The sequence below is a fragment of the Tachypleus tridentatus genome, chromosome 13, assembly GCF_004210375.1.
Source record: "Tachypleus tridentatus isolate NWPU-2018 chromosome 13, ASM421037v1, whole genome shotgun sequence".
In the NCBI taxonomy this organism is placed as follows: domain Eukaryota; kingdom Metazoa; phylum Arthropoda; class Merostomata; order Xiphosura; family Limulidae; genus Tachypleus; species Tachypleus tridentatus.
Window position 1 is genome coordinate 151,869,272 of NC_134837.1, and position 111,920 is coordinate 151,981,191.

The 111,920-nt window shown below is 33.2% G+C and overlaps 1 protein-coding gene and 1 long non-coding RNA gene across 6 annotated transcripts; one reads left to right on the top strand and one right to left on the bottom strand.

Annotated features, from left to right (window-relative positions):
* Nucleotides 1-6,694: 6,694 nt before the first annotated feature.
* LOC143241044 (zinc finger protein aebp2-like) lies at nt 6,695-109,303 on the top strand. 5 transcript variants are annotated; one of them, XM_076484508.1, is made up of 7 exons: nt 7,372-7,498; nt 58,552-58,604; nt 60,077-60,848; nt 65,512-65,770; nt 97,032-97,159; nt 97,829-97,896; nt 103,555-109,303. In XM_076484508.1, the coding sequence occupies exons 2-7, from the start codon at nt 58,564-58,566 to the stop codon at nt 103,697-103,699; spliced, it is 1,413 nt and encodes a 470-aa protein (XP_076340623.1). In that variant the 5' UTR covers nt 7,372-7,498; nt 58,552-58,563; the 3' UTR covers nt 103,700-109,303. The 5 variants fall into 5 exon arrangements, with proteins under 5 accessions (XP_076340622.1, XP_076340624.1, XP_076340620.1 ...); XM_076484505.1 differs by lacking the exon at nt 58,552-58,604 and having other exon boundaries at nt 6,727-7,498; XM_076484506.1 differs by lacking the exons at nt 7,372-7,498; nt 58,552-58,604 and adding an exon at nt 58,136-58,304.
* On the bottom strand, nt 72,844-77,514 carry LOC143240380 (uncharacterized). Its single transcript, XR_013021744.1, has 3 exons — nt 77,417-77,514; nt 74,151-74,422; nt 72,844-73,566 (listed from the first exon to the last, which is right to left on the bottom strand). It is a non-coding gene; the product is annotated as an uncharacterized LOC143240380 (long non-coding RNA).
* Nucleotides 109,304-111,920: the final 2,617 nt, after the last annotated feature.

Consider the following 111,920-nt stretch of genomic DNA (forward strand, 5'->3'; position numbering starts at 1 on the left):
TAGTCTAGATCTGTTTGACTATATCTCACTAATTTTGTCTTACTTTCACTAACTTACTTCTTGCACTAACTTTGTCCCTTTATTTATATATATTGTGTGACTAAGGCTTAGCGCTTGCTACAAACTGCAAGACGTTATTATGTAACAATACTCATGTAAAGGAACGAGAAAAATCCAGAAGGATCGAGTAATATGACGTCATTTCGCAGCCAATTTTCTTTCTTATTATTATTTTCTCATTATTGGAAGTTTCCGATCTCAGCGCTTCCTTCTGTCCTATAACGTGTTTTATATATTATGCTACTAGATTAGTGTTGGAAGCTCCTAGTGTTATCATGGAGGACTAGTGTTCCTTACAATGTTTATGGGCTGAGGTCTATGCATCCCAGACCAATAAACAGGTTCTTGCAAAATAATTTATTTATTCAGATAAATAAACAGTAACGTTGTGCCTTATAGGAATAAAAAAATAGCTTGGAGGCGCACTTACGGTTCACACATAAATCTGAAATGATTATTCTATCAACATAATATATCAACACTGGTCAAAGGTCAAGGTCACAGTAAAGGTCGTCATTTGTTATAACTTTTAACGAAGGCCGCGGGTAGAATAATTTTTGTATGTAATTGATGTTGTTCTTTGGAAAAGAAGGTTATAATTATTATAAGTTATTTGTCTCGAGCAGATGCTTAAAATTGTGGCTGTCTTGTTTTTCACTAGTAAATATATTAACAGTTTATCACTATACTTTATGTTTATTATAAGTAATAGAGTTAGTATGTACAAAACGCTCGTTGGCTTTATGACTAGAACGACAGCTGGTGCCCTGTCAAAGCTCAAGCTGTAAAACACATATTTTAAAAAAATAAATGCGAAAAGAAATCTATCAGTGAGCTATAAATATCACAGTTACCGTCAGGCAGCATATATATTTAAACCTTTTCATGAAATTGTGAATTAACGAAGTCTTGATTAAGTAGTGTTTTCAAAGAATCTACCCAGTATCTTATGTTAACTGTTAAATATATTTACTCAAAATGTCTTGATATAATCATTTCATCCAACAATACCCAATATTTAAGTTTTTCTAACAAAGCTTCATGTCAAGAAGAGAGCCATGAAGGGAGGGGGGTACCCGTTCTGTTTAGGTACTTTGTTTTCAGTTTCACATTTCAAGTTGATGTACGAAGATTTTCAGGTATACGTAAGAAAAATTACCCTGCTTTATAAACAGAAACTTTTTGAAAGTCGTTATTTTATTTAAAAATTGCCAAATCACTAAATGTTTCCAGCATTTTACACGAGATGGCAAAACAATCGATATACAGATAAAGTTTCGCAAAAGCTACACTTACTGGAGAAACATGAACTACGATATTTGTGTTTGTTTGTTTTTGAAATTCGCACAAAACTACTCGAGGGCTATCTGTGCTAGCCGTCCCTAATTTTGCAGTGTAAGACTAGAGGGAAGGCAGCTAGTCATCACCACCCACCGCCAACTCTTGGGCTACTCTTTTACCAACGAATAGTGGGATTGACCGTCTCATTGTAACGCCCCAATGGCTGAAGGGGCGAGCATGTTTGGCGCGACGGGGATGCGAACCCGCGACCCTCGGATTACGAGTCGCGCGCCTTAACGCGCTTGGCCATGCCGGGCCACGATATTTGTGTTCAATATTTATATGTTGTATAACTCTATGGAGAATTTTCTCTTTTGTATAGAAAATTACGAATTCTCTTAAAGTAATGTAGCAGTAAAATATTTTGATTTGTCATTAATGTTATTTTATTTAATATAATGACATTTAAATTAAATAATAAATGTTGCGCGAAACTACAAAAGGTATATATAAATACCCAAAGCTCTCCCTAACTTTGACTAGAGAAAAGGCATCTAATCAACAGTAACGAATGTCAAATCTTGTAACAAATTTGTTAGATTGAATAGTCTTTTACTATAATCCCCACTGTTACAGCGGTAAGTCTATGAATTTAGGACGCTAAAATTAGGGGCTCGATTCTCCTCGGTGGACTCAACAGATAGCCCGATGTGACTTTGCTATAAGAAAACACACTCTTTTACAATAATCTTACACTTTGATATTATTTTAGATAAGGGCGTGGATTTCGCAGCTGACGAAGAGGTTTCGAATGTTTTCTATACTACAGTATATTCCCTGTAGTTTAAAATATGGTTGTGTCATACAGTGACAGTCATTCCCTCAGTGTGGATGACAGGGTGCTGTTGACTAGTTTAAAATTTATAAATTATTTAATTTTTGAAGTTGGTATACAACATAATCTGAAACAATTTCACGAATTTATTTTTAATTATATCATATAGTTGTATGATCATTAAGAATGTTTTCTCTGTCATCTAATAAAATGTTGGAATTATTATTTTCTTGTGATAAAATATCAATCAAGTTCTTAAAAGAATCGGTGAAGGCGTTTGTTTTGAATTTCGCGCAAAGCTACTTGATAGCTATCTGCGCTAGCCGTCCCTAATTTAGCAGTGTAAGACTAGAAGGAAGGCAACTAGTCATCATCACCCACCGCCAACTCTTGGGCTACTCTTTTACCAACGAATAGTGGGATTGATCGTAATATTATAATGCCCCAACGGCTGAAAGGACGAGCATATTTGGTGTGAGGGAAATTCGAACCCGCGACTCTTAAATTACGACTCGAGCGCCTTAATCACCTGACCATGCAGGGCCAGGTGCATACCTTCCAAAAGATGAGTATATCATAACATTCAAGAGACTTTAGCTGGAACAAAACAAACAAAGAAAACAGTAAACAGTCTTGTCCTTTCTAATGACTTGAGAAACAAATATCAAGACGTTTTTCTTTATGATCATTGAATACAAAATAATATACATGTATTTTACGAACTATCTTTTTTTTCAACAGGCGTGATACATGTTTCGCGACCAGTTAGGCTGAATTTTCTGAAGAGAAATTCAAAATTTTCATGGATGGATAATAATGATAGGCGATTGAGTACGATCTAATACAAAAAATAATAGGACTTATTACAATGTGTAGCCTCTAAATGTAACGGTTAACGCACGCTAATTGTGTGACTACAATATAAATTATTTTTATAGTAAAAATCAATGTAATTTACCAATAACGATTTTGTAAATAAAAACAAACAAAAAGCTAGTAGTTAAATTCAAGATGAAATTTGATTGTTTTTAAACTTCTTGAAAACTGTACGAATCTTAAGCTTTTTGTTTGTTTGTTTTTTTGCTTCTGTTCTTTTATAAGGATTGTGTGAACTCGGTGTCGATTTGTTCCAGAAGTGTTCGTTTGTTTATTTTAGAACAAAGCAAATGAGCTATCTGCTGTTTCCACTGTGTGAAAGTAACTCTTGAATTTAACTCGTCATCCACGCTGTGGGATCAATTGTCACTCTTATAACGTACATGCAGTTTAAAGGGCAGGAAATATGTTGTGGTATATTGCACAGCTCATTGGTAAATCAAACCAAAATTAAATACTTTTGACATATTTATATTTTTTTTCTGATGAAACATTCTATGCACGAAAATAATTTGGCATGAAAAATCCAAGTTTAAATACATGGTGCGTTTGTTTCAAAATAACCGTAAAAACACAATGTTTTATTAGCCTTATGTGTGTGGACTTGCATCGATGAAATCCGAAGTTAAATTCCTTTGCCCTAGAAAGCAATTTCTAATATTTCCATGCGTACTGGGTTTGGTACTAAATCTTATTTCAAAGCACTTGTAAACTATTAGCATCAAGCGATCAGGTTGTAAGGTTATCATGTTTTTTGTTTGTTACATTTTGAAAGTGTTCTTAGAGTATATGTTTCTATAATACGCAAGGGAACATAAATATATAATATGCAACTACAGTATATAAGCTGTTACCTACGTTTTTAAACATTTAAGAAATTTCATGCTACATTATTAGAAAGAAATTGAAAACTGTAGGATTTAGTTTCTCATGAAAATGCGTGAAATTACATGTTCATGGTTTTCAAATGTATGATAGCCAAGAACATGTTAAATATTAAAAATACATTTTAAAAAAGTATTCGTTCTGAAAACAAGGCCTGACAATTGGCGTTGTTGGTGGAGGAGACGTGGTAATCAAATAGTTCATAAAAAAAATAGTATTTTTCTAGCTCAACCGGCAGGTTCGATCTCGGGAGGGTAGAGAAACTTTCCACAAAATAGGAGTACGAGAGAATTACATTTCGTGTTCTTTTGTTGTTGTTGTTGTTTGGTTGCTTTGTGCCAAGAAGAGAGCAAAAAGCTGAAAACCGTAACGACTGAAACACCTGGGTCATGTTTTTGATTTTCTAAATAGAAGTCGTATTGTGATGAATCCAATAATAATATAACCTATCTAAACGATATATTAACATGGACAGGCTGACCGCTGGACATCTGGTCAGAAGTTATTACTACTTTCTTTTATTATATAATCCTTCCAAGCAAGAACACTCCACCATATGTGATACACGTGACACGAGATCACTGGGGTAACTTGCGTGTGTTATTTTATTTTCAACAAATTCGATAATACAAGCCATTTAAAGTTTGTAGTCAAAATACATGTATTAAAACATGATATTTTAGCATCACATGCCATAATAATGTGTGTGTTGGTGTATCTATACATGTGATAATATATAATATGAAATTTAGTATCATTGAGCGTGTTTTAGTCAATGTTATTGAATGTATTTGTTTTTCGGATTTTGTAATGCATTGTGGAGGGACTTGGACATTTTAGTACTAAAGTTAGAAAAAACAACTTTTAGTCTTCAGATAATTTTTTTTTGGTTTTTTGTTTTGCCAACGTTTCGCCTTGATCAAGTCGAATTGAAGAAACGTTGCATGAATAGATGCAACAAAACATTTGAATTCAAAATAACTATCAGTAATTGCAGAAGTAAGTGTTTGTTTTGAATTTCGTCCAAATCTAAAGCTACACGAGGGCTATCTGCGCTAGCCGTCCCTACTCTTTGGACTACTCTTTTACCAACGAATAGTGGGATTGACCATCATATTATAATGCCCCCACGGCTGAAAGGTTGAGCATGTTTGGTGTGACAGGGATTTGAACCCGCGACCTTCAGATTACGAGTCGAGTGCCTTAACTACCTGTCCATGCCGGACCTTAGAAGTAAAGGTGTAACAATGAATATATTAATATTTCCTTACCTATATTTTTCATAACTTGGGAAGTAACGCTTTAGACGGAAATATTATTTTTCAGTCATCAGCGTCTTTTTTTTAATTCACACAATATTTTTATCAGTTGTACATAGTAAAATTTTGTTTATTTTATTCACAACGTTTCGTCAGTTTTACGTGGCGTCAACAGTTCTTGTATCCTACCTGAAAATGTCACGTACACCGTGTGAAACGTTGTAAAATTGGTTGTTTTGAATTAAGCACAAAGCTACAAACTTGGCTGATTGAGCTCTACCCACCACGGGTTCTGAAACCCGGTTTTTAGCGTTGTAAGTCCGCAGACATATTGCTGTGCCAGTGGGAGAAGTAAAATAAGTAAATGCAGAAAAAAAGTGTTGCTATGTGCAACTGATAAACAAATCTTGTGTGAAATTGTGCTTTTAATTAATACCTTTTATGATTAATTTTTTCACTAAATCAACAACTAAAAAATCAAATAATAATTTTATGCCAAAATTTTGGATTATTCAGGAAAAGAAATAACATATAATTAGTTATATTTTTCAGTCCTCCCCAGGGCAGGATTTTTTTAATGTCATTGATATAAAACGTGGACTACGTATATAATACGAGGAAAAATGTACTGCAATCATCTTTTAAAATATGGGCTAAAATGTAGCGTTACTTGCGTAGTGTATCATTAGGAAAAGTGCTTTTGTATGCACTTAAAAAACAGTTATCGATTATTCCATAAACCACTCGTTATTTACTCAAATCCATCCGTTCACGTAACCATCGCAGCTGTTGTGTCAGTTGTAACTTTTAACCAGTTGTCATATTTCCTGGCGTTATATGTCCTCAGTTAGACCTATTGTGGTCTCCAATGATTACTGTTACCAACTTCGTGTTATGTGCAGTTTCATATTATAATGTAGCAAACTTCTACAAAAGCTAGATTTCGTACAGTAATCTATGGAACAGTCAGTTACAATCCAAAATAAGACAATACATTTACACAGGAATTTTCAGAGTTACGAAATTAACTGATACTTTATCGAAAATATATGTGTGTACAAAAGTTAAAAGATAAGGTATGCAGAGCCTCTTCGAAATCCAAAATTTAAGGTTTAAAACACTTTAAAGATTTATCAATAACATATGCGAGTTTAATTATACACGCATCAAGGCAACAGCTGTAAATGTTTGCTTAAATGTGTTTGTAACTGTTGCTATTGCTATAGTGCATCTGTTTTTGTCAAGCATGTCAGTGCGCATAATCTTGTAAGACAGGACAACCAATTGGATGTAGCAGGCATATTCAAGATTAGTGCTGGAGTTCATGAGTTTCCGGTGCTACAACGGAAATGAGAACCCCTAGTGTTCCTAAAAGCTGCTTTGGTAAGAATGATATTTATTTTCTCAAGCCCTAAGCCTCTCTCTCCAAAGCAGAGGGGCAGTATTGTATAGTTCAATAGTGCATAGTTTTTGTGGGTCCTAGTTCAGTGACAATGGGCCATAGCTCCCCCCCCCCTTAAGACGAATGTGTTGTATGAATCAAGGTTTAGAATTGTTCGAAGTTGCATTATTTCTAAACCTTTACTTGTTTTTATTGTATAAGAAAAATATATTTTAAATTTCCATATTAAATGTAAACTATTATTTCAAAACTATGTTTCTGTGTGACTGGATTGGAAATCACAAGACTTTCACAACTTCCTCTATAATTTTGAGATAAGAAGTTTTCATGTGATCCTGCTTCGACTAAAACATAAGGAAGCTAGGGTAAAGTTTATATAATAGTTCAACAGGATAAGCAAGTCCAATTCAAACTTTTCTTTTTTCCGACCAGTCACGTGCTATCGCGTATGTTTGAACTGGGTGTTTATACTATGACGTCATGGCCTTGCCTACAGATGCAGTGACGTCCCTGTGTGAGAGTGAGTGTGAATGCATGCGCGTGCAAGATGGCGGCCTGTGGGTGCTTGGAGGAGACAAGCGGCGTGGAAAGGAAGGTTAAGACCGGCAGTGAAGGCGGTTTCCATGTTTTTGGAATGTCCCGCAAGAACGGTTTGTTAAAGCAACGGTATTCCTGCGGGGATAATTCTAAACTCTATATTGGTAAATTTGAAGGAGAGTTTACTGATTGTTTCGTGCGCCTGAATGATGTCAGTGAAAAAGTTCAAGCAAAGTTAGGTTTCTCCGAGGGATTTAATATGTTAAAAAGCACCTTACCACTGAGATCGGAGGGTCACCATTCAGGGGTCAGAGTGTTTGGGGAGCGCCGACCACGATTAGACCGATCCCCTAGTACAGACAGGTAAGTTCTAGGCTTAAGGTATAATCGACTTGCCCTTCAAAAACGATACGCTGACAGTGACTTCCTTTGTCTCGTTCCCGTTACCTGGTTTATAGTTCACCGTCTCGTTTGCAGTAGCTGGCTTCGTATTAATGCCCTTGTTCGATCGTTTTGGCGCAATGTGACAGTTTCATATGTTGTTGAACACTCTCCACAACTACAAGTTTAAAATAAACCCTTAATTAGCATAATTAATTCAAACTACGTAGTGATATTAATATAATAAAATGATAATAATGAAAATATTAAAACTTAAATAGGTTCCTATTAACGTATCAGTTAATTTACAAACGATGCAGAGTGTATGTGTAGAGGGATATAAACGGAAATCTATAGAGGAGACATAGTGTTACTTTTGAAACAAGAGGGAAACGACTTCCGAAACCATACTTGAAGGTTTTGGGGGTATTCCTCCTTGGGAAATCCTTTATAACTTCTACTTAAAATGGTGTACTTTTATGGTATTTGAGGCTATTTTAATATCTTCTCAATTCAAAGAACTTATGAGTTGAAACAAGGATGATTATGTAGTTATGTGTTTTTGTTAGTTTTGCACAGACTACACAAAGGGCTATCTGTGCTTTGCCCACCACGGCTATCAAAACCCGGTTTTTATTAGTATAAGTCCGCAGACATCCAACTGTGCTACTGGGGGGTAAAATTATATGTAAAAGATAGTATGTCTTGGTTTTATACGTATGGATACAAGGTAACTTTATGTAATAGTTGTTTAAGAAATCTTAATGTGGTAAAGTGTTTCAAATCGTAGCTAAATCCGAAATCCTGTAGTGAGGTCTAGTAGTAATTTCTATCTATCAGTGATAGTTTAATGTATATATTTTATTCCCCGTAGAGGACTAAAATATAACCAGGAATCATCAGAAACTTCTTTAACACAACATAGGTAGAAACTCTGTCCCGGTTGCATTACGAATAGAAATTTTAATAACGCAAACACCAGTTAAAATCTGTCATTTGGGGCTATGAATTTGGCGACTTATTGTTTGTTTTTGAGGGATGAAGCTTTGTCGAATGATAACGCTTTGGGTAAGCCTGTGTTGTCAGTTCCCTGAAGAATGGCGGGAAGTATTATAGTGTATCAGTTCCTCTGGACATAACCAATAAGTAATATTTACAGAAACTATATAAGTAATGTCGTTTTGTTGAATCAGGAAAACGTTGGTCTGCCTGCATTGATTAAATTCTATGGGACTGTAATTATTTCAGCGTAATGGTACACCATGCCTTAGCGTATGCCTCATCCGACAATGACTTGAGACCAAAAACGTCACAATTAGCTTTGATCATTTAAAAACAAACGTTTTGAATTCAACTTATCTGCTCGAAAGCGTTTATGAAAGTCACTTGAAAGACAGGCTTCTGAATCGTAAGAGTATATGTTGCTGTTTTGCAAGAGGAGTGGCGGCTCATACCACCAGATGTAAAGCAACAGTTAATGGCAAGCGATACAAATACGATTGATGTGTGATTAACACCAACGTGGGCCAGTGTTCTTTTGAAATATGTCCCAGCAGTAAAACACGACCCTTTCTTTCCAAAGTGTGTTGTTACAGAATTTTGTAGTATGTTTTACAAACTTAGAGAGTAAGGTTAAAGTGTTTACATTTCATTTTTTATCATGTAATAAGTACACATAGAGAATTAAATCAATCTGAAGAGTGAAAAAAATCAAACAAAAACGGTAAACTTTATGTGATTGTTGATAAACTGTCTGAAAAATAAGTGCACATAGAGTGTTGATATTTTTATCAATTATATCGCTATATAAATATTCTAGTTCACTGGAGGTTGTAAATACAATTCTAGGTTTAAAACAAAATGGTAAAAGAACTTGTTATTACTTCATGGACACTGACAATTAAGTTGTTTTGTTTTTTTTCAACAAAACATGGACGAAAAAGAAAAATACAACTGTTTAATATATGCGATTGATTGTTGTTTAAATTCACATTTATGTTGTCATTAATATTTGGAAGGCAGTTATTCCATCAAATACTGAAGCTGCTAATACAAGAAAATATGTTGAAAAGCACCCGAAACATATATAAGTGTGTGTGTGTTTTAAAATAATTGAGTCAAGAAAAGCCTTTTGTGTGTGTAACAAAATTAGGATGAGGTTGATGCTGAAACGTGCAACTAATGAACTGGACTTGCGCAGTAGAGGCAGCATTTAATGTACTCGTAGAACTAACCGTGAATATGTAGTCCATCCTCGGGCACTGTTTGTGAGGACGAACGAAAACGAAGGTCGTAGCCTTTTGTATTTTATTTCATTAAATTGGCCTCAACAGCTCATATTATTAATATATTTGAATGTTTCGGCCACGTACAGAACATATGACTTATCTTCATATATGGTCCTTCTTATTTTGAATATAATTCCAAAATCATATTGCTATGAGCTTATTGTTGGCTTTTGTTTTGTTTAAGCTTGATAAACATAGGGCAGTGCAAACAATGGGGTATCTGTTCTGAGTTTTGAAGGTAAGCTGTAATGGCACTGTGGAGTGGCGTGCACATTCCAAGGCCATTGTCTGCATGTTGTTGTTGGTGTATACTATTGTCAATGAAGTACAAACTCACACAAATTATAAGCGTATTAATAGAACCCGATGGAAAACAATTATCTGGCATGAATTAGAAAGTGATAAAGCACCACCATCTGCTAGTTCCAATATCTGTCTAGGATAATTTATTTTTCTCATCACATCCACTTCGTGTTGGAAAACATTAGTTATGCTGTCTGCGAAGATATTTGTGTATAAGCATTATTACGTTCCAAAAGGTTACCTTACGGCAAAGGTACAGTCGATATTAATTGTGAAGATTAATTTTACGATGTTAATTACAGTTTTTTATTCTGAACATTGAATGAGTTTGAACGCTAGAGGGCGATGTAACAACGAGACTGTGAAGAAATTGCATGCTCAGCCTCACAATGTTGTGAACTATTTAATCTGTATAACTCTTTCAAATAATGAAAGTGTCATAAAGTAATGACGCCGAATAAGCAGGCTGTCTGAATAAAGCGATAACCCTCCACGGACTCCAGTTGTGAAGTGGGGCGGGCATTTATCTTCCCAAAAAATATTAGACGAACCTGAAAATAGAATATTGGTTTTACGCTTTTAATGTACGTGTGTAAAGCTACAGTCAAATCAACACCAGTTCACATTTTCGCTTTACAGGGATTCGAGAACTTTCAGGGGTGCTAGACTCCTGAACCTCCGAAAGAATGTATTCCTCTTTCAAGTCTCAAATCTGTTAATTGTATAATAAAGCATACCTGACTTCTGTGTAACAGTTTAAAGTAAATATACCACATTCTAGCTATAGGCCTTGTTACTGCATAACATATATAAAAAAAAAAAAAACAGCCAAGGGGATTATGTACTAGAATTAAATGGTTATATGGAAGTTAAAACGTGTTGTTACTGATATTACGTATAATAAATATCAAGGAAACACTTTATACTTGATAGTGAAAAACTATATGGTAGCTAAAGGGCATGTTTCTGTATGTTATATATAATAAATACCAAGAAGGCATTGTATACTTGATACTGAAATTTCCTTTTTCCATTTGTTTTTATATCATTTGTACACATCTTTTTTCTCATATAACGATTTCGTTTTCAGTTATCAATTTAAATCCGTAGTTTAAAACATATGTTTGGGATTTTACGTACGTATTTATTTAAAATTCGAGTCAGAGATTGCAGTATAAATTACACTATGTAACACATATTTTGTTCCTGGATAGTATGTGTTATTTCTTAATTGCTTATGTTGTAAAACTACAGAAAATGGCCATTATTCCATTCAAACTTTGCTTTTGTAACCTGGATAATGAAATTTAGAAGTTAACCTATTTTCTATGTTTAAAATGGGCAAATTTGCACGTTTTCATTTACATAAGGTCTGAATAAAAGAACATATGAATTAAGATTTACACTAAAGTTATACAAAAATGAACAAAAATGTTTGGAAGTGAGTAGTTTTTGGAGATTTGCGACTGTAATGTAAATCACTTTCACGTATCAGCCCCCAAATATAGTCTTCCAATCAGGGGCGTAGATCCTGGGGGGATGGGAGGTATACATCACCCCTTCATTTTAGGTGAGGGTATGGTGCATACAATCATCCCCCCCTACAGTTTGGTCTGTTAAATTGTTTTATTACATCACAGGCCTACAAATTGTGTGTTTGTTCTTGTGATTCTCGTGTTCTTACCAATCGAATTACATAATTAGGCCTAGATGTAGGCTATATTTCTTTAATATAGACGTGCTTCTAAGCTTTTCGATCTAAGCGATAGTTCGTAAGTATCAGTCAGTAGGCCTAAGTATAAATGCAAGTATCGTGGCAACAAGATTATTCTGTGACTGCATGTTTACAGCTTTCAGGTTCACGTAATTAGAGATTACCAATTTGCAAATTGAAACGTCCACATAAGTGGTTGCAAAAATTATCCCCTCCATCGGGTGTAAAAAGTCTACGCCCCTGTAGACTTCTATCATGTTTTCTTTATACACTCCCAGGTCACAAAAGCCAAGTATGGAGAAAAAAATAGGTCTTTTACATTTACTTTAGGCATAAGCAATTGGGAAATAACACTTTCTGCCCAGGAACAAGAAAAAGTAAAAACAAAAAATTGTTACATAGTGTTATTAGCTATAAATAAATTCATGCGTAACTTACTATGCCTTATTTTTAATCTTGCTGTTTCAACATATACATGAATCTTAGAAAGTATTGTTGTGTTTATAATCTTAAAATATATCTCTTTTAATTAAGAGAACAGATGTTTTTGTACAGTCAGTGATTTTTTCGTGGCTCGCGAAGCTTTTATAAAACGTATAAAAATGTGTTTTTTTAACAATATTAACCAATGAAAACAGACACAGGTTTTTCACTTCTTAGTGTAAAATTTTAATCCAAGTACAAAATGCTGACGCTTTTTGGTCAGCATTGAAGTGAATCATACTCGTTACTTAGTATCTATTTTAACCACAAAGATCATTGTCAACATTTGTATTTAAGGCAAAACTACTCAGACAACACTGCCCATCTGCTCTAATTTCGTATTACTGACCAGAAAGAAGACAGCAGCTACCCACCACCCACGCTAAAGGATTGACTGTCACTCTTATAATGCAGCCACAGCTGCATATTTTGTGGCATGCAAGGATTTAAACCCGGTTCGCTAACTCCGAAATCAGGAACACCGCTATAGGACCAACTCGCTCCCATTTGCTTTCTTGATAACAGATATTAGTAGATAAACAGTAAATGTATACTGAAAAGAGAGTGGGAGAAGTTTTGAGTTAACAAGACAATATTTTGTGTTTTGTTATCTGTCCAACATGTAACACTCGTTGTTTTAATGAAATAGGTTTGTGTGCTGCAATAATGGAAAATTCACATATCATAAATAAATCGTTCGTTTTGAATCACAGAAGTCACAGAAAAAGTCCTTGAAATGCTGTAACACTTGATATGAATGTTGCTGACTCTGTTTAGTAATGGGAAATCATTCATCTCTCTGAAACATTCTAATACATTTTCACAGTTTCACACCAGAAACGACTCCTATGGAAGTGGGCAGACTGCCAAGATCACAGAGAATGGTCACAGGAGGAGGTAGGTATCCCAGTTAAGAAGGAAAAGGGCAGGATAGACTTTACTGGGTCTTCAACAAGACTCTGCTGTCAGGCCTTTACGTTCTAGTATTTTCACATAGCAATCTGGCTTTGTGTCTGTACCCCTCCGTATTATGCTTTTGTGTCACCGTTCGGCCAATTAGACTGGAAAATGGAGCTCTAGTGATTCATGTAGCATTCTCGTGAGAAATACAGGTTTAATGAATACTGCTGCTTCCAACTTCTGAGAGGAGACTAGAACTCAAGGCGCACAACTGTTATATTTCTAACTCGACCCTTCACCGTGTGTTTATCAAATTCAGACGATATTTAGTGTGATGTTAACCAATAATTTTTGTTTAGGTAACAGACTATCTTGCTAATACGAGTACTAATTTTAATATTTCCCACACATGACACAATAAGGCATTTGATTTATCAAACTTTAAAGTACCTACATAATATATTTGTTTAATTTAATGATGCAAATAATATTGAAAATTTGTAAAATATATTTTCCGTCCCCTTCACATAAACATACTCTAAAAAATAACATTTGCTTAAAGTAGGGTTGCAGGTTTTTGTTTGCTTTCAAGTTTGATGTCTCTGGCTGTTGAGGACTGCGGTTTCGAGTACTTTCGATAGATCTTTGGTAGTAATGTAAAGAATGCAGTAGCGGTTTATAAAGTCTATAGCATAGGAAGTTTAATGCACGCACACACACCAGAGTAACATTTCACTCAAGTATGATAAATAACAAAGGTAATCAAAACATTGTGTTTAAGTATTTACCCACCAAGACCACAACCATTATATTACTCTTTCTGAACCAAATCATTTGTTCTCATTTTAGACTATTATTACATTGAAATAATAGTAGAAGCATAGTATTCAAATATATACTTCCAGAAATTATAGACTCGAATGACAGATAATGAGTAGAAACAATCTTTAGTGAGAGAGAAATACTAATTATAATGTGGTTTTAGAATCAGTACAACTCACTTCTTATAAAGTGAGTCGACTGCTAAATTTCTTTTGTTAGTTAATCAGCTTCTTAGCTTGCAGCTGAGGTTTAAGTTATATCCAGTATGTGATATTGTTCGTTCGATATCTACTCGAACAGTTGTCACAGACTTAAAATTTAAAACAACAACAAAAATATGTGTCGCGTTATTCCGGATATGTTGTTCATTGTCTCTTCTTCTCGTAATAGATGTACATGTTGTTTGTGAAGCGAAAATTTTGTTTCTCTTCCGTTGGTTCCTTTTAAGGTGTTTTTCTTTCTTTCTCTTTTTTGGCGTTTTATACACGATCTTTGTAATCCATCAGTTATGTCAACAGTTGTTAGAATAACAATTCCCGTGAACAATATGGATAAAATGAAAGACTTTTAGGGCAGTTCTTTAAAACCAACTTTCTAACGTGTGTATTTATCGTTCTATGGAATACTAGCTGTTAATATACTATGACAGAACATATTATGAATAACGTGTAAACACTCACTCAATGAGCGGTTTTAATCAACATGCTTACAGTAATTAGGGTTAGACTAATATAATTAGTAAATGTTTAACTATATAGATCCCAGTGAATAACTTACAAGATATTACCGGCGGTAAAAAAAGTGTACTACAAAATTATTTCATAACTCTACACTTCTTGAAAACAGTCAGTGTACATCGTGCTTGTGATAAAAATGTAAAATAGCATTATTAATACTGTAGTCATTCTGACAAACAGTTTATAACATCGCGCTTGTGATAAAATAAATTAGTAAATTCTACTCCAAGAATACAAGTGAACAGTATACAACATACTTGAGATCAAATGTGTGGGTGTTTTCTTATAACAAAACCACATCGGGCTATATGCTGAGCCCACCGAGGGAAAACATCAAATGTATTATTAGATTAAATTCTAGGGAACAGTAAATAACATATTACATATGCTAAATTGAATAATGCATTACTGATAAATATTCTTCTCTAGTCATTTTAGTGAACAGTATACAACATATAAGATTAAATTCTACTCTTGTAAATATATTAAACAGTGTACAATATTGTATTTGTGCTAAACTGTATAGTTTAATAGAGAGTGAAAGTATCATATTTTTGTTAAAATGAACTTGTCTACAACTGATGACTATTCTACACTAAACAGACAGCATATGACAGCATACTTTTGTTAAAATGAACTAGTCCACTACTGGTGAATATTCTACACTAAATAGACAGTGTATAACAGCATCATTTTGTTAAAATCAACTAATTTAGTACTGGTGAATATTTTGCTCTAAATGGATAGTGTATAACAGAGTACTTTTGATAAAATGTACTAATCTGCTATTGGCAAATATTCTACACTAAATAGACAATGTATAACAGCATTCTTTTCTCAAAATGAACTAGTATGCTTCTGGTGAATATTCTGCACTAAGTAGACAGTGTATAACAGCAAACTTTTTTTAAAATGAACTAGTATTCTACTGGCAAATATACTCTAAATAGACAATGTATAACAGCATTCTTTTCTCAAAATGAAGTACTCTAGTACTTGTAAATATTCTACATTAAATAGACAGTGAACAACAGCTTGTTTTTGTTAAAATGTACTAGTCTATTACTGTTAAATATTATGTAATAAATAGACAGTGTATAACATTTTACTTTGGTTAAAATGAACTACACTACTCCTGGTGAATTTTCTACATTAAATGGACAGTGTATAACAGCATACTTTTTTGAAAATTAACTAGGCTACTACTGGTGAATGTTCTACAATAAATATGCAGTGTATAACAGCATACTTTTGATAGAATGTATTAATATACTATTGGTGAATGTTCTACAGTAAATACACAGTGTGTAACAGCATACTTTTCTTAACGTATACTAGTCTACCACTGACAATTTTTTCACTAAATATACAGTATATTAGAGCATACTATTGTTCAAATTAACTTGTCTACTGCTGATGAATATTCTACACCAAATAGACAGTGTAGAACAGCATATTTTTGTTATAATGAACTAGTCTATTTCTGAGAAATATTCTAAACTAAATAGACAGTGTAGAACAGCATACATTTGTTAAAATGTTCTAGTCTACTACTGGTGAATATTCCATTCTAACTAGACTGTGTTTAACAGTACACTTTTGTTAATATGTAATATTCTACTTCTGACTAATATTCTAGGTTAAATAGACAGTGAACAGCATACTTTTTTGAAATGAACTAGTCTACTGCTGGTGAATATTCTACAGTAAATGGACTGTGTAACAGCATACTTTTGTTAAAATGTAGTAGTCTACTTCTAGCAAATATTCTACATTAAACAGACAGTGTGTAACAGGAAACTTTTTATAAAATGTATTATTCTACTGCTGCTGAATATTCTACACTATAGTGTTATACAGTGTATAACAGCATCATTTTGTTTAAAGGTATTGTTCTACTACTGATGAATACTCTACCCCAAATAGAGAGTGTATAATAGCTTGTTTTAGTTAAAATGAGCTTGTCTAGAACTGGTGAATATTCTATACTAAATAGATAGTGTATAACAGCATACTTATGTTGATATATACTTGTCTCCTACTAGTGAATATTATGTACTAAATATATAATCTACGAGAGTGTTACTTCTCTTAAAAGGAACTAGTCTACGTGTGACAAATATTCTACACTAAATAGACAATGTGTAACACGATACTTTGGTTAAAATGTACTAGACTACTACTGGTGAATTTTCTACACTAAATAGTATATAACAGCATACTTTTGTTAAAATGAACTAGTCTACTACTAGTTAATATTCTACTCTAAATAGACAGTGCATAACAGCTTATTTTTATTTAACTGTACTAGTCTACTACTGACGAATATTGTAAACTTAATTGACAGTGTATAACAGTATTTGTTTTCAAAATGTAGTAGTCTACTATTGACAATTTTTTTCTCTAAATGGTCTATAACAGCATACTATTGTGAAAATGAACTAGTGGTGAATATTCTACACTAAATAGATAGTGTATAACAGCAAACATTTGTTAAAATATACTAGTCTACTACTGATGACTATTCTACACTAAACAGACAGTTTGTTACAACATAATTTTGTTAAAATGAGCTAGTCTACTACTGGTGAATTTTCTACATTAAACATACAGTGTATAACAGTTTATTTTTGTTAAAATGAACTAGTCTACTACTGGTGAATATTATACATTAAACAGACAGTGTATTATTACAACATACTTTTGCTAAAATGAGCTAGTCACTACTGGTGAATATTCTACACTAAACAGTCAATGTATAACCACTTATTTTATTTAGAATGAGCTAGTCTAGTACTTGTGAATACTCTATACAGACAGTGTGTAACTGCATTCCTTTCTTAAATTAAACTAGTCTACTACTGGTGAATATTCTACACTATATGAACAGTGTATAACAGCTTGTTTTTCTTAAAATATACTATTCTACTATGCGTGAAATATTCTACATTAAATAGACAGTGTATAGCAGCATACTTTTGTTTAAATGAACTAGTCCACTACTGGTGAATATTCTACTCTAAATAGACAGTGTGTAACAGAATGCTTTTGTTAAAATCTACTAGTCTACTACTGGTGAATATTATACAATAAATAGGCAGTGTATAGCATCATACTTTTGTTAAATTGAACTAGTCTACTATTGGTGAATATTATACAATAAATAGGCAATGTATAACAGCATACGTTTTATAAAATGTATTAATCTACTACTGGTAAATGTTCTACAGTAAATAGACAGTATATAACAGTATACTTTTGTAAAAATGTACTAGTCTACTACTGACTAGTCTACTACAATTTTTTTCACTAAATAGACAGTGTGTAGGAGCATTATTGTTAAAATGAACTTGTCTGTTGCTGGTGAATATTCTGTACCAAATAGACAGTGTATAACAGCATAATTTTGTTACAATGTACTAGTCTACTACTGGTGAATATTCTATACTAAGTAGACAGTGTTTAACAGCACACTTGTTAAATTGTAGTAGTCTACAACTTGTGGATATTCTACATTAAATGGACAGTGTATATCAGCTTACTTTTGTTAAAATCTTCTAGTCTACTACTGATGAATATTCTGCACTAAGTAGTTCTGACAGCCTAGAACATCATATGTTTGTTCCTAATTATATCTGAATTATTGCTGCTTCTTTTACATTAGTAATTCTAATGAAGTGTGCACAAAATCATTATTTATTTTAAATATTTATAATTTTATTGGTGAACTTTGTACACTAGTACTTGATGTAAGCTGTTTACAGCATCGTAGTTGTGTTAAGAATGTATTAAAATATTACACTGAACATTCCAAACAGTTTCAGTGAACAATGTACAACATCAGTCTCATCTAAAGTGTGTAGTATTGTAATACTAGTGTATATTATACTGTAGTAATACATGCTGGTGGATGGTGTACGACACCGTACTTGTGTTAAAATGTATTATTAAGGAATAATTTTTCTTGTGGTTCTAGTGAAATGTGTACTTCATCTTACCAATATTACCAATGAACATTTAAACTTTCTGTAAACACACTGTAATATCGTACTGATAGTAAGCAATGTATGGTAACGTTGTAACTTTGGTATGAGAATCTACGTTAGAAGAGTACATAACTTTAGCAGATCGCCTTCAATTTGAAAGTTTTGTTTATAAATTATGCATGACAGAGTAACGTAGAGCACTACAATTCCCAGTATTCTTTCGTATGGAGAGTCCAAGACAATAATGAACACGCTACGTTAATATGTTTTTACCTAATAACTTACAACACCTAACGTCTACATTACGTGAACGAAATACAACGACCTATTTGCTTTAAACAGTATAACGCATTTTATTTTTTTATGTTGCTCAATCTACGCCAATCTCATGAATATTAGGAACATTGTAAATCGTCCATACTATAATTCTCACAAAGAAATAAATTGCTACGAGGGGAGTTCAGAAAGAAACTAGATTATGTAACTCTTTAAAACAATAACATCACAGATTAAAATCAATGAACGTTCACTAATATTGTTGAGGAAGTGGGCAGCCATAAAACAAATATATCAGCATTGTTCCACTGACGTTCGAATCGTTTTCTCCATTTTATCCATTAGGATAAGTACCTTACCATTCTTTTACCCTCGCTTGTTAGTAGCTTGCCCTGATGAGACGTTAATATTAACTGAGTGCAGCACACTACTGAAAACCTATGAGAGTTTCGTGTATTTTAAATGTGTGACAAGTGACTTATTTCTAAGATAGATATGTAACATGTGTCCACCGTTGGTATAACGGTAAGTCTACGGATTTAGAATGCTAAAATCAGGGCTTCGATTCCCTTCGGTGGACTCAGTAGTTAGCTCGATGTAGCTTAGCTATAAAAACTACACACACGTAAAATATGATATCACAACCGTTTAAGCTATATTAAAACATATGCGATATTCGAACAGTAGAGAAAAATTTACGTAAGAGTAGTTTTCGAGAAAAACTTGCATGTGTGGCTGATACGTAGAAATTGCACGAAGATCGGGACATTATTAGCGATGGTATAAATAGCTCTTTCTTAGGATGGTAGCCATGCTTTATCTGATGTATTAACTTTGGTATGTGTGTTTAAAAACCTTTATTTATGATAAAAGCATCTGAACGTTTAAACAATGCAGCTCAAATATAAGTGTAATACAAATGAAAAAAACAGTTATGTTTATTTGTTGTTAAGCGCAAAGCTACACAATAGACTACGTAGACTGTGCTCATCGTGGGCATGGAAACCCGCCTTTTTAGCGTTATAAGAATTCAAGACTTACTTTTCAGAAAAAAATAGCAAAAAACGTCAGTGACGTCGAAACGTTACATAATGTTTCAGGAAGCAGGTGATTTCCTCCACAGAATCACATAAATATAAACCATTGTCCATGTAATTATTTTATTCTTCACAAACATGTTTATGAATTCGAAATATATTACGCAGGTAAATTGTTTTTGGCATGAAACTGGTTATTTTGTGTTGTCTGTATAACCTTCCATGAACCGGAACGTAGCGACAGACTAAGTACTTTAAAAATACATTTGTTCTTTTCTCATTCAAATATTGTTTTTAGTACCTCCTTTTTTCATTTCTGGAAAGTTCTTCTATGGACAGTAGTGGAAAGACAAAGACTTAAGTGTAATAACTGTCTTCGTAGGAAGGAGATACAACATGGGTGGGCAATGCACATGTTTGAAAACGTAACCTCAGAAAAATTTGAAGTTCATGGCAGTGAAACTAACCACGAACAAACGGGAAGGGGTGTACTTATAGGTGGAAAGATATTGTAAAGTTTACGTTACAAATGCGTAACTTGAGATAGAAAGTGAATCTCTTTGTTTGGCATCTATTTATTTTAGCTAAGACTAAACTATATTTTTGAACTTGACAAATTCGCTTTCAAAATCTACGTGTTGATTGGTTTAGCTTCAATTGCTCTTTCGTCTACATTTACCATGATTCCGAAAGAGGAATATTATCTGATATGACCTCGTATTGAGGATTTGGTGGTCTATCATTTTAAAAGAAACACACAAAAAAAAACGAATTACCTAAATCTTTAATACCTGATAAAGATAAAGGTATAGTGAAAAGGTTGAACCAAATATAAGAATGCACCTCACAAAATCGAATCCAGGATCACACGAAAAAAGTCACTGGCATATTTTAAAAAGGCAGGAAATTTCATGAAAACATTATTATCGTTATAATTAATTTTTGTTCCATTTCTTTTGCATACCTAGAATTTATAAATTAGATCTACAATGACTGCTAACTAATGATGGATTAAAAAAAAGAACATAATATTTTTCAAGTTATAGTAATAATCATACCTGAAGAAGACAGACCAATGTTCTGTCGAAACATGTAGTATGTTTCTCCATCAATAAACTTCGTCTTTATAAATCTTTGTCTACTTCTTATTAAACAACACATACCTCGTCATCAGACATGTCTTTACATGTTTAGAATAACAAGTGTAAACCAACGCTTCTATAGCTTTTAATCACTATCGTTTGTAATCAAGTTCCTATTTCCAACCCTATCGTTACACCACTCAGGATTCTGAAAAGACATTTAAATGAGCCTTTGACAAGTTAAACATTCAAATCAAACCAGTTTTTGATATTTTATGTTTCTAATAAAACATGTTCAAGTTTTGGTCTCTCTTTTTATAATCAGGATTATTTAGGACAGTGGTGGAATGATGCCTTTAGATATTGACTTTGTATTGGCTGAGGGACCAAAGAAGATTCTGAATACATAAATATAATGGATGATCGTTTAACAGGTCTTGCACTGTGTATATTTGCGTTATGTACAAAGTGAGGTAAAAGTGGCACATTTGATAAGTTTAGCTTTCTTATCTGTCTACTTTCTTAGATTTTCAATTCAATAAAAGATAATCCTCCTGTACGCTTTCTGTTGTGCTCTTTCATACCTTTCAGTCATTTTTAACATATTTTAATTGGTCGGTCTTATAGGGCACCATTTAATACATAATCCTTTGGAGACAAAAGTGTTATTACTGACCTTGAGGCCAGAATCAGGATTCCAGTCGAGTTTGTATAAGTATAAAGCCTTAATCCGTTTTATGTACACATGAGGCTTGCAGCCGTAGAGATGGCCACACTTAATATCATTATCCATTTTATTACTCACTACAGACTATTAGCTGTTTCTGGGAAGTTATAATAGTTGTTCCTGGAAATACATTTTCTACTTCTAAACTTTGTACACACAAATACATACGTATAAATCACTCATTCAATGCGAATTTTAAAATTCCTTCAGAAATAATAGAATAACTTGTGTATAGAATGTGTAGACATTGATACTAAAACCTGAACCTTCACTAATTAGTAGATGTTTTAAGAAGTCTAAATAGCGCTAGTCAATGGATAACATGTAAAAAATTAAATAGAAACCGAAACATTTCTAACCAGTGAATGGTAAGGAAGAATTGAGCTGTAACTGAACCTTCGCTAATTAGTGTATGATGTGTAATAAACTGAATAGTAACTTAACCTGCGCGAATCGATAAAAGATATGTAAAAAATATTGAATATGAACTTAAACTTACATAGTCAGTAGCTTACACTTGGGAACTGAATTCTTATTAATCGTCAACTTGAACGCGCATAAATATTCGAACCCTTTTGTTACAGTTGTACATATGATACATTAGAACCACGTATCTGTTATTTTTTTAATGGAAAATTACACTCTGGGTTTTCTATTCATCGCGAAGAATCAAAACCTGATTTTAGCATTTTAAGTCCCCACTGGGGGTACAGCGTATATTTAAAACTTCAACCAAGAGAATAAAATATTTCTATCGCAACGAGGTAAACGTGAAAAGATTATAATCTCGGACAACTAAATTCTATAGAATACGCACGACATCGAAGACCGGAAATGATGTTTTTGGACACAAAGTTGATAACCGGAAATGTATTAATAGATATAAATATTCTGCTAGTTTAAACTTGCAATTTCTGTATCAAAATTTTTTTTTTCAGTGGTTTCCTGTTACAGTGTATTCAAAAAAGGAACAACTTATTTGGGGAAACTCCCCCTCTTCTGGGGAGGGACTGAGTGAGTTGCTGTTTCTTTTTTGTACGTAATATATACACTCTTACTGGTACGAGAACGATGACCCTGGTGGAAATACGTCTCAGCAACCTCTATTTTATAAGCACTCAGAGTGACTGTTGGTTCCCAACTGGTAAGGTTTTTAAAGTAATGGGAATTACTTACGAAGTAAAGAAATTATTAAGACATAAATACTAAAGCATATACACGTATGCACGTGTGCTGCGGTCATTTGCTCGAGGTTTCTTAGAAATACCGAGAAAAGGTACTTCTGAGAAATCTACACAGAAAATACCCATCTTATAAATAATGAGCAGTTATATTCTGGGCTGAGACAAATAAATATTCATATTACAGCTGTTTGAAAATTACTTACAGAAATGTACGTGTTTGATTCGGATAACAATTTGTTGTGAGGGTCAATTAGTATGAATTTATAATCTTACAAGTATTATAAATGAAATTTTAACGATATAAGTTTATAGACGTCACTAACAGAAATCGTTTAGAATTTACACTTACGTGAACAGAATAAATGGGTAGTAGTAAAGTTGTGGTAAAAATAATAAAACTGATTTATGGTGAACATCTGATCAAGAAATCAAATTAAGATAATTTCTTTAACATGTGAATTTTTAGCACCCGATTTGTTTGTTTGTTTTTTTTTAATTTCGCGCAAAACTACACGAGGGTTATCTGCGCTAGCTGTCCCTAATTTAGTAGTGTAAGATAGAGAGAAGGCAGCTAATCATCATCCGCCGCCAACTCTTGGGCTACTCTTTTACCATCGAATAGTGGGATTGATTGTAAAATTATAACGCCCCCACGGCTGAAAGGACGAGCATGTTTGATGTGACAGGGAATACGAGTCGAGTGCCTTAACTACCTGGCTATGCCGGGGATAAATAAGGATTTACGAAGCTTATGAAATGTAGTATTAATTAGGTGTAACACTTTTTTTAAATTTTTACGATAACTATAAAATTTTAATTCCAACAGGGAGATGCTTTGCTAATCTTTAAATGCCACATTAAGACTATTTTGATTGTAGGCAAATGATAAATACACGAATTTTACGTATTTCATGTGTTTTCTAATTACAATTTTTTTTTACTTTTTCATACTGCATTTTTAAAACTAAATATATATACATATGTGTGTGCGTGCAGACAAATGATAGCCCAGAAGCAAAAATACACTTGAAAAATAAAACACTGAATGTATGAACTGAGCTAATCTGACAATATGATTCCAATAATTGAACAAATTTAATACATTTCTGACTGCTGAACGGATGTCTCTGGAATGTTTGTAATGTGTCAACTAACGTTGAAATACGTATAAAAATACAGTGAGTATGAATATATTTCTAGGAAACTTGTTGAAGGAAAAGTAACAATATATTCATGATTCACTTTTATTTTATGTTTATGCTTCGCTGCCTGTTTAAATTACAAATTCACTATTTGTTTGTCTGTTTGTATTTAATTACAAGGCTTAAACACTATAGGCTATCTCTGCTGTGCCCATCAGGATGTATAAATCTGGTTTCTAACGTTATAAGTGCACAGGCTTTCCACTGTATTTGGAACAATTACTGAACTATTGGGTGAATAACTCCAAATAACAGCTTAGGGTATAACAAGCAGAAGACAGTCATTTAAAATGCCAAGAAAGGTAATAATTAATGTATCTTTTAAAAGCATCAAATGTCTCATTTTAAACAATGGTAGCATAAACTCAATGGTACAAGTATAATTTGTTTTCTAACTTCACCTGTAGCTGTAGTTTTACAGTTTTTATACATATCTATCCTTATTTCAGAAAACTGTTTGTAACATATCCATAGGATATCATTCGAAGCGAGTGACAGTTAATTTGATATACAAATTTTAAAGCTAAGAATATTCACACATGTTTTACGTTTTTATGAAAATCTATAAGTTGAAGTGGGAGTGAACCACATATAAGAAGTACAATATGTGAAACCTTAATTAACATGTTCAAACAACAGAAATGAAATACACTTTCCTCGTAAAACATTTTCATTTATTGAAACTGATGAGATACAATAGCATTCGTTTTTATGAAAATTCTTTCTTTTAATAACAAATGAATTAAATATGATAATTTATAGTTCCAGAATTCAGAATTCAAACCTTTATAACTGAACTCAGCACAAATTGTGTAACTTTGCACTGAACACACACTCACACACAAAGAAATAGATATGTGATATTTTTAGTATAAAAATTATTCATAGGAGTTGAAATCAGTGACTGTAAGGAAATTTATGTATGACTGTCTTATTTGAGCAAGGATTGCCAAAAAAAATGTTATTTTAAACATTTTAAAACCTGAATCAAATAAAACAAAAACAATTCATATATATGTATAATTTTTTCTGTAAGGCAAGCTTTGTTACACTTTTATAAATAATTGGCATGCATGTGTCATTTCAATGTACATTTTTACAATAAAATTAGTTAATAAATTATTGGTTTTATTACAGAATTTATAAGGATTAATTAAGAGAATCCTTTTTAGAATATATGTTATGAACAAATTAAGATTGGATATTGTAAAAATTAACAATGAAAACTGAAACAAACTATTTTTTTGTACATGCTGTGGATTGTGATTAATTGTATTTGTTTTTTCACAAAACAGTTTGGTAGTAATAAAATAATGCACTTGGATGTGTGTGTGTTTTGTGAAAATAATGTCTACATTTTATAAACATTTTTTTAAATAATAGCAGAGTGCTCTTTAAATTTTACATTTCATAAATATTTAGTTTTCTGTAAAACTGTGGCAATGCATATTTATTATAGAAACACAGATCATATATGTTTTTTTCCACATGAAAGATGAAAATATATTTATAATCAATGGTCAGAATATTTGAAACAAAATATTTATATAAAGAGTATAATTAGGTGTTTATACTACTTCTGAAGATTACAGGAGAGTTTGAAAATCATTGTGAAGTCTAAGCAATTAGTTGATTAGTAGGACTTGTTCAACTAACCAGTTGCATAGTTTCAAGTTAGATATCTGGGTTCTATTAACTTGTGTATTAGGTTGACTTCAGTTGGTTCATGTAAAAAGCTTCTTTTATATTTTTTTCATGTGCCATTCATTACCCATTATATTCATGTTATTCCATTCTATCATTTGTCTTCATTTTCTTTTTTTAAAGATTGACTATTGTCAATCCAGCGGTATGTTAGCCATGTCCCTAAATTTTGACTTTTATCTCTGTTTATTTCTCCAACTTACTGGAGTCCAAATTCATAAAATATTTTGTAAATATCATTTTCCTTTCCATCAGGTCTTTGGAAAGTTTAATAATGTATTAACTGTCGTTTCTGTACAGTGTTTTAAATTTATCATACATGCATATCCATATGTCTTCAGAGAAACCTCTGATACACAAGAATATTATGTTTGTAATTTTCATTTTCCTTGTTTTTGGTGTTTGTTTTCCTTAGCAAATATCAAGGAGGGTAATACTAATGTGTTTTCCAATTCTGGAAGCTAACTAGTTTATAATGTACATCTTTATGTTTCTGGGGTTGTTGTATGCTCTTATGGTATATGAATCACTTTTTTGTGTGATCATCACATTTAGGCATAGGAGTTTATTGTTATATTTTATCATCATTAATTGTATTATTGGATACTGTCTGTTCATGTCATTTCTGAAGTCATCTGTTGATCGTGATCACGTCATCAATGTACCTGGACAAAATCCTTTGTCTTAGAGGCTACTGAGTACTAGTGATAGGGCTAGTCTTATGGCTTAGCTTTCTTGTTGTTTGTAGTATTTTGAGTTACGTTGGAAGTAGGTCATATTGATAAAGAAAGTTGAAAGTCTTTTGATGTATAGATTGCAATTTGGGTACATTCTTTCAGAGTTTTTGCAATTTCAAGCTGTTTGTGATGCATGGATGTGTCCAACCAATTCGTTAAAGTATCAACTCATGAAACACTATAAATATAGGTCTCATAATATAACTATTCAAATAATTTGTCAAACAGAACCCATAAAGTCAAAACCATTTCCAAAAGCTTCAATACAATATATTCTCAGTTTCTGTACACTGAACCACCTAAACACGTAATGGAGAGTTACAGTTTGGTTTGGTTTGGTTTTAATTTCGCGCAAAGATACACAAGGGCTATCAGCGCTAGCCGTCCTGAAGCTAGTAGTGTATGACTAGAGGGAAGGCAGCTCGTCATCATCACCCACCTCCAACTGTTGGGCTATTCTTTTACCAACGAATAGTGGAATTGACTGTACATAATAACGCCCTCACGGCTGAAAGGACGAGCGTGTTTGGTGTGTTGCGGATTCGACCTCGCGACCTTGAGATTAAGAGTCAAGTGCCTTAACCACCTGGTCATGCCTGGCCACGAGAGTGTCATTTTCAACATCCCTTATATGTGAAGATTCCAATCAATTGGAGAAAGAAAACAACCGAGAACAATCATATTTTAAAAGCGTAAAAAACATATAGGAACAGTGGCGCCAATTGGGGAAAGGAGGAGCAGCTCTATCACTCAAGCCTAAAAATTATATTTTCTCTGAGAAGTGTGGTAGTTCTATTTAAAGGAAATTACTTATGTTAACATATACAAAGAAGACACTCCAAATTTCCATGTTTATTTTTTTTTTCTGTTCTTCATAATTCTCTGGTTGTCACGAAGCTATTACAGTTGATGTATGAACTCCAAACTGTGCCACACCATCAACAAGTATCTTATAGAAATTGGTTCCACTCTACCTCTTTCATACAAGATTTTTCTGAAATGGCGCCACTATCATATCCGTGAAAAAGGTGGAATAACACAAACATTTTTTTTAAATATGCGTATAGAGATATAGAGACAAAAAAAAAAAAAAAGTCTATTTCATTAAAGTTATCTTGATGGAGTAAGCAGACTACTTTCCCAGAATATGTAACACGGTTGTAGAAAAACGTCTAAATACTTCACGTTTTCCTCAAGTTGATCTATCGATGATATTAAGATTTTGTTAATTTTGTTGTTGTTGTTTACTTGTTATGAATTAACGCTTAGGAAGTAATATATAATACAAATCTTAACTTTTAATATAATCGAAATGTGTTGGATAGAACGAGTACGTTAAATATGTAATGGGTTGTTTGAAAAAAATAATGGCGGATTTAAAATTTTAACTCCAATAAGAAATAAAAGAAAATAAAAAGCAATTTTAATAAGCAAAATAGGAATATAGTGAATCTATACACTTTTGCCAACGAGAAGCAAGATTATTTATGTCATGACGATAAAACTCTGAAGACCTAGAATTAAAAAATTATTTAAAGCCATTCTCGGCTGCTTCTGTTTTTTAATCTTTTGTGCTGTAAAAAGTTGTCCAAATGCTTGAAAAAGTGGTAGTCGGTGGATGACAGGTCTGGAGAATAAGGAGGATGGGGAATGTTTCGTAGTCCATTTTGTTGAGCTTCTGGAGCGTCATTTAAGCAATGAGTGGCCAATCATTATCACAAACATGCTTCCATTGACTAATGCTAGCATTTTTTCACGCATCTTTTTATGAATTTCTTACAATTATTGACAGTAAACGTGATATCCTGACTCTGATTTAGCAAGCTTTAATGGATAATACTGGCCACTGACAACCATACAGTGACTATAATCTTCTACTGACGCAACTTTAGCTTTTTGGGAAGTGTTTAGGAGCCTTGTCACAGTAGAGGCATTGTGCATATCGCTTTCTGTTGTCGCAAAGGATCCACTCTTCGTCGCAGGTGACAATTCAATCAAGAGATGGATTATTTCTGTTGCGCAAAATCAGCATAGAGCACAGTTCAAAACGACAATTTTTCTGATTTTCACTGAATGCGTGTGAAACCCACTTGTCAAAATTTTCACTTTTCTAATTTTCTCAAGATAGTCCAGAATTGTGGAAATGTTAACACCCAATTCTCGTGCCATTTCTCGAACAGTTTGGCGCGAGTTTCTTTCCACAAGTGTTCTCACTTGGTCGTTTCCAACAACAGAAGGACGTCTTCTGCCTCCTTACCTTCAAGACTAACATCTCCATATCAAAACTTTTGAAGCCAACGCTGTACCGTCCTTTGGAGTTGGTTCCTTCGCCACATGCTTGGTTGATATTACCAGCTGTTTATGATGTATTATGACCAAGTTTGAATTCATGCAAACAAATTATGCGCAGCTGTTTTTTCGGTCATTAATTGTAAAGATCTGAAATATTAGAAATAAAGTTTTATAAAAGAATAAAAACACCAATGACTAGATGAAAGCTTTAGTTATCAATGGTATATATGAAGTCGTATAAAAGCCACATTTCTTATTCCTATAAGTGACTAAAGTTTTAGTATAAAATTAGTTTTCGAACAACCTAATACCTGCATGGGTTAAAGTTCTGTTTTACGAAAGCAGAGCTTTCACATCGTGTTTACTACGGATCAAACGTTCTTCAAGGACATTATTTTTTTCTTAAAACTCTTTAGAGATATACTGGTCAAGGGTGGACCATGTTATCTCTGTCAAAGAAGTATCTCCGGTTATTGGAGGTCAACGGCCTGAATACTGCTGGTCTAACAACATCGTAGTTTGGGGTGGGACTGCTATGTATTCCAAGAATTTAATCGTTAGTTTGAGCCATTTTATATCTTTATTGGCAGATAGACTGTTGGTGCCAGTAAAAGTATTCCATACAACTTCAAAATTCTAGAAATTAAAAGGCAATGAAAGATCAAATTTAAATAATAAAACCAAAGCGTTTGTTTGTTTTTTGAATTTCGCACAAAGCTATTCGAGGGCTATCTGTGCTAGCCGTCTCTAATTTAGCAGTGTAATACTAGAGGAAAGGCAGCTAGTCATTACCACCCACCGCCAACTCTTGGACTATTCTTTCACCAACGAATAGTGGGATTGACCTTCACATTATAATGCCCCCACGACTGAAAGGGCGAGCATGTTTGGCGCGACGGGGATGCGAACCCGCGAACCTCAGATTACGAGTCGCACGCCTTAACACGCTTGGCCATGACGGGCCAAACCAAAGCGTCTTGTGTAAAATATGTAAATGATGTAAATGGTCTCTTAAACATTTCTCAGAAATATATCGTTGTTGAATAGATGTCATTGAACAGCATATGTTTGATTCACATAAATAACGTCGGTAGCATATTAAACATTCATGTGTAATAGATATAATTAACTTATAGTTACTATATTTTTCATGTGAAAATTTTATTTAAAGTCATATGTGATAGATATCTTGAGATCGTTCTAAGTATAAGATAAAGTCTTCTTGCCAATAATTACTTATAATTTATAATGATTATTTAAAATATATTTTATATGTTGTTATTCATTTCTAGACATAACATAAAAGTTCGATATCCTTCATAAGCCACTGAATATTGCTAAAAATGCCAGAAAAATATTTTTAAACTTCATTTTTTAAATTGACATAATGTGTTTAAATTTTGTAAATATGCATTTTTAATTTTTTTTTACCTTACTGGTTACTAATTATCACATAATTTTTGTCTTGACTCATTTTTACTTCCCATATGTAACACAGAAACGTTTCATTTATGGTTTGACATAGATAGTCTAGCTGCTTCCTGCCATGAAACACCAAACCAGTTATGGTTTTTATCTGAATTCAAATATAATTATGAATTCAACAGAATGTGTTTAAAATCATCATAGGTTTTCTCCAAACTTCTATATTTACAATAGATTGAGAATTTTTATAAAATATATTTACATTATGTGTTTTCAAAGTGATATATTATTCAGCAAAAACCCAGCGTTTTTGTTCAACTTATAACAAGTTACAATGGTTAAATAGACTTGGAATGACAAATATACACCCAATAAAACAACCAGTATTTGTGCTGAACTACCACAAGTTAATATACGTAAGTAGACCTTGAATAAACAAACATATACACTGCTGACCAAAATCTTAAGGCCAATGTACATAAAGACAAAATATGTATTTTGCGTTGTTAGACTTAACCACTTATTTGAGTACAGCTTCGAAAGATGAAAATAAGAAAAGGGAAAATAAAAATAAAAACTTGTTTAGGATTTAATAGGGAAAATGTGAACACTATGAAATTAGCCTAAATACTAGTTGGTCAAAAGTTTAAGACCATACTGAAACGAAGCGTTACTCGGTAAATACGCAATGAAATTTAGTCATTTGTGTTCAAGCATTAGCGTTGTCAACATCTCCCACTGATATCTCCTGTGTTACATCGGGTAAAAACATGGCAAAGGCTAAAAATTTGACAGAGTTTTAACGTGGCAGAATTGTCAAGCTGCAAAAGCAAGGTCTCTCTCAACGTGCCATCCCTCGTGAGATTGGACGTAGTAAAACTGCTGTTGCAAATTTCTTAAAAGACCCTGAGGGACACGGAACGAGAATTTTAAGTGGTCGGCCCAAAAAAATTGCGTCGGCGTGGAACAGGAGGATTTGACGGGTTGTCTGGCAAGACACCAGCCGATCGTCGAACCAGATTAAGGCCCTGACGGACGCAGAATGCAGCTCAAGAACAATAAGATGGCATCTACGAGAGAAAGGCTTTAAAAACCATAAACACCTTCAAAGGTCACACCTCTTTCCACACCACGAAACAGCTCGGTTAAACTTTGCTGAGAAGCACCAAACATGGGACGTAGAAAAGTGAAAGAAGGTTTTGTTCTCTGATGAGAAAAAAATAACCTGGATGGTCCAAATGGCTTCCAACGTTACTGGCACGATAAGGATATCCCACCGGAGACATTTTCTACACAACACAGTGGAGGAGGTTCTATCATGAACTGGGGTGTTTTCTCCTTCCATGGAACAATGGAGCTTCAGGTTATACAGGAGCGTCAAACAGCAGCTGGCTACATTAGCATGTTGGAGGGAGCATCTTTATTGACTGAAGGCCCTCGCTTGTATGGAAATGGCTGGATCTTTTGACCAGCTAGTACTTAGGCTAATTTCATAGTGGTCACATTTTTCCTATTAAATGGTAAAAAAAGTTTTTTATTTTTATTCTCCCTTTTCTTATTCTCATCTTTCGAAACTCTACTCAAATAAGCGGTTGAGTCTAACAATGCAAAATGCATATTTTTTCTTTATGTTCATTGGTCTTAAAATTTTGGCTAGCAGTGCATATATAATAAAAAATGCTGTTTGTGTTGAACTGCCAAGCATTAAGATGGTTAAGTTTGTTTTGTTTTTGAATTTCGCACAAAGCTACTCGAGGGCTATCTGTGCTAGCCGTCCCTAATTTAGCATTGTAAGACTAAAGAGAAGGCAGCTAGTCATCACCGCCCACCGCCAACTCTTGGGCTACTCTTTTACCAACGAATAGTGGGATTGACCTTCACTCATAACGCCCCCACGGCTGAAAGGGCGAGCATGTTTGGCGCGACGGTAATGCGAACCCGCGACCCTCAGATTACGAGTCGCACGCCTTAACACGCTTGGCCATGCCGGGCCATAGATGGTTAAGTAGAACGGGAGTGAAGAAATTTACTTGTTTATACAAACTCAGTGTTTGTACTGAACTACAAAAAGATGAGATAAAATACATAGACCTGGATTGAACAAATATAAATCTTATCCAATAAAAATGCAGTGTTTGTGATGAAATAGACTTGGGTCAAGAAAGCACTAAACGTATAAACACTTGTGTATATATATATATATATATATCCAGTAAAGCTTTAGGAGTAGATTTATGTATTTATAAAGCTAAAAAAAGCAAAACAAAAACATAATCTGATATAATATTATATAATACTGTCAGTGAAACTTTATTTTATTTCTATATACACAGAACTATCTTTTGTTTCAACTAAAAACTTTCATTTAATGAAACTAAATGTTTTTTTCTTTTAGATTAATACTGTTTTAGGTTCACTTTGTTACCTGGACAGAACCAACACAAATAGTGCTTAACTTTAATTAATTTTTCAAAGTCAGTGTGCCAACTACCTTGTTTCTCCAATAATAAGACCTACCCATAAAATAAGACCTAGTGTGATTTTTGGGGATAGTTTTAATATAAGCCCTACCCTTAAAATAAGCCCTAGTTAAGAGTAGCAGGAAGAGGAAAGAAATAAAAAAAAATTAATTTATTAATTAGTTTAATAGTTAGTTAATTAGTTTGTTTTAAGTCTAATAGTTTAATAATAGTTTATTTTAAATGGTTAGTTTAATAGTTTTACTTTGTAATTCATTTTTTTAATATATCAAAATAAGACATCCCCCGAAAATAAGCCCTAGTGTCATACTTTGGAGTGAAAATTAATATAAGCCCTGTCTTATTTTCGGAGAAACACGGTATGATTGTAAACAAAGATAAAATAAAATAATTATAGTTATGTAACTAACAATGAAAATTCCATTCTTTACAAAAACAAAAGTGCATCTTGATTAAACTACATGCACATATATTTATAATATATTTAAACAAAGGAAAGTAAAATACATTTTTAAAGTGTAACACTTTTTCACAATTTCGTGTTTTACCTTTTTTTAATAAAAATTGATGAAAAGACAAACATTGAGCCTTAATTGTCACTTTAGATTCTTATTTTCTTATTTGCCCAGTTTGGCATCTGATTTAATTACATAATATATGTTTTGAAGAACCAACTATTGCAAATTAAATCATAAGTAATACTGATTAGAAAATTTTCTGGATTGTGGTTGTGAAGGTAAGGGAAACAGTATTTTAATTTTTTTACTTCAATCATTACTTTTTGAGGTGAACATTAGTATGTTATTTGTGTTAATTTACCATGCATAAAAAATAGGCCCAGCTAAATAACACTGAGTTAATACTTATTAGACTCATTGTAGTTGGAACCATAGTCTCTTGATGTGGAAGTATTGAAAAGATGACTTTAGAAAATTTAAAAGATTTTGGAAATTGATTTTGATATATTCTTGGCTGATTTCTTAATATCCTAGTATAATTTTTTCTTAGTGTACACAGTATGATACTGTGTCTATAAGATCCATCATCTAGTGATATCTAGTATTAAGTAACAGCTGTCTTTTACTTTCTGGCTGAAAGACATATATATATATTTTTTTTTACAAAAGGAGAAAATGTACATAATATAAGTGATGCATGCAACATTCTGCCAGAAAACATTTTTTTCTATGGTCTATAGAATTCTCTGTGATGTTTAATTGTGATAATTCACAACTATGTGTCATGCAACTCAAAACACCTTTCTACCCCCCTCAGCACCTCTTACAGCTAAGTGTTCGTTTCTTCCCACTCCATTTGTAAGCATACAAAATTCTGATATCATTGAAACAAGTAAAAATTTTGTGTGACTTATAATTATTACGATAAAGTTATAAAACTTTAAAGAAATGTTAAAGTGAAAATAGAAAAGATGTTGAATTGTACAAGTTTAATATACATTCCAGTGAATGAGTAAAAATACAGTGATGTACTACATATTGCTGGGACGGAAAATAATTACAAATTACATACTCACCATTACGTGCCACGATGTAGAACACATTAAAAACCTGTGGAAAAAAGTTATTTGGACAAGGTGTTTCAAAGTTATGGTGTTTATACGATCTTTCTTTTCAAGTTATTGTAAGTAATGAAACATACGGTTGAGAAAGAAAACCTAATTTCCTTTAGAAATGCGCCTCGTTTCAACAGATGATTAAGGGAATTTAGCAAGCAAGGAAAATAAATTTTTAGATACATGCAGAAAATGTGGCCCAACAAGGCCAGGTGGGTTAAGGCGTTCGAGTCGTAATCCGAGGGTCGCGGATTCGAATCCCCGTTGCACCAAACATGCTCGCCCTTTCAGCCGAGGGAGCGTTATAATATGATAGTCAATCCCACTATTCGTTAGTAAAAGAGTAGCCCAAGAGTTGGTGTGGGTGGTGATGACTAGCTGCCTTCTCTCTAAACTTACACTGCTAAATTAGGGAGGGCTAGTGCAGATGGCCCTCGTGTAGCTTTGCGCGAAATTAAAAACAAACAAATCAGGACATGTTGGTATGTGATACCATACATTCTTTTAACCAGTGGAACTAATTTTTTAGACTGTGGTATACTTTTTAATTATATTGTGTGTCAAACGTAAACGTCATAAATACAATAGGGACTTGCTAGGAAAACTCGAAGAGTCACAGTGACGTGTTTGAAGAAAATAACAAGTTTATAAATATTTATTTATCAGTTGGGAAGAAAGTTACCCTTGTTTGGCAATAGATAAATGTATCTCACTTTTACCAGTAGGCCTCTCGCTTTCCGTTATTACAGTACACGCACACATATTATTCAAAGTTAAATTTCTTTATTTTAATGAAATAGTTTAAACGTTTCGCGTATGATGTGATTATGCTTTCGTTCGTGAGTTTTACAAGTATTTATGATGCCACTTTGCAAATTCCTTATGGCTCATTGTGAAACTTAGAGGCGAAGTTTGGTTTGGTGGTTTAGTTTGTTTTTTTACAGCAAAAAACACATCGAGCTATCTGCTAAGTCCACCGAGAAGAATCAAACCCCTGGTTTTAGCGTTACAACTCCATAGACTTACCGCTTTTGCAGCGGGAGACTTGGTAACTTAGAAATACTGCCTTAAACAGTCCTTCCTTTTTATACCGTTACGATATGTAATCTTGTCAGTAAACATTCAGTTGAGAATGTTGTCCAAATTAAGGTTTCCGGTTAAAACTTAATGCTGTTCACATTGATAAGTAAAATTGGAAGTTCGAATATTATTATGTAGTATTTGCTTCTTTAATTAGGTTGTACAGAACAAGTTTTTATTTATATGTTATTTCAACAGACACTTATAATTTGTTCACTGGTTTAAAAACGAGTCGTTTCAGGTACTTTTACTTGGTTTAGAATCATCAGCCTTTTACTCAGTATATTAAGTGGCTTAGTTATTAGCGTTTTAGGCTACGAATCAAAGGGTCCAGGGATGGTTATACCTGAATGTTAAGGGTGGTCAGCATGGCTTATGCCATATGTATTTAAGGCGCTGTTTCGATGGAAATTTGAATCCCCGTCACACCAAACATGCTCGCCCTTTCAGACGTGGAAGCGTTATAAATTCACGATCAATTTCACTATTTCCACTACCAACTATAGTTGGTAAAAAAGTAGCCCAAGAGTTGGCGGTGGGTAGTGATGACTAGCTAGCTGCCTTCCCTCTAGTCTTGCACTGCTAAATTAGGGACGGCTAGCGCAAATATTCTTTGTGTAGCTTTGCGGAAATTCAAAACAAACAAACAAATCATTTAACAAGACTTATTTCACAGTTACAAAACAAATAAAAAACAAACACAAAAATTGTAAATCACTTTGTGAGGCCCTTTTTTTTTTCCTCTGGATATCGCCTGAGGTGTTTTGAGTTACCTTGTTCTTTCACTCACGTTTTCCGTGATACTGGCGCCTTTAAATTTTAAATTGCCGTGTTGGAGTACCCCTATGCTTGACGCGCCCTCCAGCGGTCATTGTTTGAGATGGAATGTACAGAAAAAGTCTGGTGCATGTTAACTTACTGCAGAATTCACGTGACGTTCGGTAATGTCTAAAGCCTGTCTAGTGAGGGTTGACGAAACCGGTTGATGTTTTCGAAGTTTTTCTTTCCCTCATCATATGAGCAGTTCGCTTTGGTTTTTACACAGTTAGTCGTGCATAATGTACGGTTAATTGTTAAATGACGTCACTGAGTAAACGCTTGTGTTGGGAATACTTTAGTAGTCGTTAGCATTGCTGTTCTTTGGATTGAATGAGTTTTAAGTTAAAGTGAGGAACGTCACTTCATAATTTCGATGTATATCTATACACAAAAACATTTTAAACGTTTAGCAAGTATTGTTTTCGATTAAAACAGTAGGTTTAACTGGATTTTTAACATCTTCTGTAGTCAGGTAATAACTATTAACAGACTGTCGTAAGTTTATCAGACTTTGTTTAACTTAGTTAAACTTACTGCCATGGCGGTCGAGGTTAAACGAGCATGTCAATGTTCTAAAAGTATACAAAAGGTTCACTATCTTCTCTCTTTCGGCCCGGCATGGCCAGATGGTGAAGGCACTTGACTCGTAATCTGAGGGTCGCGCGTTCGAACCCGCATCACACCAAACTTGCTCGCCCTTTCAGGCATGGGGGCGTTATAATGTTACGATCAATCCCACTATTCGTTGGTAAAAGAGTACCCCAAGAGTTGGCGGTGGGTGATGATGACTAGCTGCTTTCCCTCTAATCTTACACTGCTAAATTAGGGACGGCTTGCGCAGATAGCCCTCGTGTAGCTTTGCACGAAATTCAAAAACAAACTTCTGTCTTTTCTTTTTCTTCAAAAAAACACTTGATTCTCATGTAAGTCACATAAATTATTTGTGTAGTAAGAAGAGCCCCACATGTAGATGGAGAAAGATGCCCCAAACCTCGATGTTATATCGAACAAAATCGTGAAAGTGTTGTATGGAAATACTTTTTTTATAGCGATTGTTTTTTAATTTTCGTGGTGTGATATTTTACACGTTGTCATAAATAAGAATCTTAACGAAAACTCCGTAGTTTCAGGACTTTAATGTTTTGATAGGTGATACTATAGAACTTTTATAGGGTTTATTAAAAACTTTCCATGACTTTCGTTGCCATTGGATCCTAAACGAAGGAACCCCATGCCAGGGATGGACAACTTTTATTTGTTATCCAAGGGCCGACTGGGTGCTCTATGATTTTTTAAAGGTTAAAATGTAGAACTCACTGTATTTTAGAAACATTTGCTTCGATTATTTCATCTATTATTTACTAGTCACTCAAATAGCACAAATAAAACATTTTATTTATATGTACTGTTCTTCAAATAAATACAATTGCTCCCCCCTTCCCAATCTAAACAATGTCTTTACCTGAAAGGCGTGGTAAGATATTAACTTAGTTAACTGAGGCACGTTTCGTGAGCTTGCGTTTCCAACAAGATATTGTTAATACACGCTGCTGATTGTTGCCACGTGAATTCAGTGCGTTTTTTCTTCTTTTCGTTTTTCACCTTACGAGTTCTTGAAATTAAGTAATTGTAAGGCAAGTATCTTAGTTGCATGAGAAAAACACATCTGAAAACTGAGACACGTTACTGATGATTAGTTGTTAACGAATAAAGACACAGGACTTCACGTTCATTTAATATACAGACTCTTATAATAATTTACGGTTGGACTGTGTTTATACAGTAGTCAGTTTGTTATCATCTAAATACTTGAATTTGTGTTATTACCAAACCGTATACATGTTTGTTTATTTTGTAAAACCACTCAAGATAATATTGTCGTCGTACAAGCAGAAGTTCAGCGAAACCTAAAGATACTGTAGTATTCCTTATATCCTTGTGACTCTGTAGGCGTCTCACTTAGTTCGGTCAGCGAATCACACTGTTTGTATCGTATATGTAACAAATCATTAGGCCTTGCATGTTCCAGAGAGTTATATTTAAAAGCGCAGACGTGAGACATGCTGTGCTAACATTCCAAATAAACTAAACGCTTTTCTATATTTTACTTCACAGCTTTTGCTTAGCTGTGTAACGATCAGTGTCCCTAGGAAGAGGGGAGGTATCCCGCTAGTTCCTGTAAGATAATGTCAAGGCTTTGAAACGATTTTCGCGCTTTGCGATCTATTAGCACGGGTTTTCCAGGAAGAATATGTAAAGTAGCGCTAATCGTCGTCTGTTGTAAACCTGTGTCGTTGATGTTTTTCGATCAATACCAGATCTTTCTCGCTCTCTCTTCATTAACCTAGTTTACACAGCAAAATAACTAACTTTAGTATTATATCGGTACGATTACACTATTTCGGAATCCTATGTAGAATTTTGTTCACCTGTAGAACATCTGTACTTATGATGTACAGCATCGAAGAGATGTGATCTCGTGCATCAAACACCACAGTAAGACTGTTAATATGTTTAAATCCAACTTTTATACGCCCTTCTTACCATACACTAAATCAGGAAACGAATACGTTTAGAAATTACTATCAACCTTACTGGAAGGCTCCATCTGTTGTGTTATTCTAGTAGAATATATGCTTCGCTAACCCTTTGTTATGCACCGTACATCTTAAAGTTCCCTGCACTATTCTCTAAGTTGGTACAAGCGGGAGTAGTCAAACAAAGAAAAAACAATATTTCCTTTTTGTTATTTTCCAAATTCGCCGATGTAAAAATGTCCTTAAAAACACAAGATATCGCGCAAATGACTTAAACTGAAATTTCAGAGTTAGATGATATCAGAACTTTTATCTGGGATTTATAATTTATTACACACATTGAAAATCATGAATTAAAAAACAACAAAAAGCACTATACATATTAAATACATAACTCATAAATATAAGTTACGTATATATATTGGCCGGGAAGTTTCGTAAGTACCATGATAGCGTTATTCTTAGACGGTTAAGGTAATATTCTGTTAAAAATTCATGCTTCACCTGTGTCATATACTCAAAATTTTCATGAAATGTCTGAATTAACAGAGTCCCACATACTTACAGGACTATAGTTTTGAGTCTCACATACTTACAGGACTATAGTTTTGAGTCTCACATACTTACAGGACTATAGTTTTGAGTCCCACATACTTACAGGACTATAGTTTTGAGTCTCACATACTTACAGGACTATAGTTTTGAGTCTCACATACTTACAGGGCTGTAGTTTTCTTTATATGAAAAGAGGTTTATAGATCAAGAGAGAAAATTGTAAATAATATTAAATGTTCAAATAACTTGTATTTGAATAAATAATGGTATTCATTCCCCCCTTCCTCCCAAAAAATATCTTCAGCCATTAAAGGGTTAATATTATGTCCACGGCCTTTTCTTTTTCTCCGTAATAAATTCAACATAGATTCATTAATATGAACAATTTTGAGGACGGAAATAAAACACGATGACTCTTATCCTGTCGTTCTTACCTGTGTTGAATAATGATCACGTAAAGTTAGTTGTGAGTTAAGAATCAAACAAACAACATTTCATTTTGAAAATGGAGATGCATTTGTTTACAAGCCTCTGTGTATAGTACAAATATGATTTAAGTACCTGGATATGTTAAGTACAATCAATCCACGTATGGAAAAAACGAGCATATAAACAATGTACGTGTCATATAAAATAGATACTTATTAATGTAGATACGTTAGTCACATAAAATGCTTGATTGTATAATACTTGTTGCTGTTATAGCTTTGACAAAAAATGCAACTAATGGTTTGAGTGAAATCAAAGTTTCATATATATATATATATATATATATAAAAACGGCTCGTTTGGTTTGAGAAAACTTTTCACGTAGAGGAGCGAACAACGTTTCGACCTTCTTCGGTCATCGTCAGGTTCACAAAGAAAGGAAGAGGTAACTGACCGGAAGCTGACCACATGTTTGAAAGGGGTTGCGTAACTGAGTGTCGGAATGTAGAGGGCGTGCTTAGATGTTTGAATATATAATCTTATATTATTTATTTTATTATTATTATTTATTACATTATTTTTAATATAGGTATAAAGGTGTTCCTTTGTATTGGTTTATTTTGGACTTGAGTTGTTGTATAAGTAAGGCTTCTTTAATTTTGCGTTTGCTTATGTTTATTTCTTTATTTAGTATTTGAGTGTTTTCTATGGTTATGTTGTGTTTATTTGACTTGCAGTGTTCAAAAACGTGTAAAGGTAACTTTTTATGTTCTTTGTATCTGGTTTCCATTTTACTACTTGTTTTTCCAATATAGAAGTCGTGGCAGTTATCACATTGTATTTTATAAACAATGTTGGTGTGGTGTTTGTCAGTGTAGTTTTTACATTGTATAGATCTAAGTTTTGTGCCTGGTTTTTGAATAAATTTGGTATTAACTGGAATGTCATATTTTGTTACTAGTTTTTGCCAAATGTTGGTTATTTGTCTGCTGATGTCGGGAATATATGGTATGCAGCAGTATATGGTTTCGTGATTTTTTGATTCGTGAGATACATTAACTTTTGTTGGTTTCTTATACTTTATGTATAGAAAGATAGAAATGATGAAGCACTTTCTGTATTAAATTTTTGGACATTACTTATGGGATGACCTGATAAAATAATCAATATGAAATTCAACTTAGATTAACTGGTTTAATTACATTAATTAAATCTAAAACAGGTTTATTTGCATTTGTTATTAATTTTAAAAAATATGGTTATTATAGAAAGAAATTAATAAAACTTGAATAACAAAAACTTTAGTAGAGTTGTTTAAGGTTTAATTAATGTAACTAAAACAGTTAATCTAAGTAAGTTGAATTTCATATTGATTATTTTATTAGGTCATGCCACAAGTAAAAGGGTCCGGCACGGCTAGGTGAGTTAAGGCGTTCGACTCGTAATCTGAGGGTTGCGGGTTCGAATCCCCGTCGCACAAAACCTGCTCGCATTTTCATCCGTCGGGGCATTGTAATGTGACGGTCAATCCCACTATTCGTTGGTAAAAAAGTTTACCAAATGTTGGCGGTGGGTGGTGATGACTAGCTGCCTTCCCTCTAGTCTTACACTGCTAAATTAGGGACGACTAGCGCAGATAGCCCTCGTGTAGCTTTGGGCGAAATTCGAGAAACAAACAAACCATAAGTAATGTTCGAAAATTTAATACAGAAAGTGCATCATTATTTCTTTGTAGAAGGCTTTAATGACTAACATGTGTAGTGGGACGTGTATAAAAATGTTCAGACAAATAAAAGAAAATAACCCAACTCTATTTTTTCAGATCTTTAATCAAATAAACCCTTATGAAGATTGGTGTGTCTGAGGAGCACATTAGGCATATAATGCTTTATGAGTTTGAAAAAGGCAATAGTGCACCAGAAACTACACAAAACATTCAAGGTATTTATGGTGCAGAGTCTCCCAATGATAGAAAATCTCGAAGATGGTTACAGAAGTTCAGATCAGGTGACTACAGCTTAAGTGATGTGCCATGTTCATGTCGTCGTGGCTGCACTTGATGGAAATTGTTCTGTAACAGTTGAAGAACTGGCACAGAAGCTTAATTTAACTCATTCAACAGTTCACCGTCACCTGCAACAACTTGGAAATGTGTCAAAACTTGGAAAATGGGTCCACCATGATTTGACAGAAGCCAACCTTAGAGCAAGAGTGGACATTTGCACTTTGCTGCACTCTCGTGAACGTAAGTCACCTTGTTTGGATAGGTTAGGGACTGGAGATGAAATATGAATATATTATAAAAATGTTAAGCGCCGCAGATAATGGTTCAGTGCAGGTAAACCGGCTAAAACACAGCTCAAAATGGACCTCCACCCTAGGAAAGTCTTGTTAAGTGTTTGGTGGGATATTGTTGGTGTGATCCACTTTGAGTTGCTGCCACACAGTGTAACGATTACATCAGACTTCTGTTGTCAACAGTTAGAGCGCTTGAATGTTGCACTGAAAGAAAAGAGGCCTGTTTTGATCAATCGTAAATGTGTTGTGTTACACCAGGATAATTCACAGCCACATACAGCAAGGATCACATCTGTAAAGATTGAAGAGCTAGGCTGGGAAAAACTTACACGTCCTCCTTATTCTCCAGACCTCGCCCCATCTGATTATCATCTATTCCGAAGTTTGCAAAACTATCTTCATGGAAGAGAGCTTGGAACACATGCAGGTGTCAAACTACCCTCTGTACATTATTTTCCTCCAAACCCCAATAATTTTATAGAAGTAACATTCAGAAGTTTGTGAATCGTTGGCAGAGAGTAATTAATAATAATGGAACATACATTATTGATTAAATAACATTTAAAAGCGTTTGAAATGCTTTCTCTTTTTCTAAACCTAAAATTGGGCATTATTTAAGGGATGAACTGATATTTTACATTCGTATTTCTGACATTACAGATACGTACTGCAAGAAAGACCCTTTTACAGCAAAGCGTAAACTAATACAAGAGACATCTGTAGCTGTAATCTTGGTATTCAGGTTCATGTGCGATTTATATTATAACTGACTCCAGCAATGATCCATTAAGATAATTTTATAAGCAGTGTAACTAATGTATGTGTGAGGTATTTAGTTAACGACTGCTCTACAACTCAGTGAATAGTTTAGTGAATAATACGGATTCTCGTATGTTCAGTTTTGAAAGTCCCAGTCTAGATGATAGAAAATTTTATAATTTTAAGCGACGAGAAAGAAACAGTTCAAACAAATCCACAATTACTTCTGGGACCAATTATTAAGATATGAAGCTAGGTTTAAACATTATAATTATAAATCATCTCTTAAAACTTTGGTGGCCTTTGGTGAATAAGAAATGTGGTGTTAGTTTCGGTCGTAATCAAATTGTTGTATATTTATGCTTGTTTTGCAAAGCTACACAATAGGTAATGTATGCTGTGCCCACAATGGGTATCTAAACTCAGATTTTAGCGATAAAAGATTTCAGACTTATCGCTGACCCATTGGGGGCTGTTATATAAGAAGGACCTTCTGAAGCCCTTTAGCTTAAATCGTCATCGCAGGCATGCTCTCATGGTTTAAAATAGTAATGAATAAGATTAAATACGTTATGATTTATGAAAGTTGTTTGTTGATAATGAAAATTTTCGCTTAAACAAAATATGAAAAAGCCTTTTAGTTTGAGAAGTAATGCTATATTATCAATAACCAATTTTGCCTAGATGTCGATTTAAGTAAAACTTAGTGACTTGAAAAGCTTACTTGGCGTTATAGACTGAGAAAAAACAGACTTATCTGATAAAAAAGCCTATGGTTTGCAATAAGAATATGCGGACATCTTACTGGTGTTATTGTACCAGAAAATATAAAAATGTAGCAACACATTTCTCAAATAAATCAACTTTGTTTGAGAGATAACCAATACTTAAAAAGGGAATAGGAAAGATGACGGCGGTCCATCAAGTTTAGGATATCCGTTGTTTGTTGTTTATAATTCAAGCAGTAAGCGTCGCCCGCCACCAGCTAAGTTTCATTGTTTGTAATTCACGTAGTAGTAGCAGCATGATACGTATTTCAGGCACCACCCAGCAACCATTTTAATGAAATTATTTTGCAAATAATAATATTACAATAAGAAAATGTTGTTTATATGACAAAACAAGAGCAAAAATATTGGGAAAAAATTATGTACTGAATACTTGTGTTATTTAAGCTATCAAAGGAAAAGTTATTAACATGAAGCGAAACACAACCAAATGGCCCGGCATAGCCAAGTGGTTAAGGTACTTAAGGGTTAGGGGATCGCATCCCCGTCGGTCCAAACATGCTCGTCCTTTCAGCCATGGGGGCGTTATAATGTTACAATTCATCCCACTATTCGTTGGCAAAAGAGTAGCTCAAGAGTTGGCGGTGGGTAGTGATGACTAGCTAGCTGCTTTACCTCTAGTCTTGCACTGCTAAACTAGGGATGACTAGCGTAGATAGCCCTCGTGTAGCTTTATGCGAAATTCAAAAATAAACAAACACACACAACCATATTTTAATGTTACAAAAAAAAGATCAAATTTAAATAAATAAAGTTTCAGGTTTTTCCGCGTGTAAAGAGAAAATTGCTAAATGTTTGTGGCAAGTTGGGAAAGGAAGATTGATTGAAACAATGTAGTTAATGTTAGATTGTTAACAGTAGTTGAGTAGAAACTGGGTATATATTGAAATTCTATGCACAATCTTGCGTATTATACTTTATCTCGGACAAGTCTTCAGTTTATTATGTTAAGTATGTTACTTATTACGATTGCAAAGAGAAATTTTAATTTGAACTTAGGAGTTATTTGAATTTCGATATGCATCAGATTTATTATATTTGCCAACAAGATTGATACACACTATTTTCTTTTGTAGCATGAATATATTTCAATATATAAATAATAATACATTTTATATTAACGGTTACTACGAATGGTTATTACAAATATTGGTTTATTTACAATAGTATTACAAACTTACAATCTATATACTGAGGCTTCTATCTGGTCCAGAACTGAATATTTTATCGACGATCCATGTCTACGGCGAGCAAATTAATTAATATTGTTAATATTGTTACGCCTTACGTAAACTAGCGCCGTCTTTTCTTGGCTGGCCTTATAATAGTTACAAACTGACTTTTTTATCGGCGAAGATATTTAATATCATCTTAGAAATAATAACGTCCAAAGTAATTCACTAAGGTCTAACGACTTCTAATGTTCGAAACCTATAAACTTTCCTGGTCAACTTCTGCACTTTTCCGATTAATAAGGATTAATCACAATTATAGTTTTTGAGGCTAATAGTATACTAACTGTAGCTGATCAGTAACTATCTGTCTCTTGGCGTGTTGGTTTATATAGTTTAAGGCAAGATTCTCGAATGTTTAACAATGTTCTAAAACATGCCCACCTTTTCATAAAACAAATATTGTTAATTCTTACTCTCAAGAATCTTCTACAAGGTTAGAGAACCGGCGAAATACGCATCCAACAGTGTTCATCACATACATCAAACTGAAACATATGTAGGCATTAAAGTAGACGTGTAACGGTAAATCAGTTACAACAATAAAAAAGAAATAGTTGAGGGCAGAAGAGTAGATACTGAGAATATATTTTAATGTCATGCACAACTTAGAGTAAATAATTGTTTTGGATTTTATAATATGATATCAAAAATGTATTTTGGAACTGAAATCAATCATTTTCTTATTTAACTAAATATCCGCCACCTCCTGTTATATTTGATTGTTTTGATACCATTTTTCCCTCATACTTCACCACTGGTATGCGCCATTCACCAAGAGGCGTTTCTGTAGCAAGGCATTCTTGCTAACTACCATAGAAGGAGTGAAAAAACGTCTTATACTGGAAACTGCGTTGACTCTTTCAGGGATACCAAAAAGTTATAACACGACTCTCAAATTCTAGGTTGAATGACATTTAACCTGTGGGATTAGCGAAAACAAAAAGTTTTAGGGGAAAATTCTATTGTTTTTGCTGAGAGTGAAAACGAAGTCGTAACAATACTTTAACGTGTGTTTGTTTGTTGAATTTTGTGGAAAGCTACTCCTCAGTCAGCTATTTGCGACAGTTGTCCTAATTAAAAAGTGACAGATTAGAAGACAAGCAGTTAGCCAACACCAATAATTGCTAATTCTTGGGTTACCCTTTGACTAAGGAAATGTGGGACTGAGCATCACATGGCTAAAAGGGTGAACATGTTTGGTGACAGAATTCGAGCTCGCCACCTAGGCCTACCTTAATGCAAACAAAAGAAAAAGTGTTAGGGTGAAAAATCCATTGTTCTTGCCGATGGTAAAAACAAAATTGCAACAATACTTTATGTATGTTTGTATAACAAAAATATGCTGGTTTGTGTGAACTGAACCTTTTATTATCAGATAAAAACTTAAATAATACCATATAATTTTGTACAAAAAAGTAAGAAATACATTATATTAATTTATAATATGCACGAGTAGGAAAGAAAGTGTAAATACACACGGCTCATAATAAAAGTGGGAAAAAATATAGCAGTAAGACTTCTTTGCCATGAATTACGTCATTTTTGAATTACATTGGTTAGTATTAACACAAAGCAAATGTGAATACAAATTAAGGTTGCTAAACAGCTTTTATACACTGAGTTAAATACATTTGGAAAATCATACGATAAAAGTTACATTGCTCATCCCCGCTTGCTATGGTTCAGAAAAAAAAAAATTACTCTTGAATAAAAATTAATGAAGATATAGGGTGCAAGGAAATAATTGTTGCTAAAATATTAAATCGTATTTTTTTCAGGTGAACGTAAAGAGTATTTCATTATTAGTATATATAGTGTTTCTCGCTTGTTAACTCACAATTATTGTAATCAACGTTTTCCAGGATCTGCTTGTACTCATATTTCGCAGTCTTAACCTATTTGGAAGGATGTTTGTAAGAACCGTCGTAACGGTCAGAGACCTTGGTAGTTGCTTGAAAGATACAGGGCTTGGGCCAATAGGCGTAGAAATTTTCGGTGTTTCAATATGGTATCGATCATGGGTTTCTGTTCTCATTTTTCAAGACACAAAATAAGAATTTGGGGCACGTGACCCGTGTGCCAGCGCCTAGCGACGCCTCTGGTAGCGGTAATGAAATATTAAACTGACTGCTGCCTCGTAAAGGTAGCTAGCTAGTTTCAACAACTTTGCTTAATATGGCGTGTCTCGTTTTTCGCAAATGATGTATGGTTGTGTTGTTTTTCAGAGGGGGAAGGACTTAACTGAAATGCTTATTCTCAGTTATTTTTGCGGAAAGGGAAAATATGTAACATACCATGTACGACTTTTTCACATACTGTTTGTTGTTCTTTTCAGTAGTTCGACAACAGTGAACACATTTTTACACAAAATATGTGATTTAGTTTCAGGAACGAGTACAAATATATTTTTAAAAATATTTAATAGTTTTCGAACGACGTTAACTTAGTTTTTGTACTTGCTGTAATAATATCTAGTGATGATGCGAAACACGTGCTATAGTAACAAACACATCACACACGTTCGATTTGTTTTTTTTCTGATATGTGTATATATATCTATTATCGCAGCTTGCCTAAACAAACCATATAATCATTTAATATTACATTAATTGAATCATCAACTATTAAAGGTTTCAGCTTTCTTAAGATAGTAAAGATGCGTAGATACTGGTGTGGGTAGTTATGTGACTTGCCACAAATAGTTACAAGTCAACCACTCTTTTTACACTTTAGAGGGGGCCATGAGGGAGGTCATTACCACTAGGGGGCACTTTCAAGTGCTCCATCCGCTTCCAGTCAGAAGTTACAGTTTGAATTTTGGATTTTAAGCTTACGTTTACTTATATTCCATATGTCTCAGGTATTGTATAGCAGTTTAAATCAAATGTCTTGGTATGTGATGGAGGATACAAAGATTTTAGTGGTGTCGTATAATGGTGTTAACTAGAAGTGAGAAGAGAAGACGGAACTTACAGTTATTGTAAGTTGTCAATCCAATTGTGTTATTGTGCATGGATAAGAAAGGAATCAAGAGTATACAGTTACTGCACGGTATCAGTTTGATTCTGAATAAACACAAAGTCTGAGATATGATTGCAAAACACGGACATTATAGCTATTTTACACTGAGTGTATTTAATAGTCCCAGTAAAATATGAGACCAGAACACTTATTTATCTTATATCTTTAGTGAATAATAATTTTGACCATAAAAGTAATTATTATTATTATGTGTGTTGTACGGGCCAGACATGGGCTAGTGTTTAGCGCGCGTTCAGAAAGGTCCAAGATTCGAACCTCAGTATACTACTGAGCATGCTCTCGCACTTTTAGCTGTAGGGGCGCTATAATCATGACAGCCAACCCCGTTGTTCAGTTAACAGTACCCACTAGCTGCTTTCCCTGTAGTCTTACACTCCTAAATTAGGGACGGCTAGCGCAGATAGCCCTTGAGTAGCTTTGCGCGAAATTCAAAACAAACAAACAAACAAACAAACAAATAGTACCCACGTAAGCAGCGATTGCTGTTGACTGGCTGCCCACACAGCGCTAATGTTGTTTTCTTGGCGCAAAGTCACATAATTGGCTATTAGCCCTCTGTTTACCGCGAAAAATTGAACCTCTGATTTTTATGTTGTAAGTCCTCAAACTTACCACTCTCCCACTAAGGGACCAGTAACACACTAAGAAAATATCTCTGAAGAAGGCAGCTAGGGCTACCTGAACATGTCAAGTCGCCTCTTTGTATTAAAAGCATTTTTAATTCAAGTTTTATAACATTCCTTGCGTGCCTTAGGTTGTTTACGTGACGTATGTAATAAAACTATTGAATGTGACTATAGAAAACTGAGACTGTGTATGCGACGATGATAACATCAAAAATATAACATTTTGGTTATAACTTCCAGTACATTGATGGTATCAAGTGATAAACAATCTAAAAAATCCTATTAAGAAAGGATTTTAAAATTCCAAGTACAACAGGATGTTTTAAAAAGGTGTAAGATTTGACGGTTTTGTAGGATTGTTGTTTAGAAGATTGCTTATATTTGTTTTCTACACTTTTGTACCTAAGTGGCTCAATGATAACTTTGTGAGCTTATAACATTTAAATTGGGGGTTCTCTCCCTGCTGTTGGTGTAGCACACACAGCCCATTGTATAGTTTTGCACTTAAGAACAAACATCAACAATACTACCTAATTTACTTTTACAAGCATTGGAATTGTTTGAACGTTGAAAGATGTTCGTTTTTCAGCAGTTTTCCCGTATTAAGTATTGCTCAATAAATATTAATTAAACCATGCCAAAATATTCATTACAATATTCACAGTATTTATTCTTTATTTGTACAGTGTATCTAGTGTTTCCAGTCATTTCCTTCTACTGTATTCAGGAGTAATAGACTCCTATATAAAGTACATATACAGAAACAACGTATACATTAATATTTAGTGACAGAGAGGTATTTATTAGGACTGAAAATTTCATGGTGCATTCGATTTTATATCTTTACTTTTAAACGTAGTATATCCTGATAAGTTGTTGTAACATTAAAATAAGGAGTTCACTAGTAGAACTGATGAAACAAAATATTATTTGGGCGGTCTACATGTACATAAGATATACGAGGTTCTACCCACGTCTAATAAAACAACTGTTTTTATCACATGTATATATTTTTTTCATGTCTAGTACAGTTGTATCTTCTGCCTTGTGGCACTCTACAAAATAGTTATCCAACACACCTGATATAATTATATGCGTAACACTAAGCATAATACTGCGTTTCGCAAAAGAGATATTTGTTATTGGGACTGGAACATATATGTAAGTGGTTCAGGGACACTGAATATGCTAAACACACGCAACAAATTGTGTTAGTGACGAACATGTACTGGAAGCTTAGATGTGGTAGATCAGTCACTACCACGACATATGGGAAATGAAAAGTGTGTGCAAAGACATAAAGGCTTTTTCGAAATATTTAAGTGGGTGGAAGGGCGCCAGGGAGCATTATGGCTTTTAAATTAATAGTTATTTAATGCAATTTCAATGAATTTTTATTAACCAAAATGTTAACTTGCTAATGGAATGTTGATCACGTCCGACTGATGAATACGTGCATGAATTAATTTATCTTATAATCATGTTTATTTTAAAAAAATGAAAACTGTCAGCCGTTGTTCTGAACAAGAACCTTTTCAGTATTTAAAACACTATGCTAATATTTGAGACTCTTTAAACAATAAGAATTTATTTTCTTTAATATATATGTATATAAAGGTTAAGATACTGCCATATTCCTGAATGCTGAGTGGGCTTCATTGTGAATCAGTAGATAAAACGTCACTATGGGTCTCAGACCAAAATAATTCACATGATCGAAAAAGAAAAGAATAAACAAGCCAGAAATGTTTGAGAGACTCAGGATTATTCTATGTTCCATATGAAAAAAAATGACATGATTGAAAAACAAACCAAAAGCCAGAGATACTTGAGAGACTCTGTGTTTTAAACGTCACGTGAGATTGTTTACAGTGTAATCTCTGAATGTCATTCTGACAACTCTTAATGGAATTTATCCTGTATCATGAGATTGTAACTCGAGACATCAGGCTTACCGTTCACAGCGTAAGTTCTATTGACAAGTGATCCGATGTAAACAAAATTAATTGTTAGGAACTAAAATAGTTTTCACAATTATACTAAACGAGATTGTACGTATGAGATTGTTCAAAATATACGAAGCAAAGTTGGATTGCTACATCACGGTTAGCTTTAGTAATTTTTTACGACCAATATAAGAAAGGTTTTTGATACCTCTCTAACCCCAGCCCACCTCCTTTGCAGCCTTACACTAAAATAGGTTTTAGGTTGGTTTGTTTTGAATTTCGCGCGTAGCTACATGAGGGCTATCTGCGCTAGCTGTCCCTAATTTAGTAGTGTAAGACTAGAGGGAAGGCAGCTAGCTAGTCATCACTACCCACCGCCAACTCTTGGGTTACTCTTTTACCAACGAATAGTGGGATTGACTACACGTTATAACGCCCCCACGACTGAAAGGGCGAGCATGTTTGGTATGACACACCCTAAGGAAAGAAAGAAATGTACTCTAATAATGTAACGTTAAAATAATTTTTAACATTCTGACCTATTTAGCTACAACTACAGTACTATATACAAACATACCCATTTACGATTATGGAATGGATTACATTTACAGTACAAAATAGGTTGTAGGCTGTATTAGTAAGATTTTTCTGACTTTAAAAGTAGAACAAAAATAAAAAGGTTTATTTATTCTGTGTAATCCAACTTCTTTGCAATTTTGTTTTTTACTGCCAGCCTAATCATTCTTACCCGAGTCGTGGTAGAACGTAGGTAAGTTTTCATTATTTAAGCTTTGAAAAGCTTCTTGTTGCAACAGCAACAGTAACTGGGATCATATGCGGTATTCTCAGGGCAACGTAGCTACATGAAAAGCGTTTGGAGTATAAATATTGCAAGGTTTCAATTAATGACAGATTTTTTTTTTTTGGGGAACAATTTCAGCATCTCAGCCAATGTTCGAAGCTCTTGAGCTGTCTATGTTCCATTACGTCACTTAAGTCTTCGTGTGTCAGGTTATTCCAAAACACTTCTAGTGAAACTTGATACATTTCTGTTAGCTTAGAAATCTCGGAAAGGAATCCAGACATGGTTACAAACAACTTCAGTCTGGAATCTTTCATTATTTTATTATTTAACTGTAGAAGTGGTAGCGTGTTTGTTCAGTTACTTAGAAAAAAGCAGTTTAGTTTGTGTTGTTGTTGCATTTTTTGCCATTAACAGTTCGTTTGAATGCGCCCCGTGTTTGATGCTCAGTGTAGTTGTACAATTTGTCTGTACCGGAAGCCAATACTCACTGCTGTATATGTTTAATTGCTTTTCTAAATTCTAAACACGTTAAAAATTTAAAAACAAAAATCGTATCTTTTGTTTTGAATGAAATAGAAAGCGCGATATAATACACACATACTGTTATAAAAGGTGTATGTTTGTTAGTCAAAAAGTTTCAGAAACAAGAAATTTAAAATATTGTGATGAGATGGAAGTTGAACACAAGTAAACACATTTGTAGTTAATATGAGTGAAAGACAACATTTAATTTCAATAATTCTAGTATTTACGTCATTAAATTGTACCTGTTACTTTATAGATTACTCACCTATTTCGGTCTCATGTCACTTGTGTTGAGGCAAAGGAGTTGGGGAAGCATTAATTAAGCTTCCACATAACTCTTATTAATAAACCACAGATAATATATTTACTTCATTGTAGTGTACATGATATATTCAAGTTATATTATTGATAAAAGTTTCATCAAAAATACTATTAGTCATAAAAGAAATTAATAGTAAAAATTCAGGAACAATTTGTAAGTGCATAACTGGACAATGGGTTTATGGGGTGTACCCATCATACGTCATCTGTAAGGGATAAGTAGAATACAAAAATGTTAGGAATTATAATACTAATTAATAAAAGACACATGACAAACAATGTTAATGAAAAATGTTATATAGCAGTGATAATTCAGTAATACTTCGATACTGAATTAAAATATTTTGGCTTTGTGCTGATTCGCGTGGATAAAAACGTGTATAGATAGTATTTAACCCCCCCGTCCGGTGGCTTAACGGTAAGTATGAAGACTATTCTTGTTAAAATTGGGTTTCTGTACCCACGGTGATGTCAGAATACATATAGTCCTTCGTGTATCTTTTCGCTGTTGTTGTTTTGAATTAAGCACAAAGCTACACAATGGGTTATCTGTGCTTTGCCCACCACGGGTATCGAAACCAGATTTTTAGCGTTGTAAGTCCGCAGACATACCGCTGACCCAATGAAGGGCGTATCTTTATGCTAAGGAAAACACAGACAATATATCATACCGTTTCACTTATCAATATTTAAAAACACACACCAAAAAACAGTACACAATTTAAGGTTAGAATGGTTAAGTGTCATTATTGAAAAAATAAGTGAAACTCGCACAGAAATGAAGCAGTGTGATATATACTACAACCTTAAATATTGTTTACTATATTAAACTATACATAGCTGACGACACGTCATGGCCAAGTGGTTAAGGCGTCTACTCATAATCTGAGGATCGCCAAACATGTTCGCTCTTTCAGTCGGGGGGGAGGGGGCTTCATAATGTGACGCTGAATCCCACTATTCGTTGGTAAAAGAGTAGCCCAAGGGTTGGCGGTGGGTGGGGATTACTAGCTGTCTTCCCTCTAGTTTTACACTGCTAAATTAGGGACGGCTAGCGCAGATAGCTCTCGTGTAGCTTTGCGCGAAATTCAAAACCAAACCCTTCTGAACCTCAGTGTCCATGTTTACTCTTAGCACTAAGCGGTCTTCAGCACGATCTCTTTCGATGAGTTCACATTCCTTGTTCAGTTGTTATCGCTGTAAGACAAAGATTAAGTTATCAGAGGGAAGAAGATTTATAGGTATCGAGAAGATGGGACTATCAACAAGAAGTGATGTGTTTGTCTAGAGTAATAACATAAGAGTCGCTGGCGATGTGAGGGATAGAAACTTCATCGTGAGTTTCTTGCGCGATATGTTTTACTAAAATGATGAATTAAGTGAACACGCGCTTTCTCAGAAATATCAGTCAACTAGAATTTACAAATATACAGTGTTTGAGCCCATGGCCATTTCATTTCTTACCACGATCGGTTAACGGTAATTTTATGGACTTTATATCGCTAAAACACGGAACTTAGTTCCTCGAGTTAGATTAGCACAGATACTCCCTTGTGCAATTTTGCGATAAGTGTGTTTTCTTATAGCAAAGCCACATCGGGCTATCTGCTCAGCCCACCGAGGGGAATCGAACCCCTGATTTTAGCGTTGTAAATTCGGAGACATACCGCTGTACTAGCGGGGAGCATTTGCGATAAGAAAACCAAATACATTTCTTTCATTAATCGAGACCCGGCATGGTCGGGTGGTTAAGGCACTCGACTCGTATTCTGAAGGTCGCGAGTTCGAATCCTCGTCACGCCAAACATGCTCGCCCTTTGAGTCGTAGAACATTATAATATGATGGTTAATCCCATTATTCGTTAGTAAAAGAGTAGCCCAAGAGTTGGCGGTGGGTGGTGATGACTAACTGCCTTCCCTCTAGTCTTACACTGCTAAATTAGGGACGGCTAGCACAGATAGCCCTCGAGTTGCTTTGTGCGAAATTCGAAAACAAACAAAGCCTTCGTGTAGCTTTGCGCGAATTTGTAAACAACAAACAATCATTAATCGATTTTTGTGTGTGGTGTCTACATTGTTTCTGGTAGAGTTTTACTTATACTACCTCCAGGCTTATTAACCGTTTTAAATTGTTGTTGTTTACAACAGATAGAAATCATTAGGATATTTTCATGTAAAGTTTCATAAATATTAAATGACAACAACAATACCGTAATGAAAGATAGTAGTGGAGCACTTTGTATAAACATAATGTGAACTTATTATTCAAATTTGTATTTGTTTTTCTTGTAAACTATATATCCTCCGGGGTACAGCAATCAGCTCATTACATGAAAACCTCTAAAATTGTGAACACAATAATGAGTTAGTAATTTGATACCACATAACATCAGGCCAACTTCACTTACTTATTTCTTTCTACAGAAAATAATTTGTTTATCTACACAAATATTGTGACTCACAAATACACTTACAGTTGTTCAAATTACGACTGGTTACGTTTTGTATTCCTTGTTTACCGGAAAACCCTAAATACAAATGCACTGAAACCTTATATATTGGAAAACTCTACATGTAAATACATTAAAACCTTGCACACTAATAACAAGTGCTATAGTTGCTCACACTAAAAAAATATAAATTTACAAAATGTCAAAAAACTCAAATCATACACCACGTTTATCAAATAAAAACGTTCGTTCGTTATACTTTCCTAAACATTGGTGTTCTAGACGTTATGTCTATAACAAGGTTGTTTCCGGGTATTTTTTGAACTGCTGTTACTTTGAGGATGGATGGGATGGCGTAAACATCAGATGATGCTGTCAGGCATCATTAAACAGAAAAAAAAATATTTAGAACATGGTCCAATAAAATTTTGTAAGCTTAATGAAACAGGCTAATTTTGTTCTGTAATATAATTTTAAATACGTACATATATCCACTGGTTAAATTTGTGAAAATGAGCTTACAGTTTGAAAACATTTTAAATTTTATTTTCATTCTTATCTGTAGTGTTGTTTATGGTATATTATGAAATTCCAAAAATCCACCGCTTTTTATGATCTATTTCTGTTCTTTGAGTTTAATTGAATAAATTTATTAATTCATGTTTTAAGTGGTGTGATTTTATATTACGAGATCTTTAATATGAAATTCTCATGACATTTGTTTTCTGTGCATGTTGAGAAAACTTTTACAATGAACAAGAATTAACTATGTTATCAAGACACACGAGTTTTCGTGGTCGCTGATGACTGGATGATGCAAGGCCCTTTTTCATGAAATATAGTTTTTGAATGTGTGTAATTTATTTATGTTATAAAATAAATGTCATACTCGGTTACAATTGACAAGAAACACTTTATCATGAAGGCCCATTTTCATATATAATCGTGATTACGTTTAAACTAGCGAATTGTATTTAGTAATTGTATTACAATTTACGTCTTTTACTGTAAGTAATAGTACCTGTTCTAAAAACTACTCATTTTACTTATTACAAAAGCTGTAAATTGTAATAAAATATTCTTTATCAGCAAGTAAACTCAAAACGAAACTAGTCTTTAGTAGTATTGCAATTAATACAAACCTGATGACTTTTGAACCGTCATGGTAAACACGTATTTGGAATATTGGCTGAAGACGATTACCATTGGAAAATACGAGGAGCGAAATCATGAGATTAGTTTGTTTATAAACACTGTTTATAATAATATATTTTGATATATTATAAGAAGGGTAATATTTATATATAAAATCCGACAGCACTGTGTATATATATGAGTCTCACGTACCCAGTTTACATCAATCTTCTATCGGAACAAAGGTAATTTATTAGTATACGTTATGTATAATATATGTTTGCTGATTATTGTAATTTTCAATTACGAAGCAATTAGCATCTATTCCAGTTCTAAAGATATTAAATTTGTGTATTGTTGCTAAAGGAAGCACCTGTTTAGCCTTGTTAGTTTGTATACCTGTCACTGAGTCATATAGTGAGCACAACTCACTTGATTCTTTCTTCATATAAATATGTAATCCTTGTACTGAATTTGACTTCACAGCGCCTAACAATAAACTCACATATGCTCAGAATAAATATCGATACTGTACATTTACATTTTTATACGTTATGAAATGACGCATATAATTTGACCTTGACCTTTGTTCATCGTGAAATTGTTTTTTTCTCAGTAAAATTGAAGTCACGCTGTGTGAACTTAGGCGTAGACAAAAAAAAAAAAAAGGAACTAGAACCAATTTACAGTAAGCTTCTATAATAAATATTTTCAATTTGTGTGTGAGCGTTAAGAAAGCATCGCTTCTTCTTTGTGGGTATTTGGGTATGTTGAATTTTTAAATACCCAGGAGGGTCAGGTGCACAGGACCTCTTCCTCCATCCCTAGCTTTCATGTCAGCTACTATTATGTTGTTGTTGTAGTGCTTTTTGGCCAGAGTATCCCACAGTACTCCGGCCCTTTTCAGGGCTAAGAAAGCATGCAGTACACTTTTTTGTATTTTGAACTATGGCCAGACACAAGTGTCACAATATTAAATAAGTACCAGTATTCGTTTAGAATTCACAATGTCACTGTACTAGGGCTCTATTTATATGTACATTTAATTATTATTTAATGCACCTGAGAATGTTTCTCCTTAATTTTCTAGTGCTTGTTTTTGAAAACCAGGTGAAATCATCACTTGTGTCTGTGTAAATTCGAAAACAGCTTGCTGGTGACAAAGCAATTTCTCCACAATGGGATAGCGATAAATTTGCGGTTTCACAACGTTAAAATGTGGGGTTCAATATCTGCGAAAGGAGAAGCAGCTAGCCCAATGTGGTTTTGTTCTGAAACAAACAACATTATAATATGTTATAAACAGTTATGTCAAGATTTTATCGTAAACCTACATGGAGGGGGATGAATACAGATCTGTCCATAATTTTCAACTGATAGGCAAGAGGAAAGCAACTAGTCAACAACAGCTACCACCAATTCTTAGGCTACTCTTGTCTAACTGAATAGTGGGATTTGACTGTCACTCTTATAGCACACCTATGTATTGTGACTGTAGAGCGTGTTTTTTGCGTCTGTGGACTGCGAGCCGAGAACACTAGGATTGACAGTTCTAGACTACGCCCGGCCAGTTAAATAATTCTTTACGATATGTGTTTGAACAAGTCATTCTAGTTCTTAATAGGATTGTTCCAAACGCATTAACATTTTATTGGTAATAATTAATACAATAGTAACTTCTATATAGTTTTATTGCTGTAATAATAACTAAAAAAGTTATTTTAAATACCTGTTATTTTACGACAAATAAGTCAAATATGTGGTGAATCATACCATTTTTATTAATTTAATTCGAAGAGGACAGAGTTCTCGTGCATTATGGTACTACCACAACCATACTAAAATGTAACATTTTCGCTTCTTAACATTACCATACAGTAAACAAAATGATACAAATTAAAACTATAATTTTTAATTATATTAATGAGAGGTATCGAACCTTGGTTTTTAGCGTCATAAGTCTGCTGGTTTACCGTTGAGCCAATGGTGGGGAGGAGCTCAACTACATATAAATATTATAACCATTCAGTAACCCTGTCAATACAAATATTAAAGTTGATCTACAGCTTATTTCAAAATGATTTGTTACAGGATATGTTTCAAATTTGTTTGTTATTAAATATCATTAAACGTCGACGCAAACAAGCGTCGTAGACTAAAATTGCTCGAGGAAAACTGTCTGTCTCTTCACATGGCTTAAAATTTTCCTTTCAGTGAGCAATGCACTGAACGGATCGTATATGAAATGAGTGGAAATTTTTACGTCACGGTCTTTCATCTTTCTGCCGTGTTTCTCTCAGTGCCCGACAGGTGTCGCAAAGTATAAAGTGTCCTTTGTTAGGGTCGTGGTCGGAGTTTGACCTTTATTTAATGTGGATGGTATTTTGGGCTTGGGTCAACGATGGAAGATTGCTGGACCATTCCGTTGTTGCCATGGAAAGATTTTCCATCGTTGCATACTGTAGAAATAAGTAGATATTCACTCAGGTAAGCGAGAATTCAGAAAGGCAAAAAGCTTGGCTGACACAAAGAGTGGGGCCCGAGTTTGGTTCGATAAACGACGGCAAGCGGGGCTCTGGACGTAGGGTTGATGTTGAACATTCAGACCATGCATAATGTAGTCATAGGTGTACGAAGAGTTATATGTAAACATAATATGTACATTAAAACTCACTTTTCATGATCACTACGCATTCTATATTTAGTAAATAAATAGCTGTGTATTGTTTTGCAGGCCCAACTGTTCATGACGTATAACACTTTAAAGACCACCTCAGCCTGTTTAAAGTTAAGTACATGGTAATACCATTAACAAAATCAGATATCATGATTGAAAATAATATAAAATGCTTGACAGAAATAAATAAAATATTAATACAATGAATGGAACTAGGTGTAATTTGTCTAAGTTTTTTTGTTTAGGCAAAACAAAATACAACTTTTTTAATACTTCTGAAGTCTTGATAGTGTCAAAGCAAATTTTTTCGATGAATAGATGGATGTTCTTACTGTGTCATTAGCTCTAGTCTAATTTCCAAATATTAAGTGTTTAATTTTAATTATTTTATTCACAGGCAATGCATTTATCTTATAACTATTTAATGAAGCTTGGAAGTTGTTAGTTTAGTTGTGTTTTTTTATTTTTTGCTAGCTGGTTAAAGGTCTACATATCTGTTTATCTGTATTCTGATGTAAATAGAAAATATATGAATTTTTGTGAAATTCCTAATTTATTGAACTAAAGGTTGTGCCTTCATGTAAAAAAAATGAAACAAAACAACCACTTATAAACAAACACCACACATTGAAAAATTAACATGTTATATATGCTTCCTGTGACCAATACACAGGTAATTATCTCCTTATTATCAAACAAAACATTTTTTTCATTACCATTTAATCCTAGGTCAGACACTAATTGCTAAAAAATTACAGGAGAGTGATAGCTTATTGTCTTTTGTTACTTCATTAGTTCCTTATGTTCCTTATGCTACAGTTTATTTTATTGCTTTGAAAGAAAGATTTTTTTGAGTGTCAAAAGAAATCATTATTTTTCATCTCACTCAAACTTAGCCTGTCTAAATGAATGTATATGGATTTCTGCTGTTGATTTTTGCAACATAAATTCGTACTGAATCTTTTTGTTTTCTCACTGTATATCAGTCACTTTTTATATTTTGCTATTTTTTGGTTAAGTGTAGTTAACCTTTGTGTTGCTACACATTTTTTTGCTGTTAATTTTTTGTTATGCATGTATTGTCTTTGATGAAATTGTTGTGACTGTTTATTCATAAATAATATACAATATTGAATAAACCAGAAATTGCATAATTTTCCAAGTTACAACAGTACAGTGTATGTGCTAATTTTTTTTCATTCTAATAATACAATCAGACACTTAAATTCAAAGAATTATGTACCTTTACAAAATTATCTTCTCATAATTTAGAGCACAGTTCTTGTAATTGATGGGTATTTTGAATTGTAAAAAACTTTGTTCCTTATACTGTCATAGTAATTGGTATGAAATAATATATCTTGTGGCTTTACTTTTTCCAAACATTTATTTGAAATTTTAGTTAATGTTTCTAACATTTCTTCAGGTGTTATAAATAACATGAATCAGACCTTATTCTGATTTATTAAGAGTAATATTTTAAACAAACTAATGTCATCTTTGACAGCTCGTATACAAGCCTGACTATATCAAGAAGAATTTTAAGTAGATGTTTTGCTTTATTTCCATTTCTTTTTTCCAGTGTGGCAGTAAGTAGTGGTGCAAGTGACTCCTGCCAATCAAGTGACACCACTAGTGTTTCAGAACCATGCTCACCAGAATGTCCAGCGTCCCCAGAGATACCTCAACCTATGCCTCCTCTGTCAGAAGAAACTAATGACCACTCTCTTCCTGACATTGAAGAATTTAACAATGTTGACTATAGTGTTTTATCAGCAAGAAACTGCTCACAGGGGGATGCATCTGGACATTCAGATATTTATCAAATGGACAGTCTCCTCCAGGGTAATAGACCACACCTCAAGAAGATGCCCAATCTTCCTGATCCTGAATGTGATGTTGAATATAAAAATGTTCCAGGGAACCAGGTTAACTCATCTGAAGTTTCATCAAGGGAACATACTGTTACAAAGATTTATAGTGAGTCTAAGAATGAAGACATCATTACCTTTAATAAATTAGCAGTTAAAGACTGGGAAAAGCCTCATGTTAAAAGTAATTGTACTGTATGTTCACATTATTCATCATCTAGCCAAGGTCTCTGTGCCTCATCACCCTCTTGCCAATCACCAGTTGCTGCCTCATTATGCTGTAGCCAATCCTCTACTGCCACCTCATCAACATCTAGCCAATCAACTGCCAGTTCTCAGGCCCAGTTAATATTAGCATGTAAATGGTTGAACTGTGTTACTGAGGTAGACTGCCCAAGTGAACTTGTTGACCACATCCGTATTACCCATGTGGACACTCAGAAAAATGGTGAAAATTTTACATGTTTGTGGAAAGGTTGTAAAGTGAGTATAGTATAAGTATTGTGTACAGTATCTTGAAAAGTGTGATGTAAAAGTCATCTGATATGTTCATATTTTCAGTGTTTAAAATTTTGTGTTGCATTTTTCCCCTTTGAACACTGTAAATAAGAGTATTTGTGGTTTTTACTGTGTTAACAGCTATACTTGGACTTAGGTAACTGTTTAAAACATGTTTATTTAACACTGTTAAACTCAAGATGACAAAATGTTTGTATAAAGTTATATATTTCATTTTATTAACTGTGATATAAGCATACATCATTGCAGGAAAATATGTATCACAAACACAATATTAATAAACAAACATTTTTTGAGTAGTAAAACAAATGGTAATTTAGAGTATCATGTGTTAGTTTTTAAAGCAGTAATTTAAGTACATTCTTTATAAAGCATTAATATCCTATCTTTTGCCAATGCTTTCTTACCTTAGACAGTAGTTTAACCTAGTGTTTCTCAAATCAGATTGTCACACCAGTTGTTTTTGTTTGTTTTTGTAATAGCTAAAACATACCTTGTTTGTATTACAATAATAATAATAGTATTTTCCATACAATTGTTTTTTAATGAAATTGTGTATTGTATTTTACATAAAAGTTTTAAGAGCATTTTCATAAAGAATTGTATTATTTAGGGTTAGTAATAGTTTGTTAATGAGCCTTGCAAGCCTATGAATATAGTTAGTGATCTTGACAGATGCATTTACAATTTTTCTACTTTTTCTTTGTTAAATTTCACTCCAACATGATTTATGACATAAAGATAACTCTTGTCAAGAGTTTTATCATTTGAAAGTGCTCTTATAGCTTCAAGACTGTCCTTAAAGTGCAATAACATGAAACGTCTTTGAAATCTTATCAAGAAGTTGATCATTGTTGGCATGTGTCCTTAAAAGGTTGTGAGCTGTGCCTCACAATGCTTTTAGTGCATAAATTATGCTTCAGTGGTCTTAGATGTTTGTAGGTAGAGGGATGTAAAATTTCATTAAGTCAACTAATGGTATTTTGAAATGAGAGTATTATTACAAGGTACAATGTACATGTAACAAATTTCATATTTTCCACCTTGGAAATTGAGTTAGTTTTACTGTTTTTTGCTAGACTTTTCTGCAACTCCAACATTTGATAAAGAAAAAAATGTTTACTGTATCATTTTAAACTTTTATTTGTCATCAGAAGTAACCTTTTTTTTTTACATGTGCTTAAGGTTTAAAAGTCATAATTACTGTATGCTATATGGAGTTAGGTGATATAAGATTAATGGATCTTTATGATTGGTGACCATATGGTTCTATAGAAGGAATTGTTTAAATGTAATAATATTAGATATTGTTTGAATTTCTCCATGTAACATGTGATGTATGCATTTCAATAAATATTGGTTTTTATAGTTTTCAGGTAACATAACATAAGGTTTTTAGGTCAGAATAAAGGCCGTTTGAATTATGAAAAGAAACTTGAAGTTTAGACTTTTAATAAATGTTGCATGGCCTTAGGTAAAAAAGTTTATGTTCAGGTAAACATGAGTTTTATAGCTTTAAGTTTTATAAAGTGTTGGCTCATATTAACTCTAGAATTACCAATGTAATTCATATGGATTCTGTTAGGTTGTAAAACATATTTTTCAAGACTAGCTATGCACCAAATTGCACAGTGCCCATGATTTGGTTGGTTATCGCACGAGTGGTACAATATAATTTTAAAATGTCGTCATAGTTACAATTAACATACACTCATCATTACTTGGGGATTCATATGTATTTTATATAGAAAATGGATGGTTTTTCCCCCCTTTTTCTCATTTATTTACATTAAGTGTTCTTATACACAAAAGTATAAAAGTTATCAATACGATGCAATACGTGGGAACCATTGGTAACAGGAAAAATTAAAATATCCATCGTGAGTAACTGGATATTCGCCTTTCAGTGGTTGTAAAACTAAAAGTAGTATTTCATTTTTTTTTCAATTTCGTATCAGTCTAAATGAAGTTATTTTATTTTTGAATTTTTTTTCGTGGCACCAAGCAAACCTGTTATGTAGTGAAGTTAATTTACCAAAATTTTACCTTCTTCCTACGAGTGCATGTAGAACAGAAACGGTTTGAAATATTGTAAAACTTCCATTAATCTTGTTTTGTGTGGCACAATTTAATTGCAATTGGTTATTAATGGTTGTCCGATTGTCCGTGGAAAGTTACTAAGACATCATAAAAGTTTAAATATATATGAACATTCGCTTATCACATATTGCAAGTGAAGTTCCTTAATAATTTTTTAACCTTAATCGACCATTCGCGAACGTCAAGAATCCCATTTTGAGGGTTATGACAGCAAAACCCTTGCTCCATAGTCTTGTTTGTTTATGTACTAAAGATATAATATTATTTATACACGTGTGTTACCTCTGTCCCAGTATTGTTGTTATGCAAAACTATTACAACTAAAAATTGGGGATGCAGTGCATGTTAATAGAAGAGCACATCTAACATTATAAATTCCAGAACAATTTTCATAGTACGACATGTAACACTAGTAATACAATTTTACTTATTTTTCTGTTAAATACAGTCGAAGTTTTCAACAAAAAGTACCGTTGAGAAATAACGTTGACTAAACGTCACATATATTATTATAGATATAGAGAAAAAATATATTAAAATTTTTATGGATCCACACATAGTGTGTGTAATATTCATTCACATAAACACGAAGTAAATATATAAACAGTACTAATGGTACAAGTTGGGGAGGGAGGAATATTTCAAGTAATAAAAATGCTAGCTGCTGTTCCTATTTGACCATTTTATAAAATGTTTAACTGAAGCCTCTTTTATTAATAATTTTTACACATAAAACCCGAGATCTATGGAAGAGGTTTTTGATAGGTAATTTCCTACGCACTTCTCGGTGGCTCAACCACAAGTTTTTAAGGCTTCTATCGTTAAAATTTAGGGTTCGATGCACGTGTTAGGCAAGCACAGATAGCCTATAGCATTTAAAAACAAACTTGGTCATTTATCATTAGCGTGCTCGTTTTGTGTTGGGTACTGCTGAAATGTATAGCCTTAAAGTTAGTGTTTGTAATATAAAATAAATACTCGATATTCACAAGGTTTACACTAACGGAAGCAAAACATACACGCTTAACAATGTAAAAGGAACAGGTTAATTCTCAGAATATTCCACGTTACTTTCTTTTCCTTTTCTCATTAAACTGTAAGTTATTTATAGACTTTGGAATGGGGGGAGGAGGCACGTGCCGCTCCAATAACTAAGTTGGTGGCTTGAATGTGATTAGGCTTCCCAATATTTTGCTGACAGTGATTTTTGCTTAATTTTATTCTGTGCAGTCATCTGACTTTGCCAATCGAAATTAAAGTGAACTATAGTTATTTTGCAAGTTCCAAGCTCCAAACATTTTGTGTAATGTATATACTGGTTATTATTTGAAGTATTACATATGTGATTGAGATTTTGTAGTAATTAATAATTTAATTTTTATCTGGTATGCACGTGCCAGTTCTTGTGTGAAATTGTTGAATAATATTATAAAGTGTTTTTATTTATTTTCAATTTTTTTGCTTTATTTGCAACTGTCACTCTCAAATTTGTGTATGTTCCGACATGCCTGTTATGTAATGTTAGTATTTTTTGTGTAATACTTTGACCAAACCATATGACACCAAAAATAATGAATGATTCATAATGGAGGACTTGCAGAAGTCGTACCTACCCTTCCTTTTTATTTTACAGTTTTTGGCAAAATTCCAAGTAGTATACGGTTATTGTGAACAGGATACTACAGGGTGGCCCGTAACTCCCTACCCATCCATATATCTTATGTATCCAGTGTATCTGTGTGCTGTCCCTCAATCTCGCTGCATAATATTATACGTACTTGTCACAATACGCTTTTTAAGTGTAAATGGGCTTACATCGGCCATATTTCTCTGAAAAAAAGAAACAAATTTATAATACATGCGTAATTGAATATAACATAATAACATATGGATGGGTAGGGACTTACGGGCCACCCTGTAGAACATAAGTAACAACTCTGTTGCAGGATTCATAGATAGTAATTAAAATGTTCGCATTATTTAATGTAGAATAAGTTTTCAAACCATTGTAACATTGAGAACATTAAAATTGTCAGTATAAAATCTGACTTTTTACATTGTGAAAACAGATTATTTTATTAACGTAATTATACCTGGACGTTATTGTTATCAGCTTTAAGATACTTATATGAATAACCTCACACAGACACACCTAAACATGTATGGCTAAAATATCTCGAACTTTGAAATTTGAGAATATTTTGTATGAAAAAAGAAAAGAAAGGGAGAACTTGTGTCTGACATTATATAAGAACTTACAATTGTACATACGTATAAAACGTTGTGAATATTAGGTGTAATTTGCAGTGCTAAGTATTTAATATCTTTATATTTTAATATAACTTTGTTAAATGTACGATAATAATAAAGTTTTGTGGAGAGAAAAAGGAAAAACAGAAACATTTCATTAAATTTGGTCTCTGTTAGTACGAGACTGCTACGTCTTTTGCTGAATCATGTATAACTATTAAATCATAATTTAAAATTATTTAAACTGTGCAGATTTAACATGCGTAACGTATTTCAGGTGTATAATCGGCCATCATGCTCTCTCAGCTGGTTACAGAGACACATGCTAACTCATGGTGGAAATAAACCATTCAAGTGCATTGTTGACGGCTGTGGACAGAGGTTTACATCCCAGAGTGCCTTGGAAAGGCATGTCAACTCACATTTCAACAGCACTCCTGCATCTAATGCAAACAAAAACAGCCGAACCAAGGATGAGAGCCCTAGCAAGCTAATCAGGAAGAGGAAGGTTCGATATCGTCAGAGATGTTGGGCAGGTAGGATGCTGCATCATAAAATATATAAAAATATACTGGTTGTTTTCAGGTTATCATTGAGATTTCACAATGTTCATTGTCGTTTCTTTTTACATTAACTAACCATAGGATGTGGTGACATTAATCGTGAGAAGTTTGGTAACATTTAGTGTCGTGTGTTTTTATTTTCACATTTTCTGATCTTTTGTTGTTTTTTTTTTCGTTTTCAAAACAACAACAACACACAAACAAAAACACCTAGTGACAAAAACAACAACAACAAAAGTTAAATATCAACAAGATGTTAGTGGCTGATTTTAGTACAATTACTAAGTTTTGTCACCGTTTATTTATTTATTATGATGTATTAGGAGGGAAATATAAATAATGTAAAAGTTCATGTAAATTGAAAACGCCAAACAACATCGATAGCTATATGATTTTTTTGTTTCTCGTATTTCTAAAGTATTCCCGAGATATTTCTTAAAGCAATTAATTGTAGGAAGCTTACATTTGTCACAGTAGGAACGCGGTAATACATACACGAGATAAAACAACGAGATTATACTAATACCGCTTGCACCCATTTCAGTCAGATATCGTGTATAACTACAAGTAAACGAAAGCGTATTCTGTAATTTGTGTAACAGTATTCAACAGAATAAAACTGTCGATGGAGTTATTTATTACTGACCTTGGTTTACAAGATATGTGAATGAAATTACTTTTCGTTTTAATGTGATGTAATATCAAAGAAAATATTGTTCAGCAAAGAGTCGTAGTTTGCGAGCTGAGAGTTTCATTATACAATATTTATCTAATACGTTTTATAATAATCGAATAGCGTGGTTGTACCTTTATTTATATGTTAAATCGTATGAATACAACTAAAAACATAGCTAGCATGATGAGCTAGAAACTAAGTCAAATTGTATATACAATAAGACACATTCATAAAGCATAATTTATCATAAACATCCGATAAAAGAGAGTGACAACCATCAATGTTGTGTCCACGTTCTAGTGTGATTTTATCTTAACTTTCGACGCGAAAGTATTGAAAAGACTTCTAGATTTTATGTGTTAAGCGTATCAGTGTGAAAATCGTCTGATGCCTTCGCAAACGCTTTTCGAGTATTCTTGTAGAGCGTGTTTACAGTGTAGTCGTATCGAATGTAACAGAATGGTTGTTGGATTTGTTTGTTTAATTTCAGAAACGGAATAAATTTACTTAAAATTGTTGTGCTCTTAATTTTATTTCTTAAAAAAAACATGACTTTGATTAAATCAAAATGTGTAACAACTGTAATTAAACATAATCTAGTTCACACAACAAAGTAGTGCCAACAAGGCTTTTCAGCCAAATGTCAGGACTCATTGGGGAGGGCCGGGATACGACAGATATGGCATTAGTTCAGCAATATGTATGTGTGTGGATATGTATTTTTTCATGAACCACTACTGATTGGTATAATCAAACCATAACAGTAGTGCGCCTAGACTACTACAGCCCCTCGTTAGTACAGCGGTATGTCTACGGATTTACAACGCTAAAATCAGGGGTTCGATTCTCCTTGGTGGGCTCAGCAGATAGCCCGATGTGGCTTTGCTGTAAAAAACAAAACAAAAACGAACAGACTACTACTCTGTCTGCTACACCCCAGCCGGTTTAATGAGCCCTGGCATTGCCCAAAAGGTCTCATCGGCACACGATATGACAAATGAGGCGTTTCTGACATGTTATATTCACTCACCGTTGCTTTCACACAGTATTTCTTAAAATTGTTGTACCTCATAATATCGGGTAGGACAAGTCACTGAGGCCACAATATATTGGTTCAGCGCTTTGGTAAACAAGTTGGTGATCACATGATGTCTCTACAAAGCGTTGGATAGACACATTATAACACTAGAGACAGGTAGCAAACAAAGTCATAACTTATTGATTCGATGCGCTGTTGAAATAGTCGGTAAGACTGTCATATTTCCTTTTAGGTTTCATATTTTTACGTACATTGTAATTACCGATTTACGGGGTTGTAGCGCATTAAACCAATACTTTACGGCCCTGATGGGTTGCCGTAACATATGTTAATTAAATCTAAAAGAAAACAAGTAATTGTTGTCAAATACAGGTTACTAAGGGAATTTTATTACCTGTTAATTGTTACAGAGCATATAAATCTATATACAGTGTGCATGTTTGTACATACAATGCATACACAAGGGTTCAGGGTAAAATTATATCGTCTGCCCTTCTTTTCAGAGACACTGCAGAAACGTGTTATATCTTTACATATACAGTACTATGCAAACGAGGCCCGGCATAGCCAGGTGGTTAAGGCACTCGACCCGTAATCCGAGGATTGCGGGTTCGAATGCCCGTAACACTAAACATGCTTGCCGTTTCAGCCGTGGGAGCGTTATAATGTGACGGTCAATCTCCCACTATACATTGGTAAAAGAGTAGCCCAAGAGTTGACGGTGGGTGGTGATGACTAGCTGGCTGCCTTCCCTCTTGTCTTACACTGCTAAATTAGGGATAGCTAGCACAGATAGCCCTCATGTAGCTTTGCACGAAATTCAAAAAACAAACAAACTATGAAAACATATAAGGAAAAGTCAAAAATTAAATTTCAGGCTACTTTCAAAGAACAGTGGAAGTTAAATCACAGGTGAAGCATCAAAAGTTTATTAATCTTCATGTTTAGTACAACAGAAGCACTTCAGTTCAGCAAACAGTTAATATTTTGTGTCACCCTTTTGCTTTAATACCTGGAGACAGTCTTTCAGGCATTGTTGCAACATATTTAATCAAAATGTTCTTTGAGAGTTTACTCCAGTTGTCTCTAATACACTCTGATAAAGTTTCTTTGGAAGTAGAGAAACCCACTTGATGTAAAAATGTGTTTCAGGACGGCTGTTATGGATATTAACACTTTTACCAAAATAAAGCAGAGAACAACATTTTGACCTTCTAAGGTCATCTTCATGTCTTTGTTAACATGGAGATGACCTAAGAATGTTGAAACGTTGTTCTCTGCTTTATTTTGGTGAAGGTGTCAATACTCATACCAGCCATCTTGAGATACAGACCAAGAGTTTGATCTATCAAATCCCAGACCTGCTCAGTTGGATTATGACTGGAGCTCTGTTGGGGACATTGCATCTTTTGAATGACTCCCGTAACTTCTTTCTTACTAAATAATTTCTCCATAGGTTGGATGAATGTTTGGAGTCGTTATTGTCTTGGTGGTAAAAATAGTATGCAGAACTTCCCCCCCACACACACACACTATGCACTGAGATGAGTATCTTTCACCTTTCTTTTGCTAGATATACAACCTACACTTTGAACTAAATATTTCAAACTTGGACTTATTTGTCCTTAACACCCTTTATCAATTGTCAACAGTTCAGTTTTATACTTTTTAGCAAGTTTTAGTCTCTTGACAATATTTGAGATCAAACTAAGGGTTTTTTAACTGCTACTTGATCAAATATTATATTCTTATTAAATCTTTCTAGTACTGTAGATCTGGACACTTTTCAGTCATTTGATACATGGTTGTTTATCTCATGCTTGAGGTCAGTGGCTGTTTTTCGTCTGTCCCAAAGGCTGCATAAATAAAGATACTTAGCATCAGTGTCACTGTGTTTACGTGTTTTGCTACTTTCTTTCCTGTTTACAAACTTATCTGTCCTGATCTCACAATCTACGGTGTACTTGACAGTGTTTAGGAGCATTTCAAGTTTGCAGTAGTTAATTGGAGAGCCTGACCAGTATCACATAAAGATTTTATGTGAACTCTCTACTCTACTGGCAATTCTCTACATTTTTTGTACCATAGCATGACAACAAAATTTAATATCTAGCTCCTTGTTAACTTCTTTCTATACAGTTAAGACACTGCAGGGGGTACCAGTACAGTTATTTCAAATCCTAAGTTTGATCAGTATGTTCATTCAAGGAGAACCTATATGATTTTCTTTTAGCACAATTATACGGGAATTCCAAAGAATAAGTATTTTCAACCTGGCTCATTTAGTTATTAGCAAGGATCAGTGAAGCATTACCAAAGTGTTGAAATTTACATACTGAAATGTTATGGAAGAATTAGCTCCATAAAATGGAAAAAAAAAGATAAATTATTCTCTTGTTCTAACACTTTTGCACAGTACTGTAAATAGTAATTTCTCTGAAAGAGGGCTGAACACCATCTGGAGTGGTCACCTGTTTTAACCACCTGAATTATGATACAGTTGTGTGTTGTAAGTTGGCCAATCAGTAAAAACTAAAATGGCATCACATAAGGAACATTTAATATTGCTATTTGTAGTGTTGTAATGTTAATAAAATGTGTGCATGACACAAATCACAAGAATAATTACTCATTCTGTAGGCTGAATACAGGATAATTTGACATCTAAAAACAGAGACAGTGTAGGACATTGCCTATATATATAAAGACCATATAATGGAGAAAATTTTGTAACTATAATCTTATTTTATGATAAACAAGTAGTGTCTGAACCATTATATATATTGGCTTTCTACATAACAAGTTTAATGTGCTTCATTATATGAACTGCATAGATCTAGACCTATTTTATTACAATTTTAAATCTATTCCATTATTCTAACTACATAGATCTAGGGTTTTTATATTCCAAGTTTAATTTACTCCATTATATGACCAAGATATTAGGTGTGTAAATATCCTATTTTCTCATTTTCTTGGGTGTCTAATTGTCCAGTTACCCTGTAGGCTACAACACAACACAACATGACATGAACTTGAAAAACAAACAAATAAAAATGTATGTTACTGTTAATTTTGGTTTTATTTGCATTTTAAACAGAATTGTTTTGGGGACCCTATGGAAGAACATCTAGAATTTTTTAGGAATAGTATCATATGTTATTTTATATTTGAATTTGTAGTTATTTTAGCTTCCCATGAAACTTATTTTAAGCTATGCACACTTTTATGTTGGATGTGCCCTGTCAGATATTATCAAATAAAACATTAAGTGCTTTGTGTAGTTACAAGAAAAGTTATATATAACTTTAAATCAAATATAGTAATCTTATTACATACTGTTTTTAAAGCTTATTAAATGATTCATGGTTTGTTTTTTTTAATATTGTGGTATATTCTGCACATGCTATTGATTCATTATATGAGTAATATTCTAGGACGACCAAATTATCTTCTGTAATTTTAATTAGTGTAGAAGTTATTCAGAGATTTAACATTCTTCTGTGGTATTTGTTCATTATTTGATTCATAGGAAACAATCACACTAAACATCATTGAATGTTAAAACCAGAAATAAATATTTTTTAGCATGCGATCTTTTTCAATACAGTTGTTACCATTTCCTAATAAAGTTGTTGGTGGATCGGATTCTTTTCATGTCAATACTTGTACTTGACTGAAAAGAACTTTGTGGAATTTATATTAGTGAGTGGAAAGATTTTCACATATGGAGTGGTTGATTGAACTTGTTGAAAGTAAGTCATGATACCAGATTATAGCAAATGACACTGGGCTTTTTCTAATAATTTTCAGTACAATCTAAAAAAATTTTGTATCTGAAAAATGTAAATCAGTATACAACTACATTAAAAGTAACAAGTTATTGCCACCAAACTATGTTCACAACATTCATTTAACTGTCAGAGCAAGTTACAAACCTCAAGCATGTAGAATGATATAGTAATGAGTAAGTTTTTAAAGTTCATGACTGAGCGTTTGATTCTGAAATTTAAATCATTAGATAGAATTAGCTTCCCAAATACCATTGGCCTCTTGATCTTACCTTTTAATGTTTTAGTAACAGTGGGAATAATGTAAAGTATTTAAAAAGTTAAGGAGATGTTACGTGACCAGCGTTATTTATAGATATACCATTCCTTGCATGTCCCGCAAGTAAAATTATTAGGTTTCTGTGTTGAATTCCATACTTATTTTCATTAAATTTGGGCCACCTACGTTAAAATGACATTTATTATATTTTGTGCTAACGAACGACATGCGCGTGAAGTAGTGTTATGTACAACACGTAAGTTTTAGAGCTCCAGCATAATATCAGATTTATTTTTTAACCGCAGCATAGCGGCTCATAAAATGGTTCCGAGCATTTCAAGTACAGACATTTAGTTCATAGCTTCGTTATGTCTTGGCCAATTTGAAATTTAATTACAGTTTTAAACTCAGGGGGTCAACCCTTTCGATTGATGTATTTGACCACGCTCAAGGTTTCATTGATTAATTTACTGTAATGCTGCCTAAAAGAATTCCAAGTGCTGCAGCTATTTAGGAATCCCTCTTGTTTTATCTTCTGCTTGTTGCAGTTGTATCGAGTTTTGGAGCTATAACTCGAAATTCGATCTTAATTAGTGTTAGGCCATGACTGTTGCAAGATATATAAAAAAGTACACTTGCTAACAGGCAAAGAGATAGCAAACGTACCATCTACACGGCTAAAAGGGCGAGCATGTTTAGCGCGACGGGGATACGAACCCGCGACCCTCAGATTACGAGTCGAGTGCCTTAACCACCTGACTATGCCGGGCCAGACAGAACGTAAGTTACTGTGGAGTACAAAATCCATCTGACTTTTTACATTGCGGGGCCCGGCATGGCCAAGCGTGTTAAGGCGTGCCACTCGTAATCTGAGGGTCGCGGGTTCGCATCCCCGTCGCGCTAAACATGCTCGCCCTTTCAGCCGTGGGGGCGTTATAATGTGACGGTTAATCCCACTATTCGTTGGTAAAAGAGTAGCCCAAGAATTGGCGGTGGGTGGTGATGACTAGCTGCCTTCCCTCTAGTCTTACACTACTAAATTAGGGACGGCTAGCACAGATAGCCCTCGTAGCTTTGTGCGAAATTCAAAAAACAAAAAAAAACTTTTACATTGCAAAAATTGAGAAAGAAGCAATACAAATGCACTTTCACACAATAATCTCGCAGTGATATATCAATTTTACATATAAAGTGTAACATTCTTTTAATGACAAGAAGCATATTGTTTGGTATTATTTGTTTGCCTGATTTTTTTATACTGCCCTTTCTTGTAGTTTGCACATAAAATAATGTAGAAATTTTACCGATTAACTTCACTGCAATGAAAGTCTGGTAGAAAATAGAAGAACGAATAATGAATACACCCATTGTAATGTAGCAGTAGTTAATGCTGTTTTATTATATCATTGTAAAAATACGAATAATGATCATGAAGTAGTGACGCTATTAGACACACAATGATATAGAGTAACTGAAGATGGTACTTATTCTTAATTTAAGTAAACGGTTTTCAGGTCCTTAGTCCCTGGGACTACTTCCTCCATTGTTGATCGATCTCATTTTGATAGTTATGACAACACGCGATTGTCCAACACTAGTTTCTCCTGCAACAAGCTTCTGCGCAGGATGGTGGAGTCAATCTTCGTTTCCACAGAACTTTCGCTTCACGTACATGAATATTTTGGTTCGGAAGATTCTCTTTCGTAACCACACTTTATGCTTTGTGGATGTGGACATTGCTCTAAATTGGTTTTAGGCATCATTCTGGAGCCTGCTACAGTGTTTTTTGCTTCCTTCTGGAAAACATTGAAACCTTCTTTCATCAAAACATTGTGTCCTTTGTTTCTTTTTGTCTAATGAGCACGTTTATAAAGGCTGTAGCACATTAATTCACCTCTAAGTATAGCGGTGAGAATATTTGCTTTGTCGAAAGGTTTAATATTCACTTTGAATCAAATATACAGGTGATAAGTGTTGTCTGTGACTTCAGGGCTGGGCTGGCATCTGCAGAGACGTAACTATTTAGCATATACAAATCATTCACACAAAGTGCAATAAACCTTCCGTATACTAACTCTATTAAAACACAAACACACACACACACACATAAAACGCAGTGTAATATTAGGGGTGCTGTTTATATTTTCACGTCAACATAACATGCAACACTTAGTTGTGGTTATTTGATTTACGCACAAATGACAATAGCGACGTTGACTCATCTAGCCTTCTAAAGGATGAGCTCGTTATTTTGTGGTTTTGTATGAAACAAATGGGTTGATATTTGAGTAAGTATTAGTAATCGACTTTAAAACAAAGAAATGATGAGAGAACTACTGTATCACGTGAATTAATCAAAGGAAAAAAACGCGAATAAACTGTAGATTAGTAAATAATGTTTAACGTGTCATTGATAAAATTATAATTTTATATCTTGATAGTAAACACTACCGAACAAACATTAGCTATAATAGATTACTTTCAAAATAAAGACCTAATAGTTAAGCCTATAAACTGAACAGAGAACATTGCCAATTTAAATAAAGTTCATTAGTTGTCAGAAAGAAATTGGATAAATAAAAACATACTGTTTATTTTGCAAGTGCAATTAACCCTCGAAGTTTCATAACTGTCTTGTGGTAGTTCAGTGGGTTGTTAAACCCTAGTGGTAGACAGACAGAGATTTTTATTTTTCTTGCTTCACAAAACCGGTTCGGTGGGATGCCTAACTCAGTATGTTGTCCTCCATATATGCAAAATAGCAACAGGTGCAGTCGCCTCTTGTGCCATTCATATTTCTTTTCTGCGTTGTTTCTTTTTTGCGACAAATCTATCTTCATATTTAATGACTGCATCCAACCTGAAACAATAATGTCATAGATCTATTTCTGTACCTCCATGTATGCCACATAACAATGCATTAAAAAATACTGTGTTCGTAAGTGCATTAAACACTGTGTTTCGCTAAATATCTGTATATATTCTATGAGAAAATATCTTGATGTATATTTTTATTTTGGGAAAAATATTTTTAGAACTTGTTACAAGAATGGAAAGTTGAACAGTAAGTACGACCCATAATTTATAATCAAATACTGAATTTAAAAAAGTCCAGATTGTTATATAAGTTGTTGTAATCAAGAAGTATGGTTATGAAAAGGGTTAAACTCGAAATACTTTGGCAAAATATCTATCGATTTGAGAAGAAACATCTCTTTACTGGACATGTTAGATTTTGTAACGTATGAAATTATCAGCTGATATTATTTTATAACCAATTAAAAAATAAAAGAGCGAAGTAATTTTTTATATACATAGGAGAGAAACAGAATGTTTTTGAACCATTTGTTTTTTGTATACATCCATTATTTACAGTGTTTGCCTAACGGCAGATCTCTGCGTACAGTTGCTAGGCTCAATAATAAACATGGACAGTTATTATATTTGTCTAGCGACAGATCTAAACGTATTGTAACTAACGCAATATTTGAATAGTTTATTAGGTCGTACATAAGTTCGTAATAATCATGCGTAGATAAACCGACTGTGTATACATATTTAATACTACGGCTTATTAATACCAGCGAATGATTTGTGCGTGTTTCTGCTGTCCTTTGTCTCTATGTATAGGTGGCGCCAGACGCTTCTGTGACTGTTGTATCGTATCATCTGGCTCTGGCATGACCTTGTTCTTAAAATCTGTTGCTAACCTTACACAAGAGTTTCAATGACCTGATTACTGAGTAGTTTCAGTTAAACAGTTTCTGATACGTGTATTAACTATTCTTATCGCAATAATGCTGGCATTTATAACCAATATAACCAGTGAAGAGGAAAATGTTTTAGATTGAATGTTTTTATCTAACACGTATTTAATTATTGATGATTTGAAACTAGTATTCTTTAATAATATCTGTTGTTTCTGATATGTTTGGATTTTTTTTTTAACTGGCTGTTTGGAAACCATACCCGATTTTTGTTTTTCACACTTATTGTTATGAAAACTATGTAATGAATACTGCTGTGTTAGTAATTGTTAAATATATATATAAATTGTATATTTTATAGGTAACTTTGTCCCCCGTATTCTGTGTCCAGGCATTGTTAAATGAATTGCATATGTCAAAATGTTTGAAAGACATACTAGGATAAAAGAAATTGAAACGAAATCTACGCCTTATACCCCATTAAGAAATTATGTTTATTATTTATGAAATTACATATCTCACTCACGTTAACTTCTTACAGTGACAGTTTGTTTATCAATGAAATATTTCACGGAATATTAAGCATATTTCATCGAACTTTTTTGTTTAAATTTTGCTCAAAGGTTCTTGTCATAGACTAATCACTACCTGTAATCTTATGATTGCGAAATATAAAAACGTTGTTTTTGAATTTGACAAATATATATGTTAATTTATTTTCATGCATGGTCAAACGTTGAGGTGTTATCAAGATATCGAAACAAAATATTGTAGAAGGCACTCAACTTCAATATGATCCCCAGGGGCCCGGCATAGCCAGGTGGTTAAGGCACTCGACTCATAATCCGAGAGTCGCGGATTCGAATCCCTGTCACACCAAACATGCTCGCTCCTTCAGTCGTGTGGTCGTTATAACGTGACGGTCATTCCCACTATTCGTTGATAAAAGAGTAGTCCAAGAGTTGGTGGTTGGTGATGGTGACTAGCTGCCCTCTAGTCTTACACTGCTAAATTATGGATGGCTAGCGCAGATAGCCCTCGTGTAGCTTTGCGCGAAATTCAAAAACAATGATCCCCAGTGGCAGAACGGTATGTTTGCGGACTAACAGAGCTAGAAACGAGGTTTCGATAACCATGGTAGGCAGAACAGAAATAACCCAATGTGTAACTGTATGCTTAACTACAAACAAATAAATTCAGTATGTATAGATTTATGAATATTTTCGTTATTTGGTCTTGGTATTTGTTAAAAGTCGCTGTACATACTCGTGAAAGCGTTAATTGTGCAACCTGTGGTACACCTATGTTGATTTCGGGTGATTCTTGTAAAAAGATGAAAAAAATATTTTAAAACTATAGGTTGGATAAATTAACGACAAACAGTAACTGGAGCTAGTTAGTTTTGATCTCTGTTCTCTGTGAAATGCAAGTAAACATGCAGTAATTGGAGTTAGTTTGATCTCTATTCTCTGTTGACTGCGAGTAAAATAATGCTTGTTATTAGAGGTCAATTTTTCGTTTCATATTTATTGCGTAGATACATTAATGATAAACAATAATTTAACCATATTTATTGCGTAGATACATTAATGATAAACAATAATTTAGCCATATTTATAGCGTAGATACATTAATGATAAACAATAATTTAACCATATTTTGCCTCATATTTTTGGCACTTGTAGTAGTTATCTAAACTGCAAACTGATGACCGACAGGTTTATGTTTTCATATCTGTCTTATACGAAAGACACCTATGATGTTAATACAGTGTATGTGTGTATATAAGTACATGCACACACATTTTAACTAACGTTAAGGCTACAGTAATGGAGCATCTATACAAATTGAAAGAAGAGCCAGAAAACTTTAAAGTGTCACACCTTCCCATCCTAGATCAGATCTTTGGTTTCCAGAAAGGTGAAGTTCATTATGCTAGATTCCTTAAAGGGTGGTGTGTTTTCTATGACCATATCCATAGAAACACTGTTAACCAGCCCAGCTTACTTACTATCTACTCTCTTTGAAAAACAAAAAACACTTTCTACCAATACCTGAATTTTTATTTTTCGATTGCAAAGTTAAGATATATGTCGTTGTTCAGGTTATAATGATGTTATTTTCATATATATGTAAAAACTAATTACCAAAATACTTTCATCCTGCCTTGAATCAGCAGCGTCCAACTAGCGAACCACACGTTAACAGGCTTCACGATCAACTTTATTCGGCTCGTGCACTCGCTATGAATCTCTTGCCGACGTTTAAGAATTAAACAAATTCACTCATAAATTAATTTTAGTTGGGCTTTCCCATTTTAGTCAGTCATTTGCAGGTTACGTATCGTCTATCAATACTTCTTCAGTTTTGTACAGTCCAGCCCTTCCTTCATAGGTAAAAGTTGAACCACCCTGAATGAATATTAATAGTGATTATCTTGTATCAGAAGTACTTCGTTGGAAGTTTGAAAAGTTAAAACTTGAAAGAAAAAAAAAACACCTAAAATTTGCGAGAATAATTAACGCGTAAAAAGTAAAATTATTCATAAAGTATTTTTCATATTTTTTAACTGTGACGTTATCCATGTTTGTATTTTTAACATTAGGTTCGCTGTGTTCAAAATTCATGCGTACTTTTTGTTTTTTTTAAACACAAAGTTACGCAATGAGTTATCCTTCCTTTCAACTAAGGTATCAAAACTGGATGTGTATTTGTTAGAAGTCCGCTGAACCACGGGAGGAAGGAGGGGGCGATACGTATTGATACGTAACTGAATCAGCCTTAACATGTTGGGAGTGTATAGATGATATTGTATTTAAAAAGATCGATAAATTAATAAATAATTCTGTAAATATAACGTTTGTAATATAGCATCTTACATATGAAAAGCCCTAAATATCTCCTAACTGTGTAGAGATATTTAGAAAATATCTGGTAGAAAGTCATGTGCATTTGTCGAAGGGATTTCAGATCCATGCTAAGTTCGGAAATGTTTCCAATTAGAGAGTCATTTCTAACCAATATGACGGATATTACGAATATGAGAACACGGTTCAAACTGAAGAAATCATAAACTGAGTTCAAGGGGGATCGAAGTGGGTGATGATCCCCTTTTTTGAAGCTGGGGTGGTATGTCCTCTGTCTTGACGCATACTATGTATATCGATGATGGTATCGTCTCGCACATGTTTTTATATGACAGTATATATCACAAAACAGCGGTGAAAGTAAAATGTTATACTGATGGCACAATTGTTCATATTCTGGTTTAACGATGTATAATATACTGATCAAATGTTTTATCCAGGATTAGTGATGTACAATATATCCTGGTTTAGCAATGAAGTAGCGCGTATAGACCAAGTTTTCATGTCGTGGTTCAGCGATGAAGGACATATCGACCAAATGTGTATATATAAAGTGGTATAGAATAAACCAGTCGAGCAGTCATACTTCATGCGAGTGAGGTAGAGTATATGTACCAAGCTTTTATATTCTGGTAGCACAATGTAGGATATATGCACTACAGGTTCATGCCTTAATAGTACGATATCGTATATATATGCATCAAGTCTTTATATCATGATAATACGATGTAGGACATATGCATCAAGTCTTTATATCATGATAATACGATCTAGGATATATCCACCATGTTTTCATGTCATAGTTGTGCTACACAGATAAGGCATTCTGGCTGTTTTTCATCACATACGGTGTTGAGTTTTATGTTTGTTGTATTTAAATAATTAGAACAGAAATAAACTACCAATAAGTAAATGATGGCAAGAAGTGTTTATGGTTGTGAACGTGAATAATTTAATTCACTTTAAAAGAAAACAACATTATCATTAATTCTTGATGAGGAGAAACCCACTTGAAATGAAAATGTAGCTCAGAACGGCTGGTATGGGTATCAACACTTTTATTGATAAGGAGAGAACAACGTTTCGACTTTTCTGGGTCATATTTAGACTAACAAAAATAATTTAGGAAAGTTGAAACGTTGTTCTCTGCTTATTAATAAAAGCGTTAATATCCATATCAGCCGTTCTGAGATACTTTTTTAAATTAATGATAATGTTGTAACTTCCTGTTTGAAATAAATACGTGGTGGGCGTTTTTAATACAGTAACGTGTCAAGTATGTAAGAGTTAGTTTTGATGTGTATAGTCCTTTAGTCATCACTAATAGCCTAAAATGCTTTAAATATTTGGGTAACAAGTGACACACCTTCACACTTAATTATCCATTATTGTTCAAAGGACAAACTGGTTATTAATCTAGTTGTTAATTTATTTTCTTAATTTATTAATTTAACAAATAGATAAACAACAATCTCTGTCGATGTGACGATATAAATTCATTGTTGATATTTAAAACAAACTAATTAAACATTATTCATCATTTTGTCGTAAAGTGGTTAATTTACCAAAGAAATAAATACATGAGCAACAATTGTACAGTTTCTTTTATTAGTATTCATAGGTTTTATGAGTTACTTTCACGCAAACTTCTTCGCTGCTCTCTGGTATCCTGTAGAAGGATGCAGAAAGCGAGGACTCCCTAGTGATCCACATCTTACCAACGAATCAAACTTGTTCAGTGAGGCCCTAGTTATGATTCAGGTTGTCAAGTTTGCTTTATGCCAAACGACGTTCAGCTTGCCATGCGTGACGCAATGGCGTTTCGCAGTGCGAAAGACAATTAATATATATACTGCATAATGAACTGGAACATTTCAGTGAATAACATATTATCAACTTCCGGTTAGCGTGCAACGGAAGTTATGTAAGTTAACGTTTCCTGGGAAATCATCTTGAAAACAAATAGAAAATAAATATCTTGTTTCAAATACTATTACTTTTCAGTTACTTATCGTCTGATATATGTTATTGTTCACTATTTTGCTAAATATATTTTTAACATGAACTTAGCAGCACGTTTGGAAAAATTAACTTAGGTTATTTTTTTTTTAAATGAAAACTATTTTCAGCGTAAAGACAGCCTTATTTTACTACAAAATCACTGACCACTAGTTACCGAAAAATAGAAACAGCTTTTCACAATTTGGGTCTGTCGTGCATGCATTGTAAGAGTAACGGTCAAACCCCACTTTTCGATCTGACAAGAGTTGGCGGTGAGTAATGCTGATTACTTGTCTTTTCTCTAAAGTATGTCGCTTCCAGACTAGGAACAGATAGCGCAGGTAGCTCTCGTGCAGCTTTGTGCAACAAGTAAAAAAAATCGTTACCTTTGATACAGATGACAAAGGACAAAGTTTTTAGAACTTTTGTTTCCAAAAGACTGAATTTCAATGTAGAAGTGGATTCTTAAAGACATAGAAATATAATTATAAAAATACAAAAGCAAAGGTAGAAGCAGAAAATCGTTACAGAATTATAATCCCACATTTCTTGTAGATACAGAATGAAACCATATGAAAGAATTATACGAGGTTTAGTTCGTGAACTTCATAGATTACCACATACTAACAGAAGAAAAAAATGTATAGTTGTCAAATGTGCTATGATACCTTATTTTATTCATTTAATAACACAGCTAAGAATACAGACTACGATGGGCAAATGCGAACGTCATATATAATGTCTAATATCAGAGTACTATTTTAATATTACTATTTTCCAAGTATTTAAAAAAATTAAAAACTACAGATGTGCAAATAACAGAGAAGCTCTTTTCATGAATTTAGTTCGAAAGTAAAACAAGCCTGCATAGTTACAAAGATCAATACTTGAATTTATGGAAGGTAATACTTTTTTATTCATACATTAGTACACTAACAGTTTGTGGCTTATGGAAAACAGGAAAAAAGTGTTTTTTTTATTTCATTTTCAGTAATGGAAACGTGTATTATATTAATTTTTTGGAATAATTTTGTACTCAAATCATTACTGATTTAAGTGTAAAACCAATATTTTGTAGTAAAATATCTACCTTTTTTTCAACATGTAATTAAACTATGCTGATTACCTAGTGATTATTTATATAATCCTGAGAAACCACATATACTTTAATTAAACAATCAAACTCAATGCAAATAAAAGTATAAGTGAGAAAGTGAATAACTCAAAACTTTTCGGAAGGCAGACATTCTTTCGGCAGAGACCCTTGAAGAAGGAAGACTCTGTGTCGAAAGTACTCGGGTTTCTTATATGACTTACGATTTACGTAGTACTTATTGTAACTGCAAGGATTGTTGACGGCGGACATAAAGTAGTCTGCTGATCTAATATATCAGAAGTTTTAACTTTTCATTTGTGTATCCAATTGTCAAGCCAAAAAATTTCTTCAAAAAATTTCCTGTTAATGCTGAGAACCATAAAGCCAAACTATACTCATATAAAACTAACAGCAAGAGTAATTCTTTGTTGTTATTGAGAACTCCAGATGCTAGTTCTTCCAGTTGAAGTAGTAAACAAGGTCAAATTATCATATACTTTTATCTGAAATTTATTTTCTTGTCTAATACTTTTACAGTTTATAGCGCCCTAGAGTTGACGTGAACGGTGTAACACTTTTGAGTGCAAATTGAAAGTGTTTGCTGGGCATCTTGCCAAATGCAGTGGTATCAGTCACGTGGTTTATCCAGCAGGTTGGCAGCTGGCGGCTCGTGTTAAGACGTCACTTGCATCAAGGATTCTCAATGTATACATGACAAGTTTATGTATACAGTACAGGCAGTGAATAGATCTAAATTTTAAAACCACCTTAGAGAATCATTATCGATCCGAAACCAAATGAATTTGCAGTGTCTTAGTCACAAACAGACAGTCAGTGGGTGGCGACTAGACCAAAGCTAAGTAATTCGTTATTTTATAGGAGCTAAATCCGATTAGGTCCAGGTTCATCGACATAAATTTATCATACACAACCAAAATGTACATATAGAGGCATGAGTATATTAAGGGAAGAAATATAACGTAGTGTTTCGGGACAACAAGGGACCTGTTGGTTCATCTCGATTGCCCCATCCTCTAAACCAAACTAAATCTATTAAATAAATAAATTCATTAAAAAAGAAATCCAGCCTTTATATATATCCATCAAGCTTTCTTTTAAACTCACTTAAATTTACTGTCTCTACAACATCCGAAGGTAACCCTTTCCATAAGCCAAACTCTCTATTTGAAACTCAAAATTATCTTAGCTGAATACCGCTTCTACCTTGTATAAATCTATATTCGTGTCCACTAGTTCTGTAGTTATCGCTGTTGCGTATGAAAAATGGTTGATGTATCAACACTATCAACTCATTTTACAATCTTAAACACTTCAATCAGATCCCCTCTAACTCTTCTTTTTTGAAGCGAGAAAATTTTTAAGGATCTCAATGTCTCCTCATATGGCAACTAATCCATTCCAGGTATTATTTTGGCAACTCTTTTCTGAATGTTTTTCCAACAATTCAGTATCTTTCCTAAGGTATTGAACCTAAATGTGGTCTAACCAGTGACCTATACAATGAAATTGTAACTTCTTTAGTCTTGTATTCAATATTTTTGTAGATACAAACTGAAATACTATATCACACTGAATATGTGGTTTAAGAGACTAATCAACTATTACACCAAGATCCTTTTCTTTCATGCCACTTGTAACGGATCTGCTGTTATATACTTGTCTTAATATCGACGTTTGTATGAGTTAAATATATATTTAGAAATGCATGTAACTTGTATTGTTAACTATGTACTGCGAATTTCTCGTCTATTCACTAAATTTGTAGAAGATTCTCGAGTGTAAGAATCAATAATATATGTTTTACAGAAGCGCTGACGTATCTTCGAAAATTGTTGCCAACTGAACTTTCAAGATCCTCCCCTTAAATGTTTATAAATAGACGCGCCAAAAGACAGTTTAATATTTTTGCTTTGTTACAGCTAGTATACTATAACCATTGGAAGCTATAATAGTGATAAACGTTTATTAATTAGAAAACTACAGATATTTGATCAGGGACGTTTATATATTTCGAACATCACATATGGCTTAATTTCGGACATTAATATTTCTGCGATGATATTGTATAACTCCAGCAGAAAAAAAAAGTCACGTGTGAAGAAGCTGGCTAGCGTCTCGTCAAATGACTTGTACCTGAATGAATTCGTTCATAATGAACCATTGATAGAATATTTAGTTCTAGACCAGATAGAAGACTCAATATTGTTTGTAAAATTTGTGTTTATAAATCATTATTTCTAATAACTATTTGAAATAACCATTATTATAAATCGTATTCTTATTTTTATATTAAAATATATTTCTGTTGAGAAAGAAAACTGTGTTTATCAATCTTGTTTGAAAATATCATAAATTCTATACATATTGATATTCAATTAACTTCTAAATTCAAAGCTCAGGCTATTACAAATTGTAATACGTAACACTCTGTTAAGGTTATTCCCATCCAAATTATACTTATAATTCAAATTATGATAACCCACATGAAATATCTGGTATTTATCATAATTAAAACTCATCTGTCATTTATTTGTCCAACTCAATAAGTGATCTAAATCTTATTTTAAAGCAGCAGCATCCTCTTTACAGCTAGTAACACGCAAGACCTTTATATCATCAGCAAATTTAAGCAATTTGTTGACCATTCATTCATCTATGTTATTAATGTAAATCAAAAAGAGCAATGGTCCTAGACTGAGCCCTGAGGTACATCGCTTGCAACATTAATCCAGTTTGACTGAACTTCATTTGTAACAACCCTCTGCCTTCTTCCATCAGGACACTCTTCTATCCAATTAGTCAGCTTATTCCCCACACTGACAGAGATAAGTTTCTTTACAAGCCTTTCATGTGGCACTTTTTCAAAGGCTTTCTGAAAGTCCAGATACACCAAATTTACACCCTTACCCTAATCTACGTATGCAGTAACCTTTTCAAAGCATGTCAAAATATTTGTAAAGCAAGATTTTTTTCCTTAATAAAAACCATATTGACTATCCAATAAAATTCTAAATTTTGTTAGATTACTTTATAAGACATCTTTTAACAGACTTTCTAAAACTTTTCTCAGAGCTGATGTAAAACTAATAGGCCTATATTTATTGGGAAAATTTATGTCACCCTCCTTGAAAAAAGGAGTGACATTAGATAATTTTCAATCTGTTGGTACTTGTCCACCATTCATAGACTTACAAAATATAGTAGCAAGAGACTGCATATCTAACTCCTTTAAAACCTATGGGGAAATATTATCTGATCCAGGAGTCTTATCATTCTTTAAACTTCCCAGTTTGTTTTTAATAAGCTTAGAATACATCCTTGTGCAAATTAATTGAAACAAGACGGAAAATTACGATTTTTTCAATTTTTTGCGTTTTATTTATGATAATCCAAAAATTACTCAAAAATTAATACATGATATGACCGCCTTTATTTTTCAGAAGATAATTAATCCGCTTTGGCATCGAGTCCACGAGTTGACTGCAATCTTTACTAATTTTTGGATCGCGGTACCACACCTCAATTATGGCCTTAATTAGCTTATCTTTCGTAGTACAGCCTTTTTCCCGAAGTCTTTCTTTACAAATCACCCAAAGATTTTCAATAGGATTTAAGTCCGGAGAGTTTCCAGGCCAGTCCAGCACCTTTACTCGCGTTGTAGTCACAAAAATTCTTCACAAGTTTCGATGTGTGGCACGGAGCCAGATCTTAATGAAAAATGCCAGATCCATTTGGAAATCTCTTTTTCAATTCTGGAACGACTCTTCTCTGCAAAACTTCGATGTACTGTGGTCCTCGCATCATACCCTCTACGATATGTAAGCCTCCGACGCCATAGTAGCTGAAAAAGCCCCAAAACATCGTCTTCAAGGGATGTTTTACGAACTGATTGATGTGAGATTCTCGAAGTTTCTCACCTGGAGATCTGCGAACATGCAGACTTCTTTGACCCTGTGCGAAGAAATTAGTATTGTCATTGAATTACACCTTCCTCCATTGTTTTTGCGTCCAGTTCTTGTATTTCAGACCCAACTGATACCGTTTTTTCTTCATTGAGTTGGTAAGAAGTTGTTTTTTGACTGGTCTCCTAGTCCTTCTAACCTAATTTCGAATGACGTAATATTCCTCAAAATTTCGTCATATCCAAAAATAGATCGACCGTACTGCAAAACACAGCTAATGACACCGTCTATATGAAAAAAATGACTATTAAAGGAAATCAGCGGGTCCAGCGAGCCTACACTGGCCGCCATGCTGAAAATATTGTAAAATGACCATTTGTTCCAATTAATTTGCACAAGGGTGTAATGCAATTGTTTTTTTCAACTTTGTTATTGTTTATCAATTGCTTAAAATGAGAAATTTTGCTTAAGTCTTCATTAGTAAAGACTGAAGAAAAAGCAGAATTTGTTAACCTAATCATTTGATAATCATCAGATAGAAGCCTTTTTTTTTTTTGTCATCCCTCAAGGGCCCTAACCCATCCTAACATTTTGTTTACCCCGAGTGTAATTTTTAAAAAATTCTCACTGTTAATTTTTATGTTTTTAGCCAAATTTTTTTCGTACATTCTTTTGGAAGTTCTAATTTCCTGTTTGATCAACTTTCTTGATCTTTGATAATTTTATAAATGTTCTGTGACGCCAGTCAATTTATATTTCATAAATTTGTGATGCTTTTCTTTAATTTTATCTCATATACCTGTTGTGAGCTAACCTGGTTTGTACTTGCAGCTATCCTTTTACGTATATTGTTAAATGAACAACGAGATAATAAAAAATCTGTACGATTATTCATAGTCAAAACAGTTATTTTCTTGAAAACAGTTTGAATAGTACAAGTCACATTGTTAAAAATAATTCCTCTCCAGAGAAATATATGAGGGTTGTAGGTGACAGAATGATTACTGTAATAGTAATTGGGTATATCAGATGAAGTACATTTTATACGGGCACACAGTATAGGCGACTATAGGTGACAGAAATGGTACTGTGCATATAAGGTGAATTACCTTTTACAGGGACACAGTCTATGAGGGTTGATTGATGGCAAAATTATTACTGTAATACGTTTATTATTACTATAGGATAAGCTCTATTTCAATAATTTCGAACACTTTTCCATTTGTTTGTTTTTAATTTAAAGATACACTTGTTTATAAAGGTATTTGTTACCACATAAATAGTTATGGTGTGAAAGCCTTTTATAAGCTGGCGATGCGTGATTATGATTAATTATATTTGTTACAAGACGTTAGTACCAAACCAGTATTATTTCAAACACCGTATTCTTTATTAAATCTCCTAGTATGACCAATTTTTCCATCATTATTGATTTAACATTGTTTACACATATAATACAAATAACGACCTATTGGTTAAAGCAGGTATCGTGAATATTTTAGAGTAAGGAAAGTTTGTTTTAAATCAAATTAACTACGGTAATCTTTCATTGTTCTAATGCCAATGCCACGGTAAGGGACTTAGCGTCTTTCTCCCCAATCCATCTTGATAAATTATTGTTTAAAATAAATAGCGACGGAACAAATACACTGTACATTTTTTTATCATCAAAGTAGGCTTAATTACTTTTTTGTGAAAATATTTAACGTTCGTGATCATTTTCCATAATTATGTGCTTTCAATCTGAATAATGCAATTGTTTGTTTTAGATAGTTACGCAAAACTACACAAAGGGTTATGTGCATATACTCGTACTTAGTTTGATTGATTGATTGTTTTGAATTTCGCACAAAGCTACTCGAGGGCTATCTGTGCTAGCCATCCCTAATTTAGCAGTGTAAGACTAGAGGGAAGGTAGCTAGTCATCGCCACCCACCGCCAACTCTTTTACTACTCTTTTACCAACGAATAGTGGGATTGGCCGTCACTGTATAACGCCTCCACGGCTGAAAGGGCGAGCATGTTTAGTGCGACGGGGATGCGAACCCGCTACCCTCAGATTACGAGTCGCACGCCTTAACACGCTTGGCCATGCCGGGCCTACTTAGTTTTGAACTAATAGAAGGCAGGTAGTCAAAAGGAACAACTACAAATTTTAGGACTACTCTGATCGAATAATGAGATTTGACTGACACTCTTGGAATGCACCAAAGACCCTATAAACTCTAAGTGATTTTATAACAACAGGAGACCAACACTGAAACACTAATCACTAGGCCACGTTTGGTCTACGCAGATTTGTTTTATTGCACTTTCTTAAATAATTGGTTACGACTTTTTAATATCTTTTTTTTAATGTTATGATTTTGACCTATTTACACAGCGCAGATAGCCCTCGTGTAGCTTTGCGTGAAATTCCAAACAAACCAAAACCTATTTATACCTTTACATTTCTTTATAAAGAAATAGCTTTATAAAGATAACTGTTGATAGTACACCAATCTGAAACATTCACGATATTTGAGAAACATTGCCCTTTGGTTCTATTAACGTTTCTACGACAAGATGAGAAATCCAAAAACTCGGTCAGGCTTAGTAATAATCGTAGAACTTGTTAGCGTCACCTTTATTCTTATTATTTAATATTTTGTTCACCTGTTTGATTTTTTTTAAAACTGGTGTTGGTTTACTTTTAATGTGTTATAAAAATACGTGACGAGATTGAAGAATTGAAACACTAGAGAACTCTTAACGGCTAAAATATGTGCGTTAGAAGAATATCAAGATTTTATACGTGAATCCGGTCAGGGTTTGAAATTATGTAGCTTCAAGAAACGTGGCAAATATTTATCGTATTACGATGATTTAGAGCTGCTTGTTTGATTTCTGTTTCGGTAAAACCTTTTTATTTTTTTAAATATATATTTTGAACTACTTTGTTATTAGAACTTTTTATGTGAGGATTTGTTTGTTTCTTAAGCACAAAGATGCACATTAAACAGTCTGTTTGTGTTGTGTCCTCTGCAATTATCGAAACTTTTTTTTTTTTTTCATTTGCGTTATAAGTCCTCAGATTTCCTGGTGAGCCACTAGGGGTAGGAAAAGGCGTATCACGAGGAATGTGAACTACATTGTTTCTGAATTTTACTAATATGTGGCACAAGTAAGGAACAAATGCAGTTCCAACGTGATAAACATAGAAAACACAAGTAAGTGATTAAAATCGCTTTTGGGCAAAAATACCGACCAAACACAATATTGTATTGCCATAGTTTTGTATAAATTCCAAATTATCAATTAACTATGAAACTTGATAATTTAGTTATTTATAGAAGTATTTTTTTGCTCTTTAAGTCTTCACTGTCACATAAACTGTGTATGTACTTTTACTCAGGTCATTACATTTATGAAATCGTACTAACAATACTGTACATCTGCTGGTGTGTTTCTATAGTAACGGTCGGATTGAATACACTGATGGCTTTTTTTCGAGTTGCTGGGTTCGTTTAAATTAGGTAGAATCGCACTCGTTAGAGGGCCTTATATCGTTAGTGGCTGGTGCACATCATGCGTGGACAGCCTGCATAGATGACGTCACCTACTCAGGGAAACATGAATGGAAGCAGGCACCAACCCTTTCCTGTATTAAAAGTGTTTTTGTTTCCCATCTGGTAGATCCTGACTACATCAGTTGCAGCTGACAAATTCCGTACATGTGCATTATCACATGTACGTTCATCGTGTGCCATGCACTGGATCCATCACGGTATGAAAAACAACTACAAACTTCAACATCGGAGTTTGTCTGGATAGCAGCTGCTGACATTTTAAAGTATGAACGAACTAAATACGTTAGAAGAGGTTGATTTTGTTATTGTTTATTACTCGCTATATTTCTTTCACTACTGAACATAATAAAAATAGCATGAAATTTAATACCATTTTCTGGGTTTTACCATCCGTCCAAGACCCGGCATGGCCAGGTGGTTAAGGCACTCGACTCGTAATCTGATGGTTGCGGGTTCTAATCCCTGTCACACCAAACATGCTTGCCATTTCAGCCGTGGGATGTTATAATGTTACGATTAATCCCACTATTTTTTGGTAAAAGAGTAGTCCAAGAGTTGGCGGTAGGTCGTGATGACTAGCTGCCTTCCCTCTAGTCTTACACTGCTAAATCAGGGACGGCTAGTGCAGAAGGCCCTTGTGTAGTTTTGCGCGAAATTCAAAACAAACCATTCGTCCAACCTCTGGAGAGTTACTAAATAAAACAGGACTCTGTGTATTCATTACACGACTATACCAGTTGTTTATTCAAATCATAGAGAAGAAAACTCTGCAGGGACCAGTAATTTATTTAAATAAAAAAAAATCAGTTATTTAATATGCCTTTTTTTAATCGACCAGCAGTAAAGTGAAATATTTAGTAAAATTTAAGAAAGAACCGGGATATTACACAACTAATGAATGTTTTAAATAATAGGTTGATTATTGCGAACTGTTCTACATCGGTAGCTAGCTTTGATCAGAAGTTATTTGTATTATAAGTATACAAACATTAAACTTTTTTTTTTTTCACTTATCAGTTATTGTATTATTTTGGGCGCCGAGAAGAGGTAACGAAACCTAAGTCAGGCTGTGACTTGCCAGTATAACATTTTGTACTAAACGCGAAATCGTAACACTGAAAAAGCGTGGCATGTGTTTTCCACATGGTCAATGGCCGTTTAAATTATGCTACTACAGTTTTGTTTCTTTTGTAATAGCTCCTTATTTTGAAGTTAACGAATCTAGGCGTTTTTCATTTTTCCTTTTATTATTTGCTGGTTCAGTGTTTTACTGTAATCCTATCCAACCAATGAAATATTGTATTTTTTGTGACATTCTGATAGGACTTACTGCGTATTAAAATTTGAAATATAAAAAATGAATAAAGTATTTGTTTATAAAACGAAATTATCTTATTTGTAGAATGTTTCATTTATTTATAAAACCTATTTATGTATATACTTGAAGGTGTAACAACAATATTACTTTTATTCTTATGTTCTGTAAGGGTGAGGAAGTAGGTTTTCGACGTAAACCTTTAAAAAGAAAATTTTTGTGTTAGAAGATATATGGACCTGTTATGGCTTAATGCATGAAGTGATCGACCCTTAATTTGCGAGTCGCGGAATCGAAACAAGTGACGAAGATGCCCTTTCAGCTGTGAGGGTGTTATAATGTGACAATAAGTCGCACTATTCGTTGGCAAAGAGTAGCCAGGGGTCAGTCGGCGGTGAATGCTGTCGGCCGGTTAACTTCTTTGTGATCACTTATTCAAAATTATACATGGTGGCAGACAGTCCTTTGAAGCTTTACCACAAAGAAACATCTACATGTTGTATAACGACGAAAGTTTTAACCCAATGCCCCTTAGCTGGCTCATAGGCAAATCCGAGGGCTTTTTATGGTAGAAATCTAGTTTCGATACTCACTGCGAGCAGATCACAGATGAGCCCTCGTGTAGCCTTATGCTGAACATCAAACCAACACATAGATCATACCCAACACTGAAAAGCTAGTTTTAGCTGTGTGAGTTTCATGAAAAGTGTTGTAAATTAATGTTTATGTTGTCTCAAGTACATTTAAAGCCACATCTATAAAATACCGGTGTATCTCGTGCGAAAACGTATTTCTACGTCCGTGACATTTTACTGGGTGATGATTTGATTTCCTGTATAAATTTCAGCTCCAATATCACTTACGCGATAAATTTTTTGTGCTAATCTTTTTTACGATATAAGTTGCGTGGACTACCCCTAAGAGAAATAATTTATTATGTGAAGATTTAATCTTTTGTTTTCATACAGGGATGAAAATTGGTCATCATTTCTATTGTCAAATTATTCATTAACTCAGATCTTTCAAATCCGATGAGAAAGGTGTTGGGGGGGAGGTAGGTGGGGCCGGAGACAAAATATAGTAGGTTCAGTATGAGATTATCTTCTCTACCTTGATATTTACACATATATATATAGTAGGTTCAGTATGAGATTATCTTCTCTACCTTGATGTTTACACACATATATATAGTAGGTTCAGTATGAGATTATATTCTCTACCTTGATTTTTACACACATATATATAGTAGGTTCAGTATGAGATTATCTTCTCTACCTTGATGTTTACACTAAACCGAAATCGATATGTGAAGATGTTGTTAACTTGATGATTGATGGATAATTGACGAATCGCAAATCGTCTTTTGAAGCTGAAGGAATTCCTTAAAGTGCAATGGTGGATGATTGAAAAGGATCAACAAAGAGGTAAGCTTTAAATCTTTCGCCATCGGCTCTAACAGTGTGCGCTTTTGCTTTCGTTTCTTTGTTTAGCATTGCGTGGAATAATTTTTTTGCATTGGTCGTTATTTTATGTTTAAACTAATTTATATGGAGCCTAAATTGAACAAAAATCTATCCTTTCAGTTGCCAAAATCTGCTGAAAAAATGGTTGTTACAATGCGTAGTTGTTCCAGTGTTCATCAGTTTTCTACGCATAAACAGAAAGAAGCCTATGCGTGGACAAACTTAATATTCTATACTTGCGTTTCAAAAGTAGTAATCATTTATAATAATTTTGTAAATGATTATCAAATAATTTGCCCTGTTACACTGGTTTTCAAAGTAATTTATTTGCGGACCACCTGTATTGATTTTTTTTTTTCAATTTATTTTGGCATACCACAACGGAATCAATACACTTCTCTGCCGCTTCTTGTCAGTAATTATAGAACCTTTCGACGAATCACCCGAGGGGAGCTTTAGTGCTACAGAATGTTAACCATTGCATCTCCTTAAGCTGTGACAATGAAACAGTGTTTGTATGATAAATCTCACGGACAGACAGTTGAGACACACTACTGAAATGGAAACTGGTCTTTGCAAGTATTGCATCGATATTTCAGGAAATAACCATGTTTTGTTAATCAGTCTGTAATTTTTATTAGTGAATCGTGTTAGGTAGCAAAATTACGGCATTTACTGATAAAACCAACAGTAAATAATTTGAATATATTCAGTTCCCCAAAATGGCCTTGAATGCGCCAGATTTCACGTAGAACCCTCTGGCGGCCTATACATTTATGCGCTGTGACCCAGGTCCAATCAAAAGGTTCACCTGCTATTATTATCATTTTTTTTTTAATAGCGAAAGCAACCTCGGTAACTCCTGAGCATTTCATGACGTTCTGATGGCATTGGAGTAGAAATAAGTTTTAAAAACTAACAGCTGAGTTATAAAACGTAACTAAACGGAAAAACTAAAATAATAATTAAAACCGATTTTGAGCGTCATAAGCCATCACAATTCCCACAGATTCACCAGGACGAAAAAAAACCCACACATAATTTTGTAATACTTAACGAATCAATAGGTTAAACATAACAGTGGGACTGGAATAGCTAGGTGTCTAGGGCGCTTGACTCTCACTCGTATGTTCGAATTTCCGTCCCACCAGACATGCTCTTTCAGCCGTGGGGACATTACAATGCTACGGTCATTTTCATTATTTGTTGGTAAAAAAACAGTCATAGAGTTGACGGTGGGTGGTGATGGCTAGCTAGCTGTCTTATCTCTAGACTCGCAATACTAATTTTAAAATAACTAGCACAGGTAGACCCGGCATGGCAGGTTGTTAAGGCACTTGACTCGTAATCTGGGGATCGCGGGTTCGAATCCCCGTCACACCAAACATGCTCGCCCTTTCAGCTGTGGGGTCGTTATAATGTGCCGCCAATCCCATTATTCTTTGGTAAAAGCGTAGTCCAAGAGTTGGCAGTGGGTGGTGATGACTAGCTGCCTTCCCTCTAGTCTTACACTGCTAAATTATGGATGGCTAACGCAGATATCCCTCGTGTAGTTTTGCACGAAATTATGAACAAACCAAACCAAAACTAACGCAGATATTCTTCGTATGGCTTTGTTCGAATTTCTAAGCCAAATTACAATATGACAGTGCTATTGCCAAGTTTCCTAGTGGCATAGTGCTATCTATGTCCGTGAACTTATAATTCTAGAAACCGGTTTTTGATACCCGTGGTAGGCAGACAACAGACAGCCCATTATATAACTCTGTGTTTATCTTAAAAAAACAACGAACAAAACCATTGCTTGACACCTATTTACAGTAAAACAAAACTACGTCATTTTTCTGAATTGCTGAAATTCAAAATAGAGCAGGAATCAGCTGGTAATCATTTGTTTTTGTTATATTTAGTAAAACGAATGCAAAGTACAGCCCACTTATTAATAACAAAAACGTTTTATTTTTTATGCTGCAAATTTTTCCATTAACTTAAATAACGCCCTCCGATGGATAAGCAGTAAGAATAGTGACCAGCACCAAAATCCAGGATTTGATTCCACGCGATTGACAGGGATCAGATAGCCCATTATATAGTATTTCGATAACACAAATATTAACGTCCACTGATGAGCTTAACTTCACTTTAACCGTTACCACTGTTTCACTGATTTGCTCATTTCTCGTGCTGTACAAAATGTATGACATATCATTTATTAATGAGTCGAGAGAACACAAACTCTACTAAAAGAAAACATACACACACACTCGTGTTATCGAAAGCTTATAAGTATATTTTTTATTAATACGATTCAGGACTATTAGGCCCGGCATGGCCAGATAGGTAAAGCTTTCGACTTGTAATCTGAGGTTCGCGAGTTTGAATCCCCGTCACAACAAACATGCCCTTTCCGACGTGGTGGCGTTACAATGTGACGGTCAATCCTACTACTCGTTGGTAAAAGAATAGCCCAAGAGTTGGATGTGGGTAGTGATGACTAGTTGCTTTCCCTCTAGTCTTACACTGCTAAATTAAGGATGGCTGGCGGAGATAGCCTACGTGTAGTTTTGCACGAAATTCAGAAAAACAAACAATCCCATAAAAATACTGTTGCATTCGTGTACACCCACTTTTAATTAAGAAAAGGCACTTCAGAATTATATATTTGTTTTTTTTTCTTCAAAAGTGGTTGACGCAGATGATAAAGAATAATGGTCAGCGTTAATCGTTTCATGTTTTGTTCACTTTATCCATAGTACGATCGATCGCCGCTTCAAATCAAGGTTTGCAAGCAGTTCTGTACTTCACATGAGACTTACAAAATTTATGATACTAACTATTCAATATTTTGCACAAAATATGTAAAACTGTTCAAATATTTAATACCCCTGGCCTAACCTTTCCTTCCCAGTACGACAAATAAAGTTTTCCAATGTTTTTTATGCACAAGGTCGAATGGTACGTTGTCGTTAGTTTGGTGCGCATGCGCTTACAAATACCATGTGGCCTTGTGAACAATTCTGCTTCTAATCAACAATGTCAGGCAATGGAAGTGAAATCCCAGATGAAGGGTGGAGGAAATGGATCAGTTAGTTGCCACTGTGGGTTACAGGAAACCAATGGTGGGTGACAGCTGAGAAACTTCGATAAAGCCATTCATTTGTACGTGTTTAATAAGTAATACACTACACGACTATTATATTCTTGGTTCTACTCGTTGTGGTAGTCTCTTCACGTAGTCTTGGATCTAATTTTTTTCAAGGTTTTCTGCGAGTTCGTTGACTTTAAGTGTTCTCATCTTCTACAAATAATATCTTAATTCCAATGTTAAACTGTTGCATTTCTTATTACCTTTCTGAATACTGTTAGTTTTTCCTGCTTCTTGAAGTATCACTGTCAGTTTTCAGTAGTTGGGTTTGACCTGGTGTGTTTTTCAGTAACTTAATTCATTTGTATTATTTCTTAAAGGTAGTAATTGTGTTTAGCTTAATAATTTCTGGGTTTATCATCGTTTACTAGGCGTCTTATATGCACAATTTCGTTTTCTTGTGTAATTTTCCACCAATCATTAAAGTGCTACCGTCGTTCAACTTGCGTATGTTTGAAAAATAAAACATGAAAAAAGATTGAACAAGGTCAGCAGAAGAGTTTACGACACAATCCCCTCACCCGCTCGCGGTTATTACTGGTAACAGTTGAGCGTCAGTTAAGTGGTGGTCACATTAGAACTTGCACAGTTTAGTTTCGAGAACCAGATATTATTACTTAGTTTAACTTTATTTGTGGTAAATACCTGATAGAAATGTAGTAGTATTTAACAAACATTAAGAAACTAACCCTTAAAACGAATGATATTAATAGTACGCTTTATTTGTACATATAATGTTTAGGGATAATAAAGGACTAATTAGTCCAACTAGGCTGCACCATCCTATAAAAAAGTTATATTGATTTAAAATTATTTTTGTCTTGGTTGTTGAAAAATCAACAAAATTGGATAATCCAGTTACAGGTAGTCACTGCATAAACGATGTTAATATAAAGTACATTGGCTGTAATATTTGTATATTAGTATAAACAATGTGTACAATATTGCTGTTCATTCTGACAAACTCATAAGATATTTGAAAATTTCATAATAATTGTAATTAAAGGCTTTTCTGTTACAATTTTATAAATGGACGTGAATAATCACGTTAAGTTTCTGCAGAAAATTTAAATTTTTTCTATATATCTTTATTTTGTCACACTTATTTCCTCACTTTATAATAAATATCCGTACTATGTTGATAAACATTAAAAATAATCTGTAATACTTTAGTCATATGTTTGTTTAAATTTATATAACCAGTGTTCTTTGTGTTTGATATTTTATTTAAAATCGTAGAGGCACTCACCTGTTGATTAATACGTACTGCCGTGTCAGTTTTTCTTTTATAATACGTTTTTCGTTGCATATGAATATGTCCAAAGTTTACAAATATAGAACGCTTAAGATGTTCTCATCTGTTGTAATTGTATTAAATGGTTTAAGTACTTACTGCGACAGTTCATATGTTTCCTTATGTTGCTAAACTATTTTCAACAACTATCGCTTAATTTGCCTTTGCTGTAACTAATATCCAAAATACCATTTTCATGTATTTACCAGATGGAATCCTTAAAATGCAGTTGACTTGCTATTTCTTTAGCGCCATCTGTTAAGGATAAAATAATAATCAATTTTTGTTACAGAGTTAATACTTTCAAACGTAACTTTTGTATTTTTTATGAGTCTCAAGGGATGTTATATCTTAATTTTAAGAAGAAAAAAATTATATCTTTTTCTAATAAAAATAATAAGTTTTTGAAGATTAAAGTCAGCTTGTGGTTATGAAATTTTTTCTTCAGAAATCAGCTTCCTAATTTAGGAAAAATAATACTAATTGACTCATTTTTCATTAAAACTGTGAAAAACTAAACCAGATTTCAAAAGCAGCTAATTTACATGTAAGTAGGAAATACATTCACAAAAAAATCAAACAGAATACTATAATAAATTTATTAAATATAAAATTATCTTGCATAACGTTTTACAAAAATAGGTGCTTTTTAAACAACAGTATTAAAGATTGTTAAATAGAACATCAAGTGTTATAATTAAGGAACAAAACAGACATTTTTTGTTATTGTAATTTTTATATGATATACTTAAAGAGCTTATTTATATAGTTATTGAAAAACACAGAGATATCTTGTATAGCTTTTAAAATATAAAGATATTATAAATAATGAGGACATCTATCAGTAAGGTTATATGTTAATAAACAACAAAGGGTATCTGTGTTTTTTGGCTAACATAAGTAGTGAATATGGTCAACTGAATAAAAAATGTATAGATTTTAGAAATTTGGAACCAAGAAGCAATTTAAATAACAAAGATATTTGCCTATTATTATCAATAACTATCAACAATATTCATCTCTATGGTTAATAATTACAATTACATTTGTTTTACATTTTTTTAAATAATATTAACTTAAATTCATTAGCCATCAAAACTGAAGACTTCTTCGATACTGGAGTTATGGAACGTGTACAGCATGAACTCATGGAATTGAATGTACTCACTCAGGTAGACCTTCAGGGAACATCCAGGACAGTTACATTCCACAGTATTGTAAATATGAGTTTTGATGTGTTCTAGTGTTGTGTTAGTCACACTATATATATGTTATTTAAATGAAATACATTCAATACTAACATATCTGAATTATATTTTATGGTATTATTGCATTTAAAACACAACATTATATATTGTGTATCATGAAGCCCTGATAATGCCAAGAATAACAGAGAGAAATATTGTGTATGGCATCATGAGGCTCTGATAATGTCACAGATAATAGAGGAAAACATTGTTCATATAAGTTTGTGAAGCCTTCATAATGTCATTGATAATAGAGGGATACACTGTGCAACTGATGGAAACAGTGTTGTGTTTACTTTTTTTTTATAGCACTTAAAGAATATATTTTTGAAGTATAGTGCAATATCTCTGAATATATCACTTAGGTTACTTTACATGATGTTGTATGTTAATTATATTTTACAACACTATGATGAAAAAAAGGTTTTTGGAAGCTCTCCATGTTGCTAATAGATGTTTGTAATGTTATTGGCCAAAAATATTAATTATGATGTCTGTATTTTCTACAGATGTCTGTATATATGATTGAGACAAAATAGTTACTTGTTTTGAATTTTTGTGTAAATATAACAGAGTAAAAAATTACTAGTTAGGAATTTGTCTGTTCTCTTTAGATCATTTGGTAATTTACCATTTCAGGTCCAAGGGCGACGAGTGGAGAATTCTGGAAAAGTTGCAGTATTGTTACATTGGTTGCCAGAGCAGATGTAAGTGTAATTTAATTCTTGTAAAATATAAGTAACTTTTGAAGCTAGTTGGTAGTAGTAAATAAATTATTAAACATTGCAAATTCATTGAGATAGAGGTATGATGGTACTTGTTACTCAGCATAATAAAGCTGTTCTGTTAATTGATCATTTATAGGTTTTAGTCTGTCATAGTCAGTAAAAGTAAAGTATTGTAGAGCTATTACATTCATTGATGTTAAAATATTATATTCTGATGAAGTTAAAGTTAACATATGTAAAATATTTTAACCCATAAGTTTTTTAAGTTACAAATGGCTGACTAGTATGCCACGTAGATTTTGTGCTCAATGTAAAGTTTATATTAAAGTTGGTGATAAAGCCCTTCATTGCTCTGGTGAGTGTCAAAAATGGTATCATTTAAGATGTAAGAACTTAACTGAACAGGATTTGGAATATTTAAATGAAATTGGGAAAAGTTATGAATGTGATTTTTGTATGAGAAAAAGAAAGTTAAGCCTAAATAGTGAAACTCCATTAAGAAGGACTGTGTCCATTTCGTTAGAGGGGAGACAGTTAATCTTGTTGAGAATAGTGAGCTTGATTTAAATATGGGGGAGGCAGATATGAAGTGGCTTAAGACAAAAGTTACTGAAATTTTGTCAAGACTTGATGACTTTCACTTAATTAAAGTAAAGGTCGAAGAATTAGTGACTTCCTTTCAATATTATTCAGAGAAGGTAGAAACTATGAGTGAGGATATCACAACTTTGAGAGCTGAAGTTAAGGAGTGTAAACAGGAAAATAAAACATTAAAGCATGAAAATGAAGAATTGTGGAAGGAGATGGCAAGTTTTCGGAGGAAGATGTGTGAAGCGGAACAATATTCTTATAACTATAATGTTTTGATTGGAGGTATTCCAGAGAAGCCTGATGAGAATTTGCAAGAAGTTGTTGAGAAGATTACAACTACTTTTGGGGTTGACTGTGCTCCTACAGATATTGACACTGTTCATCGTATAGGAAAGAAAACAACTGAAAATAAGAGTCCGAGACAGATTGTTGTTAAGTTTTGTCGTAAGCAAATTAAATTTGATCTGCTTAAACTTAAGAAAACTAAATTTCTCTCTTAATACTAATGATATTAAGGTCTGTAATGAATCTTATCCAGTTTATGTTAACGAACATCTCTCCCCATATTATCGTGATATTTTCATGCAAGCAAAACGAAAACAGAAAGATCTTGGCTATAAATTTCTTTGGGTATCGAATGGTAATATTCTTATTAGGAAATCAGAAACTACTCAGCCCATTGTTTTACGTTGCTTGATTGATCTTAATAATTTATAAATACTGCAATGGCTGATGATTTTGATGATATTGTTGGTGTTACACCAACTTTGTCTTCTCTTTCTGATTTACCAAATGTTTTTCTGTTGGTCATTTAAATTTAATACATGTTAATATTCGAAGTCTTACTCAAAATTTTGACCAATTTCTTGTTTTTTACAATCAAGCGTTGTTAAATTTCATATAATAGCTTTTTCTGAAACTTGGTTTGTTGAGGATGGATTTGTTTCCTTTTGATTCCAGGTTACTCCTTTTATTCTTCATCTTCTGGTCTAAATAAGGCTAGTGGAGTGGCAGTTTTTGTTAAATTTGAGATACTGACTATGATAAAAGAAGTGCAGTACATTAAGTCTGATGCTTTAATTTTATTTTGTATGATTCAAAATAAGAAATTTAATCTCTTTGTTGTTTATCGATCTCCTAGATTGCCTGTATTGAAATTTATTGATGAGCTTTCATTAGAATTGAATTTATACAAATATGATATTAATATACTTGTTGGTGATTTTAATATAGATGTTTTGGCATTTGATGATGTTTGTTATAAGAATGCATATTTTAAGTTTTTGTCTGAGAACAATCTTCGTATTATTATTTCTTCTCCTACACGGATAACCAATGTTACTAATTCTTGTATTGATCATTTTTTAATTAGTGGAAATACTGTTAAAATTGTTATTCTTATATTGTTGAGAGTTTTTTGACCGATCATTTTCCAATTGTTTTATGTATAGACATTTTATCGGATCTAGAACATGTCTCAAATGTTCAAAAGATTAAGTTTAATGAATTGAGTTCTTGTTTGAATTTTTCAGATTGGTCCTGTGTTATGAATTGTTCTGATGTTAATGTTGCTTATGATAATTTTGCTGAAGTGTTAACTGATTGTATTCAAAGTTGTACTACTACTGTTTCTGTGTCACGAAAGTTTAGAAAAATTAAGCCATGGATTACCAGTGAATTGGTTTTGTTAATGATTAAAAGAGATAAGTTAAAAAAAGAAAGTACATCAATTTCCTGATGATATTTATTTAAAGATTAGATTTAAGTGTTTAAGGAATTATGTTGTTAGCTTGACCCGTAAGACTAAATGGACTTATTATCATAACCTGTTTAAGAATGCTAAAACTATTAAACAGAATTGGAATATTGTTAACTCTATTATTGATGTTAAAAAAAAAAATAAGAAATTTTGTAATTTTGGTACTACTGATTTATCTGATTTGAATTATTTTTTTTGTTAATGTTGCTAAATCTACTTGCTCCAATCCTAAATTTTGTTCTCAGGGCATGCCTCCTGCTCCTTCTTCTTCTTGTTACCTATATCCTGTTACTGTATCTGAAACTATGAATAATATTTTCTCCTTATCAAATTCAGCTTCTAATGGTGTAGATGGTGTTTCGGTTAAGATTTTGAAAGCTAATGCTAATCTTTTGCACCAATTTTGACTTTTTTTAATTAATTTATCTTTTACTCAAGGGAAGTTTCCTAATGCTTTAAAGTTATCATTGGTCATTCCTATTTATAAATCTGGTAATATTTCTGATTTTACGAATTATAGACCTATTTCCTTATTAATACATTTCTCTAAACTATTTGAAAAATCTATGAAGATTAGAATTTTATCATTTCTTGATAGACATTCAGTTTTGTCTCCTTCTCAATTTGGCTTTCGCCTGGGCTTGGAACGGAGGTTGCTGTTGCTAAACTTGTGGGAAGTATTACAGAAGCTTTGGATTCTGATCTTCATCCAATTGCTGTTTTTCTTGACTTAGCCAAAGCTTTTGATTCTGTTAATCATAAAATATTGTTAAATAAATTATCTTATTATGGTTTTAGAGGCATTGTTTTGATTGGTTTTTTCTTACTTTCACAATAGAAAGCAATCAGTTTGTATCCATAATAATTATAGTGATTGGCTTACAATTAATGTTGGAGTACCACAAGGTTCTGTTCTGGGCCCTTTATTATTTCTCATTTATATAAATGATATTCTTTACCAACAGTTTTTTGGAGATATCCAAGCCTATGCCGATGATATTGCTGTTGTTTATAGTAAGCCAAATCTAATTAATGAAGCCATTATTTCTAGTGATCTTAATAAAATTAAAATTGGCTTTTCTGTAATGACTTATCCTTAAATATATCTAAATCTTTTCTTCTTCAGTTTAACCTTTATGGTGTCATTCCAGCTTTTCCTTCTATTTTTTATCATTCTAGTGATTGTTATACTTACCCTAATTGTAAGTGTCCCAAATTGACTCAAGTTTCCTCTGTTAAATATTTAGGAATTATTTTAGATCGAAAATTAAATTGGCAATTTCATATTAATTCTTTAGTTAATAAATTAAAATATAGTTCTATGCTAATTTTGAACTTAGTCATTGTGCTCCTTATCATATTTTGTTAAGTGTATATTATGCTCTCTTTCAATCTTTCTTACAATATTGTATTTCAATTTGGGGTGGCACATATAAGACTTTTTTAATTCCTATTCACAAGTTGCAAAAAAGTGTTTTCTCTCTTATTTTTACTCATAGGCTTGATACCGATTTCAGTAAATTTAACTCCCCTCTTTCATATGATAAACTTTATTTATATTTTTTAGCTTTATCTACATTGCATGTTTCTTTTAATAGGCCTTTTAAAGTCACTTCATATTTTACACGACTTCAATCTTTTTTTCCAATTAATGTACCCACACCACGTAAAACAGTTACACTTCATCAATATCTTTATTTGGCACCTCGTATTCATAATTTTATTCCTTATAGTATAAGATCTTCTATTAATCGTGTTAATCAAAAGAAATACTTAAAACAATGGATCTTAAATACTGATGATAATATTCTGGGAACTTTATATTGATTTTGTAAGTTTTGATTTTACATTATTATGTGTTTAACCATCACAGGACGAGTTAACTCTTTGTTGATGGTTTTATATTGATATTTGATTTTTTGTGTCTAATTTATTGCTTAATAAATTTATTATTATTATTATTATATAGTTGTTTGTATGATACTTATACCTCTATATCTTGAACAATCATTTGAACTTGTACCATATTTTAGCAGCAGTGTTTTTAGAGATGATAGAAACCAATGTATTTTAATTTTTAATTAACAATACAGTGCATTATAAATAATTGATATACATACTGCATTGCATCAAAGATGAGAATGATCACAAATGGTAAATGCACAATACAAATTTAGTCAAATAAAGTTTAGTATATTTATATTTTAGTAGTAATTTTACATATTTTGTTGCATAAATATATAATGCTCTTTCAATAAACTTATCAAATAGCAAGTTTTTTAATTGGTTCCAAAATGTGTTACTGATTGAGTTCCACACTGTAAAAAAAATATTCAGCTTTCACTGAATGGAAGTTTTTGGCAGAAAATATCATACTTTTTATAATTTTTAAGAATTAAATTAAAAATGTGTTATGTAAAAAGTCAAAATCTTAATTAGAAATATTTGAGTTTAAGTACAAAAATTACATAAGAAAACATGTTGATTGGATTTGATAGTACTTCAAGGCCTTTTATAGGATTAGTAAGAACTATCAGTTTATTTTTAAAGTTATAGTAACTTTAATAAAAGTGACTCATTTCAAACTCTGTAATTGTTGTTTGGGGAGATATGCAGCTACTAACTTTGTGATATTTAAAGTCAGCTGAGAATCTAGTAGGAACCTTCAGATTGCTCTAAGAAGGTAAATGTCAGAGAATAATTATATAAATTTAGTAAAACAGAACCAAATATATTTGGACATGTTTAGATAGTTATGGAATAATCTGGTCAATTTAATGTGTCTTGCAATGACTGAAAATAATTAAACAGTGGCTTTCATGAATACTTTCTGACTACAACTTTTATTACAGACCTTTTCAGTTCTTAAGTTCTCTTTTTTGAAATTTGGAACCTGTGGTGGATTCGTTTTTTATCTTCAATCTAAAGAAGAAACACTGCAATTAATTTTAAAATTGTCTCAGCAGCATTGTAAACTGATATTTTGATGGATGTATTAGTCAATGACTTACACTTTTTGGGACTCATTCCAAATAGTAGCCTCAATAAAGTTTTTAAATTGTTATTTTACAAAACTCAGAATCCACCCACCCATACCCATGAACAATGATCTGTTTTTTTTTCCTACTTCATCTTAAGATCATAAGTTTGCAACTTTGATAGAAATATATTTTGAATAGCTTATGCACTCTCCTATGTAAATGTCTCTAGTGTAAGAAAATAAAATAAGTGTTTTAATATTTTTGAATTATTATGATGCTTTCTTTAAACTATTTTTGACTCTGCAGTTTCCCAGATGAATGGGTGTGTGAATCAGAAGTTGCCCAGATGTCCCATCTCACCATTCCACTGACACTTCTACCTCGTGATGCCTTAGACATCTTACGTCCGTCTTTGTCAACATGCTCTACACGGAAACGCAAAAGGAAGTGATTCCTTTGGAGTGCTTGGGATATCTACTGCTGTAAATGCAGAAATTAGTTCTTATCTTTCTGATTTTTTGTACTGTGGTCAGTAACTGTGTGATCTTGTTCTCCGAGTTACACTGTTTGGCAAAGTGTTGCCTGCACTACTAAATACCATATTAGAATAAATGCATTTGCATTGTAATTGGAAAGGATTTAAATATTTTGACAAGTGTGGTGCCTTGTAAGTAAGTGCTATATCAGTCACCATGCCTGTAGATAGTGTTCTGACAAAGAAAATGGATGAAAATAAACTCTAATGTTTTCTAAATTTACTGATTTATCAGTTCTGTAAAAAAATATTTTATTTTGATGAAAGATGTTAAAGCCTTTAATCAAACAGGATATTTAATAAGATAATATGGACACACATGAAGATGTAAAAATCAAATAATTCGCTATAGCTTCAATATGTGTTATATGGGAGAGCACATTAGGATTGGAAATGACAAGACGTTGCTGTAATATCAGTACTGTATACATTGGAATAATGGTGAATGAATGTAGAATGAATGAAGTATAATGGAATGAAAGTAAAAATAGTCATTAGCCAACAAGATAATGCAATTTTTTTAGTGTTTTTCACAGCTTAATATTTTCTAAGTTATTTAATTTCAAAAAAAAAAGCATTATGTAGATCCTGTCCAAACTAGACCACCAAAGCCAAGATGTAGAAAATGTGATCTCTTTTTGGATTTTAATTATTTAATTCCATATCTGATTCTTTTTTCTTTTTTGCATAATGGTAATGTATCATATTCTGTTTTTACTTAGGTTTATGTACCTATGGTTCTTCATCAATGAGTTTTGTTACCTTCTCTAAGTGGAGATAAGATAGCCAGTATTTGTATTTTTGTTTAATTGGTCTTGAAGTTGATTCAGTAATCCTGTGACATCAAAACTTGATTTTGCCACTCTTATAGTGTGCTTGAAAACTTGTATTTTTTTTTATCTCACTAGAGCTTTTGTAAAAACTCTAGTGCAGCCAGTGACATTTAATACTAATAAGTTTAGTTCAAGTTAGTTATCGTATTCAAACTTGTGCATTTACAAATAGTATAAATTGGTATTTTTTCAAGTAGTTGCATGTTTACTTAATGCAGCTATTATTGATTGCACCTTGTGTATGTTGGTATTTTAAAGTAATTATTCAGTCCTGTTTTAGTGGTAATTTTGTATGATTTGATCAGTTAGCTTGCTGTATGTTGTGATGTCTTCTCCTACATAATAAGTGTATGTTTTGTTTTGTACTGATAAATCATATTAAAAATATTAAAATTAGCTCACACAAAACACTATTATTTCCATTATAATTCTAGTGAACAAATTCTGTAAGTTCTGTTGCTAAAAGCTTTAGTGATTGTATTTTCTTATTTGTACTGGTTAGTGATCATTTCTAATTGTGTAGGTGTTATGGCATTGGCTGAAGTAGCACAAGGATATATAATCATTACTAAGGCTTAGAAGCATGTAAAATGTTAGTAATTTTTCTTTCTAGTTTGGTAACAAATAGTTGAGTTTTAACAGAAGTGTGATAACCTAATAGAGTTAATTCTGTTTCAATTTTAACTTTAGATTATTAGTAAATAAATAAAATTAAATATGTTTGACTTAATTTATTAGTTAAGCTTGTAACTGGTTTTATATATAGTTTCTTCAGGTAATACTTTTTATTACTTGGATGTAGTTTTATCTGCATATTTTCACAACAGGTATTTATACAAATAGGTTTGGTACTTCTACAGTGGATGCTCACTTAGATAATTTGGCATTTCGAGAACAAGCTCATTATATTTGCAGAATGGTAATTTAAAGGAGATTATTTGAATTTTAAATGTTTTTGATAAGGGATTGTGAGCTTACATATAATTTGAATGTGTTTATAACTCTGGATTCCAGTAGAGATCATTCATCACAAGAAAATTACATAAACCTGGGCCTTTATTTTACTAATATTAACAGTGGCTCACTAAAACATTAATTGTTCTAGCCAGATTCTAGTGTCAGTACAATTGATTTTCTTGTTGCTAGCCTACTGTAATTCAATATGTAAGTGCTAGATTTGAGAGGGGACTCAAAGATAAGTTTAGGCATATTGGTGCTCAGATGAGGTAATACAATCTAATATATAACATAACTCCTACTGAATCAAGTGAAATAACTCATTCTGAACACTGGTGTGATGAAAACTCCCATATTCTAATATATAACACCTGCTAACATTGCTTTGACGTATAATGTAATTCCTTCTGAACACTGCTTTTGTATGTGTCTTAGCTCTTGAGGAACATTACCATGATATGTGATATAACTTCTGCTAAGCCACCTGATTTAATCATTTTGAACACTGTTGTGAAGAAAACTCCCATATTCTAATATGACTAAGCTTCTCCTAAATCCTGATGTGAAAGAAAAAACTTGTATTTTAATATATGACACAACTCCTGTTGAACACTGCCATGACAAGTGACACAACTCTTACTGAACACTGTATTGACATAATTTCTGAAACCCAGATTTCTTTTTTGAAAGACAGTAAAATAATCTACTATTGTCTGAAAGCTGAAACCAGCTAGCGTTTGTAACTGGAAACTTCACATGTGGTTTTAGTGTGTATGTGAGAGGAAAAGTGTCTGCATTCATGCTCTAATTTTATTGAGTTGCTGTACTCGTGCTAGAGTTGTATTGGTTATCTTACTCTTGTCTGATTATAATAGATAAAAAATAACTCTTTTTTTTTTTTACCACAAATTAGAAACAGATCCTGTGATATAGTAATTCTCTACATGGTCCATTAGATGTGTTGATAAGTATGTTTATCATGCAGTATGCATGTTTTTGTAAAATATTCAAATATTGGAAGTTATACATATTTCTTAAGTCCAGCTTGCTTTTTATACTTTTGCAGCTGACACTCCAAGACTAGTAGTTTCCTTTTTTTCTGTTGTTCCAGTTTGGTTGTAATTAAATATGATTATGAAGATATTTAATGTTTTCTTTGTCGTGAACAGGCTTAGTGGATGTCTTGAAAATTATTTACATTTTTTTTTCTCTCACATTTTCAACAGCTACTTACTATACGTACTTATGCTGTAAACTGAAAATTTAGTTTATTTTCATTTATATTTTTGTGAAATTCTGACTTTTAGAATCGTTTAATGATAGATGTGTATTGGATGAGAACTATTAAGTGTTATTAATATTATTTCTGTTCTTATCATTTGAAACTGTGCTATGCAAGTATCATTGTATTGGTATTCAAGTTTATTTCTGGTCAGGCTGCTATTTTAAAGTATCTAACTAAAGTTTTAGTAGTTGCTACATCTAAGGTAACCACAAAATATATGAAAGAAAATTGTTACCCTGTTTATTGTTCTAAGGTAGAAATGTGTTACTTTAAGAAAATTTCAAGTCATTTTATATAAACAGTTGTGCGAGACAAAGAAAAGCAGAAAATTCCACTGCCAAGAGTGGAAGGGGAAATGTAGAAATATTATTCCTCTCTCTCTCTCTCTATATATATATATATATGTATTTAAAGAGTGAATGTACTGATATGAGGCTAAATATATGGCCAACAGCTAACAAAACACTGCCATTGTTAGTAAAGCAAGTCAATCTCATTGTAGGATGATCTTTTTTTCCCAATGATATTTAATAACGATGGCTAATTCGTTTTTTGTGTGAAGTATCCTACCCAGTACCTTATTAGTTCAGTGAGATATCCCACTCTTAATTAATGTTTCTTTTTCACTGACATATCCCAGTATATGTTCATATTGCCATGGAATTATTCCATTATAAGGTCTTGTATATTTCAAGGCTAATCAACCTATACATTTAGCTTAAAGATGTTAGTCTTATCGAACCATTTTTAAGAATCTCATTCTTTCTTAAAACAAATATAACATTCATTTTGATTTTGTTTTACTAAACCCCATTTCCATTGTAAGTTTGTTTATAGTTTTAAAAATATTTATTCAATAGGTAATCACTAATTCATTGAGTTTTTCTTGATTTTTTGGAAGGAGCTATACCAAGCCTGGTTAGGTTTCTCTCGTCTCTTGGTATTAATTCTACTATAAACGAGCCCAGTTTTTCACAAAGCTGATTTTGCTGTAAGTAAATTTATATTTTCCAAAGTTATAAAACTTTTAATGTTCTTAGAGCTAATGTATTCAAAATCCTAGCCTTTAGGAAACTAACATCATTCCAGTCAATATCTACAAGAGATTAAGCTGAGCTGAACTGTCTTGGAAACTTATCCTACTGCTAATACAATACCTCTAAAAGTGAATAAGGTAGATTTAGTCATGCAGAATGACACTATTATTCTAAGATCTTTTGCCAGTGGTAATCCTACTCTTAAAACATTTTAGCTCATGTTATAGTAATTCAGCAGTTTAAAACTGTACATTAAATGCTATCTGTAAAGAACTCGCTGTACAATTTACAGAAAACTCATTGTCCTAAAGAACTCCGCCCATCGTGGATTTTCTAAAGTTTACAATTACTTTGTTTTAGTTAGAAATAAACTAATGGAAGTCATTCCACATGAGTTTCTCAAACTGTCTATTAACCTTAGTTTTCTTCTAGAGTTTCTAACTTCAAAGAGAGACAGTACATCTAAACATATTTTTGTCCATATGTAATTTACTGATTGATAATCAAAATCTGAGGTCCAAGAAACAGTTCTTCTAACTGAGTATGTATGGAAAAAAGTACTTTGTATGTGTCTTTGGGAAAATGTACATTTGCTTATGTATTATATTCTAGTAATGATTTCTTAGCTCTATATTATTTGCCTGTAGACAACTGTAATTTCTTAATTAAGCCATATATTTAAGGAAGCACTTTGTTATTTAATTTACTGGTATTATAAAAAGACAAATACCACTAATAAGCATACTTGGGAAGTACAATCTCACATGTACTTACTATCTCATTGTGATTACTTGTGGATGTAACTACTTTATTATATATACAAAGTTTCATACCAAAATGTAGATTTCTTCAGCTGTGTTCTTTCATCAGATGTTTGTGTAGCTGATAAAGTGTAAATACAAGATTTTTTCTCATATTCCTCATGCCTTATTGGAGTAGTCACTTATGAAGAGCAGTAGCTATCAGAAGCTTCACGTCATCTTGAGTTAAGTAGAGTCAGAGGTCTTCTGAGATTTGGAACGGGTATGTAGTGACCATGTATCCAGAGCTCAAAATAAGGCATGGGTGTGGCACTGAAAGTTCAAACAGCAAGATTACATTGGTGTACAATATTTGTACCTGCTGGAAGGTTAATACTTCAGTTGCCTTTTTTTTTTTTTTAATGACTGCCAGATGGGTGTTATTTTTGAAACCTCTTGTACATATGTAGTTGTAGATGAGTTATTGTTTTGTACTTGTGAGGTTTGTCCTTGTGGTAAGTTAAAGTATAGTCAGCTTGTTACACTTCCTGCAGAAAGAAGGAAACACTTACAGGAATAGTAACTGAGCTAAATATTTAATCTTTGGTGCACCATTATTTTTAAATACTGTACTGCGTGAAAATATCCATTAAAATAATTTACTGAAATCTTTTGAACAGTGGTTATTTTTTATTTCTTCCATCATGAAAATGGAACAGTGGTATTAAAATAACATACTGCTGAGTAAAAGCTCAGTCATTATAGTCAGTATAACAGAACGGTACTATTATCATTACACTTCTTGCTGAATTTCTCCCCCCCCCCCGGGTGATGTGTGTATTTTTGTATCCTTAAACTGGCTTTTAGGTTAACATCATGTGGTGAACAGAGTTTCATCTGAAACAACTAATGGTACATATGCAGGCATATACTTAGAACTTGCATGACACAAACCTCCTGTTCAGTTATGAGTTATGATGGTTACACAACAAAGATAAAAAAAAAATTAACTGTGTTAGGAAAAAATTCTTGTTGATTAGATCTAGGTAAAATAGTAATTCAAGAAGGTAACATTTAAAACATAAATATTTTATATGAAGAAGTACAAACAAAAAGAGAGAAATTTATATTCTCAATTAGATTTCAGAAAACCACTTAATGTGGATATAATTTGAAAATCAGTTTATATGTGTGTGTGTGTGTGCACTCATACAAAAATGATAAACTGAATTCGTGTCTTGTTGTTATTCTTTAGCATAAAATTGCTCAATGGGTTGTCTGCACCCTGTTCAATGTGGGGAATTTAACTTCAAATTTTAGCATTGTTAGTGTGTAAACTCAATGCAGATTTACTTGAGACTTCCTGTTTTTGACTTTCCAAATTAACATCTGCAGTTCTATCAGTTCCAAATTCAAAATGGCTATGAGGAGATAACTCCTGGGTAGCTTTGTATTTTATATTCTCATTTACTGTATGCAATTGTGTGTTAAGTCAGATCCATATTTGCAACTTGCTTTGTTTACAGAAATGAATTATAACTTCTTTAATGTTATGCTATAGATGATACTTGATACCAAAAATAGTACTTTAATAGTACTGTTTTTAAATCTAATACTCTTTGGGAGGGGAATAAGTATGATTAATTTAAGGTTTATCTTTTAAATGACATCATTGAAGATGTTTGTTATAGGCTTTATGCATTTCAGCACTATCAGAACTTCAGAAGTCACCATTTTATCCCCTTAACACTCCTACGAAAAGACGTTTCTAGTCCTGATTTCTCCAAGCCCGTTCCCCTAGCTGTGGTTTCGCTAGATAGTAGATAGGGACAGTGGGAATCTCGTTAATCCATTCATTAGTGGATTTAAATGGCAATTTTATTTAAATACAAAATTATTAGCCTAATATTAATAACCTTTCAAGTTGCTCTGGGGCCTATTAGGCCCCACCTTTCGTAGGAGTGTTAACAAAAGTAAAAGAAGGAAAATTTGGGTGTTGTTCTGATATGATGGACTGAACTTTTGATGGTTAAAAAGTTAAGTTGATAGTTTCTACAATTATATCTGAAATGGTAAGATTCTTCAGCTAATTAAGATTTCCTTTCCTTCTTATCAACAAAATGAAAGTAACTAACACTTGTGATTTTTCTTCCAAATGAACAAAAGAAAAGCAAACATCCAATTCCAGGAAATAGAACTTGGGGAATTAACCACATGTACAAACTACACTAAACTATTGCCTGGTTCTTGAAAGATGTATAATGAAATTATCTGTGTTTTTCCATGAATCATAAATTTATTCTCTATGCTCTTTTAGCCATAAAACACCTTGCCAACTGTATAAGATATATATATAAAGAAAAGAAGGCTTAGATATTACACCTCAGGGATAGAATAGTTGAACTTCCTTCCAATTATCTCAAGTATTTTTACTTTGTTTGATGAATGTACATTACTTAACAAAGGAAACAACAGATTAACTATTTTAAAAATAATAATAAAATTTCCATTAGAAAAGAGGAAATGCTTTTCTAATTTGACTAACGAACAGCCAAAATTTTTAGAGCCAAAGTACTTTATTACAAAGTACCTTATCCTGTTAGTCTATATGTCAAGATTCAACCAAAACTGCTATCAATGAAACATTAATTTACAACTTTAAAAGTAAATTAGGTAAAAACTGCTTTAAACTGGTCCATTCTCACCTATAACTTACTCAGTTTTGATTATTTTCAAATAAAATTTGGTGTATCAATAGGAAGTTGTTTCATTGTACTAACTGCAATCATACTGATACATGCAGTCAATGGATAGAAAACATTATTATGCACAATTTGTTGTAAAAACAAAATTAGGTGTGTGTTCTAAAATATTCATAGACTGATGTAGAGAATAGAAAGGTGTGGTTTTAAGACGTGATATTGAAGAAACGTTACATTCCTTTCATTGTGACTAATGTTTACTTGGAAAAAATATTATAAATAGTGTCACATTTTTTTGCTTATTTACTTTGTCAGTGCTACCTATTTTTCTAGTAAATATTTAGCTTCTTACAGAAGAAGATACGTACAGTGTATGTATGATAGGTATACATTGTTTTATTAAGTATTTTTCAGTAAATTGTTGTAAGTAATAACTTGCCATCACAAGGAAAAACTCCTATATATCAAAGTGAACCAGATTTTATATTGGAGTAGAATGTTAATGCTACAACACTTGACATCTGACTCCTTGCTGTAAAAAGTAATATTGAGTATTATATAATAATCACGTATACTGCCAACA

Excerpts from the sequence above, each read along its gene's own strand:
- LOC143241044 (XM_076484505.1), top strand. The coding sequence starts at position 7,146 with ATGGCGGCCTGTGGGTGCTTGGAGGAGACAAGCGGCGTGGAAAGGAAG. Across the intron at positions 7,499-60,076 it reads CGATCCCCTAGTACAGACAG|TGTGGCAGTAAGTAGTGGTG; the intron begins GTAAGTTCTAGG and ends TCTTTTTTCCAG. Across the intron at positions 65,771-97,031 it reads TCGTCAGAGATGTTGGGCAG|CCATCAAAACTGAAGACTTC; the intron begins GTAGGATGCTGC and ends TAAATTCATTAG.